The 135,816-nt window shown below is 45.9% G+C and overlaps 3 protein-coding genes across 6 annotated transcripts; 1 reads left to right on the forward strand and 2 right to left on the reverse strand.

Moving 5' to 3' along the window:
- The first annotated feature begins 12,656 nt into the window (after window positions 1–12,656).
- Window positions 12,657–32,354, forward strand: LOC135907949 (shematrin-like protein 1). Its single transcript, XM_065439763.1, has 4 exons — window positions 12,657–12,662; window positions 18,053–18,208; window positions 20,359–20,848; window positions 32,227–32,354. The coding sequence occupies exons 1-4, from the start codon at window positions 12,657–12,659 to the stop codon at window positions 32,352–32,354; spliced, it is 780 nt and encodes a 259-aa protein (XP_065295835.1).
- Window positions 32,355–33,100: 746 nt separating this feature from the next.
- On the reverse strand, window positions 33,101–97,393 carry LOC135907886 (cytochrome P450 3A6-like). Of its 4 annotated transcripts, none has more exons than XM_065439638.1 (5): window positions 96,985–97,393; window positions 61,451–61,651; window positions 45,485–45,674; window positions 40,806–41,014; window positions 33,101–34,181 (listed from the first exon to the last, which is right to left on the reverse strand). In XM_065439638.1, the coding sequence occupies exons 2-5, from the start codon at window positions 61,628–61,630 to the stop codon at window positions 33,240–33,242; spliced, it is 1,521 nt and encodes a 506-aa protein (XP_065295710.1). In that variant the 5' UTR covers window positions 61,631–61,651; window positions 96,985–97,393; the 3' UTR covers window positions 33,101–33,239. The 4 variants fall into 4 exon arrangements, with proteins under 4 accessions (XP_065295710.1, XP_065295711.1, XP_070388640.1 ...); XM_065439639.1 differs by lacking the exon at window positions 96,985–97,393 and adding an exon at window positions 62,096–62,218; XM_070532539.1 differs by lacking the exon at window positions 61,451–61,651.
- Window positions 97,394–120,445: 23,052 nt separating this feature from the next.
- LOC135907958 (female-specific histamine-binding protein 2-like) lies at window positions 120,446–128,249 on the reverse strand. The gene is made up of 6 exons (XM_065439773.1): window positions 128,191–128,249; window positions 127,357–127,495; window positions 126,256–126,422; window positions 121,563–121,645; window positions 120,680–120,763; window positions 120,446–120,588 (listed from the first exon to the last, which is right to left on the reverse strand). The coding sequence occupies exons 2-6, from the start codon at window positions 127,483–127,485 to the stop codon at window positions 120,446–120,448; spliced, it is 606 nt and encodes a 201-aa protein (XP_065295845.1). The 5' UTR covers window positions 127,486–127,495; window positions 128,191–128,249.
- Between the last annotated feature and the right edge of the window lie 7,567 nt (window positions 128,250–135,816).

Raw genomic sequence — 135,816 nt, forward strand, 5'->3', positions numbered from 1 at the left:
TCTCGAGTTTTGCTGTTTTCAATTCGATGAAGAGAAGTTTGGATTTTCAGAATGCAGAAAGGAGGAGTAAATGACGTAATAAGAAAGATGTGGATATGATCACTTATGACATCCGAAAAAAACCCGGTTTTTATATTCTAGGAAATTAAATTTGAAGCAAAAATTTCAAGCAGGGTAGCGCGTATTTGAGTAATCCTAGTAGGTAAGGTTATTAAATTTGTGTTTCCATGTGTAAAAAAAAGCGTTTCGAATTCTTTCGCATAGGGATCATTGGAGCAGAAGTCAATATTTATATCGCCCATAATTATGCAGGGAGTATTCCAGAGAACAGTTGACGACAACACAATATCAAGGAACTGATTTTTTTATGTGGGGGCATGCGGTGTCCTATTTAATCCCATTACTAAAAACGGACCAATGCATATGGTCCGATTCATTATTCATCGGAATCATCATTCATCACAGAATATTTATCAAGTAGTTCACAAGAAAGCGCACCCCTAAAATAAATAGCAAGATCTCCACCTTTTCGCTGTTTGCGTCATAGGATTTCAATACGATAACCTGTAAAAAACGGTGCATCTTCTTTATAAGTAATACATGCCTCTGAGAAAACCAGCACCTTAAACCGAATGGATGGAGACTGTATGAAAGCAGCAATGTCATCGACCTTTCTTTTAATGCTTCTGTAATTTACATGTAATGCAGAAAAGAAGTTTTTACTAGAGCGAAATTCGCTATGAAAGTCTGCAACTGTATAATACTCGTGGTTATTAAGAATATCAGGCATAGTAAGCTGTTTTCAGTTCAGTATTTTACCATTCCGTGTTCAATTCCCCAGTTTTTGTCAGAGCTGCTTCATCCGCAGCGTGTATCGCTTGTCAACCTTCTTTGCGTGCTAGCACTTTGCCTCCAGATGACCAGACAAATTTCCAGCTAGCGTCTTTTTTTTTCTGTATGGCCGCTGCAAGCTGAGCCTTGCCCCTCTGTGTCACATGCTCATTTACGAAAATGGGCACCTTCTTCTTATCCCCAAGCACAGAGCTATTCACCCTTTGCTTTTACACTTCGACAGAATTTCACGTTCTGTTCTTTTGACAAAACATATGAATATTTTCTGCGCACCTCATTTAGGAGTTTGGATCCAGTGGCATGCGTCCATGAGACCCAGATCAATCGTCGTGCCGAAAGTTTCACCTATCTTTGTTACAACATGGACTGGGTCACTTCCCACAGGTGCACCTTTTATCCAAGATTGTTTTTGCGCTAATACTGCTCTAGCTCATCGCATTTTTGTGATACTAGTTTCTTATTTTCCGCTTTTAGTTCCATGTTCTACCTGATAAGCTCTTGCATTTAAACTCTCATATTCTCAATATCAATGCCTGTATCTTTCGCGTCACTGCAATTATCAGAGCGAAAGGTTATGCTGCCCTAATTTCCCTGATCCCGATACTAAAATTGCGCTTGAAGTTTTCAGACGCTTTTGACGGCCTTTTAAGATCGTTTACGTCTGCTGCATCCTTCTCCTGCCTTCTCTCGTGCACCCTTCTCTACCTTTCCGATATTCTTTGCGGATTCTTTTCCCTAATAAGCCAATATAATTCATGGTGTGCGGTAGCTATGCACAAGAACTGGAGCAAATTTTAGAACACACAACACTATTTATCACCTGCAAAAGCAGTAGGTGTGTTACGATCTGCCGCTGAAATAATTAACGTAACGTCATCGAACAGCGGGCATGAGAGACCCATTCTACTACAGGTGTGCCGACACTCACGCGATATTGAGAATCGACCGGTTCTCCCTTAAAAATTTGACAGAAATCTACACCCAGCTGAAGTGGAAACTCCTAGACAACTGCGAGAAAAACAGAATGTCACACTTGTCTCATATTAGCTCACTTATTCTTCTCATGATAGTGACTAAGTATCGGCCAGCTTGGTTACATTTCTATTGTGTTCAGTAGTGCGTTCACATTTCTAGAATTACAATTTTGTGTTTCAGTCAGTAAATATAGCTCACTCCCCTTCCTGTGATTCGCCTCTCTCTCCCCTGATCAAATGCCTTGCGCGGCTTTCTTTCCCAGCCGGGTGAGGAGTGCGTTCTTGCGGTGGCGCTGCCCTTGCGTGGAGTAACCATGTCGCTCAACAACCTTAAGCGGTACAAACACAACGCAAACAATCGCGACATCCCGTTTATGACAGGAATAACATAGAATTAATTTTATTCATAGATGTATTCTTTCAAGGCTTGGGCCATATTATATTAGAAGGGTGATGTTTTGGGCTAGGCAATCATTCAGTTCAAAATAACTGGACCTTCTTCTTAGCAAAGGTAAACGAACTAAGTTATAAAAATATGGCAACTCGCAATAATTTAAACCATCAGGCACCCTGGTAGGGTCCGTAAATGAGGCCCATTGTCCAACGAAAGAAAGCTAATTCGCGCTTTGCTAGAGAATCACCGACTGATCAAAGAAAAGCTACTTACAAAACAGCATTTTGTGTTTACGTAACTGCACCCAAGCTTACTAAAGCATAACTGCGAGTCGGCCTAGTTGGAACACATTCATCTTAAAACGTTTTGTGCGCAAACAAACAGGGACGAAGAATAGGAGCAACACAAGGACGAGCGCTTTCTAACAATTGGTTTTATAATTGAAGAACCACCTGCTTAAATACCCACTGATCGGCGCGATCTAGTCAACAAAGCACGCCTATAGCGCATATGATACCCGCAGATCGGCTCGATCAAGTCAAGAGAGCACGTCTATAGTACATATAACACTTGTTATAAAAAGACGTGGACCAAAGCCACCCAGTCAAAATAAACACAGCAAGGTGCATGAAACAACCAATCACAATAAAATGCGTTAAAGATGTGATGATAGAAGCGAATTTTATTTATTGTTCTTTGCAAAATAATTAACCAAGTCGAAGTTAATGAACTGACACGTGACGTTAACTCTATAGCTAAATGGTGTAAAGAACTAAATATTAACAAGTTAAAGTGCTGCACATATCGCGGGAGGCTAACCACAAAAACGTTCACCTCATAAATAACGTTCGTCTAGAAATAGTTATTTCGTACAAATGTATCCGTGTCCACAAGTGAGTCATGGTTAGTTCACACCGAGTATGCCATTATTAAGTTAAGCGCACCTTAGGTTACCTGCGTCGTAAAGTTTCTGGTGCACCATCTGATATAAAATACAAGTTGCATAAATCTTTAATACTGCCTAAATCAGAATATCTTACACTAGTGTGTGCTACCAGACAAGATAATCTAGTTACCACTTACAACTTGACCAAGTGGTTCTGTTTCATCGTTTATAATTATAGCAGAACTGCGGGCATTACATCCATGAAATCTTGTTTTGGCCTTCCCTTGCTGTCCTATCGCCATAACATTCAATATTTAGCATATTTCTGCTGGTTTTACCATCATCCTACATTGCAAATACGAAGTCTTTACAAGACAGCATTATTTATACCAATTATTATTGATATAGTGACGGAAAGCTTTTTTCGTAAATTTTTTGCCTCGTACGTGTGCAGATTGGAACCCCCTTCTCATCGATATTGTGGCTATAAGTGACGCCGCTCTTCATTGTGAAATTTTAGCTAGCACTGCAAAATCAGGAAGTTCTAAATTTTTTCTCCTTATTTTTTATGACACAGAATACTGACTAGCAAGAAGCGTTTGCATCTGACAATACGTATTTTCTTGTTCTTTATCACTGCATTTTTTACTATGCACCATTTTATATACCGCTCCTTTCCAAAATCCACCGGGACATGACTGCAAGAAAATAAATAAATAAATAAATAAATAAATAAATAAATAAATAAATAAATAAATATTACGTTCGCTCCCCGGTTCAGCCGAGGTCTGCGAAATACCTAAGCAGGCTTGCTCGAGTAATCGTTTAATGCGCACGTCCTTCAGAGTTTTTTAGTTCGTTATTTAATTCACTACACCTGGCCAGCATCAAGTCTATGTAGTGCGCAGCGTCGACCCCGTTGTGGAGTCCATGTGTTACGCTTAGGATGATCTCCGTGGCAGGGGTTACCGCTGTCACATATTTTTTGCCTCTCGACGTAGGAATTTGGCACTTGGTATTTCCAGCAAGCCCACGTACGCCTCGCATTTACTAATGTCGCAGTTTCTGACGCTTTCGTCATAGCTGAGGAGCGTGTAAGTGCAGTTTTTACTGCTGTTCTGCAGCGAGAGCCATTCTACCTGTGAGCGCAGAATAAGAAGTGCTGCCTTTGCGGTGGATGCCACGCCACCGACTAATTCAGTTGCCCTGCTAGTGCATAGAGGTTGAAGCAGAGCACATTATGAATAAAAATAAAAAAGCGTTTAACACGCAGAGAGTCCTTTTGCTGCGGTAACAGGCTTGGTGATATACAGATTACCAGTGCAACATAAGACTGTCACAGCTGCAGTTCTGTTGGACTCACTCCATCCTCAATAGCAAAGACTAATGTTATGCAGCAGAAGGTCTGAAGTGTGAGCCAGGTGCACGTTTTATCGTGCTTTGCTGGACCAAATAAAAGTCTATTCACTCACTCACTCACTCAAGTGTAAGGCTAACAATAATAGTAAAGCGTAAAGTTATGTGGACTGATGTATGAAGTAACAGAGTGCTACAACACGGCCGATAGTGCCGCACACGTAACCTTTCTGAAAGTAAAGCATGGCCTCGGTGTGCCTATATATTTTTTATTGTGCGCAAGTCTATGCTCTCCCAGAACAGCAGCTTTCAGTATGTTGAAAGCGGCGCTTACTCTGGCATGGTCCAACCGGCGTGAAAGATTCCTAAAGGCGCAGTGTTACTTCCAACCTTTGTTTATTAGTTTCATCACTCAGATATAGCTTGCTCAGATAGTGGCCACATACGTTCGTGCTTTTGGTACTGCTTCTGCGTCCGTGAGGAAAATTTAGTCATTATATGAGTACCTGCGGAAATACGTATCTAGTTCACAAGGAAGGGGATACATTATTTGGCCCAATGTAGATAAGAGTGTTGTATTACTTTTTTAATATACAGGTTCTCCCACCTAACTTGTGCCAATGTTTTAAAGCTTAAAGGCACTCCGGACGCGAATCGAACCAAATGCATAATGTTGGCACTGGCCTAGAGTTACTCAGGCTGTTTCTTTTTATTTTCCCCGTAACTACAGGATCAGTTACGTTTAATTTTTCAACTTCTTAAGTATTGGCTGAAGAGCCCAAGTGTAATACACAAATTGTAGATCACCTTGAGAAACCTCTCAATAAATTGTTTTCAACCCGATATATTTCACGTGGTCCTTTTTTCCGCGTTCCAATGAAAGTCCACTAAATATGAAAAAATACCGCGTGACGGGGCACTTGCGTACAGTTATTGTGCTGTTCTCAAGCGTGCGATAGATGAACAAGTTCGGCTGCATCGAGAATGGCCCGTGACAGGGCATTATGCCTGGTGTAGATATCGGGGCATACGGCTCATATTGCATGACGTTGCAAATGCATGCTGCTGGCCGAGCGTTGCCAAAGCGGTAAAGCTTCTAAGGAGACAAAAGCGAACAAGAACATAGCTTTATTTTTTCATGCTTGATAGGGGCAAGAGCTGGCAGTCTGCCAACGGAGTGTAATGGGGTTGGGTGTGGAGGCGGCGTTAGGCGCCAGAATGATTTTCCAGTGATCTTCAATCCAAAAACGCCCTTTGAAGATAATGGTCATTCGGAGAGGTCACCTTCTGATTCACTGCAAATTTGGCATCTCAGAGGCACATTTTCCGAGGCGTTCTTGATCATGGTATCAGGGATGGAGTTTCAGACTTGTCTTATTTTTTCTTTTTGGTTTCTCTAATGTTGTGGCTGATGTCCGGCGTACTTGATCATTAACGTAGCCCCAGAGAAAGAAATTGATGGGAGTTAAATCTGGTGGCCGAACCGGCCGAGCAATGGCCCGATGCCATCCAATCCACTGTTGGACAATGCTTCATGCAGCCATTTGCAAGCGTTGCTACTCCTGTGCATGAGCACCATCACGCTGGTACCAAATATCCTTGATCCTAGCCAATGGAAGTTCGCGAGGAAAATCCTCAAGCGCCCCATCCAAGATGTCGTTGACGCATCTTTCGCCTGTAAGCGTGTTATCAAAAAAAAACACGGGGCCAGTGATAGTGCCACCGTAATCTCCACACCACAATTTAACTGACCACCGATATTGGAGACGTGTCTTCAAAATCCAGTGAGGGTTTTCGCCGCTCTAGTAGTGAGCGTTGTGGATGTTCACATGGGCATTACGTGAGAAGGCAGCTTCATCATTCCACAGTATGTTGTTGACAAAGCCCGGGTCCTCGTCCATGTTGATTATAATCCTGTTTGCAAAACCCTTTCGATATTGGAAATCGCGGGGCTCCAACATCTGGTGCAGCTACACGACGTGCGGATGAACTTGCCTCTTTTTAAGTACCCTCCACACTGAAAGCTTGGACACTTCAACTTCAGCACCCACACTACGAACACTTGCATGTGGGTCTGAATAAAACTTTGAGAGAATATGTGTCTCCACGTTCTCGTCCAGGATTGAATATTTATGTCGTTTCTTCGTAAAAGTCCGAGTCTGTCTCAGCGTTTCTTATGCACTCACAATCGTCATTGAACTCGGACGCTTCCCTGGATGCCAGCGTTGAAATAGCTCAACTGCGCACCTTCTATTTCCGCTTGACGCATCTAGAGCCAAAACTATATCCGCTCTTTCCTCGTTGGAGTAAACCAAATCTCCTGCCCAACGTTGGTCACAGCCAAATAGCGTTGCTGTGGAGAACACGCAGTGATATGGGCGCTTGAGTAGCGCTGCCTATATTGCAGTTCGCTGGGATTGGTTCAGACGACTTACATAAGACATGATCTACATCTGGTAAACTGCAACAGCCTGCGGGTGCACTCTCTCAGAGATTTACGCGCAAGTCACGGTGCACAAGTGTTAAAACAGACGCGGCCACCCAATATTGGGACCACGATGCGATGCGCACGTGTGAGGTGCGAGATCAAAAAAGAACGTCTGGTAGACAGCAAGTGCGAGAAGGAGAGCAGACGGGGCCAGTGCTAAAGGGTCATCGTCTGAAGAAGACGTGCGTAAGCTTCCTTGAATATAGCGTTGTTTTTTTACCATTAGTTAGTTTTGTCCCCGTGTGATTTATTGGCTGTTATTCGAACCCTAAAGTTTAAAGTTGCAGCAGCATCATTCAAATCGAAGACTACAGCAAGGTCATTTGTGTACAAACGCAATATTTTAGAAGCCGTCAACGCCTTCCATCGTTCCCACGTGCTTCGCCCATTCCTTCTTTAAAGCAGAATCAAAATGCTGGTTTCGTTTTTTTTTCGCGGCCTTAGACGCTTTATCGCTTCGGCAATGCTCGGGCAGCAGCACGCATTTCCATCGTCATGCGATAAGAGCCGCATGCCCGCATACCTACACCAGGCATAATGACCTGTCGCGGGCCAGTGTCGCTGCAGCCGACCTTGTTCATCCATCGCACGCTTGAGAACAGCACAACAACAGCGCACAAGTGCCCCGTCACGAGGTGTTTTTTTCATATTTCGCGGGCTCCTATGGAAAGCGGAAAAATAATAATAATATTTGGGGTTTTACGTGCCAAAACCACTTTCTGATTATGAGGCACGCCGTAGTGGAGGACTCCGGAAATTTTGACCACCTGGGGTTATTTAACGTGCACCTAAATCTAAGTACACGGGTGTTTTCGCATTTCGCCCCCATCGAAATGCGGCCGCCGTGGCCGGGATTCGATCCCGCGACCTCGTGCTCAGCAGCCCAACACCATAGCCACTGAGCAACCACGACGGGTTAGCGGAAAAAGGAATCACGTGGTATATATGATGTTGGAAAATATTTACTGAGAGGTTTCTGGAGGTGCTCTAAAACTTTGCGTATCACATTTGCAATCTGCAGCCAAAATTTAAAAAGTTGATTATTAATCATAATTGATCCTTAATTGATCCTTAGCGGAAAACAAAAATAGCATGAGTAACTCTAGGCCAGTGCCAACATTATGCATTCGGTTCAGCTCACGTCCGGAGTGCCTTTCATGTTTAAAAATTTAGCTCAAATTCTGTGGGACACCCTGTGTATCCACTGTATATACCGCTGTCTTTAAATCAAGGTGGTGTCTTGTAAGTAAAAATGGCGTCTTACTGAATTGTTCGGCGTGTTATTAGGGAAATCATATCTGACAGTGGCATCTTGAGCAAATGACTACAGAGGGTCGCCCTGTCATGGGTATATTGAAAGGAGAGAGCAATGGTCAAAGGAACATAAGCGTTACACTCCGTTATTGACTGATATCAGACATGCATCCCAGCCATCATGGAGCTTAGGCGCATTTTATTTTCTTGTTCCGCGGCTTATAAGCTGTGGCATCCGGTTCTGACAATGAGAAGGGCTCCGCTTGTGCCTGGACTTACACACGTTTTTAGCAAATGTTATAATTTACCTGGAAGTACGCTTACCTTTATTCAAGATGACTTTTCAACTTATTGTACCGGCTGCAAAATTTGTTTGTAAGCCGTGTTTATTTTTTGTGTTCAGTTGCCTCGTTTTCTGAAACAACCGATACTTTTTGCGCACTCGATACTTCATCCGTTTGGTCTGTTTACATATGATGATATAGCCGCAACCTTTGTAACATTAATATTGAGAAGGTCATCACACTATATCTTCCACAATTATGAAAACACCTTGCTTGGATCACTTTATGCACCTTCAAAACAACGTTGTAATAATTACCGATGCCCCGAAGTGGGAAGAAATTGCCGAAGTAGGACTTTTCTCGTCGTCCTGGTCTCGGTTCTTCTTTGTTCAGCTGCCCGATTCAGTTCGGTATTTTCAATGTGCATGTGCCATTCGCTTACTGTGTCGCGTAATTGCCACGTTTTCAACACCTATTCTGCTCGTCCCCCTCATGGGAGTCCCCTACGGGTTGTGTGGGTGGTTGATACAAAAGTCTTCTTCTAAAGCAAGTAGCTTCTCTTTTGGCTGAAGCTTCTCTTGCAGGGCCATTCGCGCCATCCACAATTTCAACTACGAGTACGACGATGTAATAGAACCACAGCTGCTATAACTCTATCTAAAAGGTTTATTACTGCAGCGAAGTTACGAATGCGCGTTGTTTAACGATATAATTCGCTCTGACATACTCATCTCAATATAAGCTCCTGCTGTTCGCTTGGGGCAGAGTAATCTGTAAAGTTCTGCTAATGGAGATGATGTTCACGGTACTATGGTGTCGTGTCCTATCACTAGTTTTTCATATTCGCAGATCTGGTTTGGCGTTCACCATACTATGCGTGTTCTTCACCGAATTTCTGACAGTTCATAAATACTAATTGACTCGTTTTACAGCCAAGCTGTTGACACGACTAGAAGCATTTACAAATGTTATATCCCACTGCTGTATGCTGGGCATGTTGGGGCTCTAACTTGGAAAACATTTTCAGTGCCAGCAGACAAGGACGGAAGGAACATGGGGACACCGCAAAGAGCTTCAACAGTTTAGTTCTAGAAAAAAACTTCTTTGTACACCAGGTACGGTAGCGTCACACATGATCAATGCGTAAAGCTGAGCTTTCCAGAAAAGGCCGTTTCCTAATCTAACAGCTCAGTGGACGGGTTCAATTCAATTCAATTCAATTCTTTATTTGCAGACATAGAACACACAGAAATACCAGAACTGGTTGGACCCATAGCCACAGGCTAGTGTCGGGTCCAATAAAAAATGAACAACAATTGCAAGTACAAAGCAATTAAAAAAACATCACGTGCATACACATATTTGTCGCATACCATTTAGTTGCACGGGCGTACACAATGAAATGCGAAGCAGTGAGAAGCATGTTATACTATTAAACATTTCTAAGTATATACAATACACTAGTTAGGAGAATTGCAGGCAAGCTTCTGCATTATTATGAACACACAATATTAATCTAGACAAAATCGAAGCACTGCAGGTGTCAGCCAGTTACTAAAGAAAAGAAAGGACATCATGATTGGTACCACTGAAAAGCATTATTGAGGCTAAGCAAGTATTTCTTAAGTACCGATGAAAAATTATTTGCTTGTTTTATTTCTGCTGGTAGTTTATTCCAAATTTTTGACCCTGAAAACTGTAGCAAACGTTGTCCGTAAATATTTTTAGTTGGAGGAAGATTAAAATTACCGCACGTTTGATTTCTGGTCGCACGATTAGATGAGTAAAATATAGAAACATGAAAAGGGAGGTTGTGTTTAACAATGTTGAAGACACACGTGGCAATTTTTAATTCGTGTATCTTGTCATACGGCAACACATTCATTCTATTAAATAAAGTCAGACTTGGTTTATCGAAACTTGAATGGGTAATTATTCTCAGGGCGCGCTTTTGTAGTTTGCGTACAGGTTCAAGATAAATTTTGTATGTCGTACCCCATGATTCATTACAATATGCGATATGGCTATGGATGAGTGCAAAATACAAAATACGCAGTGTGTTAGTATCGAGACTATGCCGTGCTTGTGAGAGCGCATAGCATCCTGATGCGAGCTTTTTACAAACTGCGCTTATTTGTTCCTGCCAGTGCAGATTGCTGTCGAAAATCACGCCAAGATATTGAAATGAGTTGACTTCGTCTAATGGAAAATCGTTTATTTCTAAATTTATTGATTTAGCAGGAAAGGTGTTGTTACGCGTTCGAAATACCACATACTTGGTTTTACTGACGTTAATCGTAAGTTTGTTCATTGAGAACCATTCACTTGCTTTTTTTCAACTCTTCGTTTGCTTTAGTTTCAAGATCACAAGTGTTATCGGCTGTTACTACAATACAAGTGTCGTCGGCGTACATAAGGGTTTCACTTGTACCAAAAATAAGTGGGAAGTCGTTAATGTATAATGAAAATAAAAGAGGTCCAAGGACGGATCCTTGAGGGACTCCAGTGCGCATATGCTTAGGCGATGATGCAATATTGTTCATTCTTACTACTTGTACTCTTTCACGAAGGTAATCAGTAAGAACATCTAATGAGCGACCGCGGAAGCCATAATGTTGTAGTTTATGTAAGAGTATGTTGTGATCAACTGTATCGAATGCTTTTTTTAGGTCCAGGAATATGACACATACAAGTATATTATTTTGCAAAGCTTCATTAATCATTTGAGTTAGCGTTAACACTGCTGACGAGGTTGAATGATTCGGACGAAAGCCATGTTGCTGTGGGCACATAACCTTGTACTTATCAATAAATTTGTGGAACCGATGCGTTAGGATTTTTTCAAATATAGTATTAATGGTACTGAGCACGGATATCGGCCTGTAATTGCAAAGGTCATTTCGGTCTCCCTCTTTGAAGATAGGGACAACCTTAGCTATCTTCAGCTGAGACGGATATCTAGAACAGTTCACGGAGTGGTTAAACAAGTGGCATAATACTGGCCCTAACATATCTATATTCTCTTTTATCATTCGAATAGAAATACCATCTAGTCCGGAGGCTTTAGAGACTGACATCTTATTGACTGTTGCAATCACGTCTTCAAGTTCAATGGTATACATAACGAAAGTGTTAGGTACGGGACTCTGGAAGATAGATATATTTTCTGATTCACTAAACTTTTCAGCCAGGGATGGACCGATACATGCGAATTATGTGTTAAAATTCTCTACAACGTCATTATCAGTGGTTTCGGGAAGCACAGTTAGCTTGCGTTGTTTTCCTGTGATTTCGTTTATGATTTCCCACAGCTTTTTTGTGTTACCAGCGGTCTGTGTAATTAGGTGAGCATAATAGGCCCTTTTGCGCGATCGAATCATAGCGACAGATTTATTCCGCTGTTCTTTGAATTGCTTTAAGTAGCATATGTTATCTTTATTATGGCGCCATTTGTCATGCCAGTATTCTTTGGCCTTAAGTGTTTCAAGTATGTGCTTTGTCATCCAAGGGCACATGGGCGTATCATGTCGACCCTTCGAGACCTTGCGATTACTCCTATCTACGGTGATATTAAGATATGCAATTAGGTTATTTATTTCAATGTCGATATCCTCGTGCAAGATGTCACTGAAATTAATGCGAAGGATTTCTTCTCGTAATAGCTTGTAATCTATTTTCATTCCAATGCTGTTTCTTATTTCTTTGGTACTAGTTGGATGATCTAAAGCGGCAAAGATAGGTAGATGATCAGAGATTGGCTCTTGGTAAACGCCTCCGGTAACCCCTTTGTCTAGATTTGTTAATGCGTGGTCAATTAAAGACGAAGATGCCTTAGTTATACGCGTCGGCAACGTAATTAAATTACGATAGTTGTAAGATTGCAACAAATAGCTGTAGTCGTGGTTGTGCATGTCATACGTGTTTATGTTCATGTCGCCTACTGTAATCACTGGTTCATTTCGCTGCTTTGACACAGCGCAGAAAATTGTTTCCAGCTTATCGAGGAATCCTGCGAGGTTACCACTCGGTGGCCGATAAACTACACCAATGATGACGTCACACTCTAGCCGAATGAAAAGGGATTCAATGTCATTGCAACTATATGTGGCCGCTGGAACTTTACTATACGATATATTATCTTTTACAAACAATGCAACGCCGCCCCCGCATGAACGTGAGTCGCGCGCGTTTGATTCTGTTCTGTAACCTGGAAGCCTGATTGTTTCACTTTTCCGCAGCCACGTCTCAGTTGTTGCAATTACACTGAACGAATGTTCATGTAGCGACAGGAAAGCAGAAAGCAAGTCTACGTTTTTATTAATACTACGGATATTGCAATGAAAAACTGATGTAGAAAACTGATGCTTACTACATAGCTTTGACCACTCCAATTGATAGCCTGTGCCTAAAAATTTCGCGCGTATTTTGATCTCCTGTGCTTGGCCAGAACCACACAACTTCCAAGCAAAGGTGCACAGCCGCATTCATGACAGTGAACAAGCAAGGGACCGTCACCGTAACTTGTCAGATCTAAACTATGATATCTGAAGCAGTAATTAAGACACCATCGTGTCGGTCCTATGTAGCTCTTACCACAGGAGACCGGTAGCTTGCACACCGCTACCGCAAAAAAATTAGTGTCTCTTGGTAGACCCAACCGCAGATTTTCGACACCGGTCGGTCAACCGATAACCTCTGTAAAGCTTTTCTGGAGACGAAAAGAGAAACCTTTCTGTTAACGCGACTACCAGTTTTTTAAGACAATGTGCCGTCCTGTGTAGGTAGGGCACAACCACTACCTTTCGTTTGTTTTGCGTCTGTTCATTTCCTGTGTCCGATCGATATGTTCTGCACGGCATTGCTTCAGTGAACGCTCATCTACCGAAACCTACAAGGATTTCTGAAACCCTTCTGCAGGCAACCGTTCCGATATGCTCTTACGGACGCAGGTACTCCAAGAAAACCATGGGATTAGACTTCATTCACTGTCGTAGATTTGCCCATTAACTCACTTCATTCGAACTCAAAGATTTATAAGTGATTTGAATTACCAGATCATTAAAACGCTTACTGGATCGAGCGTAAGACTGGAGCTATAGTCAAAGTCACAATCCCGTCTAATGATACGAAGTGCCACGCAGTCAATAGCCCATTTGTCTACTTGCAGTTAAGTGTACTCGTTAGCAATCATAATATCGTGCATGCGCTCAACATCTCTGGCGTACATTGATATTGAAAACGTACGCTCATACTGGACGGCACTAATTTCTGTTCACACTCGTGCACGTGAGTATCAAGTCACGCTCACAGATGCTACAATCACGCTCACCCACAGGTGTGCTTACTTCCTCACACTTACACCTACGTGCTCAGTCTAAATTGGAAAGAGCTTATTATTATTATTATTATTATTATTATTATTATTATTATTATTATTATTATTATTATTATTATTATTATTATTATTATTATTATTATTATTATTATTATTATTATTATTACATCAGGTTGCCGTTTAGGTTGCAGTCTAAATTGGAAAGAGCTCCATCCCTCTAGTGTGTCTAAGTGCGCTTGAGTCTAAATGAGTCTCGGTAATCGTGAACGGGTGTCACCTTAATGAGACCATGTGAATTATGGCTTTTCCACCTCTGGGGCTCTCGGTTGGAGAGTCCGTATCAGATATTTGAATCCTCGTCTTTTGTAGTACGTGAGACTTAATGTGAAGCTAAGTCTACATGTTTCCCTATGAATCGCTGTCTGTGCGTTCATTAGTGGTGTCAGTTGTATCTAATAGTAGTAAGCTTGAGTGAGGACGTCAGGTTCCAGTTTTAGTTCGCAAAACAAGTTCGGCGCAGTGAGCCTTCTCCTCGGTTTGCCACGTTGCTGTCGTAGAGCGGCAAAATGGTCGGACCCACTGAGAGTCGCACGGAAAAATTTATTCATGTTTGCAACTCACTAGGATTTAGACTGATCGAAATGGCACTCAGCTGGATTGACTCCAAGTCAGACTCACTAGCCGCATTGACTGATCCTCACGGGTGAGTCTCAGTATACCTGAGTCGACTCATTAGTGATTTTGCCGAACTATTTCATTTGGCACAACCGCCTTTGCTGCGCAGACACCATCGTCGTCATGCCGACATGATCATAGCTGTTGTTATGTATAGTCCGCCTGACGCCATTGTTGTGTCTGCCATAGGACTCGCGCCATCGTGACACGTTCTTTAACGTTTCGTCGTCATATGCATGCCTCGGTCGATTTTGTCGTCGTTGTCATTGTGTCATGGCTGATAGCACCCTGGATTTCTCTGTCATCAAAGTGTCACGAATATAGAAGCCATTGAACGTGACCGGCCCGTTCACTCTAGTGCAAATGGCTGTCATAGTAAAAAAAAAAAAACATGTACAGTCGCAGACGAAAATTTGCAGACCAGGATCGCTATAACGTAAAACTATTTTAAACTTTTCTATTCCAATTCTGCAATGAGCCCTCCCCGATTGGTCGAAAACTTTTTTGGACAACCCCACCTAACCTGTCTCTCACGCGACGTCACGAAAACCGTGATAGGCCCCCATCTGATACGACGTGTACAGACTGATTATGCATAATTTGATCGAACAAAAGAAAAATAGTTCTTTGTGATTCGACCACTTTTCGCTATTATCATTCGGCTATTGATCAAAAGTTTTAGGGCTGCACCCACTTCTCCTGCCTTTCACGCGACGTCACAAAACCGCAAAAACTCACCGCGTCAAAGTGACGTCTACGCGATCATCATCATCATCATCATCATCATCATCATCATCATCATCATCATCATCATCATCATCAGTCTGGTTACGCGCACTGCAGGGCAAAGGCCTCTCCCATATTTCTCCAACAACCCCGGTCATGTACTAATTGTGGCCATGCCGTCCCTGAAAACTTCTTAATCTCATCCGCCCACCTAACTTTCTGCCGCCCCATGCTACGCTTCCCTTCCCTTGGAATCCAGTCCGCAACCCTTAATGACCATCGGTTATCTTCCGTCCTCATTACATGTCCTGCCCATGCCCATTTCTTTTTCTTGATTTCAACTAAGATGTCATTAACTCGCGTTTGTTCCCTCACCCAATCTGCTCTTTTCTTATCCCTTAACGTTACACCTATCATTCTTCTTTCCATAGCTCGTTGCGTCTTCCTCAATTTGAGTAGGACCCTTTTCGTAAGCCTCCAGGTTTCTGCCCCGTAGGTGAGTACTGGTAAGACACAGCTATTATACACTTTTCTCTTGAGGGATAATGGCAACCTGCTGTTCATGATCTGAGAATGCCGGCCAAACGCACCCCAGCCCATTCTTATTCTTCTGATTATTTCCGTCTCATGATCCGGATCCGCAGTGACTACCTGCCCTAAGTAGATCTATTCCCTTACGACTTCCAGTGCCTCGCTGCCTATTGAAAATTGCTGTTCTCTTCCGAGACTGTTAAACATTACTTTAGTTTTCTGTAGATTAATTTTTAGACCCACTCTTCTGCTTTGCCTCTCCAGGTCAGTGATCATGCATTGCAGTTGATTCCCTGAGTTGCTAAGCAAGGCAATATCATCAGCGAATCGCAAGTTACTAAGGTATTCTCCATTAACTTTTATCCCCATTTCTTCCCAATCCAGGTCTCTGAATACCTCTTGTAAGCACGCTGTGAATAGCATTTCGTGAACGTGTACGCGATAAAGGTGCATTAATATGCCGAACAAAACTGGATTTTCTTCGGAATAACCGCAGGCTGCCCCGTTCCGAAAGGAACAAAAGATGGCTGCCGCTGATAGCTCAGGCACTGCGACTCGCATTTGCCGGAGAGCATGGGTTTAATTGCGTACAACAAAGCTTTTTGCGCGGCCTTGTAACACTTTCGAGCACTTTCGGCACGTTTACGACCTCGTTCTGCAAACTCTTCTTTGCTGAGGATCCGTTTCAGCGTCATTCTTAAGCTTCCGTTGCATGCCGCCGCGATTTTCAACAAGCCACCGCAAGCTAAGTAAGGAACAATGGACCAACCGCAGACACCGGCAACACCCTCTTGATCCGGTTATCGATTTTCAGCGCAGTGGCTCGGCCTCATCGAAACCCTCACCACTTGAGCGTGCGCCTCGCCTCTTCTCAGCCAATTAAATAAGACAAGTCTCTCAGTGTGGGCAATGTTATTCGTTTTTCAAGCAAACAAAAGTGGCCTCCTATGAATGAGGAGAGCGTTTGATTGGTCTGTCTAGACAACCCTTTGGAACACCGCCCGATGCTTGCGTCGGCAGTTAGGTACATTTGACGTCAGGAGATTGGAATAAAAACATATTGTAAGAGATTTATGTTATAGGGCCCCAGGCCCTCACAAGAAGCACTTTATTTTTCTGCGAACGATGCGTGAAACTTCGAAATGAGAAGGGTGAGCAAAATCTCGTCACCTCAGAGTTGTAGTGCATCATTAACTTACTAGTACTGCACGCAAAATTCCACGAAGTTCCTCAGTTTCTATATAAGCTAGGTCCCGAATTTTTTTGCCTTGGCGGTACTTCCAGTGTCTCCTGGAACGAGAGGACATTGTAGCTAATTGAAGAACTGGGCAGTGCATCAGTCAGTGGCTGCTTGGAGAGGTTTGGAATGTAACGCAGCCTGAGCGAGGCACGTCACGACTTCTTACGAGCACTGGCATGGCGGAAAGCACGAAATTTTCACGGTTGTTGACATTGCATGCAGCCAACAAGCATGTCAGAGGTGTTGCGTTTTCACTGAAGAGCTCCTTTCATGCAACCGAATACCTGCACGAAAAACACACATTCAAAAGCAGAAAAGCGTACACCCTTTCCACATATCGTCGCGAGACCTGGTGGAAAGCGTCCACTTGACATGATATAAAAGCTGTCTGCGGTGGACAAGCTCCCAGTGCAAAACACCAACCACGTCTGTATTGTTTTAACTATATCACAGAGAACAAGTGGCAGTTGCATACCATACGTCGTAAAGGCACCGGGCACAATCGAAATGTTCTCGAAGGTGAAATTTCCGCGCGGTGCTTTTCCGTCGGACGTCTTGATGATTCTTTCATACCACGCAAGTCCCATAACTGATCACGTGCACGGCATACATTTTTAGATTCGGGGAGCAGAAATTATTTAATGTAAAATCTGTTGCATATCATTCTACACTGTTTGACACGTTGCCATGCAAACGATACATAGAAGTTTATTGATACGATACTCAACGGTTACCAAAGATGACTTCACGTTCTTTGCTTTTTTAATGAGAAAGGCATTATCTTGCATGGTCTGCATGTTTTCAGAAAGGTTGCGCAGAAACTTATTAAAATATCAAGCTAGATACGGATATTAAGATGGACTTTGTCCAATACTACATGCTAGGGAGTAATTCTGTTGCAGTGGTTTTTACACATTTGTTTTCGTCGCTATCATTACGTGTTTCTGAGGTGATTTTATTCTGTAACACGAAGATGTATGATGGTTTTGCTAGGTTCAGCGTCCGATGCCACTATCGATAAGCGGCCTTACCAGTGCTTCATTTTCTTTCTCTGCAGGTGAAACTGCTCGTGTATTGCTTTGTCGCAAAGACGTGTGCGCTGAATCACCACGACTCCGCAATTGGATACCAGGGTCCCGGCTACAGTGGTTACGGTGGCTATAACGCTCCTGCAGCCGGCACACCGTACAGAGGATACAGTGACTACTCAGCAGTAAGTAATGCTTGTGCTGGGATTATGCCGAATTTCGCTTGCTTTCCCGTTCTAATTACATAAACTTACGCACTAGAGACACTTTTTTTAATAGCGCTGTTTATACTGAAGACGTTTAGGAAGTGGCTGTCGTACACATACGCACTACCTATCGCCCAGTGTGGGCAGGAGAAAAGTGAATTCACTACATCGGTCGTTCTCTGCCAAAATGTGCTGCACGATCATGTAACAGATAATGAGATTAAAATGCGCAATGCGTAGTGCCTACGTCAGTATCATAGTTTGTTCACATATTAAGGCCGCATGTTGACCTGCATTATTCAGCAACTGTTATCCCGCCATCCCTCGCCTTCAGGCAGCCAACATTAGGGTGAAATTGGAGGTTTGCAAGAAAAGAAAAAGAAAATGGATCAGCTCATATTTTTGAACGGATACAGGCGTTATAGACCGGTTGGAGGTTTTTTTTCGAATATGTAGACTCAATTGTATCATGCTCAAAATATTTAGGTAACCCTTCCTGTCAAGGCCTGGAGAACTTTCTTATTACGAAAATGCACGCAGTTCTTTTAAAGCCGAACGCACGCACTAACGCACAGGATTTGACGCGTGAAAATGTTAAAGCCATCGGGTTTCCCCGTACACCATATAACCACTCTTAGAGGGAAGTATTACTGTGCTCTTTGACAACGGTAGATTGACGAAACACGGTCGCATGGCCGCATTGGCGCAATACTCGACTTATAATGTCGCCATTAGCATCAGTTTCATGCCAAATTGCGGCCCTTTGCATGGCGAGTATGCACATCGGCGGCATCCTTCTCCCTGTGCGAATGAGTGGAAACTTTAGGTCGGAAGTGCTGAGCTTCTAACTATATAAATGGGAAACCGCTGCAGTGACTTTGATGGTGTTTGTGGCCCATAAAAGAAAAAGTTAAATCTAGTGATCGTAGGAAGCACATTTCTTTATTTAGGTCGTTAGTTTAAAAATAAGATTCTTAAATCGCTAAACTTCATTCAATAAAGCTAACTTTTTACCTCAACGAGAAATATAACATCACAATTTTGCGAACTTCTCCTACCTACTAATGAGCCTTAAGTGGACCAAATTGATATATTATGCACCGCTCTGAAATGAGAAATAGTGTGTGAGACTTTTCAAAACGCTTGCAAACTTCGGAAGAATTCCGCGTGAGTTGTTAATTCAAATGCCAAACTTGTGCGCTTTAGATGGCTAACGGATTGAGTTTACAAGAACTGCGACATCTATTCTCGTGCAGAACTACTGGTTTGCAAATTTCATATATAAATCTTCCTAACTTTAGGAACTTTGGGGAATCTTTACACAATATGTCAGGCAATACATCAAAGTTCTGATTTAGAGAGTCACTAGAACGCACCTTCCTTAAATGCAACAAACGTTTTTTATATCGGTCTATGGGAGTTGTCTCATAAAAATAGTTTTGCCTTTGACATCTACTTGAATAGGAGGAATTGCAGCAGGCACCAAGCAACAGCCTTCCATAAAATACAGGGGCCCATTAAATATTTACTAAAGCGAAGGGCAGAGGCAAGATATTGCAGGCAGGAATTTGTCACGTCAGCGGCTGTGCTCACCGTTCAGCGAGATAGCATTAAGGGAAAGAACTCATATAAGAAGCTACTGAAATGCTTTAACTGATACGTTGCAAAATTGACATGACACAAAAAAATACCAGTTTTCTATTTAGTTTAAGGTTCTTCGTCTTACCACGCCGAAGGCCGAGGAGCCATGAGGGATTCGATCCGAAGCGGCTCTGCTTTAGTGTCGCTTTGAAGCCGCGAGTACTACATAATACATAAGTGGTGTTCACAGCACGCAGGGCCTCATATCGCGTTCTAGTCGAGCCTAATGTGATACAATAATACTCTAAGCGCATTATCCCGCCAACTAATCCACTACGTCTATGACGCTCGTAAGACTGAAAGTTGTGGCTTCCTTTAACTCGTTAGCGTTCTGTGTTCATATTTATTCCGTAGTATTATATTACCCTGTAGTGAACAGATTTTCCTTTGAGACAGACATCAGACATGCCCGTTAAGTGCCACTTACACTAAGCTGTAACATTTCGGTAGGTGTTGTGAAATTTTCTTTACACTCCTTTTCGATGCAGCCACCACAGCCATACAGCTTTGGCTACGACACGGCTGACGAGTTCGGCAACCGGCAGTTCCGTAGCGAACAAGGTGACTCCAACAACGTAAAGACTGGCTCGTACGGTTACACGGACGTCAACGGCCTCTACCGGCGCGTCAACTACATCGCGGACGCCAACGGCTTCCGCGCCACTGTAGACACCAATGAACCGGGCACCGCACCCGGAGCCAGCGCCGACGTTGTGTTCAATGCGGCGCCCGTGGTCCCGCCCGTTCCTGCTGGGGCGGCAACACCTGCTGCGTACGGCGCCAGGGCATCCGCTGGTTACAGCAACGCGTTTAGTGGATATGGTGAAATCGGATACAATCCTGACGGCCGCCGTGGTGCTGGAGCCGGGTTTGGTGGTTACGGGCGCTTCGGCTACCCCCCTAGTGGAGCGGTATTCGGTGGTTATGCCAGCGGTGGACGCACTCCTTCTGGCTACGTTGCCGCAGGCTATGCGGCAGGTCGATACGGTCCAGATAGCTACGGCAGATTGGCGGCTGGTCACCATGGCTTTGGCCGTCGTAGATAAAAGGCGCATACCATGCCTGTGAAGGCTTCGACAGGTAAAGGGCGCTGCAGACCAATAGGCCATCGTGTGTGTTTTCGGTCTTCAAAGTGAGATGCATGGGTCGCGTTAATAAAATAATCTCGAATTCTTTTGTGCTGTGACATTTTGTGGAATTTCTATGAAGTGTATGACTATTGTTTGATCCGCACCGATGGCACCGGCTGTTAGAACCTCAGCGCTGCCACCAGCTGTTGGAACCTCAGTGCTGACACCCGTTGTTGCAACCGGACCGTTGGCGCCCGTTGTTGCAAATGGGTCGCAAGCCCCAAGGGTAGCGTTGGTATGGCGGCCTGGGGCACACTGGAAGCATCCGAAGGTCCCAGCAAAGCATGAGGCGACTGCTAACAGAACAACTTGTTTATTCTAGCATCGCAAAGAGCGGGCGGTCAGGTCGACCGAAGTAGAGAGACGGGAGAGCACGTTACTCAACAGAAGAAATCGGAGCCTCTCTCCTGGCGTCCGGGGGCAGCTGCTCTTATACTCTTGGCGTCGCGGGCAAGAAGGAAGGTCACGGGACGACACCACGTGACAGCGAGGCACGGACAGACTGAGACATGTAGAGACGAGTGTAGTGACGCATCAGCCGGGCCGGCGCCGGTCAGTCCTCCTCGCTTCACACTTGGGGAGCTCCTCTCCCCGGCTGCCGCGCTTTGACAAGCGTGGGCACACACACACACACGCACACACGAAGACACGTGGCACTGAAACATGCCGGGACGCGCTCGGCGGGGATGCGTCGCGGCCGCTCCGAACGGGCCAAAATGTCCGCCGCTTTGAACGAAGCCCCGGCGTCCGTTGAATCCGCGCCGGCTACACCGCGCGTCATAGGCGAAACGTAACAGACCGCCCCGCCGGGGGAAGGAGATCCCGATGGTCAGGGGACTGCATCCGCTCTCCGGAGGGATGTCGCTCGATGATGCTCATAACCGAAGTCGGTCGTCCCTCGGCGTTTCTTGAGCGCAGCGCACCGAGAAGGCCTCGTTCTCACGTTCAGGTTCACACAAGACACTGCAAAGTGACTTCGGGAGAGTTGCCATTTTTCTCTCGTTCCCAGCAAGCGTTAGAACTACGCCGAAACTCAGCCGCTCAGTCAGCAAGCACGGCACAATCCTCACTAAGCCCTGCCAGGCTCTTTCCCCTTTTATACTACTGCCTAGTTCCTTACAGTAGTCTAGCAGCACTCAGAACGCGTCCACAAATCGGAAAATTGCACTAGAAAGCACATCATCACTTGAGACACTACACAAAAGCAATATGTTAAAAATCCTGCCTCAGGAACAAAAACATAAGTAACAAACAACTTTGAGGCTGATTCCCACGTTAGGGGCTTCGACTTAAGCCATCGGCGTTACCTTTGAGACTCCCCTTTTTGTAACGCACCTCAAAGGAATGTTGTTGCAAAGCGAGGCTCCAGCGCAGGAGGCGGCCATTTGTGAAAGAGATAGTCTGCAGCCATTGGAGAGGGCAGTGATCCGTTTCGAAGCATGCGAAGCGGAGATCGCAGCGAGGGACCGTACACTAGCTCAGCTGGCGAAAACCCCGTAGCCGCATGCGGCGCGCTCCTCAATGCAAACATCACCCCAGGCAGAAACAGCTCCCAGTCGGTTTGTTGTTCAAACCACAATGCTCTCAACACGCGCTTCATGACGGAGTGGAGCTTCTCAACGGGATTCGACTGGGGGTGGTACACTGAGCTGTGTAACAGCTTTACCCCACACCTTTCGAAAAAAGTTGTCGTCAAAGCGCTAGTAAACACTGTGCCCTGATCTGATTGGATTTCCGCAGGAAAACCAACTCGCGCAAATATGGACAGTAGTGCATTGACTATCTCAACTGAGCTGAGTTCTTTAAGCGGCACTCCTTCAGGGAACTTTGTCGCTAGGCACATCACAGTCAAAATGTGTCTGTACTTCGTGGCTGTTACAGGCAGAGGTCCCACTGTATCAATAACGAGCCGTCTAAAAGGCTCCGTAATGATAGGTACCAACTTCAACGGCGCCCTCGATTTGTCCCCTGGTTTGCCCACCCGCTGACAGGTGTCGCATGTCTTCACAAAGTGGTCTGCGTCGCGAAAACACCCTGGCCAATAGTACTCTTGCAAGAGACGGTCCTTAGTTTTCTTAACTCCTAGGTGTCCGGACCACGAACCCCCATGAGACAAGCGCAACAGATCCTGACGGTAGCACTGAGGCACGATCAGCTGATCGAACTCCACTCCCCTGCGGTCTATATACTTCCGGTACAGGGCCCCACCTCTTTCCACAAAGCGAGCATTTTTCTTGGCGATACCTTCCTTGACAATGCAGCGTATGTTTTCTAGGCTGCCATCCTTCTTTTGCTCGGCTATCAAAGCCGACCGGCTGACATTTAGCAACCTATTAAGTCCGTCTGACGTAGGCGCGATGAGCAAATCTTCAGATAGCTCTTCTAACTTTCCCGTGTCGGGCATTTCCTCTCCAGTATCTGGTGCCTTTAACGCTACAGGCTCAATTTTATTCAGTTCGGGCGTGCTCTGAATATCAGCTTGCTGCGCCTCTGACCCTTTCTCATTGTTCGACAACGTCGGCCCCGCAACTACCGCCTTTGCAGCGAGCTCCCGAACCTTCGATCTGGTTAAGGCCTGAACGCTAGCCTCACCAAACAAAAGCCCCTTCTCGCGCAGGAGGTGATCGGACCTGTTCGAAAATAGGTACGGGTACTGGGGGGGCAGCATAGATGACACTGCCGCCTCCGTCTCAAGTGCTCCGAAAGGACCTTCAATAAGCAATTTTGCTACGGGCAGACACACGCTATGAGCTTCCACGGCTTGTTTCATCCATGCGCACTCGCCCGTGAACATATCGGGTTCTACGTAAGAGGGGTGAACTACATCCATCGTAGCTGCGGAATCGCGAAGCACTCGGCACTCTTTCCCGTTTACGAGGAGGTCTCGCATGTAAGGCTCGAGAAGCTTCATGTTCTCGTCAGTGCTGCATAATGACAAAAACACGACTTTTGTTTTTGTTTCCGGACACTGCCCCGAAAAGTGACCCGGCTTCTGGCACGTATAACACACGCGCGCTTGCCTCGCCTCGAACCGCTTTCTGCGTTCGGCTTCGGCTGCCGCCGTCTTCTTACGTTCAGTCGGACTGCTTTCACTCGCGTCCGCAGTACGTGTGTCCCCCTTTGCTCTCATGGGCGTGAACTTCGGCCTCTCAAACTTGGAGCCAAATTCACCCTTTTGACCGTCCTTAGCTCCGCGAGCCCGACGCGTCACAAACTCTTCGGCTAGCTCAGCGGCTCTAGCCACCGTACTAACGTCTGGCCTATCCAAGACCCAGTAGCGCACGTTCTCAGGTAACCGACTATAAAACTGTTCTAGCCCGAAACACTGCAGAACATTCTCGTGGTCACCAAACGCTTTCTCTTCTTTGAGCCACTCCTGCATGTTTGACATTAGCCTGTAGGCAAACTCTGTATATGACTCACTTTTGCCTTTCTCATTTTCTCGAAACTTCCGACGGAACGCCTCCGCGGACAGCCTGTACTTTTTTAGCAGACTCGATTTCACTTTGTCGAAATCCTCTGCCTCCTCTCTATCCAAGCGAGCGACTACGTCGGCCGCCTCGCCGGGTAACAAAGTGAGCAAGCGCTGTGGCCACGTTTCCCGAGAGAACCCCTGCTTCTTGCACGTTCGCTCAAAGTTAACCAGGAACAAACCAATGTCCTCTCCAAGCTTAAACGGCCGCATCAGGTCAGTCATTTTAAACAATACTCGTTCTCCTGCACCGTGTGCCTGATTTCCATTACGAGCGCGTTCCATCTCTACCTCGAGACGCTTCATTTCTAAAGCGTGTTGACGGTCACGCTCTTCTTTTTTTCTCTTGTTGCTCTCGCTCTTTTTCTTTCTCTTGTTGCTCTCGTTCTATCTGTTTCTCTTGTTGCTCTCGTTCTATCTGTTCTTTACGTTCACGCTCATCTTTCTCTTGTTTCTCTCGCTGTTGCTGTTGCTGTTCTTTAAGTTCGCGTTCCTGTCTTTTTGCCGTCTCCCTCTCCTCAATGGTCTCAAGGCATTCCGACAGCTCGTCATCCTCAGCTCCTAACTCAAGAATAGCCCTTAGCAGTTCTGGTTTTCTGAGTTTGTCTGAGACATCCAGACCCAACTCTCTTGCAAGCTCCAACAATTTCGGTTTGCGCAACGACTTCAAATCCATGGCTGCTCTGAATGCTGCTTTCTCTACTGCGTACTATTGTCTTGCCGCAAACTAACCCGGCAGCAACGACAACCACAATTACCAGCTCTGTTTCTGACACTAACAAAAGCCTGGCAAAACTCAGAAGAAGAAAGTCCCGCACTCACCAAACCTCGCAGCCAAGAATTCAGCGCAGTCGTTCCGCTGCAGGCAACCAGTCATCACACAGGGCTCGTTGCACTGCTCCCGGATGGTCGTTGTGCTGCTCAGCATACAGTCAACCACATATCTTCGCTGCTGGCCTCCGTTGTCGTGATCTCACCGCTGGCAACCAGATGTTTGATCCGCACCGATGGCACCGGCTGTTAGAACCTCAGCGCTGCCACCAGCTGTTGGAACCTCAGTGCTGACACCCGTTGTTGCAACCGGACCGTTGGCGCCCGTTGTTGCAAATGGGTCGCAAGCCCCAAGGGTAGCGTTGGCCTGGCGGCCTGGGGCACACTGGAAGCATCCGAAGGTCCCAGCAAAGCATGAGGCGACTGCTAACAGAACAACTTGTTTATTCTAGCATCGCAAAGAGCGGGCGGTCAGGTCGACCGAAGTAGAGAGACGGGAGAGCACGTTACTCAACAGAAGAAATCGGAGCCTCTCTCCTGGCGTCCGGGGGCAGCTGCTCTTATACTCTTGGCGTCGCGGGCAAGAAGGAAGGTCACGGGACGACACCACGTGACAGCGAGGCACGGACGGACTGAGACATGTAGAGACGAGTGTAGTGACGCATCAGCCGGGCCGGCGCCGGTCAGTCCTCCTCGCTTCACACTTGGGGAGCTCCTCTCCCCGGCTGCCGCGCTTTGACAAGCGTGGGCACACACACACACACGCACACACGAAGACACGTGGCACTGAAACATGCCGGGACGCGCTCGGCGGGGATGCGTCGCGGCCGCTCCGAACGGGCCAAAATGTCCGCCGCTTTGAACGAAGCCCCGGCGTCCGTTGAATCCGCGCCGGCTACACCGCGCGTCATAGGCGAAACGTAACACTATGCTGCGGTTACGTCTAGACGTGTAGTTGGGGGGGGGGGGGGGCGGCTGTATGGATGCTCCTGCACAGATCTGCAGTGTCTAATAGAGGCCACAAATGCTTGCGAAAACGCAACAATTTTGCATTTTACTGCAATCACTAGTGTCAGTCTGCTGCCCACCTCAGATATGCGATTTCAATGGTTTTTCCAAAGAAAAAATGGCATGTGTAACGCGTTTGCGTTGATCAACGTTATGCTCGCGCTAGTGTGTTCGATCACTCTTACGCAACATATTCCTCTCCTGTAACGGATTCCGATATATATTCTAGCATGTACCTTTACGGGAATCATTGCTACACCGCTTTCCCCCCCTTGTATTACGGCCCTCATTCAAACCCGCTTTTGTTTCAATCTTCTTTGTAGCGTCTTTTTTTTTTCTTTCGCTGCCTAAGTCGGACATTTCAGGTAGGTGCAAAGCGTCGGGTTTAATGATGTCAGCATTCGAAAATGGTTTGCTCTCGTAAAGGTCTCCGATTAAAGCCAGCTTGCCCAATTGCGAACGATCGTCTTTGTAGATTGTTGCGAGGACAGTCACACAGCCCGTGTTGAAGCGTCTCCGCTGCCACTGTCATCACACGAGGCTTTGTCTTCCACTCCGATGCGAAAAGCAAAGTAGTTCGTACAAGACGCTCCTAGCCATAGCCGATAAAGCCGGGTGACCTCGCGTCGGCAGAGTTCAGCTGGGATCCGAAGGCGGAGCGAAGAGTCCAGGTGGTGCTGCCGGTCGTATTGAAAACTAAATTTAGGCGTGAGCCATGCTTACCAAGACAATGCAGGGCAGACAACAATGAAGGGGATTAGTATTGTGTTCGAAATTTCCATCAATGACTGTGCAGCGGCGTTGAAAGCACTGTGCAGCTAATACCGACACCACCAAGACACCGTACTTCACCTGCGACCTGAGCAAAGAAGTCATGTACTCTTTTTCTCATTGTTTTGCGGACAACCTGCGTACGCGCAAAGTTTTCGAAAGCTGTACAACCGCCATGCTAATTCTCTGACCTCAGCTGGTAATTTGCTAGGCTCTAGAGTTAGTTATCATCTTTATGTATTTTCACCAAGTGCCAGTTCAAGCATACTGCGTGTGGGAAAATGAACATAGGAAATACAACATAACACGACAAAAGGGACACCTGACGGTGAACGATAAGCAGTGAGTTTATTCGAAGACCAAAGATAGGTGATGCATCCTTTTTAGTCAGGCTTGCGTGATCCAATAATGTGTTGTGGTTGGACCGTTGGTTCTTAGGCACGAAGGAACATGGTGTGCGTTGCGTGACTGAGGACAAGACGTTATGAGCTGTGCACCTTAGGTCCGATTTATTACGCTTTTCCGTGCCTTGCATCGCAGCACAGTGCTCTACTTTGTAGTCGTCGTCTGGTCGGCGTCATCTTCACCGCCCACCGGTTAGATGAACGGACTCACGACAAAGACGGACGCGTACATTCACTGATCTTTTTCGTTAAACGATCACGAACCAAAGTATTTGTTCTTAACGTATCTCAGTCATAAAAATAGGTGAATAGTATTTTTTTTTCAATTATTCAAGGCAATTTTCCCAGTATTCGATTACGTTCTTCAGGTAAAATCGGTTGAAACCGTTCCTTGAACTGTTAATTATTTCGTTGTGGGCAAAGGATGAGGAAACTCCGGCAAAATTGAGAAATTGTATCCCGACAAAGACGGACGTGCACATCACCGAGCCTTTTCTTTAACGCAGCACAACCAAAGCATCTGATGTTACCGTATATCAGTCGTAAAAGTACGGGAGGAGTAATTTGGTTTTTCTTCTTTCTTTTTCAATTCCTCAAGAGAATGTTTTTATATTGGATTGATTTTTCAGGTGAGATCGGTTGAAGCCACTCGTTGCACTGTTAATTCATTGTGGGCAAAGAATGATGAAACTGGCACAACGGAATGAAGATACTCCAGAAAAATGAAGATTCTTGCACGAATGATCGACTGCACGAATGTCCACTCGTGGAGGTCTTTCGTCCGGCTTGGAGGCGGTGCGGTGCCGAATCACAATGACATAAGGCGCGCCGAAGACTCTGACCGCGTACAGCTTGTTGTCAGACAAAGTAAAACCTGCCAACACTGATGGGTGGACAAATATATCCGGAGTTAAAAAAGACGTGGTAGGGCGAACATTAAAAGCTGCTGCAGTTGTCTCATTTTACAAAGCCAATGCTTGATTCACGAGCAATGCTCTCTGCGGGAAATGTGTGGGCATGTCTCGTGTTACGAAACCTCAGGTTGGTTAAACTGCTACTATTATGAGGTCACGGGGGCTTGATCACCATCAGTTTCGTGAATTTCCAAAGGCGACAAAATCTGCGCTCGCATACGTGATGTATCGCACGGCAGTTTAATGCCTGACTTGATGTAAAGTTTTATTTGGCTTCTTTAACCTTAGGGAAGAAAAACAAATTCATTCCACAAAAAGATCGCCCTGATACACTACTGTCCACTTACGAGCGGCTCTCGCCATTATCATTATGCGTCGACCTAACAAACCACACGCTTAAAGTCAGTGCGAAGCTTCACGGAGAACCACACCTAATTTCTCACCTGTACATGTATCCACAAAAGGCTTCTGGCGAAACTGCAGCCGTATTTCCTCTTCTGTTCAAGGATTACTGCGCAAAGTAATACAACACATCCCTATTTGGGAGAAGAGTTCTAAGCGATCATAATACAGAACCTTGGGGGCGATTCTCTGACATTTCTGCCTGGAGGAAAAAGCAAGAAATGTCCCAAACTAAACCCATTGAGCTGCTATCTTTATGTACAACTAGGTTCCTTTAAATTTCAAATAATTTATGTGTTGTCAAACGATCTATTGAAGTACTATCACACAGAGAACAGTTTGATCCATTCAATACCTTTATCGGCGCCGAAAAGTTCCCGAAACTAAAGCAATTTTCCGCGGGTACACGTCAAATATTGGGAGTACTCCCCTTTGTGAGCAAACCATCACAAGAGTGAAAAACAGAGGTGACCTTTTTCTGTTGCAGAAAAAGGTCGCGCACTTGGACAATTCATTTGTCTTTGACTAGCGTTTTTCTTCCTACATCCCTAAGAACACGCATCACTCACTGACCTTTTATCCTTCGCGCCGTTAAAGCGCGTTGTATAACGAGGTGAGCGCGCGGTACCTTGATAAAGCACGAGAAAGGTGTGGCAGGGTGGTGGTAAAAGGGGCGGAGGGAGAGAAAGATGGTGCGCGGTCGTTTTCTCCTCTGGTGCAGCCGTGATTGCGCATGGCTCTTCTGCGCATCTGATGCTGAATGGATGCTTGGCACGCTCGCTTTATCTTCCAGTTAATCTCTGCCGGGTTCAAAGATTGGGCGAGCCGAGATAGGTGGCGGCTTCGTATGCGCTGTACTCCCGCGCGCCTTGTACCTGGACGTTGCGTAAGGCCAACTTTTGGAGACGCGCTACACGGCAAGGCAGCTCGAAGCGTCAACTTTTCTTTGAGCTCTTCCTCGCGCCATCATTGGGAGAGCAAGTGTGTGCGGTAATCGAGTGAAATCTGTTGATGTTTGGCTGTGCGTAAGTTCCTGTTTTTCGTATATGACTCTGACTTATTAGTAGTGTTTTGATTAGTAAAGCCTTGATTATAAGATTAAATTTTCTTTTGACCTCATGATATTGTTTTGTGCCATGTGTCAACGCTGTCGCATGGTGTCATTGCCCATGTTTCATTTTGAGTCATCTCCTTTTCTTCTAAATCATGGATGCTATAACGTAAAACTATTCCAAACTTTTTTATTCCAATTCTGCAATAAGCCCTCCACGATTGGTCAAAAGCTTTTTGGACCACCCCTACTTCGTCTGTCTGTCACGCGACGTCACGAAAACCGGGATAACTCCCCATCTGATATGACGTGTACACACTGGTTATGCACAACTAGCCCGAGAAAAAGAAAAAATTGTTATTTCTGATCCGACGCCTTTTTCCATTAGCCCTCAGCTATTGGGCAAAACTTTTCGGGCTGCACCCACCTCACCTGCCTGTCATGCTACGTCACAAAACTGCGAAAGCTCACCCCGTCAAAGTGACGTGTACGCGCTAAAGATGCATTAATATGCCGAGCCAAACTGAACTTTCTTCTCAATAGCCGCAGGCTGCCCCGTTCCGAAAGGAATAAAAGATGACTACCACAGATCGCTCAGCCACTGGCTATTCGCAGCTGCCGGAGAGTTTGGGTTTATTTGCGAACAATAAAACTTTTTGCATGGCAGAGTAATGTTTTCGAGCGCGTTCGGCACGTTTACGACCTTGCTCTGCCAACTTTTCTTTGCTAAGGGTCCGTTTTATCGTCATTCTTAAGCTTCCGTTGCATACCGCTGCGATTTTCGACCAGCCAGCGCAAGCTAAGTAATATAAAGCGGACCCATTGCAGACGCCGGCACCATCCTCTTCATCCGCTTATCAATTTTCAGAGCACTGGCTCGGCCCCATCTAATCCCTCTCCCCTAGAGCGTGCTCTTCACCTCTTGTCAGTCAATTAGATAGCCGCTCGGTGTATGCAATGTTATTCGTTTTTAAAGCAAACAAAAGAGACCTCCTATGAACGAGGAGAGCGTTTGATTGGTCTGTTCAGACAACCCTGCAGGTCACCGCCCAATGCTTGCGTCGACGGTTACGCAAATATGACGTCAGGAGATTCGAATAAGAATATATTGGAATAGTTTTACGGTATAGGGCCCCATTTTTAGTTTGCAACGCATTCTAGAAGGTCTTTTATTATGCTCGATGTATTCTGTGTCGCATGTGGACAATGTGGTTACTATTTAACACCAAGTTTTCACCTAAATTATACTCCTAAAAACCTGCACGGGTTGTACTTTTTAACCCTACTTAAAAACCAGCAATGAAAAGCTTACTTTTTAAGGCTTGGCTATTTCAAACTAAGTTATTACGTTCCACCACGCACGAAAATCAGTTGAGCATGCCATTCGAAAATGATTGTGTGTACCTGAAGGCATATGATGATGTAGCTCGTCTTCTTAAGAAGTAAGGTATCCAATCTACTAATGATTACTGATCCGAAATAGAATACTGCAAAACACAGCAATTATTTGCGTATGACTGGAATCACAGAGAACTGAAAGGAAATAGGGCGGCTTTTAAATTAAGGGCGGCATTTAAGTACCAAAATACGCTTACGCTCCAGCATAAACGAGTTGCCTTTTCTGGCCGCTATTAAAATGTCAACGTCGGCAAGTATAATATAACGTACTACGTAGGATCGAGAGCGACGCGAAACTACACGAACAATGTCCTTTGCATAACGCTTACTTATTCATGACAATACCACATGAACTGGCCTACGATGTTGCACAACAGAAATGTGAACACTCCGTACTAAAGTAAACACAGAGTCACAGAGATGCTGGAGTTGCAGTAAAGACAGACTAGCCAAACAAAGACCCCTTTGTAGGGAATGGTGACGTTTTCCAGACCACCTCAAAGTTTTGCCAATATCTGTTTGGTGTAGACAGAACGCTTGCCAACAAGCAAAGCATCTTGTGCTACCTAGAAATGTGAACAAGCTTGTTTGCAACGATGAATGTTTAATAATTTGAACCGATGCACCCACAGAGACTTGGCGGCAACAGTGGAATTCTAATCCTTAAATAATCACTTCGCTCCTTTTTTAGGCAGTAAACGCAAGAAATTAAAATAAGAAATTATTGAAGACACACGCTGAATAATTGATATAAAGATTTAGTGAACGCTCAGCACCGTTATAATTGTTACCTTTACCTTTTCGTTTCTTCTCACTTATCAATGTTAATACAAGGCTCACTACCAGAATACGCATTGTTTGATATGATTTGTGATTAGTTTCTATTGAATTCTCATTAATTTTTTTCTACAATACGACACGGTAGTTTGAATATCCTCCACAGTGGTTTTGGGCCATTGTTGTGCCCTCATACGTCTAATAAATATTTGTTTTACTCTTGGACTGTAACAAAAAACCCGCACGGTGCTAACTCAGGAACCCTTCCGCCGCGGTGGGCCGCTGCCTTGCGCAGGCCCAGCCTCGGCGACCAACTTTGGGTCATCCAGCTGGCCCGCAAGGCGGCGGCGAGGCTACACCTCGACGTCCCCACGTGGGAGACCTAAGGCCCCGTCGGCGAAAGCTCTGCAGGACTATAAATAAAGTTGTTACCAACCAACCCAGTCTGTTCAGCTTTCATTAGGTGTTTTCATTAGATGTTTTATAAATTTCAAGAGACTAATAGCAGTATAGAAATATTTGAAAAAATTACAAAGCGTAGTAGAGACTCTTATATAGAAAGAATATTGAAATATTTACCAAATGAACAGCACAAGAATCACACTTCATAAGCTACCTTGCAGATTAAAAAAATTGCGGGCAGAAGCCAAAGATGCAAGACAATTTTCCACTTCCTTAAAAAAAAAGAAAACGTTATTGCATCCTACAAACGGGCCAATAACACACATAAAGCAGAGACATTAAACGATGTCCTATAGATACTTAGCATACCATTGTTTAGTGGTTGCAGCCGTAAATATTTCTCTTAATTAAGGGCAACACTGCGGGCAAAGAGGATTTTCAAATGACTTTGACAGGTCAACAAACGTGAAAAGTAATATGAGTAAAACTAAGGATGCTAACACTAGATCCAGGCTAAATATTTGAACGTAAATTCCCATATTGCACGTGTAATTTACCTTTCTCGCTGTTCTGCGCATTCGCACTGCTACGTTCCCACTGGCTCGTATTGGTTAGCTGTGCAAAGTATACGAGCAGAGAAACGATTCGAAACCATGGCGAAACACGATTGGTGAGTACGCGCTCGCTCCCAATAAAGGCGAATCAGCAAGCTTATCGCCCTGAATCCGGCTTTAATGTGTCCACATTTTAATGGATATCATAGAGAGTCAGAACTGAGAACAACGCATACAACATATGTCTTACAATGCATTTTTTGTCTTTTTTCATTCTTACCACAGGCATTGCATGTTACAGATTTTTGACCACGCTTAAGCATGCCGTGCAGTAAGCTTCAGATGCACACCGCCCATCGGATTACCCACCAGGCTCGGAACAGTCATGAGCAAGGGATCTTGCGACTTTTCGCAGACTTCCAGCTTGTAGTCTCGGAGGGTTTTTATCAAGGCAGTTTTCATCGTCATCAGTCCCACTCGCTTGCCGAGACAGGTCCTCTGACCTAAGCCGAAAGGAAAGTAGGCGGCGCTGTGGCGCTTCTTGGACTCTTCCTCCGAGAATCGGTCGGGCATAAACTTCTCCGGCTCCCTCCACAGCTCCGGGTCGCGATGAACGTACCAGGCAGGCGCGATGATGTTCACGCCTGCAGGAATGAAGTGCCCGAGAACCGTCGTGTTTTGTATGCAACGTCGTGCCACCATGAGCGGCACAGGCGGGTAGAGGCGTAGGGCTTCCTTGACCACCATGTCGAGTCTCTCCAGCTCGTGTAGCTGCTCGAACGATAGTTCTTGTACGCCCGGGAAGCGTTCCCCGAGTTCGTCCAAAATCTTCGTCTGTTCTTCGGGGTGCTTGGCTACCAGGTGCATTAGGAAGGAAAGCGCCGACGCGGTTGTGTCGAAGCCCGCTATGAGAAGTACCACGGCGTTGGAACTGACCTGGCGGTCTTCCAGAGTTTTAACCTTCTGACCGGCGGCATTATTGAAGTTCTTTGCGTTCTCCTGGGCGTCCAGCATCATTTGTATCATGTCCTCACTGCGGGGCCTCTTCCCCATCCGACGCTCCTCGGTGATTTTGTCCACGTCGTCCATCATTTTCTTCATGCACCGAGCAAAGGACGACAGTGGGTAGAACAGGAGAAAAAGCGGGCGCAGAGCGGGAAATGCGAATGAGCTCTCGAGAGCCGTTTTGTCCGCTTGTTCGAAGACCTTGCGCATCCACGTGAGGAAAGGGTCCTTGCTTTCTCGCTGGCAGTCAATCTGAAAGATTCATCGGTTACCCGTCATCTTTCACACGCCAAATATTGTAGAATAATGGTAACTTTGGGAGAGTGCTGTTGGTTGAGTTTGCTACTGGCACACAAAAAATGCAGGGTGTTCTTTAGCTACACCAATTTTTTTTAAAATATTGCCAGTGGCAGATAGCACATTTCTAATCCTTGATCTAATCTGCTCGAGCAGGCGGCCATTGCTTCTACAAGAAATCAGTATGGCTTATCAAATAATTAGCATAGTTACGTTAATTAACTTTGGACTCATTACCACAACGGCCACTATTTCAATCTACGAATTATAGCCGGCGAGTTCCCAAGGCATATTCACTTGGAACGAATTCTCAGGACTGCACGAGTTCCGAGATATTAATTTTCAATGCGTCCGCCGGAATGCATTGGTGTTCCACTTACTTTTCTGCTTCAATTATTAAAACCATGTTTTCGTAAAAAAAACTGGAACGCCAATGCATTTCGGCGGGCACTCTGAAAATTAATATATTGAAACTCGTGCAGTCCTGACAATTCGTTTCGAGTGAATACGCCTTTGGAACTCACGGACTATATATCGTAGACTGAAATAGTGGCCTTAATGTAAATAATGAAAAAAATAATGAACATATGCTAATTCTTTAGTTAAGTATTTTCATTTCATGCAGCAATAATGGCCGCCTGATCAAATATTTCAAATCAAGAATTTGAATTGTGCTATCTGCCGCAGGCAATTTTTCAAGATTTTGGGAGCTAAATAAAAACACCCTGTATGTTGCAGCTCGTGTTTTGAGCTGCGATATTTTGATCACCAAAGTGGAGAACTGGACAGGTGGTTCTTTTTTTGTTTGTGTTTTAGCAACTACGTATTATACACTGCCATGCTTTCCGTATACTTCCCTCAAAAATGAGCACAATAAGGTAGGAACGGAAAACGTGTTACAAATAAAAATGGTTTTATGCGTTATCGCGATTGCTCAGCGTCCGTGATAACACAAATCTAGCTACGAAGAGCAATACTAACATGAGCATTTGTCGTAAACGATGGTGCCTCCGCAGCGTTGAAAAATTTCTAGCATGTACGTCAAATCGCAACTCTTATGGTGGGGTGAGCCTCTCTTAAAGGCTGACTGGGACGATATTTCACTTTTGCGGAATTGTTTGTAAATGAGTAGTGCATACTGTTTAAGTGATATTGGCAAAGCTACGGAATTTGTAATTGTCTAATTTCTTTATTAAAATGATTTAGATAGCACGTACGCACGTGTGTACCAACTGGTTAACGGATATGGCGCAAATCCCAGCACGTCAACTGCAGGGTAGCCATATGGTCCCAACAACAAACAGCCAAATGATCTCAATATGTAGTGCAAAAATAGCCAGACTCAGATATTTTGGGAGCAAAAAGTAGCCATAGACATAGCCATAACAATTGATGTTCTGCAGCTCTCCTATAGATGGTGCCCAAATCTCACCATGCGTTTCCAGCACCAAAATTACTTACGGCGCATGCAGCCAGCGCAACACTGGCCTCAAGTTCTGCGTTAGGAATTCCAGTGAAAGCTGCCACTGAGACGTTTTGGACACTACTTATTGCTACAATGAGCCAAACGATTCCTTTTCCGATTCCAATGACGTTTTGGCATTTACTGAGCCACGTTGTGAGCTAACTTTGGTTCATGCCTCGCTTGACCCACGGTATTTTTCTATAAAAGTAGGGGAAACTATTGTCAGCTCTAACCTCAAGGATCAGCTTGGGCTGGTCACGATGTAGTGCCCAATAGGCGGCCCAAGCTCAAGTCATTTTGGAATAGGGATGCCTTTCGTAAGCTTGATTCATAAAATGAACATGTCATTTCTCTACCGCTCTCTCTCTCTCTCTTGCTATCTGTCTCATTTTAGTATTTTTCCCTTTTAAGCAGCAAATGTTGCCGCTTGGAGGCACACGGGACTCCGGAGAAAATTTGAAACCTTCTGGCATTTTCCTAGTGCGAGGAAGCGGCAGTTCCGACCACAATTCACCTTTGAGTGGGAACACAAACAGCACTTCCTGCTGACCCTTAACAGAAGAGGTGAATCAAACTTTATAGTTTTGATTGCCACTTGAATTACGACACCGGCAATATTCCAAGTGGTTTTAGTATCGAAATGAGTTGAACTGTGCAATATTTAAACATGGATTCGCTGGCAAGATTCACACATTATGAAAACGTGGACGTAAGTTTCTGTGAATGCAGGCACAAATGCTTGTGTTGCCAAATTTCTGAGGGGGACTGTTTACGTTACTTTCAATGCAGCTTGAAAAAGAATGAAGTATAATTCTCCTAGGGAACACACAAAATTGATTTTATGGGCTGCGTATTGCTGTGATGAAGTACAACGTAAAGCCCTTTCTCTAAGAAATTCAAGCACTATGCACCACAATATGAAGTCAGTAGAACAGTATATATGCCTTTACAAATTGGCAAGAACTCTTTACCTAACCATCACTGCAATATGTGCAAAAATAATAAAATATGGACGTAATAACAGTACCGCAAACACCTATTATGTACATCAAACCGAGTTTCTTTTTCTCAGCACAGCTGGAAAATACGCGTGAGGAAATGCAATGCAATGACTAGTAAGATGATCAAAGAGGAATTACAATGATCATAAACTGCGTACATATGAAAAGTATGCCATAATTGCAATTACTCGTATGCACATTGTTCAAAGCGAAAAAATTGTCAAAAAAAATCAAAACCGCCGAGCTATCATCCTGACGTTGGCAAGGGACCCACTCATCGACCTTTGGTGAACCACTGCCTTGCCATTGCTACTGCGGACGAACATAATTTTACATAGATTTGCAGAACTCATCATTGTAACAATATGCAACGCTCAAGAAGTACTGTGAAACAATCGAAGCTTTCCCATAATACGAGGCTGCTTGACTAAAACAAAGAATGAAAAAAAGACATTGCGTAGAGTTCCAGTTCATAGTTCTCGCACGGGGAGTTTACGCAAATGGATAAAATGTATAATGTAGCCCCACTTGAATTAACTTCCGCTGCCCCTTGTAACATATAGAACTGCAGAGTTGAAACGCAACAGAAACTGTTCATCTGGCTCAAAATCTTTGCAGCAGTTCCCACTCTCTGCCAGATCAAACTTAACGTGAAAGAGATCTTGCAGTGTCTCATTAGACATGCGGTTTCTCAAATCATTCTTTGTCCACGAAACCTGGCTGGACACGCGTTCGACAGCTGCGTTCGACAACTGCGTTCGAAGGAGATAGCACAAGTAGGGACAAAGCAAGCTCAGACAGTAGGGGGGACATTTCTCATTTAAGGTCCCTTGCGAATGTTTTTTCGTGAAGTTAATGGGTAAATAAGTGATGCAGTGATTTGCAGGGAAACTAGGCAGTAGGCTTTGAGAAACCCTTGATAAACATTGAACAGACCATGGGCGAGAATGACGCGCCGCTGCATGTGTGCGCATACTTCAGCTATTCCGCAAGTCCACAATAGTTTGCTATATGACAGCTGGCACGGAACACGTAATCAACAGCTGTCAGCCCCAAGGTTTTCTTGCTGAACCACGCGTGAACCGGCAGCAGATGCACCGAAACCAAAACAAATAAGAAGAGAGCTTAATGCTTGAATAACCTATGAACGTAGCAGCCATGACTTGAGAGGAAGCTTTAGCTCGGGCCCAACTCCGACGCGGCCTATTCAAATACACGTAAAACGCAAAAACCTTTTTTCTGAGTTAACCCCTGGACCGATTTTAATGAAATTTGTTGAATTTAAGAGAGAAAGTTAAGTTCTAATGACCGTTGGAAGCGGAATTTTGATTTAGGGCCTGAATTTTGTTTAAAAGATTTGCAAATATTCGACCGCTTGAAATAAATAGAAGCACGAAGTTTACAAATTCATAGCTCTGCATCAAGAACAGACGTCGTGGTTCAGTAAACGGCATCCATTAGATCATTCAAAGCGCACAAATTCGATATGTCATTTTACATCTTACGTGAATTTGTTACGTTGGTTACAAGGGTTCTGCAAACGCTGTATTTCCATATTACTAAATTTTTATATTCATGTGTAACATATCAAATTTCTCCGCTTTAGATGTACTATTACATGTAATTTACAGAATTGTATTGTCCTTTTTTGTTGTTGAGTTACAGAGTTGTAGAGTTGATTGTCCCGTTTTTTGAAAATTTTCGATTTTTGCCAATTTTTAATAAAAATTCACGACCTAGCTGAACAATTCCAAACAAACTGTCACTAAATTTTAAGTTTTCCTTTTAAATGCAATAAACCTCGTCATATTGGGTGCAGTGGTTGCCGAGAAAACGAATTCTCCTTTTACATGTATTTATATAGGAGCACTCGAGATAAAGCTTCCTCTTAACGTCATCCTCTAAGCACCAGCATTGCCTAAAAGCTCAACCTTCGAGACTGTCTCCATATCTTTCAAGCAGCAATGTGCTTTCGGTGTTCATGAACCAGCGTTCTCGAATTTCGTCATTGCTGACGTGGTCCTCGGGACTCGGAAATCCTCAAGACAAAAATAGCCCAAATATAGCCATGTAGCCAACTCGGAATTTTCAACGCCGACCAGGATAAAACGTAGCGCAATTTGGCTATTATAGCCCAATCTGGCAACCCTGGTCACCTGGAATATTTTCAGCACACCGCAACGCCGCCTAATCTTGGAGGTCATGCCGAGGATCCGTGCTGGTAGTCAATGGTCTGGATTCTGCGTCACTTTCGGAAGCGGTAATGGCTCACCAGCCTCTGTTTTTTTTTTTGAGGTTTGCTATTCAAAGCGTCTTATTTTGCTCGTTTTCCTTGACTCATGCACTGGTATTTCAAACGGAAAGTTTAGCGCGGAGGGTGCTGTATTTCTTCGCTACTTGAAAATGGGTATTGACGTTGTCCAAAATTTTGTTGCAGTACCAATGGTAGGTTACGCATGCGTGATACTAGACATGTCTGGCATGCCTGGTATTTGTGTGAAAAGAGGTTCGGTAAGCAAGAACTGAAGCGAGAACGAAGCATGGGTGTCGACAACACCTCGGATTTACCGCATCGAACAGCCATGACGTCACCAGGTTTGACGGTTTCTGCTGTTGCATAGTTAACTTTTCATGGCCAAAGATGATTTAACTCGCATTCTACAAGATGCAAGGGCTACACTTCGCAAGTTTCAAGCACTTTTACTGTAGCAAACGCATAAAATCTGAGAAAAATATTTGATATTCGTGACATCGCTGTGACGTGTTGGCACTGATGTTTAGGCGCGAAATTCAAACAATTTAACTGACATTGTCTCCTGCCAGAACCAGCCTATTACTAAGTAATTAACATATATAGAATATTGAGAAATACATTAGCAGCCTGAATTCATTAAGTGCTTGTCTTCAGTGTACCTTTAAGGAGTACCGACATGATATCTTCGACTCCTTATTTTTTTATAGTTTCATGAAGGCCGTAGACTTCTAAGCACACACGAAAAGAAATACGACATTCTCTTATTGCGCCCTAAATAGTTTAAGGCAAAGGCTTTTCTACAGCCAGTTTCGCTTTCTTCTGCGAAGATGGTATAGTGCCCTGACGTCATGATACACAAGGTTTTTACGTGAAAGAGGACAACACAACATTGCGGCAGTCACTCACTGCTGTATCATGGCAGCGTAGCAGCGACCTAAAGAGCGGAAGCGAGAGTCAAATCGTCGTGATGGCCTGCTCCCACGTGATCGCCTTCTGCAACACGACATCAAGACAGTTTCCTCATGGGATGTAAAACTGAAACTGGCCGTAGAAAAGCTATTGTGTTAAGCTATTTAAAGCGCACTGTGGGTTGCTCTAGTATACTTAGTAAAGTTTAAGGTGTAGGAATATTATTCAACACACACAGTGAAGGGTCGAAAATATCATGTGTCCTTTAAAGCTCGCTTTCGCAAGAAAAAGGACGACGCATTTTTCTTTAATGCTATAGCTGTTCATTATGGTGGGCGTCCGCAGGTGCCGGTGGCTGAAATGCAATTTCGGGTGCGGACATTTATTTCTTTTTATCACTGTCACGTGCCACGCGAGCATATATAGAGGGAAAGGTGGGGAAAAAATAATAAAACTCAAAGGCGTAAAGGCTACAGCGGAAACACAGTAAAAAGATAAATGCAAAATTGTAATAAAAGACACTAAATACCAGACGAAAACGAAAAAATAATCTGAAACAAAAACCGGAAGCCCGGACTTCAACGCTACGTTACATTATTCAGTGCATTTTCAGATAAGGGGCCAAGAATGCTAATTAAATCTGAGACATATTTGTTTTCTTCATGACAGTAAACCGCGCTCCAAAGAACAAGATTCTCGAAAACTTTCCTTGCATTTCGAAAACGACTCACTCCTCTACGTGTCTTAAGCTCCACCACTAAAGTACAAATAGAAACCACGTTCAATAATGTCTGTGCTTTCATTCATTTCATTATTTTCTGCCTTCATGTGTTTGTGGCCAACGATATTCGAGCCACTCGGTTCCCCTTCTTTTCGTTCATCAGAAGGCTATAAGTAGCTTGAGACAGCCTCCTTGAGAATCGGTATGTAAATGCGTCATCCGTTCTTACCTCCCACGCTAACGCTGCCTTCGTGATGATGTCAAGTGCCAAACTCTGAGCGAGCCCGTACATCTCAGCGACTTTTGATTTGGAACAGAGTTCTCCGAGCAGGTCGACGAACACGTCTGCGCACTTGTTCACGATGCCGGAGTAGAGTTTCACTTTTGTGGCTGTGAAACCCTGGTTCATGATAAAGCGCACCTTCCTCCACTCGGAACCTGTAGAAGAATGGATGCCAAAAGACTAGTTTCAATACTGCGCAATAGCTTATTGCCACTTTTATTAGGGTGTCTGGGCGCGAACTTGTAGTCGAGCACGATTGTGCACGACCATCTCTAATGAGCGGGAAGCAGTTGCGTACTTCAGAGATAGAAGGGCTGCCTCACTGTATGCAAGCCATCTATTCGTGATCCTTCTAATGGACTAATTCCTTGAATGAGAATGTTGGCGACTGGCACACGATGCGCCTTTCTGATCCTACCTGGCGATTACCTTAGGTGACCCGTGGTCTTTGCTGCATTATACGCATTCGATAATGTTGAGCATATTAACGAAATGAGGTGCTTTGATGTTGTACCAGAATTTCTTAAGGATTTGCAGATCGAAAAGGTGCAATTCGTTTTGAAAGAATATTCTGGTAGCTGTCGTCAGTGGCGCATCGGTACGTAAAATTGATGCGTCATTTCCAAGAACTGTGAACTATGAGCCCCGATGCCATGTCGGCCATGTTAGCGGTGTATATCCTCTATTTTGTGCATTTTAAAATTTTTGACAAAGGACGAGCACGTTACAATGCGACTTGTACGCAACAAATTACGTCTAATTAATTACTTGAAATCAGTTATGCTTTTCCGTAATTTGGTAATTTAACGGTTACTTTGTTTGTTTTAACGGTTTAACTTTGTTAATATTTAACTACTTTTTTCAGTAGCCAGTTGCATGCAACCAGTCACATTTTTTTCAGAAAGTAAGCTATAAACAGCACCACAGGTTTGACTCCATAGATTTGGCTAAAGCTACAGTGTCCATAGAAATAAGAACATGTGCCTAGGTTACCGTCTTCACACAATCAGCGTCCTGCAGGTACGCTTCGATCACCTAAACTTGGCAGACTTGCACATTTGCGCACCTTCCTTCGAAGTCCTATTTTTCAGGCTTCCCTTATGATGAATTCATGTCGGCTTCAATCGCTTTTAAGCGGTCTCCACAAGCGGTAAAAGCTGCTTCTCAATTCTTCTTCTTCGCGCATTGCATTCTTTGCGTTCTCTGATATAGACAGAAGTTCTTGACAGAAACTCACATGTTTCTATCTGTGTGATATATACGCGTCTTATATGCACCTATTTTGGAGCTATTGTAACGCATGAGCAGTAGTTTTAGGGCTGAGTAATATGCGGCTTCATATTACATTGCCTTAAACTTTCGGCTACATGTGCAAGGAACGTGAACGTTTTCTGGTGTTCCTTACATTTAGTCGTACAAGTTTAACAGGACAACGAGCCATACTCGCCAGAGGTAGGTCCGCCAGATGTGCCGACTGCAATGAGCACTTCCGGCGTTGATATAGGGAGATCACTTCTAGACCATTAATAAAGATATAATGAGACATCCACCCAATCGTAGCAATTGCTACAGGGAAACATATACAGGTTCCTCGAAAGAAAAGCCTCGGAGATGAAGAAAAATTTGTCCTAGTCCGGGACTCGAGCCGGGACCAGAGGATGTATTGAAAAACGATAGGCCAGCTCGTTCTATTTATTGTAATTGTGCAATGTTAATAAAAATAAGGAGGAAAGTAAGGTTAATGTAATCGATTACATTTTAATATTTGTTCGATTACTTTCTCGGGACAGTAACTTATTACTTCAAGCAATTATATTTTTGAAAGAAGTAGTTGTAATCGCAATCGGTTACCTTTTCTCAGTAACGTGAACAAGCCTGGGTATAATTACTGTTCAGTGTGCTGTCATGGACTGTTACTATAAGAGCCATTCCAAAAGCGAGACAATATCTTACAAGTGGCACAACACAGAGCCAAAACTTCTTCTTTAGTTACGGACATGGCATCTAGAACACATCGCACGACAAAGATGCTGCATTTTCTAAAGCAAAGCGTGCCTCACGAATGTTAAATTGCATCTTCAGATTCGATCGAATTCTCGTTATGTAAGGGTGACGTTTGGTCACCGAGACCACCCTGTATTCAGCGGGACACAGCAACCGTGTGACAAAACACGCTAAACGGAATATTGAAATGATAGGCGCACACAGGCGAGCTGAATTTATTGGGCCATACCACGGAGTAAGACATATAGGAGGTGAAACTACCGTCAGCGCGAGCGAGCGCGGGCGACCAGATAAAGTCACAATTGTTGCATGCGCCGACGCTACCCTATGCAGTGGCGGCACCATGCGGCGCATCGTAGAAGCAGCAGCGGGGAAAAAAAAAAAGCAGCGCCCGGTGCTCACTCCGGCGGCACCCGCTCAAAGCAGGCGACAAGCAGACGACACGGGTGTTAGCTTCAGCGGGCACGCCGTAACCGAACTGCGTAGGTGCGCGCACTCAAGAAAACTGTTTTGTTTTGTGCCCATCAAAAAAAGCAACACGTGTGGCAAACCTCCGCTAATCTTCCTCTTATCGCCAAGCAGCTAGGGCAACTAGTTTTCGCGAGTCTTATAAAAAAGAAAAGGAACGGAAACACATGCACGGCGGCATCCTTCCTAAGCGCACCCCTGTGAGCACTAGAGCGAGAAAGAAGCGGTCGCCCTTTGAGCGATTAGGAAGGAGATAGCCATCAGTTACGCAAGCGCAAAAAGCCGAAAACCGCCCGCCACGGAGCAAGTTAGCCCTGGCTACAACCAGAAGCTACGTATCATCTTATAGCTGTCATGGAAAACGCGTTTTATTTTTTACTGTGCTCAAATGGCTGAAGCGTAGCAGCAGTTGCTCTTCGGGCTACAAGCGGCAAAGAAGCGCGCGAGAGTGCCCTCAGTAGAAGTCAGGCGCGCGCGGCCGAACGGGAGCAACACTCGACCGGTTGCCCTGGCAACCGAAACAGCGGTAATTTCTTCCCATGCCGCCAGGTGCCGCCAGCATGAAAATATATCCGCGGGCTTGTGACCTTTTCTGGTCGCCGCAAACAGCGGAGTTTCCACTCCTATATTTCTTGCTCCGTGGGCCATACTAAGTGGTTCTGCCTTTACAGTAAGTTCTTGAATTTTGTCACTTTTACTAACCATAATCTGATGTGTCGTCTCAGAAGACGCCAACGATGAAGTGCACGGGCTCAGTGCACTGGCGCTCGGTTACGAGGGCTCCTCACACGGGCAACGCTAGCTTCTGCTTGTTCCAACACCTGAGTTACTCTCCTCTGATAATTTCCGTATTGCTTCCATTATATAACTCGTTGGGAGCCAACAGTGGCTGTGCACACGCAACATTATATTTGCCTGGCCATCTATATATGTCAGCAAAATACTAAGGTATGGGTCATGAGAGCGTACCTGGGCAGCCCCTCAATAATAAATTCGAGACGATGTGGCTGAAGGGCTCGGCCTGACGAGATGTCAACGAGATGTCCTGAAGGTCAACCTATGGTTGACCTTCAGGACCAAATAAAGTTCTTCATACCATACCAAAGAAAGACACCAACATAAATTGTTTGTTCTTTTTATGAGAACGAAAGGGTTATTTTATATTACCTTGGAATCGACTCCTTCCATGTTACTCCTTTTTGTGCACTTTGCTGTTTGTTTCAGCAGAAATACCGCATTCAGGACATACCAAATACAGCGCAGAAAAGCCCTTTTTGTTGCAGACTACAGGCGGAACGCCGCAAGCTTTTGGTTCATGAGATGTGTATGGCATTGGTCAAAGTAATTTTTATCATGGGTCAGGGCCCACATCTAAAGGCCATTTTCTACGCTAGACTTTTTCGTAAAAGCACGCCGGTGAATAATAAACATTTCCTACGAACGAAAACATTTGTGGCTTCTGCCTGTTTCCCTTCACGCGTTCCTTATTGCGTTTCGCAATACGGATATGCTTAATGATTATCATCACGTAAATCCACAAGCTTTATCACGAGAGTCTAAACATAACTTCGACGTTTAGTAGTCCTTTTTCCATTTATCCTGTAGTTTTTGCTCTGACCAAGAGGATTCGCTTTTGTATGGACGAGCATGGACGACAACACAAAGAAACTCTACCACAAGAACCCAATTTTCAAGGGTTTTCCCCCTATAATCCACTGAAATGAGGCACACTGTATTGAGATACAATGCTCCTTGGTATTGTGCTCGAGCGCAATACCAAGCAGAAATACAACAAAGGAAACGCGCCGAGAAATACCAGCATCATTACGCCCTTGGAAAACTGTGGTCACACTTTGCACGTGCTAAAATAGCTAACTACGGCAACCATGCCTATCAGTTTATGTACGGTGCTTACTTTTACATTATACACTATAAGGCAGCCTACATGACTGTGCAATCAAATTAACTGCTGGCGTAATTTGGTTCATTGCTTTAAAGACAGTGCGTGATGGCGCGGCAGCATGAATGAACTGCAAACGCACGGTGATCGGGTTCCTGACAGAACACATAAAAAACTTTTTAGCTTTCGTCATGTCTGCGCCATAGTGCTACGCAAAGGTTGTTAATCGCACAGGGATTGACCGTGGACCTACCTGTTACAAAAAAGACGGAGCTTGTCATGGGTTCCACGTCAAGGGCATACAATGGTCTATCTTGGAATATGCGGCTGTCCTTGATGAATATTTCTTTGATCACGTCGACGTCCGTGATAACCATGTAGGGCTTTTCAGCCAGGTAGAAACCAAAGATCTTGCCATATTTGCGTATCCATTCTCCCATCACCTGCAGAGGTGGCAATGAACCCGACAGATGAACTTAAATGACAAAAAGTGGCAGCGTGGCTTACAAGAAAATAACCAGAAGATTGCATAATTTTACTGCTAAGATATCATGACGAGGAAATCATAACAGTGACATCATAGCAGTGATGTCAATGCCGACGAATAACGTGCAAGTGTGTCACCAAGATCTTAAGTTCTCGACACATCATCTGGACGGGCTGAAGCTTATACAGTGCATGCTGAAGAGGTTATGCACGCATCGTATAAACGGGCCACTAGTAGACGCACAATGAATTAAATGTGTATAACAAACAAAGAGGTTTAAAAGTTTAAACTCGTTCACCCTAATTAACGGCACTATTTGGGAAAAATTCTCGCAGATAAGCGTAGCTTTCTACAGGAATACGTTTTAAAAGCCTGGTGATTTGTCTCAGAAATATTACGTGAACTAACGAATGAAGTATGCAAAAAACGATTCATACAGCTCTGGATTTGTAATCAACGTTGCAGGAAAACTTCCAAAAAGCATGTGATGGATCGTGCTGAGAGCTTCTAGCTTTCTTGTTTCGAGAATTTACGCAGCTAATTAGCCTTTACCTGGAAACTTCCCCGAACGAAAATCACTCGACAAGGTACAGGTGCTTGGTAGGTTGCCTTGCCTTTGAATTGTGATGCATCGCGCTGAGAGCTTCTAGCGTTCTTCTCTCGAGAATTTACGCACCTAATTTGCCTATACCTGGAAACTTCACCGAACGGAAATCACTCAAGAAGGTCAAAATGCACGGCAGGTTGTCATGCCTTTGAACTAAAGCATAATTTTGTAAGTAAAGGTGTGAAGTACAAGTGTCCAGTACTAAGTTGCTTCAGTTTTTATTGTAATACTTGTGAAATATTTAAAGAAGGGAATTGCGCTAAAAAAGACACGGACGAGTAAGGAACATGGACGGGCGCAAACTCGCGACTGATTTTATTCAGAAGGAACACAAATATATATACCTAGATTCTTATTGCCTAATCATTGCCTAAGCGCACATGCCAAGAACGTTTTTTCTTTCTTATACAAATTTATACTGGAATCGCTTACACAATCATCACCTGACTTATCAATGTAAAAAGCTTCTGCGAGTTCACGTGCTACCTGGTTACGACTGCGCCTTAAGATTTTGGTTCTAGCCAGCAAAGGCTGGCATGCTTTATCAGGCGTAGCCAAAGGGCATGCGCCGCAATGTAAGGGCAAATTTGACCCTTTTTCGTTAACCATAGAGAGCTTGTGTTCCCTTAGTCGTTCATTTATACAACGGCCCGTCTGGCCAATGTAAACTTTTCCACATGTCAGGGGAATTTCATACACAACCCCGACCGAACACCTGACAAACTGGGTGGCGTGACGTTTGGTGCAGTCTCGCACGCATTCCTCGCCGGAGACAATCCGGGGGCACAAAGAGGCCAACTTGCGCGGGGCAGAAAATACCACCGGCACACCGTAGCGATTGGCTACATTCTTCAGGTTGTGGGAGACCCTATGAATATAGGGGAGAATGGGCTAACATTTTCCTGGCCAGCATTGATCGTGATCTGGTGTGTTATTTGGACGACAAGATGGTTCTTAATGTTTTTAGATACGTGGACGATTATTTGGTGATGTTTAAGAAGCAACCCGGTTTGACACACACGGTTACCGTGCAAGAGACCTTATCTGTCTTTAAACGACACGGGAGGGGTCTAACCTTCACCCACGAATTACCTGAACAAGATAGATTGCAGTTTTTAGATATTAACATCACTTTAACACCAGATCACACGTGTTGGATGTACTCACCACGAGCCCGGAAAGACCTGTTGCCTTTTGAGTCCGCTCATTCTAAGACGGTAAAACGCGCCATTGTTATGCTGTGTCTGAAGGAAGCCCTGCAGAAATCATGTGTTCACCTGGTAAATGACAGCCTCAACAATCAGATTGGCAGGTTGCAGAAGGCTGGTTTTCCCGTTTCCGTCGTGGCTGCTGTGGCAGAGAAGCTTCTGCAAAGCTTGAAACCTAGAACACCGCAAGATGGTGGCGGTCAACCGAAGACCAGACCGGCGGTTCTCCCCTATATTCATAGGGTCTCCCACAACCTGAAGAATGTAGCCAATCGCTACGGTGTGCCGGTGGTATTTTCTGCCCCGCGCAAGTTGGCCTCTTTGTGCCCCCGGATTGTCTCCGGCGAGGAATGCGTGCGAGACTGCACCAAACGTCACGCCACCCAGTTTGTCAGGTGTTCGGTCGGGGTTGTGTATGAAATTCCCCTGACATGTGGAAAAGTTTACATTGGCCAGACGGGCCGTTGTATAAATGAACGACTAAGGGAACACAAGCTCTCTATGGTTAACGAAAAAGGGTCAAATTTGCCCTTACATTGCGGCGCATGCCCTTTGGCTACGCCTGATAAAGCATGCCAGCCTTTGCTGGCTAGAACCAAAATCTTAAGGCGCAGTCGTAACCAGGTAGCACGTGAACTCGCAGAAGCTTTTTACATTGATAAGTCAGGTGATGATTGTGTAAGCGATTCCAGTATAAATTTGTATAAGAAAGAAAAAACGTTCTTGGCATGTGCGCTTAGGCAATGATTAGGCAATAAGAATCTAGGTATATATATTTGTGTTCCTTCTGAATAAAATCAGTCGCGAGTTTGCGCCCGTCCATGTTCCTTACTCGTCCGTGTCTTTTTTAGCGCAATTCCCTTCTTTAAGTATGTACGACCGACTCGCCCAACAACGTGCTCTCTTGTGAAATATTCATAGTTTCAATTTCTCAAAGATAGTCAACAGCTGAAGATACACCGTACATTGGAACTACTTCTACACATAGGTTTACATGCAGTGATCGTAAATACTGTCGGAGTGAGTAGCCCGTTATTACCTTCCCTTTATCTGATTGCTCTTCTCTGGTATGGCAGTGCGAACACAATAACGAAGCAAGCCAACAAACATATCCAGAGAGAACCATTCAAAATGGTGCATGTGGTCATTTTGGGAACACTATATATATATATATATATATATATATATATATATATATATATATATATATATATATATATATTGCTACGGAACAGTATTTGGAATGACAAAGAGGCGAGCAGGGTGAAGACGATGACCACGATTAGTGGCTAGCGCGGGCTGTTGCCGCTTGGCCAAGTGCGGCGTATTGCCTTGTAAATATACTTCTATATAGCTTTTCGTTGGCGTCTTCCTACGTAACATATCTGGTGGAGGTGGACGTTCCCTGTACCTCGTCACGGAGCTTCGCAGTGGACGGTACGTCCAGCCTTCCATCACGGCTCCCGGCGAAGGCAACTCGACACCACCGGCTCCGACACCTGCTGCCACTTCGACGACCTAAATCCCTCTCCCCGCTCCCCGTGATCCTGGCGTATTCTCGGGCAAAGATGGGGAAGACGTCGATGACTAGATGAGCCTGTACGAACACGTCAGCCGCAATAACCGGTGGGACCCTACTATCATGCTAGCCAACGCAGTCTTTTACCTCGGCGGCACACCTCGAGTTTGATTTCGGACGCATGAAGATGAGCTCACCAGTTGGGATTCACTTAAGCAAAAGCTTCGAGACTTGTTCGGCAACCCCTACGGTCGCCAACATGCCGCGCAGAAGGCGCTTTCCGGCCATGTGCAGACGTCAACAGAGCCCTATTTCACGTACATTCAGCACGTCTTGGCTCTGTGCCGCAAAGTTGACGCATACATGACTAGTCAGACAAGGTTTTCCACATCCTCAAAGGCATTGCCGATGACGCCTTCAACTTGCTCGTTTGCAACAGCGTGGCGACGGTGGATGCAGTTATAAAAGAGTGCCGCCGCCTGGAACTCGCTAAAATCCGACGTATTGACCAGCCGCTTGCCCGTCTGCCCAACACCCCAGCGAGATCTTCCTGTGCCGACGCTCCTCGTCCCAGCAACACTGCCAATGTTACCAGGATCATGCGGCATGAGATCGGGGCCGCCTATCCGGCTGCCTTCAACTCCAGTCCCACCAACGCATCTGCAGTCACGGTTTCCCTGATCCAGGCAGTTGTCCGCCAGGGGATCGAAAACATGGGTCTTCACACCATGTGCTCGGCCCATCGCCCTGATATCCGCCCGGCTTCTTCGAATCCGTCCCGTCCCGCATCTTCTTACCCACCACGTTTCGGCAACCCATCTGAATGGCGCACTGCTGACGACAAGCCCATTTGTTTTCACTGCCATCGAATCGGGCACACTTCTCAGCACTGTCGCAGTGACCTGAGTTCCCAGAACCGGTGTACTTATACTGCCTACTCTCGCCCCGCAGGTGGCCCTTATCGCCCCTATGCCACAAGCTCCAATAATGTCGCCACTGATTCTCCTGCACCGAACCGCCCCTATTCTCGTTCGCCTTCGCTCCAACGACGACAATCTCGCTCTTCCCAGCCCCGTCGCTCCTATTCGCCGACTCCCTTCGGACGCCGCTCTCAGCCGGAAAACTAGACTATGCAGCGCCTCGAGGTGACGCTGCATTGCTCCCTACGCCGCCAAATCCTCTACTGATGTTGCCCACTCATTTGAGCCTTCATGAAGTGCAAGTCGACAGTGTTTCTGTGTCTGCGCTTATAGACACTGGGGTACATTTGTCAGTAATGAGCGCTGATCTTCGTAACCGGCTCAAGAAAATTATCACGCCCGCCACGACGCCTGTTGTCCGTCTCGCCGATGGCGGAACAGCCCCCGTAATTGGTATGTGTACCACCCGCGTCTCCTTCGCCGATCGTTCCACTAAAGTGCTATTCACAGCCATCGGCCACTGTCCCCACGAAATTATCCTCGGCTTAGACTTCCTCTCCGCACATTCTGCTCTCATCGATTGTTCCGCCAGTACTCTCCGCCTTGACTTGCCTGTTCTGGGTCCCGTTGAACCACATCCCAATCGCCTCAGTTCCGTCGACTTCGTTCGCTTGCCACCTTCGGCACTGACTTACGTTGACTTAGTGTCAACCCCACCAGTCCCCAACGGTCACTATATCGCGGCTCCTATGCAAGACGTCCTCCTTACACACGGGATCACGGTACCTCATACCATTTTATCTATTACGGCGAATTGCGTCTGTCCACCAGTGGTCAATTTTGGCTTGACGACGCAAGTGCTGCCACGCGGGATGCCTCTGGCCCAGCTTTGCTCATTCGAGGATCACTCAGTAGCATCTATTGCAGTAGGCGCCAATTCATCCGATCCCGCTCTACCGTCGCAGTCCGCAAGTTGTACCATCGCCGACTTACAGAAAATGATTGCGCCCGATTTGCCGTCCAAGCACGCTCGTGAGCTATACTGCGTTCTGGTTTCCTGCCATGATAATATTTACTTTAACGATCGTGCTTTGGCCCGAACTACAGCTGTTAAACATCGCATTATTAGCGGCGATGCCCCTCCTATTCATCGCCGCACGTATCGAGTGCAGAAGTTCGCCTGCGTTGGCCAAGAACATTGTAGAACTGTCATACAGACCATGGGCGTCACTTGTTGTACTGGTCAAAAAGAAGGATGAATCTTCGCGCTTTTGCGTGGATTATCGGCACCTTAACAAAGTTGCCAAAAAGGACGTGCATCCCCTACCTCGGATTGATGACGCCCTTGAGTGCCTCCGCGGTGCTCGCTATTTCTCCTCTATTGACCTTCGCTCCGGCTACTGGCTGATTGCCGTGGATGGTCTCGACCGTGAGAAGGCTGCTTTTGTAACACCCGACGGTTTTTATCAATTCAAAGTTATGCCATTTGGTCTATGTAACGCCCCTGCCACTTTTGAACGCATGATGGACTCCCTTCTTCAGGGTTTCAAATGGTCCACGTGCCTGTGCTACTTGGACGACATTATAGTATTCTCCCCAACGTTCGCTACGCGCCTCGAGGGCCTCTCAGCAGTCCTGAACGTTTTTCGTCGAGCCGGTCTGTAACTCAACGCATCGAAGTGCCAATTCGGCCCTCGCCAGATTACCGTCCTTGGACATCTCGTTGACGCGAACGGAGTGCAAACGGACCCAGGCAACATCCATGCTGTTACGCATTTCCCTGTTCCAAAGTGTTTCAAGGATGTGCGCAGCTTCATCGGCCTTTGCTCGTAGTTCCGCCGTTTCGTCAAAATTTTCGCCGCCATAGCACGACCACTAACCGAGCTTTTGAAAAAAGACGCCCCTTTCCATTGGGGCGATAACGAGGCTTCTGCATTCTTGCTTCTAATCGACCTTCTCACAACGCCTCGCGTTCTGGCTCATTTCGATCCTTCTGCGCATACCGAAGTCCGTACTGATGCCAGCGGTCACGGAATCGGCGCAGTACTGGCACAACACCAGCGCGGCCACGACCGTGCTGTCGCTTACGCCAGCAGGATCCTCTGGCCCGCGGAGCGCAACTATTCCGTCACTGAGCGTGATTATCTAGCCCTAGTTTGGGCAGTTGCGAAGTTCAGTTCAGTTCAGTTCAGTTTATTTTCCTTAAAGACCCCCGATTTCAGGGGTATTACATAAGGGGTGGGTACAAGATTCGAAATAAGACTAGTTCAAGTAACGTTCAAGTTCAAGCACGCATATATATACACATACATAGTATACATATTCAAGTATATTCACACATGTATTTACATATATCAAAGCCTATATATGTAGACCAACATACACGTATGTAAATACAAACAACACATATCAGAAAAAAATCATGTACAATGTGGTTGGAGATGGTCAGTAACATGTTGTAAAAATATGGATGGGCAGATTATGTCGCCCATACTTGTCTGGGCGACCCTTTTCCGTTGTCACAGACCATCACGCGCTTTGCTGGTTGTGCTCACTGAAAGGTCCTACAGGAAGACTTGATCGCTGGGCCTTACACCTCCAAGAATATTCGTATACTGTCACCTATAAATCTGGCCGACTACACAAGGACGCTGACTGCTTGTCTCGCTACCTGTAGACGAGCCTGACGACGCCGACAGTAGTAGCGCCAACGGCATTTTCTCTGTGTCTGCCTTCGCTAACATCGCCGATGAGCAGTACCGAGACCTATCGCTGCTCGCACTCATCGAGCGTCTGCGCTCTACACCTACCGACGCATCCGTTTGCCGATATGTCCTCCATGGCGGCATTCTGTATCGAAGGAACTTTCTCCCTGACGGCCCTAATCTTCTTCTTGTCGTGCCAAAACATCTACGACAGACTGCTTTTTGAGATGCATGACGCACCCACTGCAGGACATCTTGGGGTAACCCGCACATACGACCGCGTCCGGCGCCGCTTCTATTGGCTGGTCTCGCTCACTCCGTCCGACGGTATGTTGCTGCCTGTGATCCCTGCCAGCGTCGGAAAACACCTCAAGTGCTACTTGTCGGTCACCTCCTGCTGATTACAGTCCCTGTGGAACCGTTCTTTCGTGTTGGCTTTTCTTCCTGGGTCCGTTTCCCACGTCATCCTCTGGGAACAAATGAGTAGCCGTCGCAATTGATTGCACCATCCGATACGCTATCACGCGTGCTCTCCCTACCAGTTACGCCACTGACGTCGAGGACTTTCTCTTGCGTGACATTACCTTGCTTCATGGCGCCCTGCGACAGAAGCTTACTGACCGTGGTCGTAACTTCCTCTCGAAAGTTATCGCTGACATTGTGCATTCCTGCTCCATTCAACACAAGCTGACTACCTAATACCATCCTGAAATCAAGGGCCTGACAGAGCGGTTAAACCGTACTCTTACCGATATGCTCTCCAAGTACGTTTCCAAGGACCACCACAACTGGGACATTGCCCTTCCTTTCGTCACATTTGCGTACAATTCTTCCCGACACGACACCGCCGGATTTTCTCCCTTTTTCCTACTGTGCCATCGCGAACCGACCTTGCCCCTTGACACAGCACTTCCTCCTGCCGCGATCTCAACAAGCGATTATGCGCGCGACGCCATCGCCCTCGCCGACCATGCACGCCAGCTTGCCCGTGCTCGACTAACGGCCTCACAAACCACTCAGAAACACCATACAGTAGAGGACTAAAGGTGCTCATGACACCTTAAGACAAGAGTCCTGACCCCTATACAAGATGTTATGTTTTCCGCAGCAGCGTCAAAATGCAGACAGAGCGGATAAATCGAATAGTTACAATGTCAAAGCCAACGTTACTAGACTAGCTTCAGTTTTAAAACTCGGCGCCGTTGCGCGGAACCGCCACCCGCCCGCGCCTTCGTGGCGCTGCAGTCGTGCCCGGCTTCACTTCCTCACTAGCCGGCTACGCGGGCGGGCCGGACTAAGCGCGCGGTGCAGCGTATTGTGTGGTTCGTTGTTGAAGGCGAATTTCAGCAAGCATGTAATCCGCGAAACTGTAGCTTTCGCCGAGTTTGTTGAGAATATAAGCAGACGATGCCGACGTGCTGCGCACCTGGCTGCATAGGCGGCTATCGGAACGATGTCGACAGTTCGGCGCGCTGCTTTTTCTGTGCCGCCAGCAATGCGACGCTTCGCTCGGCGTGGAACAGAGCGATTCTGTTGTTGTTGTTGTTGTCCTGAGTGGCCGTGGCACATACCCACAGTGGGGGATTGGCCAAGAATCGGACGGTTTAATTAGGTGCCTAAAATAATAATGATAACAAGGGAGTTAACAATTTGGGCGTGTGAGTTTAAAAGTAAACGTTTTGTGTTTGGAGAAAAAACGAAATAATCAGATGAAAACCGGGTATAAGATAACAATAATAATAATAATAATAATAATAATAATAATAATTAATAAAAGATAAGAAATAAAAGAAAGCTATGGTTGGGAGGGAGAACGATCAATCTAACATGGAAATCGATTAGTTTCAATGAGGTAATTTTGGATCGCCAAGCAAACATTTCTGTTGCTGAACCCAACAATGGAGGCTCCAAAAGATAGGATCACAGGCACTGATAAAGTCAGACCAATAGAGCGAAGCGGGATTTCGAGTAGTCGTTTTCTTATAATAGAAAAACGTCTGCAAGACAACAAGAAATGGTCGATTGTCTCCACTTCGCCACAGAATGAGCATAGCGGTGAGGGGACCAGACCAGACCTGTGGAGGCAGAAGTTCAATGCAGGTATACGGCAGCGCAGCTTCTTGATGGACACTTCAATTTTCCGTGTTCGGCAAAAATCTCTGTTCCAAGGGTGCAGGAGATGTCCGTACTCCACAGAGTTAGTAATTTCGGATCCTGATACTGACTGTATAATGATACTCCTGCGAAATCTAGCTGCAGTTACATAAGCAGTCAAAGGGCAGCAAGGAAGAATCGGGCCACTTATCGATGCCTTGGGTAGAGAGTCTACAATTTCATTAATGATTAGTCCTTTATGGCCGGGCACCCAAATCAAACGCACGCTTCTCAAGTAACCAGGTACAAATGATTGAAATGTCCTCATCACGCGAGAATCACTAGAAGCAGTAAGGGATGAGCACAATGATAAAGAATCAGTAACTATCACGGCTGACGTAATTGATGGTCCTAATTTGCGTAATGCTAGCACCACGGCCATGAATTCGGCTATTCCCTGTGCCGACCGGCACACGCGCTCGTGCCACTGCTCCTACGCTCATCGTCGTCTTCCACAGCTGGCTGCGTTGCCGTTCATCATTCCAGCGTAGAATTTCACTTCTGTCATCGTAATGGGGAGGCCGCGTTTACGGTGGGAGGGGCCATTGCTTAAGGCAGTATGAGCCCCTCATTGTCTTACGTAACGGATAGATTTAATTTCTGAAGAAACCTAATTTTGAATAATCGCAAATCGGGCGAAAGCAGCTAATCACGCCTCCGAGCAAACTCGAGACATCGAACGCAAGCGACAACGGCGGACTACGGGCATATCGTCAGTGACGTCGTTCTCTCTGTCGCAGCCGATTGTGTGTGTTACCGCATAATTCAGAAATACTTTAATGAATCCTCTAGATTAACCCAGTGATAAACACGGGCCGCACGTTTCAGCTTCGCTGGTTAACCATCTTCACGGAGTGGAAGAGCAGATGATATTTTTGCGTGTGTGTGTGTGGCTTGTGTGTTCAAAGACTGACCTCATCTTTCTTTTTGTTGCGCTTCTTTGGCGTGGCGAGAAGCCTCGGTGGGGATGAAGATCATCCTAATCACACACTTTGGCCAAATGTTCAGGCTTCTGAGCCTAAACTGCGCGAAACGTTAAGACGGCAGGAAAAAACACAGCTTCCGCGCTTCGCTCTATGCGTTTCTTTCGTGCAGTTTACCCTTATTGCAGTATGAACAAACTGGCCCGATAAATATTATTGCTGTAGGTGGATACCGCTTTCTCATGGTATCACTAATTCGGACAAGGGAGAACGCCAGCGAGCGCGAAACACGCGCAAACTGCCCGTCCGCATGGGCTGAAGGCTGCGGCGAGGCGTCTGCAGTGGAGCCCGATGAAACGGCGCTGCCATCTGGCGGCTGTCACAGAAGTGGCGACACCGGCTGTAAGCGCGCGGGCGGAGAGTTTTACAACTGAAGCTAGTCTAGTAACGTTGGTCAAAGCTGTGTAACGCGGAAACCAACAAAAAGAACCGACACAAATACTACACAATAAGCGAATACATCATTTTATACATAAATACAGATTCATAAACAAATAACTAACATCTCATAAAAACAGAGAATCAGCAATTAGACCGAGAAAATGTGTTCACATTAAGCCAAATAGATAAGCCAGAGCTCGTGTGCTCTAGCGCCCCCTAAAGCCCCTTAATCTCACAAAGTAGCGCCATTCACTTCCCTCCTCCTCCGCTCTGCGCGGCCTCGATGGTGGCGCCGCTGGTGGTGGGCCTGCCGTAGCAGACGACGGCTAACACGCTACAGGAAGAAATCCGGGTAAAAGCTTGTTTGACCCCTGCGGAGCAGTTTTTTCAATACAGACGTTGATTCGTCAGTCGGTAACTGGCCTTAAACATGTCGTGTTGGAATTGTGGAAGAAATCGAGAAAAGGACTATTATTCAAGGCGTATTTAAGGCGTAAAGTGCCCGCACGTTGAGAGTTCGTGTTACTGAAACACGGCGCAAGCACGCGGTGTGCTCAAACACGCGCGTAATTACCAAAGTTTCAGGTTTTGACAGCGTGAAAGTATGTGTACGTGGTTTCGTAGGTTCATTTACGTACCTGCAGGATACTTTTGTTCGGCCGGCGCGTGAGAGATTCCTACTGTCCGCGGTCAGTTATGCCTGGCAAGAAGGCTGCTTTTTTCATTGCGGGGTGTGTGCTTTGGCAATCGTGACGATAGATTGTTTTGTTTTTACAAGTACTGCTCCAGGAGGGCACATGTAACGACTAACGGAGGCCTATGAAGAGCTCGTGACATTGCAGCAAAGCAGGCGGCGCAGGGAGTGTTGGCATACAAAACTCTACTGTCCGCATAGCCTATCTTATACTTCCTTGGCATGCACAGGCTTCGGCGAGCCCCATCCAGCCATGGTTCTAGCTTTGGTGCCCATTTGCAGCTTTGGTGCGCTGGAGGTGCCGTCAATAGTACGAAATAATGACATGTTGTAACAACTAGTAAATAAAATATATTGAAGAAATACAATCGCGCTGAGGTGCCAACTTCTAAAGCAGCACTGGCGCGCCCGCGCGAGAATTATGAAACGCCAACGAGGAATTTACCGGCCCACGTACGACTCCACGATCAAAGTGCACGTTAAACATCCCCTGGGGACCTAGATAAAGTTATCCGGAGCCATGCACTACGACCTCCATCAGAGCTTTAGTCGCTTCGGGACGTTAAAAACGTTAATCGCCACAAACCCAATCAGTACATGCGGGCGTACATTCGAAGCTAAAAGACTGCATCCATAAGTCATAGTGAGCCTTGAAAAAGCATCCAGAATGTGCTAACTTCTGGTGGAGCTCAAAACACACCAAGTATAAAGTCGGTTCTATGTCACAGGCCAGCTGCAGATGTGTGCACTTTCACCGCAAGACGAAACTACATGAAACAAAGAGCACATTCGAAAAAAAAAGTCAACTTCAACGCACTAAAACCACGCAGAGCATGAACACATACACTTTTTCGAAGCGGAAGGTGTCAACTAGGCTCAAAAGAAGAGGTTGTGAGGAGCCGTGGCACTTCACGAAGCCGCGCGTTCTTTGCCACTTCCTTGAAGTCAACCCACCCGATCCTGTGAATCCACACTTTTTGCGTTGCGCCCGCGGGATGGCAAAGCAAAAAGCTTTTCGCCCTTGCTGTGTCTGTTGCGGCAACCGAAGGCGCAGCAGCACGGCATCGCAATTAAGTTCTCGGCCCTAACACATTCTATTACGTTAACGCACTCCGTCAGTCTGCCTGCCGTACTTTCATCGCGCAGGCCCAACAATGGAAGTCGGAGCACGCTGGAAAGAAAAAATATACAAAAGCGCGGCGCCTGCTCCGCTCTGGAAAGAAAAAAATGTACAAAAGCGCGGCGCCCGCTTCCACGTGACACAGATTGGCCAATGGGGGAGGGGAAGAGGCTGGGGAGACAGGAGGCGTGGAGGAGGAAGCGTCAGGGCGAGCGGGGTGGTGGAAAGATCTAAGAATGGCGCTACTTTTGAAAAATTGAGGGGCTTTAGCGCCCCCGGCTCTGTATTGGTGAAGAGCAACAGAGACTATAGAGGGATGTATACATTCGGTCGTCTGAGGCACCAAAAACCACATCCTAAGAAGATGACGGATACGAAATTGTCTGCCCTCTTATTGCGTTCTGCTTACAGCTAAGACACCATGATGAATCTAAAAAAACTAGCGCATTTTCCGTCCTTCTTGACTGATGTACGATGGTGGCAGACAACAGTGAGGGTATTGCAGCTAATGGCACCTTGATTTTGAATAATCCACCTGAGAGTTGTCAGTATCTTAAAATAAAGGACATTATAAAGTTCTACGATAATCATCTAGCGCTAATGCTTGCCAGAGAAGAGGTCGGTGTGCATGCCTTCTATCCACTGGGCCGACGGTAAATATGTTGCGCCAGTACCTGTGGGATGTAACAGCGGTTACATTGCATGCTCACCTGTGGGTTCACATAGCGCTCGGCGAATGCCCCGTCAACGCATATTTTGTGCATTAAATTTGTGTCTCACTTTTTTCATTTCTTTTTTTTGGGCAAACAAGGATATTTCTTGTAGGAGTGAAGTCATCCCGTGACTATGCGAAGGGCACCTACACCATTTTCCTCCCCCACGTTCCGTCGTCGCGTCATTGCGCAGCCATTTTGCCTAATATATTGCTCCGGACATGGGTATGTGCAGTTGCTCGTATAAACATGCAAAACAATCCGACAAATAAAAGTTCGCAGTTCCGCTCGAAAGGCGAAGCACCGATTGCAATAGGGAATTAGTAGATAGCTGTACGAAGTAAGGGTGGTAGGTTTCTTTATGGTGTAAACTTGTAAACATTCGCTTACTAGCTAAATTAATAATGATAAAATATGTAAGCGTGACTCAACGAGGACGTACGAAGAAATAGACACACAGACAGTGCTGTATTTGTGTGTCTGCTTCTTTCTACGCCCTGGTTCAGTGACGCTTAAACATTCTGTCATGGATTCAAACTAGCCGTCAACGCGTTTGAACTAAACTAACCAGCATGGTGTCAACCGCGCGCAGGTGATCATGAACATATCTCGCGCGATGGCAGCGAAAACTGTCTGGGAAAACGATGGAGTTCGGAATTGCGAAAGCAGCCGCGAGCCAATTGAACTCCGTGCATCTGTCGCTTCAACACGTATGAAACGTCGAAAGCACAGCGCATACGAAGCAATGGGCACTACGCGCACCCTAAAAATATCGCAGATGAGGCCACGCGGGCGCCTACTTTAGCCACGTCGCAGACCACTTTCAAGACACACAAGCGCGCCGCGGGCAACGCGTCCCAACAGCGTCCGCCACAGGCGTCAACTACGGCGTCCACGATTGTCGCGAGCAACGCCGTAGTAGACGCCGCGGTTGTCTCCACTCTCTACGGAGCGGCAGGCGAGGAGGACATCGAGGCACCGTAGCATCCGCCGGAGAAGAGTGCCCCTCCTCCCTTGCCTCACCTCCCTGTCTCGCGCGGCACAGGAGAGGGCACGCATCCGGGCCGCGTCCTTCGCTCGCGAACGCGAGATTGAACCGCGTTCGCCAGCTCATCTACACGCTTTCGCTCATACGGAACCTCATGGCGACGGCGACAACAACGGTTGAAATGCGCCTGGAGTGTCCATATAATTGCTATCGCAATAAAACCAAATGTTCTAGGGACCGCCAAATGGCCAGAATGTGTTGTGAGACGTTGATGGAAAATCCAGCCCGCTGTTCAAGATTTAATTGGGAATTATAATTTTAAATTGGCAAATAATGTATCGGGAACCACTAATTGGCGAGACCTGGCGGTGAAGTCTTGGTACTTCGCATGCATTCTATGAGATTACTATACGTAAGTCGATTGTTATTAAGTACAGCGAAAATATAGCTTAAAGTTAAAGTTGGCATATTATTAGACACTCACGCATTATTCTCATGATCATTAGACGAGACTTAAAGCTTTAGAAAATAGAAGCCCGAGGTCCAATTTAATTGTTTTTGGCATACAAGAAGATCCAACGAACGGGAGTCGGACTTGCCATAATCCTAAATCTTACTTGCTTAAATCCTCAATAACGCTCTTTGTCTGTGCATTCCCAGAGTTCGGCCACCATTGCCAGTCATGATAAAAAAAGGGTAAGGATGTCTGCACGTAAAAGGATTGAGCAATGTGAGAAGCAACTCTGAATTTGTTTTAAGGCACTGGTTGACCGTGATGCGCGAACCGGAGTCTGACAACTTACTGTGTAGCAAGTGGCCCTTCGATTCAACATTTAATGCCGTTTAGCACTTTTATGTGAAGCGTGAATGTTTAGCCATTATATAGGGCCTCATAAAATAAATTTGTCCTTAACATTTCATACTGTGCAGAGGTGTACTAGCTGATATGGGAGCCGGAAAAAAATGATGACGGATATGTTTGGAGCAACATTCTCGCGGATGGTATGTAACTTCCGTTAAACTAAAATCTGTTAAACGACTTGTATAACTGAGAAAAAAACAATAAAGAATCCCTTCGGAATCATTATTTCACTACGAAGAAGTTTACTTCCTCGCACAAAATACAACATAGCCGCTAATTGCAAATCGAGTTAGATCATTCTGCTGAGGACTCTCAAGATGTTACGTACGCTATTCCAGCCTTCATTTATACTGATAATTTCACAAAGTGGGCTCAAACTTTGTTGGATATCCGGAAGTAAGATAAATAAACAATCTCATCTGAATTTCATTTCGGACAGCGGCATACAATTACCAATAGGCTCTGGGTATTAATTGTATAGTTATATAACTCAGATGAACGAGGTTTTTATACGCAGACTCGACTGGTCCTGATACGAATGTTTAAGCCCGCAGGCGGAAGAGGTTACAAACCCTTCAACATAGCCAAGAAAACTCACGTTTTTTAATTTCCCAGAATTTTAGGGTATGATTGCGGTCAATTCTACGCTCAGAGACTGAAATGCCAAACAGCACAGCTTCTATGCCGCTATAGCGGCCGTCCACGTGTTATGTGGATGTTTTTGCTCGAACAATGTCGCGAGTCAAGCATAAGCCGCTGTATTCATTGCATTATGCTAGGGCTAACGTGAGGAAGGGACAGTGTGGTCAGGTACTCTGTAATAAAGAACTGCATATCCCCCGAGGTGACGGCAATAATGTTTAAGCGAGTGTACGCACCGGAATCCTGTCCTTCTTCAGTTGTTTCCAGCTGCCCCACACGAGATCCGGCGGAGGCCCCGGGTATCCCAGTCCTGAGAAGAGGCTGTGCTGCCGGCGGCGGGATACGACCCACGACGTGGCGACCATCACCACCATCGCGACCAAGGCGGTGCTTACCAGCTCCCATGTGGCCATCATTGTAGATACTTAGACTTTGCTCTGTGCAGTAGGACAATGGGCGGGGTTGTTGCATTTACAAAATAACAAAAAGGCAAAAGAAAGGACACTTCGGCGTTGCCACTGGGTGAGTCCCCTCGTTTTTAACTTTTACACCTTTTTACTTTCTGACGATTGGCGTTTGTCACCTGAAATTTTCTGCTTCACAAGATTGGGTGCCGAACTTAGCCAGACATTTAGTGAAACACTTACCGCACCATTTAAATAACAATGAATTCGTTTCCATCTGAATTAAATTGTCAAGTAAAATTTCCTGGCCAGCCGTGACCGAATGACACACTGGCAAAATGCTAAATCAATGAAATAGTAAATCCATTACTTTGTTTATTCTACTGATTCTACGGCATCATTTTAGGTTGTGCTATTGTAAGCAGCGCAGGAAAAGCCTAACGTCGGTGTCTTAGCTATCAGCGCATGCAAACTCACTCTGGACGTCCCGATGTTACCGTGCTTGAGGCTGTCTGCTCACTGGCTTGTCTTCGTTTCACGCCGAGGCACCGATACCTTCTCGGATTGTCGCAGCACGGTGTCGGCTCGCGACCCGCCTCGGTCGACTAGATGGAAACAGCACGCAGACGCACGTGAGGCGGAGGGAGAAATTGAAAGCGCCCACTGATTTCAAAGGAGATCGTCTGAGACCAGGGAATAAATTGGGGCTCGCGGTCGGTTCGGTACTATCTGGCTGGGGCGTGGAGCCGGAACGAAACTTCGCAAGGAGGCTGTCTTACATTCTGCGTGCGCGTACGGAGAGCACCGAGCAACTGCTTCCAAAGCCATAAAACCGTGCCACTTAAACTTTGAAATAAGGAGCGCAGTCAGTCGCGTGTTAGGTATTAGGCACGATTGCGTTGCGATTGACGGAACGTCCTATAAAAGGGAAATGTATCTTTTTTTAATTCAGATGTCTGCCCAGTGGCATAAGAATAGTAAACACAGTCATATGTGCAAGAATATTTTGTCCTGTTCAATGAAACATAGCGGAAGTCCCAGGACAGGACCACAGATCCACATAGGGCGGTGATGTGGACCGCTTGAGTGTAGCCTTACTTTGGACAGATGCACACGATGTAAATACTGCTTTTCGGCGCGATTGCGATATAGTTTTGCCGCAGGCATTAGTTGACTGCGTTGTGAGAACACAAAATACCTTAAATAGCTGACATTGATATTAAGGAATGTAGCCTGACATGCGCTTTCTTAGCAAGCCCCTGTCATTTGCATTGAATTCGCCTACTTATATTTCTTTTGTTCGTTGTGTATTACATTCTGCGTGATGTCGCACGAAAAAATATTTGAATACGAAATCTTACAGCTTGCGCGTATATACGCAGCATATACTGTGAATGGGTGAGGAATGTTACACAGAATGTGTAATTTACTTCACTTGCTACCTCCGAAGCATTGCAGCGCGCATGTGATTCTGACAGCGCAGACAGCGAATGCAAAGAAAAAACTTTGAAAGTAGGTCACGCATCGCTTTGATGCATTAAGAAAAACAAACTTTATTTCACGTCTCAACCACCGCATTACTTGTTCACAGCATACCATTTCTGAGCGCGCCCAAAAGGTCTGGGCGAAATATGAAGTACGTTAAGGATGACGAACAAAACTGACGCTGAGACAAGTGAGCAAACAGGATGATTATTTGTTCAGTCGTCTGTGCTATTAGTAATGTACGCAAACCAACTAGTCCCACATAGAACCTTTGATATGCGCGGAAGCATCGCAATAAATGACAACCTGAGAGAGACACTATAACAGCTTTCTCAGTTCTCGTTATTTGCGACGTTCGGCACTAAGATGAACTAATTATGCCAATGCCGCACCGTTTTGCACTTTATTGAAGTGCAAGCTCATCGTGAGAATTGTGCACCGCGGTAACATAGTACACATTACAAGCATTTAATTTATGATGATGTGGCATTTTTTAAATTTTCCTACATAAAAATTTCTTACCAAGCGCCTGCTTGGCGCATCGAGACAGAAGGCCAGTGCATGAAAAACAATTAGAGAGTTCCACTATCAACTAGTTCTATAAATTTGTCAATTACGGCAGTATTGTGAGTCAATCATATACCTAAATAAGATTCAAAAATTGTAATCATTAAAACGTAGCAACGCTACCAGAACGGAGTGCAACATATTAATGCACAAACTTTCTTGAAAAAGGGACATCCCCGGCATTGCCGGCAAACCAAAGTACATTGCATATCAGAGCAAGGAAGAAATATTATCTTAAATATTTAGAATGGAAAAACATCAAATAAACAGACAGCAAGTACACAAATAATTAAACAATGATGCAATGAATAATGAACCAGGAAAGTGTAAAATAAAGCATCACGAATACCAGCTTAAATGTTTGCTAAAATATTGACAACAACATTTTGAGAAATACGTTGACTCCCTGAAACGCAAAGCTTCTTTCATTTGGTACCCTTCGACATGCACCCCTTTACATCCGTTTCATCAAACTGGATCCCGTATTCCGGACAAGCTGTGTCGAACGTGCGTCTTATGGTCAATCGGGTTTCTACTATAGCCCTCGCTCGGTTTAAACCCCTTGCAGCAATTTTTTAACCGCGGACGCCTGTGTTAGGGTGCTCGCCATTACTCGTGAAAGAGAGTTATACTTAGTGCTTCCGCTGATGCGCGAAGCATCCTGTGTGCAGCGCCTTGTGTGTCATTTCTTCCTCCGTGATGCCTTTTCACTCGTAGTTTTTTCGAAGCGGCAGCTAATAAATTTAGCATTGTGGGCTGCATGTCTTCTTCAGCCTTAAAAAAAAACTTTCACCTTCATTTTTTAATATTCCCAGTCGATCGATGCTCAAAAATATTGTATTGTGTATAGCATTGTTCTGCGCTATATAATTTGTTCTTTCGCGGGAAAAGTGCTCGATGTCCTACCCCGAGGAACTGGCAATAATTGTATGATGTTTGATGTGTGAAGTGGGGTAAACTAAAAGCACACAAATCTTTACATCGACAGCCGAAAGCTTGTCAACTTGAAAACATCACAACAGATTGAGAAAAAGCTAAATCGCGAATTGTTAATTTTCGGAAATTCTTTCGGATGTAAAAATAATAAACAGCCGTTCTCTACTTAAACAGATGCTGAGCTCAGCGCATGTTGCTGTAACCGAAGGTATCTCAAGGAAAACATAACAAAAGGCACTAATTGAATGTTTCTTCACAGATAGAGTCCCAATTAATTTTCTTCATTGATATGCCAAACATTTCGGCTAAATCGCTCAACATTTTTTCGATAATCAAAATAATCAAACAAAATCGATAACATTTGTTATCACGTTAGGAGACATTTCACAGGGACTAGATAATGAGAAATAATTTTGTAAGCATTTATAAACTACTCATTACTCACCTAATGTCTTCGCCTATGACCCGTTTGGCTTCACAAATGCGATTTCATGTACTCCATTAGTTTCATTCTTTGTGTTGCTTTTTTTTCAGTCAGGATTGTTTTTTTTTTTCGGTGCGTTGTACTTCCAAGCGTGACAGTTGCTTTTCTTAAAGTCTTTGGATCCCATATTTGGCGTTCGCAACACTTTTCTCTACTTACAGCATACAAACTTTTGTTCTTGTTCATGTAGCAACTGCATAAGCACATTTAAATGTCAGTGTTGTCATTGTGATATTCTGTTATTTACCTTCCTGAATATATATATATATATATATATATATATATATATATATATATATATATATATATATATATATATATATATATATATATAAGGAGATTTATTGGGGTTCGTAGCGACCACCGGTTCTAGGATGCACCGAGCAGTTCGTGAGCTCGAGCCTCTGCTGCGGGCTTGATGCTGCCGATACTGCTGCCCGTGTACGCATGTTCGTTATCTTCCTTACAATGGCCCTGCGAAAATAAAGGATCCATCCTGGTGACTTAGTTTTCTGGTAGGACGGTAGAATGATGATACGGCTTGATACGTTGAACGTGAACAACTTCGCGGTTACGACGTCGCATGTCGGACGGCGGCGTGAGCGGCTGAGCGAGGTAATTAACGGGTGATGTTATCTCGAGAACGCGGTATGGCCCGTCGTACTTCGGAAGGAGTTTGGAAACGAGCCCAGGCGTGCGGTGCGGCACTAACAACCAGACGAGAGCGCCCGGGAGAAAAGAGGGAGTCGAGTTGTGGGCATCGTGAACGGCTTTTTGACGGTTCTGGTCATCCGAGGTGAATTGGCGGGCCAGCTGGCGACATTCCTCGGCGTGTCTGGCGGCTTCCGAGATCGCCAGGCATTCGGATGGGCCCGGCCGGTAGGGCAGAATGGTGTCGATTGTGTGCGAAAGATGACGGCCGTAAAGGAGGTAAACGGGTGAGAATCCGGTAGTGGCCTGAGTCGCGGTGTTGTAGGCGTAGGTGACAAACGGAAGAACTAGGTCCCAGTTAGAGTGATCAGGTGAGATATACATGGCGAGCATGTCACCAAGAGTTCGATTAAAGCGTTCCGTGGTAAGGTTAGTCTGTGGGTGATAAGCAGTGCATCTACGATGAACAATAGCGCATTCAGCTAGCAGTTGTTCGATGACTTCAGATAAGGCGTGGCCTCTGTCGCTTAAAAGTTCGCGTGGACCTCTATGACGACGAAGAAAACGGCGAAGTATGAAATTAGCGACCTCCTGCGCTGTAGCATTTGGCAGAGCAGCAGCCTCCGCATAACGGGTTAAGTGGTCTACCGCAACGATTATCCACCTGTTGCCGGTAGGAGTCAACAGATGTGGCCCATAGAGATCTATGCCCACGCGATCAAAGGGTCGGGATGAGCATTGTAAAGGCTGGAGTTGACCCGCGGAGTTGTGAGGTGGCGCTTTGCGGCATTGGCACTCATGACAAGAGCGGACGAGCTTTCGAACAAAATTGTACATTCCCCGCCAGTAATAGCGGTGTCGAAGTCTTTTGTAGGTCTTGAAGACTCCCGCGTGGCCACACTGAGGGTCGACGTGGAATGAGGAGCAGAGCTCTGATAGCAAGATTCTCGGAATGACGAGTAACCAGGTGCGTCCCTCTGGGGCATAGTTGCGTCGATATAGTAGTTAATCTAGAATCGCAAAATGAGGAACTTGGCGCCGAAGCGTACGTGATGCCGGAACTTTCGACGTATCCGAGAGAAGGTCGGGCAGAGATGCAGTCCAGGGATCATTACGCTGTGCAGCAGCGATAGTGTCAACGTCCAGAGAGGATAATGTGCACTCGCAGGAGGAGTCGTCACTGGCATTCGGGGGAAGCGGCGATCGGGATAGCGCGTCAGTGTCTGAGTGCTTTCGCCCGGAACGGTAAACCACGCGGATGTCATATTCTTGGATTCGCAATTCCCAGTGGGCAAGGCGGCCCGATGGATTTTTGAGCGTCGACAGCCAACATAGTGCGTGGTGGTCGGTCACTACGTCAAACGATCGGCCGTATAAATATGGGCGAAACTTGCCAAGCGCCCACAGAATGGCCAAACACTCCTTTTCTGTAACGCTGTAATTGGTCTCCGCCTTGGTTAACGTGCGGCTCGCGTATGCGACGACGTATTCTGTATGGCGAGGTTGACGCTCTGCCAACACAGCGCCAAGGCCTACACCGCTTGCATCGGTATGCATTTCGGTTGGCGCTTGAGGGTGAAAATGGCGATGAATGGGTGGCGTCGTGAGAAGACGGCGTAAGGTTGTAAAGGCGTCGTCACACACTGGAGACCATGATGAGAGATCTCTAGTGCCACCAAGGAGCTGCGTGAGAGGCGATATAATTGACGCAAAGTTTCGAACGAATCGCCGAAAGTAAGAGCAGACGCCGATAAAACTGCGTAGCTATTTCATAGTGGTAGGTTTTGGGAACGCAGTAACCGCACGTAGCTTCTAGGGATCCGGGCGAATGCCCTCCTTTGACATGACATGGCCTAATATTGTGAGCTGACGAACAGCACGTCGACACTTCTTCAAGTTAAGTTGCAACCCGGCGTGGGTCAAGCAAGTGGGTACGTGCTGGAGGCGGAGCAGGTGCGTTGCGAAATCAGGGACGAACACCACAATGTCGTCAAGATAGCAAAGACACATTTCCCATTTGAGGCCACGCAGAACATTATTCATCATTCTCTCGAACGTAGCAGGTGCGTTGCAAAGTCCGAAAGGCATGATGGTGAATTCATACAAGCCTTCTGGTGTAACAAAGGCAGTTTTCGGGCGATCGGCCTCTGCCATCGGAACCTGCCAGTAGCCTGACCGCAAATCTAGCGTAGAAAAGAACTCGGCTCCCTGCAAACAGTCCAGAGCATCATCGATTCGTGGTAATGGCTAGACGTCTTTCAGCGTGATCTTGTTAAAAAACGTCGAAAATCAACACAGAAGCGGATGGAGCCATCTTTTTTTTGTGACCAGGACTACGGGAGAGGCCCATGGGCTTTGAGAAGGTTGAATGACGCCTCGATGGAGCATGTCATCGACCTGGTCTCTAATGACGCGACGTTCCGTAGCGGACACGCGATATGGTTTTTGTCGCAGCGGTGAGTGAGAGCCAGTGTCGATGTAATGCTCAACCATCGATGCACGGCCAAGAGATGTTTGCGCAACGTCGAAAGAACGGCGGAAATGCTGAAGGATTGCGAGAAGTTGAGATCGCTGCGAATGCGTCAGATCTTCGGCGATGAATGGGCTGAACACACCAGTCCATGTTGAGTCGGGTACGGAGAGGGCATTCAGTTCATGGAATGCAGTAGAAAGCACTTCGTCGAGGACGGAGACAATTCGTGTTGAATCGACCGACTCGACGTAACCAAGGCATTCGCGGCGGAGCAGTGATAGCGGCGATGAAAGATGATTGTAAATGGGCATCGTGCTGACACCGGCGGCAAGGTCCAGAGCTGCAAAGGGCATAGGAAGCGCTTTTCGGGTAACAAAGTGATGAGAGGGCATGAAGAAGACCGCCCCGTCGGCTATGGTACTACAGAAGACTGGTACGGATGCTGAAGAGCACGGGCGAATACAGGTGTCGTCTTTCACGACAATTTTAGCGGCAGGATGAGCGTCGACGGAGGCCAGGTCACCAAGGTGGAAAAGTTCAATCTCAGCCCCAGTGCAATTGATGATGGCATCATGGCGTGAGAGAAAATCCCATGCTAGAATAACGGCGTGGGAGCACGATGAAAGAACTATGAATTCAATCGTGTATAAAACGTCCTGCATGGTCACGCGGGCAGTACAAGCAGTGGTAGTGCGAACAGGTTGAGCACTCGCCCTTCGAAGCGACAATCCAGACAGAGACGTCGTCACTTTACGAAGCGAACGGCAAAACCTGGCATACGTAACTGAAATAGCGGCACCGGTATGGACGAGGGCAACTGTAGCGACATCTTTGATAAACACATCAATGACATTGGCAGGTAAAGGAGGAGAACTTCGGCACGTCGACACTTGCGCACTTCATGCCTAATTGCGTCGTCTAGTTTCCCTCTTCGTTAGAGACGGGTCGTCGAGGCATAGGCGGTCGTCGCGGCAAGTTGTTTTTTCATCCAGTTTAATTTCATTAAATTTATCGTTTCATTATTCCATTTATTAAGCACAAGTAATTTCCCCTATGTTGTCCTTGGTGTCAGTGTTTGTTGGCTTCTTATGATATGAATAATATATATATATATATATATATATATATATATATATATATATATATATATATATATATATATATATATATATATATATATATATATATTAGGGTGACTCTCGGGCGTGTCAAACGTGGTACGGTAGGTCACGCGAGATACAGACCCTGTCAAGTCCATGAAATATCGGGTTTGGCATTACGTCTTAGACCTTGAGTAAACATTGATATGACTTGGACAAACAGCACCATTTCCAAAGAATTGCTCTATAGTGTAAGACTTGCTTTGCGAATGCGAGCCCAGGGGCCGAACCTTATAACGGTTCGGTTGGGGAACCGTTCTTTTGGCCTCACCTGATTGGCCAAAATTTTGATTACGTCACAGGTCGTCAGAGGCAGCGGGGCGGTATCGCAATTTTCGAATACGTCACGCATCTGTCAATCATCTTCAAAGCGAAGAGGTCGTAGGAACCGGCGAAGGGGTAGTCCGCTTTGGGTTCCGTTGCTGTGGCTTGTCTGTTGGCTTGTGACCCTGGCCGCGCGCGCCGGTCGCGCGTCCTCGGAGACACGCGGGCGTGGCGTGCGCGTGCGTTAGTTGCTTTGGAGGCTATTACTTGCCTTCGTCGTCTGCTTGGCGTTGCTCTTTCGGTGTCGACCATGGCTTGAAATGTGATACGCTTACGAAGAAGTGACGGATAATGAGTTGCACCACCTTTGCTGGCTTTCTAAGTAGACCTTTTGCAGGCTACGCTATCAAATGGAGGAGACTCGGGTGCAAGTGTACGAGTGCCCATTCCATGCAGAGGAAGGAACATTGCGCGCTGCGGTTCATCGCCACCGCCCTGCAGCTCCCAGCGCTCAGTCGGACGCGAAGCATTCATCGGAATTGCCTAGATCTCTGCTGCCGGCATTGTCCACAAAGTTGCTCTCGCAATTACTGTGTTGGCCGGTTGAAGGGCTGGGTCAGCTTTGCCATGACCTCAGCTTCAACGCCAATGCCAAGGAGATATTTGCATGGTGAGATCGAATTCCCAGTGCTATCGCCAGTGTGAATAGTGAGCAGATCGCCGTTCAGCAGTCAGAAGCGTTCAACCTAGGCTGGTTCAGCGCTTCCTTCGTTCGGCTGATAAAACTATACAGTCAGGACGGGAAGGTATTGTAGAGCTCTCTTATTTGGCTGCCATTTTTCTCTATTTCGGGAGTGCCATACTTTGTTTCTCAATTTCACGGCACAGCGCGCACCGTCAGCACCACACTCTTCGATTTGACTTCGCGCAGGAAACGCAGGGCCCGTATACCGTAATGTTCGATTTAAGTTCCATTGCTTCTATCACGCGACGCGCCGTGGGGCAGATCGCAGGGATAGCGGCAGCGCGGCGACGAGCGAGGCATGTCCGAGCCGATGACGAAGGGCAAAAAAAAAGAAGGAAAATTGATATAGTCGGCTAGTAAAGGTGTCCCTAAGAACCAGTTCACGGTTTTGTCGTGCTAGCTACTTGAGAAGTGCTGGCAATGCACTCGTGTTGCATGCATCGTGCGAGCTCCTGGTAGCAGACGGCATAGCGCTGCGCTCTGCCAACTCCGTCGCCAACTCATTTACGATTACGATACCGCCTGTGGGCTGAGAATGAAAAAGAATGACATTAATAAATTACTTCTGCATTGCGTAAACGCCCGGCACCACAAGTTTATACTTCAAAACTTGGCGTACAATATTTAATTTATATTTTACATTTATTTAGCAAGCAGACACATTCTGCAATTCCTCGATTAGGTCGTCATATAATGACGTACACTTCAGAGGTGGCACCCTTTCATCTGTTGGTCGCGTACTCCCCTGCTTCCACCGCCGGCTTGGGAGTGGCACATCTAATGACGTAAGCGGCGAAGCGAACGGTTCGTATTCCGAACCATTATAAGATTCGGCCCCAGATTTTCCTTCTAACCTACGTGCCAGCAAAGTAGTCAGTCGCACCTGTCGGGCGACGCGGGTGGCGCGTAGAAAACAAAGACCTACGAATGACGCAACTTATCTCCGTACTGGCTGACTGGGCGGCGCAGTGTCACTTCGGAGCGGCGTCTTTCTTACGAACCGGCTTGTGGGTCGACGACACGGTTACGTGTTGGCACGCTTTGTGGCGGCTCCGCCGGTCGTAGTGCGCCGGCATTTTACGACCCGTGCAGAGCGTAATCGGTTGGCTGGGTTGCTGCTACATCCGCACGTTCAGGGCCGCGCATCGGGTTGATGGAAAAGACAGGCGAGGGAGGAAGTTAACTGCGCTAAAGACCCAACCACTGGCATCCGTCGGCACGCGACGCGTCGCATCGGTTGGAGGAAAGGGACACGCAGCCACAGGACACATGCTCAGACGTGCGCCGACGTTCGCTGCTCGGCTGCGATGCACTGTTGCTTGCCCATTTTTTCTTAAACTATCCAAGTAGGGCCTAAAGCAGCCTGCTGTAAACTGCGCTTGAAACAATAAGTTAGTGATCTGTTTCATTTGTTCTAGGTATGAAAGCCACCTTTGAATAATGAATGTAGGCATTTATTTATTTGTTTACATATACTGACATCTTGTCTAGCAAGATATTGCAGGAGTAATTTCCCACACGTTTTCAAACAATTGAAAAATGCTTCTTCGATGCAAACAAAAAGAAAACGAACAACATGGAAAAATCAATATCAGGAAGAAATAGTTGATTAATAAGCATAATTAGGCAATTGGTCGGCGCATTCATCATTTTACAACTCGCGTAAGGACTCCTCAAGGTCAATACAAATCGCACTTGTATGTGGAAGAAAGGAATGACTGAAACAATCAATCGATTAATTCAACAAAGCAATGTTAGGAAGATTACTTCTTCTGGTGTGCCGAGAAGAAGGGTTAGTGAAAACAATAGGCGCATAGATATATGTTTTCACATGGTCAATTTTATGTAGCTCAACAACACGGCCCCAGTACGTCTACGCGCCAGAGGTTTTAGTAGCAGCTTAGTAGCATCTATTGTTGGCGAGAAATTGTGGTCTTAGCGAATATTTATGAATGTAATGGCTTTTTATGAATAAACTCAAACATGTGTATATCTTTGCAATGATGTAGTGACCACACAAGCGACGCCTACTCAAGTAGAGGCCTTCATTAGTGATCTGTATGCCGTTAATTTACATTATTTTGTTCCATTTCGTAAGTAAGTTCCTTTTAAGACAACCCAATATTCGGGACGCCTTATTGGTTATGCATTTAATGTGAGCATGCCATTTTAGATCAGGGCAGGAAGTGACACCAAGGTATTTGTACGTATGGACGCATTCAAACTTGCGCGCTTCATTGAAATATGTAAATTAAATTTTTTATTTGAAAAAGTCATTGGAACTGTTCTCTTACAATTAAGTGACGTTTGTCACGTTCTTCTCTATTCGCAAGAACGGGCGAAGAGTTCATTCCACTTTAACTGATGATGAATACTAGTTATAGTAGAATAATGTATGCTGTCATGGGCATATCATGTTATTTTACCAGAAGGGCTCGCAATTACTTCAACGACATCATTTATATACGCAACAAACAGCAATGAACCCAAAACATACCACTGTAGTACACAAGATGTAACATGAACACAAGACGAGTGGACATGATTGACTGCAACAAACTGGGTTCTCGTACTTAGGTAATCCTGTATACAATCCAGTAGTTTGAAATCATGAATTATTACTTTGAGTTTACTGAGAAGTTTCTTATGACACACTGTATTTAAAGCTTTCCTGTAATCAATGAAACTGACATCAAGCTGTCCTGTAAGGTTAAACGTGAATGCAGTATCATGGGAGAATTCAAGTTGTGTCACCGTGGGGAATCCAGGACGGAAATATTAAAATTAATAATAATAATAATAATAATAATAATAATAATAATAATAATAATAATAATCATAATAATAATAATAATAACCTTTATTACATCCAGTCGTGTCACGGTTACAAATCCAGCCCGGATAAGCAACATTGCTTGTGTGCAAGGCTGGGCAGTCACAGCTGGTAGTACTGATAAGTGTACAAATAAATAAATAAATAAATAAATAAATAAATATAGGAAGAAAATTATATTTAAAAAATAAAACTACCGAAAAGACGGGAGCAGAGGGTGCGTGTTACCCGGCGCTGAACACCCTCGAGTCTGTCAGCGAGGTAAGTTTGGTACGGGTACTATACTGACGAGCCGTACTCGAGATGTGGCACAACGAGAGAAATGTATAATGCTCCGAAAACCTGAGCGCAACAAGGAAGAAAGACACGGGACAGAAACCGCAGAGTGTCACGAGCCTTAGATACAGTGCTGGTGACATGTGCGGAAGAGTCGACAGAAGGAGTGAATGTTACACCCAGAATGGGGTCTGAACGATCTTCATAGAGTTGTCTCCAATGATGTAGAAGTTGGGAACGCAGCAGTGTTGTGGCTGATATGCATGGCAGAACTTTTTTCTGTACTAATACGAAGTTTTTTATTGCGGGCCCAGTCATTCGCCGTAAGAAGGTGTTCTTGAAGTTGAGCAGAGGAGGTTGCGGATCGAATTGCAGTTACAGCCATGGTGTCATCGGCGTGCTGTATAAACAGGCTGTCAGCGTGGAACAGCATATCATTTACATTAAGAAAAGTGTGGGTCTGGAAACAGAGCCTTGTGACAACCCCGAGAGCACAGGAAAGTCTCCACATGCACTTCCATGGAAGATGGCTCGGCATAAACGACCTGTGAGCAAACGATGCAGCCGCAAGAGAAGCGAACGTTGAATGCGTGAGTGGGAGACCTCTTGGAGGAGGATCGTGCGATCCAGGGAATCGAAAGAGTTCAAACTGAATCGAAAACTGAGAAATAAAACAGAATAATTTTGGTAGGAGTTCGGTTGTGGATGTAGGAGCCCGCATATTCAGCGACAGCGGCCAAAGCAGTGTTATAAGGAGAACCTCCTGGCAAGCTTTAAAGAGCAGTGATTTTTCATTTTTATGAACCTCCCTCCAAGTTGTGGGCTTCAGCAGAAATGATTCGCAATAAATATACTGTTGATGTGACTGATTACCAAGGGATGGTATTCTCACACGATCACTTTCAGAAATATCACTTTCAGTCCGCGCTGATTGGCTGGTTGCGCAAAAACCCAAATAATCGCTCAGCACGCCTTTTACTCGTCATGCGAAACTGAAAGTATTCCTGAAAGTGACCATTTGGGACAACAATCGCATAACTTAAGTTCAAGTATGCATTATCGAGACTTCGTCTACAGGGCCCAAACTTTGAGGCTGAACAAGGTAAGTTAATGGAAGGGCATGGAAGAATTGAAAATGAACTGGGAAGGACATGCACCTGAGCCAAACGTACCAAATTCAACAAGAAGCATAAAGTATGGCAGACAGAGAGTGCTGTCATTTTGTGTAGCCTTTTGCGTAGCCGAGCATAGACTCTGCCATAAACATTTCTATGAACACCTCCCCTGCGGTTGCTTAGTATTATAGAACACACGTGGACTAGTGGAAAGGTACGTTCTGTTTAGCTTAAGAGAAGAAAAATTGTTATTTCTGTATCACCACTTATATTTCAACCATAACACAGAGCAGACAAGAGGCAGTTCTGCCGAATGCCTATTATGACGATGATGATGACGGTCCTTTGTAGAAATGGCACATACCCACCATGGGGTATCGGCTGAGAATTGGACGGTTTGGAGAAAATTAATAAAAAGAAGTTTAAGAGAAAAAAATAAAATAGGGGAATATCTATTCAGCTCGGTGTATGTATATGTATCCGCATTTCAATAAACAAAAAAAGATGATGTGTCAGTTAGTTTCATTGGCTTACTAATTGCTGCTCTTCACGCAGGCATCAAACAATTCTAGTATAGGTGACTGTATGCAGAGGTATTGTGTGATGCAGATCATCTTATGCATTCCACACAGCGCGCAAATTGTAAACAAATCATTTTTTTTTGCAGTGCTCAAGTACGAGGACACACACTCTCAAATATGGCAGTGCTGTGTCATGATTCCTTCAGTGCGTCAGTGTTCGTAAGTGCTGCACGAGCGATGTATCACCAACTAGCCCATAAGATGCCTGCACTTGAAAGAAGTTAGTGAGGGAGTACTGTGAACTTGTACCGAACTGGATTTTACACGTCGAATCGAAGAACGTACTGTCAGCTGAAGCGGACGGCATGACTGGAAACGTACTTCCCATTCTGCAGCTACTAGTGTCTTCCGCTTTCGAAAGCTATTTTTGCAGCTGAAGACAGCGCAGAGCTGGCCCGTTAAACTTGAGTCACTTGAGACCACACCAATCACACACGAAACACGCCCGGCTTCACCACATGAAGTTCCACAAAGTCCACCAGAACACACATCGCACGAAGGGAGGAGTGCTACATGTTTTCATTCATTTTCTTCAATGTTCCTCAGCTGGGCTCTTTCGCTCGCCGGGTACGAGCTCGGCGAATGCGCTAGGCTTACGCTGAATGGGAAGAACGTCCGCGGTAGGCGAGCTCTTATTATCCAGACTTCGGACTTCAAATGCATGTTTTCATTCGTTTCGAGCACAAAAATATGTACATGCGTCATGGTTCAGTGCGATTTTTAGCAGATCACATTGAGATCGGCGTATGGCAGTGCGCTGGTTGAATATGTTGGCACCGTTGGAACTCAGCACGAATTCTCGTCACTCTGCCACCACCCGCGGTCGTCGGTCGTGTCCTTGCGGGCCAATTATCACTACACTGTCTTTCAGAAACACTGTCGCACGGGTTGTGCGTCCTAGCAACTCGGATGATCATCAGTGTCAGCGTATTCGCACCATCGACCATCAGGCATAGGGGCCGAGGCACCGCAGCCTCTGATGGGTGGATGCCGGTGACACGCTGCACGATATTCTAGAATAGGTAGTAGGCAAAATCTCTGCGCGTCGCGAGGCACCAGCGTATTCGCGACCGACGTTTTTGGCGCATTTGACGCGTAGGCGCATGAACGCGCTTGCCGACGCGGGCCAGTGGTTGCGTCTTGAGAGGGAGCTTTAGCTCTGGTGCTCCTAAAAGGAGAATTCGTTTTTTTTTTTCTCGGAAACCACTCCGCCAAACTTCGCGAAGTTTGTCGCATTTAAAATAAAAACGATATATAGTGACTGTTTGTTTCAGATTTTCGATTTAGGTCAACAATCTTTAGCTAGTGAGTGAGTAAGTAAAAACTTTATATGAAAACAAGGTATTCCCGGATGACCTTGTTGTTAGGCAGCCACGAGCCCCTGGGCCTGGGCGGCTTCTTCAGCTCTCTTGATGACCTTGACGTGCAGGTCAGGGTCGGAGCTGAGCAACACGGCCTCCCAATGCTCAGTATTATTTATTTCGTGATTTGTGTGATTTTCGGCTGGGCACGACCACATAAAATAGATCCGCTTTTTTCTTACAATGCTTACATGTTTAGGGTATTGGTCCGGGTAGTAGTAGTGATAGGTTACGGGGTTGGGGTAGGTGTTTGTCTGAAGTCGTCTCCAAGCTACTTCTTGTCGCTTGTTAAGCGATTTGTGTGCTGGCGGGTACACTGCCCTGGCTAACCTGTAGTGCTGAGTTTTTTCCTGGTAACGGACCATGTGATCCCTCTCTGATCCTAGCGTGAGCCGTCCGGGTGCTCGGTTGGCGAGTCCCCGAGCGGCGGTGTGGGCGGCATCGTTGCCGGGTAGGGAGGAGTGTGCTGGTACCCAAATGATCTGCGTTGGTCGTGGGTGTTGGTTGGTGTCTACTACGTGTTTTACGGGAGGCGAGACCTGACCTTTCGCAAAATTGCGTGCTGCTGCTTTGGAATCGCTAGTAATGCAATGACAATGTGTGGAGGCTATTGCCAGAGCAATAGCCGCCTCTTCCGCTGTTTCAGAGCTTCTGGTACGGATTGAACCACCAGCTGAAAAATGCTATCACAGTTCTATGAATTACATATAATAGTGCATATAAAGCGGAGAAAATTGGCACGTTACACACGAATCTCAAGAAATTAGTAGTACGGAAATAAAGCTTTTGCAGAACCCCTGTACGCAACGTGAAAAATTCACGTAATATATAAATTGACATAGTGAATTTGCCCAGCTTTGAATGATCTAAAGGACAGCGTTTAGAGAATCGCGATATCTGTACTTTATGGAGGGCTATTAAGTTGTAAACTTCAGGCTTCTATTTCCAAACTTTTCAATCTTTGTAACCTGTGTCAGCAGAATTTTGGCCCTAAATCGAGAATCCGCTTCCACCTTCCAGCAATTTAACTTTCTCTCTCAAATGCAACAAATTTCATGAAACTCTGTCCAGGGGTTATGTCATAAAAGCGTTTTTTTTTACATATATTTGAATATGCCGCGTCGGATTTGGGGCTGAGCTAAATGTTCCTGATCGACGGAAAATAAGCGCAGTGGAAGAGACACACAACAGCCGATGTGCGTTCCAGTGCCCTTATTTACCATCCATCTGCAATGCACCATCTAGCCCGTATACAATTGTTGTTAAAGCTTCCTCTTACTTTCTTTCGTCGTTGCTCAAATTGCAGTTGCGTTAACCTAGGCCGCAGTGGGTTAACGCCTGGCAGGAACTGCACTAGGGTGGAAGGCAGCAAACCCTCTAGGGGAAATAAATAAATCCACAATTTTAAAATACATTGTTCAATTTGTTATGAAGTTATTCAAAACAGCGTCGAACTCAAATGTTAGTCGGACGGCCGACGACTAGACCCGCTTTTGAGTCGAGCACGTTAAAAATGCCGGAAAAGTGTTCATGCATTTTAGGCACATACTTTATCTAGAATTCCCCGATGTCACAAGCAGATTTTATCATCTTGCTCAACCTGAATAAGTGGATACCGACTGCTCCTGAAATCCTTTAAAACGTCTACCGTACTGAAATGGGTAGTATTGTAGACACAGAAATCGCAGTTTCTAATAGAATAGAACACAATAGAGGACAGCTTTTAGAGCAAAAGTTCTACTACGCCATGTCTCCAAAGTTCATTCGTCGCTTCGCAATGACCTTGAGCGGCCGGAGCGCCAGTGCGGCAGTTATGACGTCACGCCAGGTGATCCGCTGCGGAGAGGCGCCGCAGCTGCGCTCACTCGGAGCCTCACCGCTGCGCCACCACGTGACTAGGCGAGAGTTACATGGCTAAAGATAGTACGACGTAGTGTGAGTGCGCGAATAACGTCAAAGTATGGGGAACCAGCGCTGGAGTTTTCACGGCGCCTGCAGCACCGCCCTGGCGGTCAGAACATGCACAATGCAGCCTCCCCCGCGGACGAAAATTGCGTTGCGTGCCCTTAAAGTCGAAGGAAAACAAAACGGCGCCTACGATACTGTTGCGCATACAAGTGCCACAACTAGGTCGGGATGAAGGAGGATGTATCCTTCTGCATCTTTCCATCTAAACCCTACGAACAAGAACGGAGGCCGCGTTGGATCCAAGCAGTCAGGCAAGCGGAGTAAGCTCCCGTCTTGTCGCCTTGTCAAGCGGTGTCGGGCTGGCTTCTCAATCAAATTTCGCGTGTATCCTTGGTTTATTCGATAGTGAAAACAGTCATCCATGGCAGACAGTACCAAACAGCAGAATCTGCAGTCGGTATTTCGTCGGAATATCATTGGAATATCAACCTGGCAACGTTTAATGCTAGAACGTTATCTAGTGAGGCGAGTCTAGCAGTGCTATTGGAGGAATTAGAGGGCAGTAAGTGGGATATAATAGGGCTCAGTGTAGTTAGGAGGCCAAAAGAAGCATATACAGTGCTAAAAAGCGGGCACGTTCTGTGCTACCGGGGCTTAGCGGAGAGAAGAGAACAAGGCGTCGGATTCCTGATTAATAAGGATATAGCTGGTAACATACAGGAATTCTATAGCATTAACGAGAGGGTGGCAGGTCTTGTTGTGAAACTTAATAAGAGGTACAGAATGAAGATTGTACAGGTCTACGCCCCTACATCCAGTCATGATGACCAGGAAGTCGAAAGCTTCTATGAAGACGTGGGATCGGCGATGGGTAGAGTGAAAACTAAATACACTATACTAATGGGCGACTTTAATGCCAAAGTAGGCAAGAAGCAGGCTGGAGACAAGGCAGTAGGGGAATATGGCATAGGCACTAGGAATATCAGGGGAGAGTTATTAGTAGAGTTTGCGGAACAGAATAATATGAGGATAATGAATACCTTCTTCCGCAAGCGGGATAGCCGAAAGTGGACGTGGAGGAGCCCGAAAGGCGAGACTACAAATGAAATAGACTTCATACTTTGCGCTAACCCTGGCATCATACAAGATGTGGACGTGCTCGGCAAGGTGCGCTGCAGTGACCACAGGATGGTCAGAACTCGAATTAGCTTAGACCTGAGAGGGGAACGGTAGAAACTGGTACATAAGAAGCCGATCAATGAGTTAGCGGTAAGAGGGAAAATAGAGGAATTCCAGATCAAGCTACAGAACAGGTATTCCGCTTTAATTCAGGAAGAGGACCTTAGTGTTGAAGCAATGAACGACAATCTTGTGGGCATCATTAAGGAGTGTGCAAAGGAAGTCGGTGGTAATTCCGTTAGGCAGGATACCAGTAAACTATGGCAGGAGACGAAAGATCTGGTCAAGAAACGCCAATGTATGAAAGCCTCTAACCCTACAGCTAGAATAGAACTGGCAGAACTTTCGAAGTTAATCAACAAGCGTAAGACAGCTGACATAAGGAAGTATAATATGGATAGAATTGAACATGCTCTCAGGAACGGAGGAAGCCTAAAAACAGTGAAGAAGAAACTAGGAATTGGCAAGAATCAGATGTATGCGTTGAGAGACAAAGCCGGCAATATCATTACTAACATGGATGAGATAGTTCAAGTGGCTGAGGAGTTCTATAGAGATTTATACAGTACCAGTGGCACCCACAGCGATAATGGGAGAGAAAATAGTCTAGGGGAATTCGAAATCCCACAGGTAACGCCGGAAGAAGTAAAGAAAGCCTTGGGAGATATGCAAAGGGGGAAGGCAGCTGGGAAGGATCAGGTAACAGCAGATTTGTTGAAGGATGGCGGCCAGATTCTTCTAGAGAAACTGGCCACCCTGTATACGCAATGCCTCATGACGTCGAGCGTACCGGAATCTTGGAAAAATGCTTACATAATCCTAATCCATAAGAAAGGGGACGCCAAAGACTTGAAAAATTATAGACCGATCAGCTTACTGTCCGTTGCCTACAAAGTATTTACTAAGGTAATTGCAAATAGAATCAGGAACACCTTAGACTTCTGTCAAGCAAAGGACCAGGCAGGATTCCGTAAAGGCTACTCAACAATAGATCATATTCACACTATCAATCAGGTGATAGAGAAATGTGCGGAATATAACCAACCCTTATATATAGCTTTCATTGATTATGAGAAAGCGTTTGATTCTGTCGAAACCTCAGCAGTCATGGAGGCATTACGGAACCAGGGTGTAGATGAGCCGTATGTAAAAATACTGGAAGATATCTATAGCGGCTCCACAGCCACCGTAGTCCTCCACAAAGAAAGCAACAAAATCCCAATAAAGAAAGGCGTCAGACAGCGAGATACGATCTCTCCAATGCTATTCACAGCATGTTTACAGGAGGTATTCAGAGACCTGGGTTGGGAAGAATTGGGGATAAAAGTTAATGGAGAATACCTTAGTAACTTGCGATTCGCTGATGATATTGCCTTGCTTAGTAACTCAGGGGACCAATTGCAATGCATGCTCACTGACCTGGAGAGGCAAAGCAGAAGAGTGGGTCTAAAAATTAATCTGCAGAAAACTAAAGTAATGTTTAACAGTCTCGGAAGAGAACAGCAATTTACAATAGGTAGCGAGGCACTGGAAGTGGTAAGGGAATACATCTACTTAGGGCAAGTAGTGACGGCGGATCCGGATCATGAGACGGAAATAATCAGAAGAATAAGAATGGGCTGGGGTGCGTTTGGCAGGCATTCTCAGATCATGAACAGCAGGTTGCCATTATCCCTCAAGAGAAAAGTCTATAATAGCTGTCTCTTACCAGTACTCACCTACGGGGCAGAAACCTGGAGGCTTACGAAAAGGGTTCTACTCAAATTGAGGACGACGCAACGAGCTATGGAAAGAAGAATGATAGGTGTAACGTTAAGGGATAAGGAAAGAGCAGATTGGGTGAGGCAACAAACGCGAGTTAATGACATCTTAGTTGAAATCAAGAAAAAGAAATGGGCATGGGCAGGACATGTAATGAGGAGGGAAGATAACCGATGGTCATTAAGGGTTACGGACTGGATTCCAAGGGAAGGGTAGAGTAGCAGGGGGCGGCAGAAAGTTAGGTGGGCGGATGAGATTAAGAAGTTTGCAGGGACGGCATGGCCACAATTAGTACATGACCGGGGTTGTTGGAGAAATATGGGAGAGGCCTTTGCCCTGCAGTGGGCGTAACCAGGCTGATGATGATGATGATGATTTCGTCGGAAACAAAATGAGCAATAGCATGCACCATCCGGCATATGTACCATTTTTCCTTCGCAATGCCACCGCCAAGCCCCTTTCAACGCCACCGCACCAAGTGAACGATACGAAAGGTAAAAATTATCCATTCATTGCCAAGAATTATGTGGGAGGGAAGCTACCTTGTAATACGAGTTGTATGCGCATAGTGCCGGCGCACGCGCGACTAAGCCACCTATGTCTTTATAAAAATGCGCATGCGGATGAGGACTCGGCGCTGAAATGCATCCGGCAACTTTATGTATTTAGTGCTAAATGTAGCCAGAATTGTTACGGATCAAGCAGCGGAGCACTCAAACCTTTGCTTGCGCGAGCCAGCTGATGCGATAAAGCTTTCTTCTCCATTGACTGCTGTGGCGAAGTAACATCAGAATTTTTTATGTCTAGCCAGAAAAATATGGAATGTCTTCAGGCCAACTAATACTTACGAAACCACAGCACAGAACGACCGGAGCCATAATTGCTAGATTTGCGAGGCAGGCAGCCACGCAAGCATGGCATCGATACACGACGCAACCGTTAAAGAAACACGCGTGCTCGCCGCGACGCACTGTGAAAAATATATAAAGCTTAAAAAGCTTCTTTCGTCATTTCTTCACTTGATGGCGCTAGCTTCCTTACAAAAACTCCACTTGAAGCGGCGGGAAAACGGAACATGCGAACAATAATACGGCTGCGTATGTGTGTGTGTGTGTCGTCTGTGTGGCTGGAATATGCCGCGTTTCGTCGCCAGGGCGGCGTGCAACGCACTCTTTTCGACGCGCCGCCTATCCAGCGCTGGTTCCCCATAAGCACGTTTTTAACGTCTGCTTCGCCGGCGCTTGGTGGCTCAATCTCGCTATGGATGGCGCACCGGCCGGCTGTCTTTGCGTGCGCTTCAGCACAAGAGACAGGCTGAATCCAGTCATCCAGTAGATATAGCTAGACAGCAGGCTTCGAAATCTCAAGCAAACGCTAAGTTGCCTGCTGAAAGACCGGAGCAAAGGGAGGGCAGCTTAGCATGTTATATGGAGAAGTTTATCATGCGCGGAAGCGTGCCGAGATCGAAGCTATACTGCAACCACCGCCATCTTTGAGCAAAACGAACAACAAGGAGTCGGAGATGCGAGTACAAGCAACGACACCCACGACAAACATTTGACGAACGACACCCTTCGGCTGGCGGCAAGCTCGACTACGACGCTAGGATTCACCGCGACTTCCAGGACAAACCGTTCGACAGCCTGTGTAACCTGTTTGAAAGACTGTGGCCTAACTTTTATGAAACAATATATACATAGCCTTTGCAAAACAAAGTCAAACAGGCTTTTCGCTAGTGATATGTAGGTTTAAAAGAGGTAAACTTGAGACAATGTTTGTCCTTGTCTTGTTTACAGCCGCGCTTAACCTTCGCGCTCTGCACTCGCGATAATAGAATACAGCCACGTAGAGGTGACACAAGGAAAGCAATAAATTGAATGGAGCCGACGAGGACATAGTCTTTCCTTCCAACTGATTTTTTTTTTAGAAATTTAGACGTATAGACGCAAATAAGAACAGAAAACAAATAACAACCTACGAAGCTTTTACCATGGCCCATCCGCCATGGTCCATCCATTCGGAAAGTGAACTCAGCAGACCCAAAGTAAAGATGCCGAAAGGTCTTAAATGACACTGTTCTGCTGTTATTGCAGGCTCGCAGAGCGGGAAGGCAAGACGCGGACTATCGCGTTGTTCACGACAACAAAACGAATACCCACACTAGCAAGTTTGCGTGCTCGGCATGAAGTATTTTCTACTTAAAGCCACTATTATAATTGTAGTTTCTTGAACGCCGCAGGAATCTTGCGCACACAACGAATGTACTCCGCACAAACAAACTACGTCTGCCTCCACGAACGTCGATCAAAGCGCTCTTGCATGAGCAGCTAGCCCGTTCGCTGGTTGTTGGCGCCACCGAAGACAGCACAGTGCCGCTAGGAAGAATACCCTTTGCACATGTCACTCAGAAGCTGCGGTAAGAACATGTCTAAACCAAACAGCTAACAGCAGATGCGGCAGAAGCACATCTAAAAACAAAGTAACGCGCGGACACGCAGCGCAAGTGCAGTCATTTTCTGCCGTCTCCCGCAGGCCCCACAGCTCTCACCAGAAGACAGCAGCCCGTGTGGAGGGTAGCAGCGCGGCTGTCACTCACAATACGACGATATAAATAATCCCGTCTGTGCAAGATAAAATAAAACCAGACAGAAGTCTTGGCTGATGGCTTGGGATAGTTAGTTAGGTTGAATAACTGAAATGCGCGAATAAAAGAAGACAAAAGCGCTTGACTGATTCGTAGCCCTGTGTAGGACGCCTGGCTAGGCGCCGGGATGTGCGTGGTTCGATTCCGACCACCGGACACCCACCGTTTCATGAGACGTGTACAAGCAGTCCCCGGCCAGGCGTCCGGCCTTCCAGGGGTGTTTGGCTTGCATGGGGGATGCTTCTTTACGATCGCTATGGTTGCTGTGCAAGAACAAAAGACGAAAAAAAAATCCAAAAGAAGGTTTAGGCTGCTCTCGTGGCAGTCATATCTCGTGTGGCGTCCCAATGCACTGATTACGTGGGGACAACCTCGTGTTGCGGAAAAGCAACCCTTTCTTAGCGCTGGCGTCCCATATAGGCCCAGCACCTGGCCCGGAACGTGCTTGTACCTATTTTACCGGTCGGTACTCAGTTATAGCTCTAGTCTGCCTCCCACAGCCGCAGCGGATGCTCTACAACAAGGCCGCCTGTGGTTAAACAAAAGGCACCCAGAGATAACGCACGTGATCTTTATAACGCCCACTTTGGAGATGCGGACCCCCACAAGTAGCCAAACAGGATACCGGGGAACAACTCTATCCACTATAAAAACTGATAGGTTTCCAGAAGGCTCTGGGATTTGAACCCAGTACTTATCTCATGCGAGGCGGATGCTCTACTACTAGGACATCGCTGCAATGCGTATAGGTACTACATGAACGTATACTGCAATATGCTGGCACAGTGCACACCGCACTCAATCGGTGCGCAAGGCGGGAAATTTACTTCATGTACGGACAGCGCCGTCCTTGTTCATTGCAGTATTGTCCGTTGTGTCCGACTAAGTACACGGATACAGTAGGCCAGGCTTAAAGTATGTGAGGAATGAAACCATAAGTTACCAAGCACAAGAGCTGGCGTGCTATGCAGGATGCGCCGAGTTCGGCGGAACTTGGTATCTTCACGAGCTCTGGGGACGCCCCAACATGAAAGAACAAATGATACCGAGACAAAGTTTTTCATTCGTCACGCCTCCTGTTCTTTTGGATTATTTAGATTCCCTCTGGGTGGATATCGTTCCTTGGGCGCAGCCTTATGGGCGGTCGACAAACTGGAGCTCACGTGATCATGCCGTCGGTGCATGGTCGGTGCCTTCTTTCACTTATTTGTTGTTCCATTGAGTGCATAACATACACAAGCAAGTTATAAAATATATGCATTTAGTATAATATTGTTAGTCACTTTGATTTGCTTTACAAGTATTTTAGAGTTTACAAGAAAAAATATTATGGGGTTTTACGTGCCAAAACCATTTTCTGATTATGAGGCACGCCATAGTGGAGGGCTCCGGAAACTTCGACCACCTGGGGTTCTTTAACCCGCACCTAAATCTAAGTACACGGGTGTTTTCGCATTTCGCCCCCATCCAAATGCGGCCGCCGTGGCCGGAATTCAATCCCGCGACCTCGTGCTCAGCAGCCCAACACCATAGCCACTGAGCAATCACGGCGGGTTAGTGTTTACAAGATGTACACTGAATGTGTATTAGACTGATTTGTAATTTATTACGTTTCAAGCTATACCCCGAGAAAACGCCCTTCCCCTCCCTACAACATTCCTCTGGATTGGTTTGGCGCGGCTGGCTACGTGCTTGCGCGTGCATTTCCAGCACTGATTTGTGTGCCTGGTTTTCGCTCTGGGCTTTCAACAGATCACTCGTTGCTTGCGCTAAAGTAAGGCTGCGAGATGACGTGAGCGTCAGCTAGCGCAGAAGTGGTTTGCCGCGTGCTTACCGTGTAAGCACGCAGGAATGCCGAATAGCACTCGTACAAGCAAATGTTCAGAAAACTATGCGTTATTTTCTTATACTTTGTGATGCACCTTCATAACGGGTAGTGCCTACCCGCAGTGGTTGCTCAGTGGCTATGGTTTTGGGCTGCTGAGCACGAAGTCGCGGGATCGATTCCCGGCCATGGGGGCCGCATTTCGATGGGGGCGAAATGCGAAAACACCCGTGTACTTAGATTTAGGTCACGTTAAAGATCCCCAGGTGGTCGAAATTTCCGGAGTCCTCCACTACGGCGTGCCTCATAATCAGAAAGTGGTTTTGGCACGTAAAACCCCATAATTATTATACCGGGTGGTGCCGAGCAATGGCTTCTAACAACTGTAAGAAAGAGATTTTATACTGGGTAACGCCGAGCGATCCATGGCTTTTAACAGACGCAAGGAAGAGTCCTTGCAGTGCACGGGGCCGTTAACTGACTGCCACCACATCCATGTCAGGTGGGACTCCAGTATCGGCGCAGTTACTCTGTACCTGCCGCTTGACCAGGTGGCGCTTCCCTTTTTGACAATAACATATTTTTGCGTGTGAGCACCCGTGATGGGGTCCACAAAGTTCACGCTGTGGTTAACTTTCTCCCAATGGCTCACCCCAATAGCATCTCGTAAACCTGGGATACAGTTGTATGCGGCACATTCGTCACTCTGAGTAATTATCCCTGGTTAAACATCGGCTACAGTAATGGGGCCTAGCGTCACCCCATCTCGCCGGCCGACCTTTAAAAGTCTCAGCTCCCCTGTGATCGTGCTAACCATGCCGAATACCCATGGTCCACGATCTGCAGTACCGCTGTGATTTTCGTGGCTCGGCGGAACTTTGTCCCCCATCATCAGGCGGCCTTGATTGTACTTTTGCTAGCCGCAAGGTAGGCACTTGTCACTTTTCACTATCTTCCTAGGGCCATCTAATGGAGGTCACGCCAGCAGCTCGTTCCTCACGATCACACGGGCGTAGTTCCTCCGTTCAGCGACAGCGCGCGCTCCGACAGAGGAAACATGTCGTTGGTCATGTCCTTCAACAGCCACCCGTCTACACTTTCGCTCACGCAGTACGTAGTTCAAGTGACTTGCCGCCTGGAGAGTTGGACGTTCGGACAGCCGAGGTGGTCCGTGTTGGCAAAGTAACCTCCTTCGCCTCTCTGCCCATGCATTGCAGCGGTACCATACATGTAACTGCGACAACTGCTTTCGACAGCTGTTGCACCAGAAGGCAGCCCGGCGTTCATTCCGAGTCTTCTTATATGATGTGACCACTTCGCCTTCGCAGGTTCATTGGTCCAGGCTGAACTCCGAGCCCTTGCAGGCAGTACTCCGATGACCCTGCTGTACCTGGCCCGGCGCTCGGACGCGGTGGACGCACAGCGCTTGAAGCCGGAGTGAGACGAAGCAATCGTACGGACCCTTCCTTCGCAGCCCAGTCACGCGAATTTGAGCTCGGAAAGCTTAATTTGCCCCTGACGCTATCTTCACGGACGAAGCTCTTCGCATGACTTGTCACACAGCCAGCGCACTGACGTTTTGGAAAAGCGAAAATGACGCTGAAACTCTACGTCGGTCATGTAGGCCAACGGTTCCAGACAGTCATATTGACGCTTGCTGCCGCTGGATGCGATGACACAGTCTGTTGCTGCCGTCGCCATGTTGCTGAGTTCAACTAGACGGGGTTTTGTGATTGCACGAGTTTCGTACGAGTTGGCCTGTCAATCAAAAGGACAGGTTACGCCCCACGCGAGGCATGTAACTTGTGTGCGCCCCCACCACTGTTGGGCCAAGGCCAACTTATTTTTGAACAGCGACGCGGTGCTGAGCTGAGGGGCGTATGTTGACCAACGAAATAAAACACGAACAACGCATTGGCATCGGTGATCTACTGAACACCACTATCAAAAACAAAGTGTCAACAGTCGCTGGTTCATGCATATACCTTCTGGCGTTGTAATGAGCCCACAACACGGTTTCATTGTCTGCATTGTGGCGAAGCAGTGCGCAGCAAATGATTATCGCCACGTCACTGCTTGCAAGGTGTCGATGCACCGTGGTGGACGACGATGCTGAGGATTGCGTAGTGTTCTCCAGCGACAACGTATCGCTGTTGCGGCTCCAGATGGCTGCTCTTTCATCGGTGATGTATCGAAGCCGCAGCGTTGCAAACACTGTCAGCGTCGAGAATCACACTTTTCTGAAGCCAGTGCGACGGCATTTCCACAAAACAAGCACTGCATGCGAACAAAACAGCTGCAACACCTTGCTTCACACAAAGTCTCATTTCAAAGAGGAGGCAGGCTCTTGACGCGCCCGAGAAAGGCGTGGCAAGCGGCTCACGGGAAGGGAGCAGACAGACAGCCGGGCAGTCACGGAACTTCTAGGTTGCGATACTACGTTGATAACGTAATATTCTGGTGCGTAACTGTCCTAACGTAACTGTCCTGAAGCGTTTTGTTGCGCAGCCTTCTGTGCTTGATACGCAGAAGCAGTGTGCCGCGCAAGGTGCTGTCGTGGTGTCACACGCGGCTTTTTCTCGGCATTTTTTTCTCCTGCTGTTTTTTCTCTGACTGCTGTCGAGCAAACTCGCTTAAAACTTGTGTGAACGAGAAACTCGGCGCATCCTGCATAGCACCCACTGCTGTCCTTAGCGCACTGTTAGCGCGTCAGCCCTAACAGCCTACTGTGCATGCTGCAGGTTTTGATTTAGAAAGTTAGTAGCAACGGCACCCGACCGTGGCGCTCACATTTTTACTCTTCTGCCTTTAACGAAAGTGAAGCCAAAAATGAGTGGTGGTCTGAGCAGAACTACGATGGCTGCCAATGACGCTGTCGTGGTGGGCGCCATACATGCATGATGTCCAAGCTAAAACGAAGAAAGCCGACCAAGCGACTTGCTCAAGTGAAACTCGTGAAGCAGTTCATTTGCTGCCGGAACTCCATTCTTTCTGACATTGATAAAAGATTGGAAGTAGGATTCATGTTCACCTTGCTCTTAAGGGCTTTCAGTGCTGCGGCCTGAGCACTCTTGAGTTGCTCTAAGTGGTACTGAAACTGCAACCTTCTAAGCTAAATCTGTTCCAGCAATTCCGGTTCTCGTCCAGGAATGCCACAAGAGCTCAGCGAACTTGCACGCTAAGTACTTTTGCTTTGTTAATTTTATGAAACTGTAACTAAACTACTAGTAAATTTTATTGTAACCATGAGCTCGAATTTCTACTCAGCATCTAGTCCCAAACTATGCTCTAAACAGTTCGATCTTCGTTGTTCCTTTATTACACGTCCACGTGTGACACACCGCGTTGGCCCTCAACATCGGCTGAGCAGTAGAGCGGGAGCTATTTTTCGAAAACATTTGAAAATTTTCTAACACGAATCCGTACCGAAGCTTTAGCTACGTAAGTGTTTAATACAAACAGTATTGGTAACAATTAAAAGCGCTTAAATATGTTGGCACGTTACTAATCTCAATTTGATCATTTCCCTCTGTAACGCCGTGTAATCGAAAGAGTAATACATAAAGGAATAAATGAATTATTCAACCTAAAATAGCGAGAATAAACTTTTAAATATATGGTGTACCAATTTCCAGCGATGCCAGTAATGATTTCTACTGCCAGCTGCGGCGTAAGAGAGGTATCCTGCACACACGGCTAAACTGGAACTCTAGTCAAGGTGGCGTTCACACCTAGCGAGCCATTGCCACCCCCGTCTCGCTCAGGCTCTATGTGGGCAGCAGCTTCAGTCACATTATCGGAATCGAACACTACAGTTGAAAAGCTGGCATGAGGAACAGCGTCATCGAGTAACATCTGCGTTGAAGTGGGCGCTGTTTGAGAAGTCACGGACAAGGAGCGTGCCCGCACTCGGCGGACGTACCTGCAGGTCCCGCTGGACACTCGCTTCAGCCCTCGCGAACTTTTTTTGCACATCCGGCGTCCGCACTTATCACGTTTCCACCTTTTACGGTGACTGAAGGGCTGCGCTGACTGGGTGGAAGTTTTGTCCGAAGAAGGCCGCGTTTTCTCACTTCCAGAGGCTCGGATAAACGATGTCCTGTTGAGTGTTCCATCCTCGTTTGTTAGTTGCCTTCTGCCTGCGGGTAGCGCATGGCTACCGAGAATACGCAAACGGTCGCTGAATGCGCCAGCACTGGCACCGCGAACCCCTGACGGTATCCCAGTGAAGGTTAAGCCTACAGTAACTAACAGGAGGGCCAAGACTACAAAGCAGCAGAGGTTGCGGTTGACCCGAATTTCTTCAGCACTCAGAGGGACGTTTTCGGATTCTGGGTACTTCCGGTGGAGTAAGACGGCACCTCCAGCTCGACTCGGAGACATCACCAAAAGCGGCGATGCGCATTGCACACCATCACCGGAGGGTCGAAGAGCTGGCGTTACCTGCATATCGGAGCCGGTGTGAGGGTGGCAATCAAATATTCGTGACTTTAACTTCGGAAAATACGAGCACGTAAGGCCATAAGAATGCTATAGTTTGTCGTTGTGTGGGCACGAGTTTGTTCAAATTTATGTCGAAAATAATTTTAACGTACCATGCTCGCTTGAAGCGAGCAAGCGCTTGATATGAACAAGACATTTCGAGGTACATGTGAGTACATGACACCGAGTTAGTCTCTAAGCACAGGCACACCAGCTATCCCTACTAGAAAATCCTATTTGTTTTCAAACGTGTCTCATCAAATAGGATTTTGGAACGAGATCCCGCTTGCACCCGTTTAGTACGGTCCCACTTGATCCTGTTTAGTCATTTCCTATTTAGCGCTGTTTATTCCTGTTCAGTCTCGTCCCGTTTAACCCAGACCTGTTTGAATCCGTTGAGTACCGTCCTGTTTACCCCCTTGGGACCTATTTATTCTGGCAATCGAGGTAGGCTCGTTTACTATGGTTTAATGTTGCTCACTCTTAAAACCTATTTGGGGCACTTATAGATTTGCGATCAGCCTTGAAGACAAGCAGATCTGCATTTTTTTTTTTTGCTCCAAAATTGTCACACTCACATTTAGGTTTGCCTGGTACGCTGCTTGATAGAATGATAAACGCAATTTTCTGCATAAATTGATTAGCACAACTAACGCTGATGTCATACATCGTGAATCAGATTTGTATGACCTATGAGAGTATGCACCCTGAAAACATTGGTACCGCATTTTCATACTTGCTACAACTATGCAAATGTAATTCTTGTAAGTGGACAGCAGGCTCGATCACTTGTACTCATCTTACTGCAGTGCTGCATTGCTGCAATGGTTTGTTCACAAAAGATCTCAGGTGAAGCAGTGGCTCGTATTTATAAATGAAAAAGGTGTTTATTTGACGCAGGTTTTTCTGTACACCCATCCAGCTTTCATTAATCCCGAAGTACTGCGGTTTAAGCAAGACAATGTCATATATCTCACAAGCATCGTTTATTTGACCTTAAAATGGTATTTCGATGTACCCAATCTGCTGACAGAAGACCACTGGAATGCGTTGCTTGGATGGGAGCTTGCAGGGCATCTGAAGAGTAAAGCCGACAATTTCGTTTCACTCATGCAATAGGTTAACGCACAGGCAATAGCAGTTTTGCCCGTGTTAACACAGATAAGAATGGTTCAGCATTCAGAACGTAAGAGATACTGAACAAGTCTTATGAAAAGTAAGTTGGTTCCTGCAATGCCTATGATTCTAAAGCAACATGCTTATTGTTGTAGAATAAGCTCTCACAATTAACAGGCAAGTGAAACGAGTGTTATAAAAAAGATGCACATAAAATTTGATTAACAATAATTCCTAGTATTAAAGCAACAGCAGTAATAAAAGGATAAAGTTTACATTTAAAAAGCAGCACGGACAGGTCGCGCTAACAGACTACTCAGAAGCTGTCCTTCTGCCAGCAAAGCAAATACCATGGTGAAGAAGTGGCTTTGGCATTGCGCAGCTCAACGAAAGGCCGCGGGATCAAGTCCCGGCCACAATGAGTGCAGTTCGATGGGCGCGAAATGAAAAAAAAACAAAAAAACACCGAAGTCAGGTGCGTTGGGTGCAGCTTGAATAGTATTAGGTGGTAAATATAAAGTAAAATTCCGTTAAGTCGAAGTTGTGAAAACTGGGCAAATTTCGAGATAAGGGGAGTTTTTAGACAGGTAAATTCACAAAAATATAAGACCGACGCTGCCGAAAACGACATAGAACTTTTCAATGTAGGCACCAGCAGACGCTAACTTTCTCGCAAGCGCTATGTATACTGGGAGCAGTATTTTCGGTACATCACTTCGGCGGGATATTGTACAAATTGGCAGCCGACACGTTGGCCATCTACGAGCAACAGCGATCCTCCTCGGACAGAGCCAAGTCAACCATGCTTTACGCAGTAACCTATCCAAAGCCTAGTCACGCAAAATATTGCGAAACTACTCGTATCTCAAAAATGTAATTGACTGGCAATACTGCCTCAAAACTGAGATTTTGTAGCTATGCATTCCGCTCGATTATGTGCTACTCTTTCATCAACCGTTCTTGGCTGGCTGGCGGAGCGTCATTATGACCACTGATGAAGCGTGACTAGAAACGACATCAGAAAAATCGTTGCTACAATATCCCGGCCTTGCACTTGTTAATCAAAAGAATGCCAATAACATAACTAACATTCGGTACAGCGCGCGGCATGGCCTTGCACGCAGATCCACACAGACATCCGGCACGGCGAATGACCAAGCTGACAATTCTCCGCGCACACGTCAGCATGCACGTTGTGGAGGTCACGTGCACCTTCCTGTGCTTATCGCGCTTTCTCAGGGATCAGAGAAACACACTGCCCGGATTAGCAATTATATCGCAGCCGGCTGTGAGCAGCGCATGATAAGAGTGGCGCAGAATGAAGCATAATTAGCTACGAATTCGCGATTTTGTCATTTTTGAGCGATATTTCAGCTGCGCAGAAAGTATGGAAACACTTGGCTGATGATGTTTTCACGACATTTTCGCAGTCAATATTTGCAGATATCCGGCGCACAGTGCCAGAGCATTTTGGCATAAGAGGTGAAATATAAATACAGTTGACACCGGGGCAGGAAAAAATTTCAACTTGACTGATATTTCGGCATATCATAGCTTGAGTTAACAAGGTTCATTGTATAACCCGGAATCCCCCACAACGAGCTGCCTCATAATGATATCGTGGTTCTGGCATGTAAAACTCAAGAATTCATTTTTTGTTCAAAGCAAGCAGTATATGCGTAAAGCCGAATACTAATATAGAATAAAGTGACAGCAGCTACATTTACGAAAATCTTAAACTTTCCAAGATGAATTGTCAGATGGTTTCAGCAAAGATCTACTAATGCCAACATTATTGACATTACTTTTCAATGGCTTAGTCTTCCTCACCTTTACTTATACGGAAAATTATGGGTGCAGTGCAGATCTGCGGTGCTTACTACAGCTAGAAAATTGGCACCATTCCTTGAATAAGTGCATGGTATTGTTCCAAGCAATCGCTAAGTTCGCCTTGTAATTTTAGCCTATGCAAATGAGTTTCAAGCTTCTTGACGTCACAGACCCCTGGACTGGTTCACTGGTCACATTTGTATCCCTTGCGTCAGTTCTTGTCCACAAAACACTGCAGATAAGGACTTTAATCTGAGTTTGCCACTGTTAATGCATTCTATTTCCTAATGGCGAAATTTTCATTCACCAAGCCAAGCAAAAAAGACTCAAGTTCCTGAGAAGTAATGGATTCATGGGTTACACCATGTCAGATAAGCTCGTGGACCTTTTCTTTTACTTCATAAGGAGCGAACTGAAGGTGAGTTCCACGGTGCAGGTCACTCTGGCCAGGATTGTATGAAGCACCCTAAAATGTTCAAGTTGAGATCCTTGAACAAAATGGCAGTTCCATGTCTGTGGGCTTGTGGGAAGAAGAGCTGAAGATAGCTTCTTGGTCTGAACGGGCTTTTTTGGTTTTGATGCGTCAAGCTTTCTCAAGACTGTCTGCACAAGTGGTCACTTAGCGTCGCTGTGAAGTTGGTATGAAGCTGCACGATCCGGAAGACATGAACAACGGCCTGCTCCAGTTAGCACCTCGCGGAGGATGCGTCAGTTTCTAAGTCCTTGATTTTCTGTCAGCATTCTTCTACTCGTCCTTCGACTAATTTCTTTCTGGCTGGCCGAATTATACTGAGGCCTCAAACTGGCGCTACCAAAACCTTCAAGCGCAGAATTTTCTGGATAAGGTTCTTTGCTCTTCAGATCTGGTTCAATGAAAAGTGACATTTAGAGGTGGCTGTTCTGGACGCGAGTAAGACAAACCAGTCAGCCTTGGTTAGAATATCTTATCCATAAGTTCTGCAGGACATTTCCTCAAAGGTTCCACAAGGATGCATCTAGTCAGGTAGCATGATGATGAAGTTGTGGTCCCTGACCAAGAGACTATCATTACGAGTGAGATGGATTCTTTCAATCCTTCACTAACACATGCTGAACTGCGGACAAGACCTAAACAAGATTCACCTGTTCATTTCACTAATGCCTACCCGTAAGTGCCACCTTTTCTTCAACTACAGTTGCAAAGCAAAGGACTTTATCCCGAAAATTCGTAATTGAAGACATTGGCAGCGTCAGCGTGGGGCCTCCAGATAATTCGACAAGCCGACAAATTACTGACAGCATGAGTACAAGTATGTAATAGGAGATAAATGGTTTGGCAGCCGATGCATTTTTCGCAAAGCGCCAACAAAGCATGTTATTTTCAGGAGTTCGCGGATTCATAACTCGATGCCAACTTCACACCAACGCTAGGGAAGCACCCATGCAAGCAGTTGCAAGATGCCTCAAGACAAATGCGCCTACTGAAACCATGGAAGTTATGCTTAACTTGTCTTGCTACAGCTACACTGACTCCTGTTGCGCACAAGTGAACAAACATCATCACTGGTATTTCATCCAAGTGAAGTCATCCGCGCCGTGGAAGGTACCATCAGTCAGCTTCCTTCCGAAGATGAGACCCACACCAGTGTTGTCAGTGTTCTGTACAAATTGCAGAAGCACAGCCCACAAGCTTGTCTGCCTGAGCAAGGAATTTGTATGGGCTCCAAGACCCAATGAACCAAGCTTGTTCCGTGCCGAGAAAATTCGCCTCACCTTGGCTTTTTCTACAAACCTTTCTCGGCACGCAACAAGCTTTGCTTGTTGTGTAAGCACGTAAATAATGAAAAGGCTTGTAAAATACCTGTGAAATAAGTCATTTTAAAAAGCACGTACAGTACACAGGTGCAGTATCTACTTTCTATCAGACACCACTATCGTGAACGTAAACTGTACATCGGCAATCAGGCCAATGTATAACTGACTCGCGGCGCGACCACGCAAACTTAATGCGCGGATCAGCTTGCAGTGGTAGTGGACTGCCGTTGGTAAATGTGCACTTTGTTTGAAAACTCCTTGATTGTGGCAGAATATGAGAACCGGAGTGCTGGAGATATACATGAAGCATTCCTTGTAGGTGGGAAGGGTACCAACGTGCTCGAGAGCAGCTCGGGAGCAGCTCGAAACCAACGTATTCTAACTTGGCCGTTGATGTTAAATATATGCACTGGATGAGTAATGACGATGCGCACACTCGCTTATATCTCTCATGATCGTCATCAAGGTTGTTTTTCGTGTGAAACTTTTCGCTGGTCACACGCGGCATGCATTTTCATGTGCCAGCCGCATCCCCAGCTCCATCAGGACAGGAGCTGATGGAGCGGCTGATGGAAAGCACCATCAGCCGAAACAAACTCTCTGAAATCGAAGCCAAGCAGGCTGGCATTAAATTTTATGCGCATAAGACGTACCCCGTATTCTGCTTTTTCATGTCTTGTGAAATGATGACCAATCGCCAACTAATCAATGTCGCCCGTTGGTGACGTGATCGCTGCGAGCAGGCCTCCTCCAGCGATCGCTTCGGGGATGCGTCACTTACGCGTGATTTCGCGTTTTGGCATCGGGCGCGTCGGAAGCCGTTCGCTACGTTGTGCAATGTGAGGTGCCCAGTGTGCCTCCTGTGCCAAGTCACGCGCAATCTAGCGAAAGTGATCGTTTCTCCATTTTAAACTATATATTTTCAAGCTGGCAACGCCCAAATGGGCCGATGACACCGACCGTGCTGCGGCCTCGCTGGCCGCTGCCATGATGGTAGCTTGTTTAAGTTCATCCCATGGCCAGCTGTCCCAGTGTTCGATTTTGCGCACTTCAGGTACATTCGGGTTGTCATTGGATACCAGCCGACGTGACTTTTTATCAGGACCGGAACTTGCGGGCTGCAAGGACTCCGAAAATCGAAGATGCCCACTATGTTACCTTGTAGGACCCTCGGCACTCTTTAACGTGCACCTAAATCTAAGCGCACAGGTCTTTTCGCAGTTCACCCTCGTATAAACGCGGCTACCGCGGCCGGTATTCGATACCGCGATCTCGTGCTTAGCAGCGAAGCACCATAGCCACTAAACAACCACGGCGGATAGACGACACATCGACGTACTTCTAAAAACGCCTTCACGATTTTTCGCTGAGAAATTCCATGCACAAACCGTAACATTCCCTGCTTGAATATTTGTGTCCATTCTGATCAAACAATCCCCGACGCTAGGATATTTCATAGCGGAAAGCAAATATTAGGTAGATAAAGCTCTTGGCAACATCAATACACTCGAGGGCAATTTTCATGAAACTGCTCGCTAAATGATCACTGCGACGTGAACAACGAACCTTCGAAAAGCATATTTATCATTTTCATCGCTTTACTAATTGGGAGCCGTATAACAATGCACACTTCACGAACGATGGACTACAAGATTCGAAGTAGTAACCTAGCGCGAATAAAACCACGGAAACAAGAAAGACGGACAAGGACAAGCGCTTTGAAGTAGTAACTTAGCGCGAATAAAACCACGGAAACAGGAAAGCGCGTCTCCTTGTCCGTCTTTCTTGTTTCCGTGGTTTTATTCGCGCTAAGTTACTACTTCAAATATGGACGACCAACTAGCCCAACAGTCAGCTCTTCTAGACTACAAGATCGCGCGCAAGCGCCAGACTTACCTTTCCAGAAGTACTCGGCAAATGGTACTTCATGTCACAGGTGCCGCGGCAAGGACTGTGCTTCCGGCGTAAAAACTGTTGGAATTGCGGATGAATGGCAACCCGTGATAGTACAACTTTCAACAAATTGTTCCGTGCCCTGTGATGATCCGATGCGAGCGCAGCGAGAGCCACGGGCTTTTCACAAGCCGGGAACAAAGCAAGCATGCACGGGCCATAACTACGATAATCGACACCGGCACACCACCCGAAGGATACTGCGAGCTACACTGCATGGTCCCATGGACTTTGTGATCAATTATAGCAGACAAAAAGCACCACATGTTCTCTCTACACAGCGTACACACGATTAAACTATTAATCTGCGACATCACTCGGACACAATATGGCGCGCGTGCACAGTGATAGCTGAAGAGGGGAAAATAATATCATCTGTAATTTTACGGATGCCCCTAGTGCCTCCTGGCGGTAACAAAAGCGACCATTACGGTGATCGCATGGATGGTGACGGCGTAGTATTTCGATGTTATGCGAGTTATACGGCGTGTTGCAGCAACGGTGGTTACAGCGGCGAGAACAGCAATATGCGCAGTGGCCGTATCGACTTGTCAGGACCTGGAAATCGTTTTGAAATTCACAGCATATCGTCATTCGGTTTGGAAATGTTCCAAGATGTTCCTGTTTTTCTGCGGCGTAATCAACGGCACATGTGGAGTAGAGCGGTGTCATCGGCACAGTTTGTTTCGGCTTGTTCTTCGATGTCATCCTGTGGGTGTGTACTGTCCAGAGTTGTGCCCTCCATGCATCGGACGCTGCTGCCACGACGGCTAGATTTCTTGCTTTCTTGTTAACCTGTTGGTAATTAATGTTAGAACGTTCATACTGTCTGTCGCCAGTGTTTGTGTGCGTGCGTGAGCACGTGGGATATGCGTTGTTAGTGTGTCCGCGCTTTGCAAAAAAATTACATGTTAATAAAGGGGACCGCTTGCGAAAACGTTTGTGTGCGTGTTTATCTGTGGGTGCGCGCATGCTATCATGTAGCTATATTAAAATCCACAATGCCAGATGTTGGTTACGCAATTTCTGTACAGTTTGAAAATAACCGCGTGCATACTTTACTAGGTATTAAAAGTGTCTGAATAGTCAAAGCAATGTTCCTCCCAAAGCATGTTCAAGCATTAAACTGGTAGGCATGATTTCAGCCAGTATGGCTGCCACAAATGCAAAGATTGAACCAGTTTTTGTGCTGAACAGGCGCCCCTGTTTGGTGCCAGTGTATTCAGTACGAGCCAGTTTAGTTGCTAAACAGGGCCCCTGTTAAGACCTTTTTGTGTCAGAGGGCCCTGTTTCAACCTGTTTGCGTACCAGACAAGCCTCTCCTGAGACCTGTTGGGTGCAGTGTATTCTGTATGAGCGAGGTTATTTGCGCACTCGCAGGCAATGAAGAATGATGCACAACATATCAAACAAACACCTCTCGTTGTGTGTTATGTATACTAAGCGAATAAACACAAGTGTTGCACGCAAGATAACTTTTAGCGCCTACTCAGCAGTGTCGTATCGCACTAAACGCTCTAGAAGCTAAACATGAATCGAAGACATCACCGCATTGATGGCCAATCAACGCAAACAGCACAGCGAGCTTCGCTTACATCGATTCCGACAGTGGGTGGGATCTGCATGATTACCTTTACTCTATTTTGTTTTATTAAAGGTTAATGCTGTTTTGCCCGCACATGTGCCATTTCATAAACGTTGAGCGAGCATGCTTCAACTCAAGCGCGGCTTGTTGAAGGCAACTCTGTGGTATTGACAACGCACCACCACAGCTTCCGCAGCTGCCTTAGAAACACGTATTTCTGCGGTCGGAAAAGTAGGAATTTAGTCAGGGAGTCTAGCATCGTTGAAGCTACATACAGCCCCATGAACTCATTCTTATGTTTTGCATAAATGACACGATATATTTCTCATAAAATCTGCCATTCACACTGAAATGATCTGTCGTAGTACGAGTACTCTTCTGAACTTCGTGCTCTCGTTAAGTAAACAGTATAGTTGTATTGTTTAGGCAATACTATTTAAATACACACTACCTGCGTGTATTGAACAGCACCTTTCCTCTCAACGGAGTGCGTCCCAATGTCGACGTCTATGCAGCTCCTGGAAGGCTCCTTCGGAGAGATGCTGCACATTTTTGAAGCTGATACACATAACAGGTTGGTTGAGGGGTTTTGCTTTCTCAATGGCTAATACCCACTATAGGGGAGTGGCTAAGAATGGGATGAGCTAGCAAACTAATAAGTCAAATCTAAAAAGTAACACCAATAAAAAATTATGAATATTTCAAAAGAAAAACAAATCATGACAACTGTTTAAATATTCATCAAGTAACTCGTCCTGATTCAGTTTTAAATTTGGAGCAGCTGCACTGACATCCCTGTGTATATAAGCAGCCTACCTTGTTATTTGTCTTCTCGTGTTTCTACGTACCACATCACTTTTGCTGGCTGTGGAGAATGGAAATACGTAATAAACAACGCATTCGCTGCATTCTTAGTGTGCTCATGAGGATAAGCAGGTGAGTCCGTGCTCTCCGTGCATTCTTTCCCATTACTGCCTCGCTGGGAAGGCTGAAATGTTGTCACGTTCAACATATGACACGCAACCACGAGAGGGGATTGGTCATGGTTCGCAATGGGAACGTAATATGAAACCCTTGCTTCCCTTTTAACTTAGCGGTTGGAATTACCTATATTTGTATAATAATGAGCATATACTCATTATTATACGTTTATTATACACTTTTTTTAAATGGGATCATGCGAGTGCTTCGCGAAGCTGCTATATCATGAAAAAAGAGCGATTTAGTATTAGTAATGCGCGAAAGGTGGTTAATATGAAAGTCTCCCTGTAGCAATGACGTACTCATGCACAATCTGACACACTTCCTTTCGGGCTCCGACAAAGGTACTTGCACGAAAACATTAAATATTAATCACTGACAGGGGCAGGCCCATACGGAACAGGGGTTTTTTGAAACAGGTCTTTCTTTCGAAATTACATTTTCGGCAACAGAGGAGGAAAGAAGGCGCGCTTTATCATTTTCCAAAACAATTATCGTTTGCTAATTTAAATATTCCTCTCGCCAATCATCTCCATGGTGAACGTCTGCTATAATTCTATGATACTAAAATCTAGAACGCTATTCATTTATTAATAAAAATGTGACCTCGCTTCGCTAACGCACTACAACGACACTTCATCGAACAGTTAAGAAATTTCTGACATAACAAAATATTTTTCTATGCATATTATTTTTCTTTTTTATTCTCTTCTGAAACATACTTTTGCATATTTTAGATTAGATTTCATATTAAGCTTGATTAAAATTCATTGATATTACGTTCGATTTGATGTGCGATTAAAATTATACGTTTTGTCGTTGGTGAACTCTTTGAATTGGTATTTGTATTATGTTCGATTTGATGTGCGATTAAAATTATACGTTTTGTCATTGGTGAACTCTTTGAATTGGTACGCTCAGTGTATGCAATTGTTACGCTGCGAAACAAGTAATAAAAATTAAGGAATAAAATTCTCCAGTGATTCCATATCCCCACACGAGCAAAACGAGACAAACGTTTGGACAAGCTTTTCCTTTTCAAGACAACATATGATATCTTCGGCACGGTTTATATATGTGCGGTTCTTTTAAAAGGGAGAGGGGGATAAGGCGGGTGGAAGAGGCAACGACCAAGGGTGTGTTGGCGCCTGGGGTGTAGAATAGAAAAGAAAGGTGTGCTGTTAAACATCGCTAGAGGAATGCGAGGTAGCGTTGTGCGTCCGCCGGTTGACGTGTCAATGTAGATTCCTTTCTTTCGTAGAAAGGAACTGGATGACGAAAGCGGGGGGGGGGGGAGGGAATTTTCTCCTCTGTTGGAATTCAGTGAACTACCATGTGTCTGAAAGAGAGAATAAAAGTAGCGGCAGAAAATGGTGCTCGTGGAAAAAAAGAATAAATATATAAATAAAAAACGACAGAAAGGAAGAAAGAACATACAAACAGCTAAGCAACTTGATTATAAATAAAAATAACTACGTGCTGTTGTTTATAGTTTTAAATTCAGCATAGTCAAGAGATTCTAAATCTCCCTTTGAAACGTTTACGCTTATTGGATGCCTTTCCCCACATGACGCACAATGGTTCCATGGTGCGAACCCCCGATTACTAACGTACAGACAGCCAGGCCTACATATAGTGTAAATGCTACCATATGACGAAAGACAATGAGTGCTGACGTTTCTGAAAAGCACGCAATTCATTTGACCGCCAGGCATTAAGCAAGTTTCTTATAAAGACAATAGAAGGTTCGCGCTCTTCGTGACACCGTAAGTATGCCTACTAAGAGCTTAAACTTTTGCCCCACGAACAACACAATAAATGAATTCGAGCTTCACAAGGACCTCTCAGAATTCTCCCGACGAATGCGTATCCGACACTTTTTTGCAGACACACCAGACACCGGGACGACACCACTTAGAGCCCAATCCACTTGGACTCCCGAACCAGAACAAGCCATAGAACTTGACATATACCTTAAAACTATCACTAAAGAAATTATAAGCCAATCCAAGACATCTAAGCGACCTAAAAACATAACTGCGTCGGAGAGTCATATCATTTCAAATCTGAGCTGCCGGAATGACATTGTTATTAAGGAAGCAGATAAGGGTGGAAGTATAGTTATTTGGCCAATAAAAAAATACAAGCACGAGGCTTACAGACAACTAAACAACCCAGAACATTACCGCAAACTAGATAACGATCCGACATTGTCCTATACAGTGACAATTACCAACAGGCTGAAATCACTTTTGGCTGATGAATTGATAACACCATCAGAATACAAATTTCTTAAACCAAGCAACAAAACTGCCGGACGTTTTTACCTCCTTCCGAAAATTCATAAAATTCCATCCGCTGAACTATACACTGCTATTATCCCAGGCCGTCCGATAGTATCAAACAACAACACCCCGACAGAGAACATCTCCACATTCCTTAACCACTACCTTGGTAACTTGCCGAAAACACTTCCGTCATTTGTACAAGATACGCCCCACCTGCTGAGAATTATAGAAGACATTAATACTAAAGGCACACTACCCCACAACACAATTCTCGCAACACTAGACGTCACGGCGCTGTACACCAACATTCCAATCCCTGATGGTTTATCTTCGATAAAACAAACGCTGTCTAAACACAGTGCACAACACTCTACTGAAGTTTACCTGTCTCTCCTTGAATTAGTTCTCACACATAACTACTTCGAATTTGAAGAGAGTTACTACCTACAGATACATGGTACAAGCATGGGTACGCCTTTTGCACCAACCTACGCGAACATATTTATGGGGATTCTAGAAACAGATTTCCTATCGCGCTGCACTACCAAGCCCCACACATACCTACGATACATAGACGACATACTCATAATCTGGGGACAGGGCCAAGACAGTCTAGATAAATATGTATCCTTTCTAAATTCTGTTCACCCAACAATAAAATTCACATCAGAATCCTCAACTGAGCGCATAAACTTTCTGGACACAACAATATACATTGACAATGGTGAACTAAAGACAACGCTGTATAGGAAACCTTTCGACAAACAACAGTACCTAGAATATACCAGCCACCATCCCAGACATTGCAAACAAGGCATCTTTAAAGGCCAAGCCACACGACTACGTCGCATTTGCGTTGAAAACCAAGACTACATAGATAGACTCGATCACCTTAAAGAAACGCTATCAAACAGGAACCACCCAAACAGTGACCTTCAAACAGCTTACATCGCTGCAACCAAACTTGATCGAGCCGAGGTCCTCAAGCCCCGCCCGAAGATCACAAGAACAACAACGCCTCTTCTTACTACTAAATTCTCAAACGCACTCCCAAACGTGAATAACATCCTAAGTAAATACTACCCGATTCTCACCAGCAACCAGAAACTTAAGAAGATTTTTCCCGACCCTCCCAGAGTAGCCTACAGACGCAACACTAATTTTAAAGATGTTCTTGTGCACGCCAAACTACAGACAAAGAAGAAGTTGGGAACCAATCCCTGTGGTCGCCCCAGGTGCTCTACATGCAAACACATTCAATCCACTACTACAGTAAAAAGTACAGCGTCGAATTACACACACAAAGTAACTTCGGCTTTCACCTGCACATCAAGCAATGTAGTCTACTGTCTAGAATGCGCCGCTTGTAGCAAACAATACATAGGTGAGACCGGACAACAAATCAATACAAGACTCAATGGTCACCGCGCGGACACAAAACACAATTTACCCAAAGCAGTAGCCAGCCACTTTAATGAACATGGACATATGTTTGACAAAGCAAGGCTCTATATACTACAAACAAATTTCCGTTCCCCTCGCGAAAGGAAGTACACGGAATCATACCTCATACACAAGTTTAATTGCCTACACCCGACAGGAATTAATTTGGCACGCGGCAACTTAGAATCTTTAAAAGCTGTAACTTAAATCTGAAACTCTCATATCATCAACCAATACACAAAACACATTAGGCCACCAGCCAACTTTAATTCTTAACCTCACCTACTCTTTCATTTCGGAGGAAAAAAAGGGGGAGAGGGGGAGAGAGGAAGAAGAGAAAAAGAAAAAAAAATTTCCTGCCTACTACTCAATTTAATGTACTCTTTCAGGATTTTACGTCTATACCAAGTGTACGATCCCCTTCTTCCATGTACACTTGCCCGCGCCCGCTTCTGCACGCGTCGCCCTCCTGTTTGCTATACCGATTTCGCCCCCCCCCTTCCCCCTTACCCCTTTTTTAGTCTTTTTTTTTTTGAAACCCCCTCGACAACACATTCCGAAGTCAATATGCCTTTTTCGGCGCCTCAACCATCGCCTTCTGGATGCCGCCGTAACGACACCTACGTTAAGCGCGTGGGGCAGTGCCCCTTGAAAGACCATGCCGCTGCCTTTCAGTCACCCCACACATTGCACCGCAGACTCCCCGTCGCCACCTTAACTATTTCAAAATTACTCGACCTATTGCTTGACCGGCCGTTCTAATGCCTCAAAAACATGCCGCCAACGACTCCCCCGGATTACCTCCTAACCTTTCGCATCCCCAACACGCTCCCAAGCCCCCTTATTTCTTAAAGATTTCATTTTTCTCTTTCTTTTTCTTTCACCCCCCCCCCTTTGTTGTGTCTTGGTACGGCCCTGGCACCCCCCTGCTTTTTTTCCCCCTTTTTTCTGCTTCTATTTCTTTTCTTTCCTCCCCGCGTGCCCACTCTCACGCTCTTGTCCCTTCGTCTTGAGAATGAGGCTCACAGACGTCGGACGACAGCGCCTGTTCCCTCTTGTAATCTCTCTCTTTAAAACCAGCCGCCAGCGACAACACCCGCACGTGACGTCACTGCACTAACCCTTTAAAACTAACACGCCGAGGATGACGAGGCCGCCTTTGACGAAGATAGGTCCACCTATCGAAACGTTGGCCAGCCTGTCTGAGGTACTTCAACCCTGTTTTAAAAAAGTTTATACCACAGTGTGCCATTCCATCTGCCAGCCCCTTTCTTGTTTTTGGACTAAGAGGCAAGCACGAATTTGAGATTGGGGAAACCTTGAATTGATATTGTGGACATAACGTAGTATAGTAAAAGGGGACATTTTGATTCACCTGAGCAAAAGCTTCGCTCCACAGAAAAGTAATAAATGTTGCTTAATTAGAATATTATCAATAAATGTACTTCTTCCAGGCATTCGTGATGTCTGTGCAATGTATCGCCAATACGGTGCTTAAATAAAGTCGCCACAACACGAAAATATATGCACTCTGAATTAGACTATGGGTCGGCATCGTCTGTGTGACCACTGCGTTGTCTTTGTCAACGTTTTCGTACGCCCAATTAGCCATCTTCCGGTACTTGCTAATTATTTGTATTTTCTTGAGGGTTTAGGGGCTTTGAGCGTTTTGCCGTGATGCTGTCAAGGCGAGTTCCACAACGATTTTAGCGCGGTGACAATGAAGACTGCTGGCAGTGAGAGCCGATAGCGGTGTCCGGCGGTGTAGTAGGTATCAAATATTGATTAAACAGCCAGCAACACGGCCTGCGTCAAAGCTCCGAAGAGCTTCGGCGAGAATGCGTACGCGGCTTGGGTGGAGCCGGCACAGCGTTGCGGAACATGCGTAGAGAATACCACGGGGATCACTTCAACCGCTTGAAAAGGTTCGGTTATGGTGAAGGAATTGCACCAGATATAGTGCACAGGATATGCCAAGCGTTCGCGTGACCTTCGGTATGTTTCGGGCAGTGGTAAAATAGTTTTCAAGGGCTTCCGAAGAATGCGAGAACTCTCTTATACAGCTTCGCTCCCTTTTATGTGTGAGTTGTTTGGATTGGCGCACTTATGTGGTGGTTCCTGTCCGTTGATTAGCCCCTTTACTTATGAAGAGGAGACAGTCGCGCGCTAGTGAAAGCCATCTAGCAGCCGATATATCGACCCGCTGCTCAGTGATGATTTTCCGTGCATGTATGGGAGTTTAGGAAAAGTGAAAAGGTGCATAAAGATAAGTATAAAGAACAAGTGTAGGATTTTTATTTCGAGACGTCTCCTAGCGTATTGCCGCTCTAAATCTGTAACGCTGCAAACACATCAACACGATGACGCAGCAAAATTATCACGATGTTGCACGAGATTGCACATCACAGCATTGATTCTGGAACCAACACGTTTATTGAGACAGCCATTACACGGGAACTCTAGGGATACCACAGTGTGCCATTCCATCTGCCAGCCCCTTTCTTGTTACGGGAACTCTAGGGGAATTTTCGGCCGTCGGGCAGGCTTGTGAAATCGGACAGTTTGGGCCAAGGGTGAAGTGCTGAAAGAAGAGCAATTTTGTTCTTGCGCTGACGCTCCTCAGACGGTATTGTAAGAACACGGATAGGGGGGGGGGGGGGTGCGGCGCATGTGGCGTGACACAGCACAGTAGACAACTTCTACCGCACAGCAGAACCAGTACCCTGACAGCTGTTAGGTGTCTTACAATGGTAGCGTGACGGGGAATGCCGCAATTACAAGGGTCGCACCTCAGTGCTGGAGGAGTTTAATGAGAAGAAAAACCCTCAGTGTTTGTCGCTTGAAGTGCCCTGTTCCACTCAGACCATCATGTACCACGGTGTGGTGTGCACACATCTGCGAAGAAGGAACGCTAGCTTGGGCCCCTGGGTAGCTTGGTAGCTTGGGCTCGTGGTCGTGATGCTGTCATGCTCGTTCCATCGTCGTCCTCTCACCTTCGTGATCTGACACCTCGTGCCATCGTCGTCACGCTTTTTACACCGACCCAGTTGTCCAAGATGTATAATAGGTTGGGCCGTTATGTTCTCGTGATCCTAATGCCGCCATTGACGTTGCCTCGTCGTTATTGCAGCTTTATTGTCGTCTGGATTTCGTCATGCCGTCGTCGTCACGCCATTGACGTCATACAGACGTCATGCATTCGTGGCCACACTACCGGGGTGATGCTTTCGTGGTCGTTCCATCATGGGCATTCTGACTCCGTCCCCTCCGACTCCCGTCACGCTATTATCATCACATAGTCGCCGTCATACCATTGTCCTCAAGCTGTCATCGTCACACTGTCGTTTTGCTATCGTCACCTCTTCAATCACGTAATACTATTTTTGTCCTGTCATTGTCGTCACACAGCATTCCTCACTCTATGAACGCCAACACTTCGTCGTTCATCTGTGATCATGCCGCCGTTATCATGCCATCGCCACCTTTGCATTGTCGTCAGACATCTGTTATTATGGATTCGTTGTCATAACGTTGACGTGATTCCGTTGTGGTCGTGCTACAGTCGTCAGGTCAGCTTCGTAATACGACTATCACCATGTCGTCGTCGTCACACGATGGTCGTCATACAGGCTTCGTGATGCACTCGTCATCACGCTGTTGTAGTCATATCATTGTCCAATTGCTGCTGTCATTCCATCGTCGTCACTGCTGAAAATTTAGCGATAGAAAATACGAAGACAAAGGAAAAGCACACCACGACTGCTTACTGACAACTGAAGGTTTATTTCAGAAGAAAAGCAAATACGTGGTAAAAATTGCTCATGCGTGCGGAGAAAAATTATTAGGACGACAACACCAGAGGAAGCATGAACGTAAAAACAGGACTCTATCACACATTGAACCAAGCTACAAAAATGAGATAGTCGCCTGGCTCCAAAATCTGAGAACGACAGCTCCGTCTCTTGTAGCGCTGTGCAAGTTGGGCTGGGACATCAATTTTCATTCTTAATAATGCAAGCCTCACTGGTGGTGCATTCCTCCTTTGTCTTCGTATTTTTTAGCGCTAAGGTTTCAACATGAATCAATACTGACTTGCTTAGTTCACTGTCGTTATTAGACATAATGGCGTTGGCATCGTACAGTCATCGTTATGCATTCGTTCTCACACCATCGTGCGAAGCCGTCGTGATCGTTCCATCATCATTCAAACTTCGTCATCCGACTCGCATGATGCCGTCGTCGGGATGTCATTGTCATCACACGGTCGTCTTCATACTATTGTCGCCATGTCGTCACGTTCTCGGTTTACCATTGCCGTCACTCCAGTAACGTAATCTTCTTGTCGTCATGCCGTCGTTCTCATACCGCCTTCGTCAATGTATCGACGGTATTTCTTCTTAATCCTTCTATCTTAATCACGATGCCAATAAATCGTGAATATGCTGTCTTATCATGCGATCGTCGTCATTACGTCGTCGTCAGACTGTCGCTATCAAGTATCCGTTGTCGTACTGTCATCACTGCTCCTTCGTGGTCGTACCAGCGTTGTTATTCCAGCTTCGCCATCCGGTTGTTGCCATACCATCATTATACACTCGTCTTCATCCCGGTACCATCATGTCGTCGTCACCACGGTGACATCGTTACGCCACTGCATCGTTAAAGAATCATCATCTCATTGACGTCATACGGTCGTCGTCATACCGCCTTTGCCATTCTATCATTCCATCAACATCACTACGGTGGCGTCAAACTGTCATGGTCCGGTAGCCATGCTCATGGGCGACCTTGGCAAGCGAGTGCCGCAGCAAAGTGGAACGACACCGGAGTATGCCACATATAGCCGATGTAAAGAAATTATCAGGATTACCACTGCAAATGTGTTCAAAGCTTCGCTTTGAAAAGTGTATGTCTTGTTGCGGCAGAGCGCTTGTGCCATAGAGAAAGAGAGAGAATAAAAATTATGCAGAACAGCATGTGAATAGCTCCTCCGCTCTACAGGGGGTGGTCCCCTCAATGGAGCAGACGAGCGGCCATAGCTGCGCTTCTCGCTCAGGCGACCAATTCGAGTTGGTCCACCGAGTGGGAGCTTGAAAGCTCTGCCTCCCATTGCCGTTTGGTGGGATGTCTTTTGGGTGGGAGCTTTAGTGTGCTTCCGCATCCCTTTACGATGTGGTACCGATATGCATTCATCGCAGTGTGGACATTTATAATAATAGAGCGCAGTGTTTTGTGCCATAGGGAAGGACTTCCTGGTTCCGATCCAATGACAGAGAAACATATTTCTTATTTTATTCATGTTGCAGTGAATCCGAGCGTCAAGTCACTGTTATAGCGCGCTCTCCAGCTCATGACTGCTTAGTTCAGTGAACAAATGCAAATTGAACTGCAATTTTCAGGGATCTTTACTGCCTTTTCAGAATCATTAATCATTTCCTTTCGCTTGGCTCAATGGAGCTGCTCGCTTGTCTTCCTGGTCATTCGCATTGCAGGGTGGAAAGTAGATCCCGCTCAGAAGGCATGCCTTCCTACAACAGTAAGTTATATTAATTATTTAGATAATTTCTATTCACTTAAGCAAGATGACTGTCGCACTTGAACACCGAGCAAAATACGTCTTCCCCTAGTATTTCTTTTTCAAACTACTTTTCATCCAATTCCTCCAAACCGCACAATTCTTGGCTGATGCCACACGGTGGGTACGTGCCATTTGTACAGCGGAACAACAGCAATGCTCACCGCCGTTCTGCACCATGCACGAATTTCAGTGAGCTGTTCCGTTATTAGGACATTGTATATTTATCTTTGCTTTTCACAGAAGTCAGATTCGTTCGCTCTTTACTACGGGGAGCTGCTATGAAATAGGCATATCCCTCACCTAAGAACAACATCGAAGAGTACACTCAAATTTTCTGCAGCCCTTACTGCAACGCTATAATAAATTTGCGAAAGAAACTCTGCTATGACGTTCTTGAGCTTCAGGAAACGGCGACAGTGTATCTTGCATTAATGACAGTGGACATGAGAACGATAGTTGGAGAACCTTAGTAGATGTTTGTCCGTGTAAGTAGAATCTTCGTCCTTTGGCGCATATCGATCACTGCCAATCAAATCCGCACCCCGTACTTATAAATCCCTTTACTCTGCATACTCGCGAGCCTACGTGAACGGCTTCGGGAAAGACATGAAGATCATTTCCACTGAATGGCTCAGGAAAGTACTGACATAGGGAAGTACATCCGATACTACGCCGATGTGGTAGATGCATAAGTTACAGCGGAGAAAGGGTGACAGTCCTCAAAGAAAGTCGACCATCAGTGGCAGCCATAGGTATTCACAGCAGGTCCCTTTGCAGAAGACTCCATGCCAGCCAAAAATAAGAATTCTAGATTGACGTATACGAAGGCAAATTTGTTGTCCGATCTTCGGGAGGAAAATCCTCCATACAGCAGGGAGGTCAAGACCGATGTAGATCAGGATGAATCAGCTAAAATGGATGTGTGGACATCCACTGGAATTATAGCATATCACTTGGAAGACAGCCAATTTATTATTCAACTACGGCCAGCTGATCGCACCCAGCCTTATAAGCACCCACCAGTACCCGCTACCACAAATGGACGATTTAGTGATGCCGCTGCGAATCTCATTATTATCCCATATTATTCGCTTGGATTACGTAGGGCTCACAGTTATACTTACCACCACATAGAGCTTAACGTGTGACTGAATATAAATAAAATGCTGGTAGTTTCTTTTAATTTTTTCTTAATTTTTTTAATAAGGTCTTTCTTACACATGTATCACTGTAGCAAGGCGTCAGAACCACAACTTCCCCATAAGAAGTAAAACGATGTAAATGGTAATCCGGTTACATGGATAAGAAATTATTAATGTTCGAAAGTGTATGATAGGACGAAAAAAAAGGATATTCCAGTGTAGGCAGCTTCAATTTCTCGAGCCGCAGACACAAACAGCGGCTTCCAATAACAGCAGAGGTTGACGCCATATATTGTTACAATGACATAGGAAAATTGTTTTCTCTATACAGCGTAAACATATTACACAATGTCATATGTATAATCTGCGCAAATACGAAAGGCGATGCTTCATATCTGCTTAAATATTGATGCTTCATGTAAGCGTGACTGTAACTTTCCTGTAACTCCATCTTAGTATTGTACTAAAGAATCGACTAGACATCTTACTTCTGAGCTAGGGGTGTGCGAATAGCGACGTTTGAGACTGAATCCAATACTAATTGAATAGTCCGACAGGAGCGAAACGAATACGCATCTAATAGTGCCTGTAGCGAATTCAATCTAATTTAATAACGAATATTTTCGAATAGTTTGCGAACAATTTACAGTCTTATTACCTGCTTTGTCAGACAATTTTCACATTCTCGACTCACCACATTCGTAAGTTTCTGTAATTACACTACACATGGTCATGCTCTTTCATATGAAGTTTAGACAGGCACTTTTAGAGGCCATTTATTATGCCTTCGCGACCAAATTTGAAATGCGTTCTGCCTAAGCCGACGGCGGAGCGGCGAAAAAAAGCATTTTCTTTCATTCGAGTGATTTCGGCAGAAGCTGTCACTATTGTATAGCTACCAGGACAGGACCAGGATAGACAGACAGACTCTCAAGTAAAGCTGATGTTTATCGAAAAGTTTAGGAAAGCAGTGATTCGCGCATGTGCAGTCGAACACATCACAATGTGTACTCATACGGAGCCATCAAATAAATAAAAACGTTTGATATCAGATGCGCCAAATGGCCGCTCGTTTCGGTAAATGTTCAGCATTATTTTCCTGCATACAAGCTCAGTGAAAAGAAAAGTGCGACATGAAACCCGAAAACCTTGAGATGGTGCTTGTTTGTGATTGCTTTCGCAAAATTTTTCCCTGGCGTCTACTTAAATTAAATTTCAGATATATCTTCTAACCTACGCAAAGTGTATCGTGCCATATTATCGTGAAGATAAACCTAATTTCACAAGACAGGCTTAGAGGGCTGAGCTCCTTTGAATATAATGATTAATTATCAACTGCACAGCCTACATTCCTATAACTGCAGCCTAGACATTACTAAGCAATAGTACTTGGTGCCTGTATATATGCTTTAATCGATAGATTTAGTGCCTGCTGTGGCACCTCAAAACAAAAACTGTTTGTGCCTAAACAGGCTATATCTACTTCTCATGCTCGTTTCTCCAAGCATAATTTGCAAGCTTTGTAGCCTACATTTTTTCCCTCCAATAATACTTATAATTTATCACCCATGACATCCAGGTCGCAGATCATGAGCGCGTGTCAACGTTACGTAAAGTTCCAGAACGGAAACTTTTAAACGCACAGCGTCAAATAAAATGTGGTTTGCACGCTGCCCACCAGCACACGCACGTAAGCATTCACAAGCGATTTGGTAAATGTGCACCAGTGACTGAGCATTCATGCGGAGACCACATGCGCCCACAGTTCCGGAAAGCCAATGGTTTAGACCTTCGCTTAGTGAAGAATGCTACATAAATCAACAAAGCTTTAAAAATATTTCCCGCTCAAAAGTTTCTTCATGCCATTCCGGCGAAAGCGCATATCGGCTCCAGATGTTGCCAATCGTACTCCTATTGTCGGCCACGCTAGATGTGAACACAAACGGTCACGAATGGCACGATCATCACTTAGTCATGAGTAGCCGGCACCCGCGAGGAATATGTAAGTGAACCTTTACCCTATAAAGACTGTCTTGATACCGTGCGACCAGGTAAAGCTCTGGACGAGCGCGGCCAAGCAACTAATGCTAAGCGTCGTCTCGGCGCATCGATGACGTCGTTAGGTAAGCGCGCGGGGCACGGACTTTGATCACTATGTGAAAATAGGGAAGATGGTTAGGCTTGAGTGAGCAGAGCGGGAGACGTCGGTAGGACGTCAACGGCTGACATATTTTCCAATGTGCTGTTTCACACGCTGCGCGTGCGCTCAGTTGCACTGTTCCAGCGAGGAAGTGAGAAACTGGCTCGGGCTGCTGGGTGAACTTTTCGAACAGTTATATGCAGATATCAGTTCAACTCGTCAATAGCTACTGCATTTTTTTTTTTACGCGCCAGAACCACGGTACGCGGGCGTTTTTGCATTTCGCCTCAATCGAAATGCGGCCGCTCGGGCCGGGACTTGATTTCGCGTCCTCAGGCTTATTAGCACGACTCCAAAGCCACTTCGCCACCACAACAGGTTCGTCAGTAGCTACAAACTTTCGATTTGCAATAGCCGTGTAAGCCTACTTATGAAATAAATTCATGTATTTATCACATTAGCGTGAACATGAGAAGCCAAGTACCTGTTTGCTGATGTCCGTCATTGCGAGTAATCCATTTTCGACAAAAATAGATGCATTTGATGCAAAGTGCTCTATATTTAGCAATCTGCGGCAGTCTTCTGAAAAACACTCCGGTATATTTGTGGCCAATGAAAATTGCCCTTAATTATTGCGAACGAACGCACACATGCGGCTCATTTCCTGGTCCATGACTCCTGTTCGCGATAAGATATCATAGTCGAGGGCTTAAGAAATTACGATCACTGTGCTTGCAACTTCAGAGTGTGCCCCATAGTGTGTATACTACGTGTGTGCCTGCGAGCCTGTGTGGTTGCGTGCCTCTCCTCCTTTTCTTAATTAGTTTGATTTTTTTTAATATTGCTTGCAACACACAGGGCAATAGGAGTAGACGTTACTTAGGTCGCAAATTTCAATCTCCAGTAGGTAGCTAGAAGTTTCACCCATTAACTTTGTGATTATTTACTGTAGTACACCTCCTAAGTGCGAAATTGAAGCCCAGTAGTATTGATACCATGTCTGTTCAGCACCAATTCTAAGACAAGCGGCACTTTTCATTTGTGCGCTCCCCAAAATCTCCGCCCCACAAATTGGTGTTGCAATTAAGATCGTCAAGATCTGCTTGACGCACGTTTTTTTTTTTTTTTTTCGGAATGCCAATGTCATTTTCCGTACACCTGAAAGTCCGCTATATCGAAGGTGGTGCTACAGTTCAATAAAGCACGCTTGACGGAATTGAAATGTTCGCCGAAAAGCGAGAAGATAAAAAGAACAATTGCTGAATTATTCGAATCAACTACTAATGATCAATTACTCCTAACCGAACACTCGTGTTTATCATGCAGGTAGGTTCTGCCTCTTCCATAAAATCAGCCAAAAAGGCAGAAGAGCTTTATCTTTGGTCTCATGCAAATGTTAAAAATTTTGAAACGAAGAAACAAACAGAAAGAAAAAAGCAACACGTCGTATACTGAAACACGCCGTAATTCCCTACCAGGCGTACCTCACTGATTTTTGGGCCCTCGCTTCTCATTAGGATGTTGAGACAGTGTTCCGGCTCCTGAGCGGCTGCACTAGCCGCAGCGTTTGGCTTGTGATTCTGAACTGTTCCATATCCTTGTGTACTTTGTACGAACAGGTCTCTCTGGACGGATACTCGGCAGCGCCCGAGACCGAGAATCACCTCGTCAACCTCGAGATCTACTCGGATGCCAAGTTATTGTTCATCGCCCACTGCTACTTCCAGCGCCCATGGTTCAAACGATAGCTGACCGGTGCCGATTGCGACTCTCCTATAAAACATGTCGAGCAGTCCGCAGCAGCTTTTGCATGCCAGCTGGAAAGTCCGATGAACCTCGAGCAATACTGCGCGCTCACGTAACAAAACTTCTCAGTTTTCTGCACAGCTGCTCGTGAATAGCCGAATAACTTTGTAATGCCTTTATGTTACCCTCATAGCGCCCATCGTACCAGACGTTAATGCCTGCTCAAAAGTGTGTCCGCGAATCTGCTGCTACGAGATTCGTAATTGCTGAAATATTGAGGCAGCGTTCGATTGCTCCCAGTTTCTGTTTATTTTTCGTTTTATTGCAATCCAACTTCTCGCGGTTCTGTGCACATTTTTGTGGTCGCGATGTTCATTGAAGTTGTAGCACTTTATTTATTTATTTCAACTCGGAAAACGGATGGTCACCTTGTATATCATTGGAGGTCCCGCCTACATAGGAATGACATGGCGTCTATCTACAAGAAACAATTGGTAGAAATTGAGTGCGAAATATTAAAATAAAAGTTCCGCCTCATGTTAGTAAGTGTATTTAACTCAGCGTGGGAGCATAAAAAAGGACAAACTAATGAGCAGTTAATAGGCCGCCGCTAGACACTGTGTATCCCAACTATCATGCACCAAGTTATAAAAACATTCCAATGCCACGTAACTGGACAGAACCAAAGTAATGTTGTTCGCCGTCGCTTGAAGATGCTGAGATTATTTTTGCACTGTGACCATCTACATAATTAGTCTGAATTAATTAACTTCTCAGATATTAAAATTCGATCGAAAGTGTCGACGAGAAAATCGTACAGAAACATGACAAACTCCCGATAAAGCTTTCTGTTGCTCAATACGTGCTACATAAAAGTGCTTTTCCGAACGTGAAAGAAGCACGTGAATACACGCAAGATTGCTCTGCGACTTGCCGCTCGAGGCACTTTGCATATATTCGCTGTCTTCTTTCACACCTGCCTGTCACGCGACGTCACAAAACCGCTAAAAGTCACCGTGTCAAAGTGACGTATACGGGTTAACAATGCATTAATATGCCCCAGAAAACCGAATTTTTTTCTGAATCGCCGCAGGCTGCTCCGTTCCGAAAGGAATAAAACGTGGCTGCAGCCTATCGCTCAGGCACTGGCTACTTGCATCTGCCCGAGAGCTTGGGTCTATTTGCTTGCAATAAGACTTTCTGCGTGGCAGTGTAACGTTTTCAAGCAATTTCGGCACCTTCACGACCTCGCTATGCCAACTGATCTTTGCAGAGGATCCATTTTAACTGCATTCTTAACCTTCCGTTGCATGCCGCTGCGATTTTCGACCAGCCACCGCAAGCTAAGTAATAATGGGAAGCGGACCAATCGCAGACGCCGGAACCACTCTCTTCATCCAGTTGTTGATTTTCAGTGCACTGGCTCGGCCCCATCGAATCCCTCTCCACTTGAACGTGTGCTCCTCGCCTCTTATCAGCCAATTAGATAAGACAAGCCGCTCAGTGTAGGCAATGTCATTCGTTTTTAAAGCAAGCAGAGGTGACCTCCTATAATAAAGGAGAGCGTTTGATTGGTCTGTTAGACAACCCTGCAGGTCACCGCTCGATCCTTGCGCCGGTGGTAAAGAAAATTTGACGTCAGGAGATCGGAATAAAAACTTATTGGCGCTTCGCTTACAGGATAACGATATCCGCGTACTGTACCGCAACGGACGCGAGCATGCTGATGCTGACGCCCTCTCACGTTCTCCCTTGCCAGACGACAATGCCTGCTGCGCAATATCCCAGCTTGACGTTTCTTCCGTCGACGTTGGGACCATGCTTCTCAGCAGCGCAAGGACCCCGGGATTGCCTCTATCATAGACTGCCTTGCTGATCCGTCATCGCAGCCACCCACTCGTGCTTTGCGCCGTCAAGCTCGCAATTTCGCCATTCGCGACGACCTGTGTCAATGACGCAATTGCACCTCTGACGGCCGCCAGTGGTTTTTAGTTGTACCTTGAAGCCTGCGTTCTGAAATCTGCGCATCGTTCCACTCTGATCCACAGTGTGCGCGCTCGGGACTTTCCAAAACCTACCAGCGCCTCCGACGACGCTACTACTGGCGAGGAATGTACAACTACATTCAAGAGTTCGTTCACTCATGCCCAGACTGCCAGCGGCGAAAATCTTCACCCCACCTCTCGCCAGCTGGTCTGCAGCCTCTACCCTGCCCTACGCGGTCGTTCGGGCGCGTTGGCATCGATTTTTATGGGCCACTTCCCCTGACGTCGGCTGGTAACCGCTGGGCCATAGTGGCAGTAGATTACCTTACACGATACGCGGAAACCGCCGCTCTCCCAGCAGCTACAGCGCGCGACGTTGCATCATTCCTGCTTCTCCGATTCATCCTGTGGCATGGTCCACCTCAAGAACTGCTCAGCGATCGCGGACGCGTCTTCCTGACGGAAGTAGTTGAAGCGATTCTCAAAGAGTGCCACGTTGTTCATCGTATGACTACGGCGTACCACCCTCAAACGAATGGCCTCACAGAACACTTCAACCGTACGCTCGGCGACATGGTTTCAATGTACGTTGCCTCCAAGCACACGAACTGGGACGCCATTCTGCCAGTCGTCACCTACGCGTATAATATCGCTACGCAGAGCACCACTGGATTTTCACCCTATTTCTTGCTGTATGGTCGACACCCTTCGCACACAATCGACACCATTTTTCTGTACCGGCCGGATGCATCCGACTGCATGCCTATTTCTGCCGTGGTCAGACATGCAGAAGAGGGCCGCGACCTCACACGGGCCTTTATTTCCCATGATCAAGAGCGCCAGAGGAGCACTCGCGGTGACGCCACTGCCACGGTCATCTTCGATCCGGGAGCGCTCGTGTGGCTCTCAGTCCCTTTAACTGCCCCTGGCCTCTCATCAAAACTTCTCCCTAAGTATGAAGGCCCTTATCGTGTTCTCGAACGCGCATCTCCTGTGAACTAGGTCATAGAACCAGTTGAGCCAACTTCAGACATGCGCCGCCGTGGACGAGTCATTGTCCATGTCGACCGTTTAAAGCGTTACTACGACCCGCTCATCGTGACGAGCTGTTAGGTCGCCGGGTGGCTCCCTTCTCGCTCCCGGGGGGTGATTGTAGCGAAGAGAGACGCTAGTGGGTTCAGCGCTACTGGCTCAAAACGCTAGTGGGTCGAGCGCTCCTGCTCAGCAACGGCTCTCGTGCTTGGAAGCTGTGACTGCCCTGCCCGTCGACGTTGCGCTGCTCCGAGCTCTGCCAAATAAACACCTTTAAAATTGGAATAGTTTTACGTTATAGGGCCGATAATCTGAGTATCTGTAAGTGACGGCAAACAACATTACCTTGGTTGTGTCCAGGTACGTGACATTTGCATATCTTTAAACCTTGGTGCATAATAGTTGGGACCCACTATATATCCGTCTTTTTACTAATATACTGGTGCATCCGTAAATTGGCCGCCCTCACTACAAAGCGTTTTAGGACAGGGACAGAAATGCTTCGAAGCACCATCTACTTGAACGCATGGGAAATCTAACAGATAGCTCATTAGGTATTTTAATGAAGTGTTCCCCAGTTGCTCAGCCATAGTTGTTACATTCACCAACGTAGACATCTTAACCTCCTTTGCTAAAGTGCCAAAGCCGCTATCTTACACGCGTTCGAAAAGCGACGTTCCATTTCGCCTCACGCGATTGGCCTAAGTCGTCGGCATTTCGACCGCGTACAACATAGCGGCCCAGGTGACAAGATTTGTAAATGTTATTGAAGGTAAGTTTGTCAAATATTGCGTTTAAACGTCCTAAAGTAACGCACGGTTTGCTTTGGGATGTTTTAGTGAAGAATTCCGGCTAAATTTCCAGGAATACTTGAAGTGGGTGCAACCAAAGCCGGGTACACGAGATCTCTTGCATTCCATCCCCGTCTGAATGTGGTTACGGCGGCCATGCGTCGAACCCGTGACCTTGTGTTCAGTGGTGGAACGCCATACGTAATGAGCCGCCATAGTGTGGGAAATGTTTGTACGGTTTAAGAGTGGTACAGTTAAATTTTGTAGTTCTATTTCAATTCACCTTTCTAATTTCCACTGGACTTAGGTGGCAAAATTGTTACGCCCGGTGAGAAGAACGCCCCAACGAGGATACCGTTGCCGAAGCTGCTTCGCATTTATAACAGGACCATTTGTTCACAAGTGCTTCAACATACTACGCCAGCAAAAATCGAAACAGCTTTGGTGCGCGTAATTTTCCCTGTTGTAAGACACATATACCATATTCCCCGCAACATAATGCTAAATCATTATATTTGTTTATACGGGAACATGCACACTTTCCTAAAGGATCTTATATAATCATGTAGGATTGAAGACACAGGCCATATTTAAGCACATTTTTAAGCCCTTCTTTATAAACCATTTGAGAAGTCCCAATAAATGCGTTATCATTCTTCTTCAATACTGCTCTTCTGGCAAATACTTTCCGTATGATCAGCTCATGTTTCTTTGAAGGATGTCCTATTTAACGGCCATAAGTCAATGGTGGCTACTAAAACCTGACGATGTAAGTAGCCCTTCACTTAAATAGAGCTTGTATTTATTCGAATACGACACCAAATATTCCTTCGAATTTAGAGTATCCTAGGCCAGTAAAATCGCTGCCAGCACATACGCTACTTCAGAGCTCACTTGTACTGTTGCATAGTGCATTCTGATGTTTTCCTTGTAGCTTGCCGTCAGTTATCAGTTGCCTTGAAGAACCACTTCTACATTCAGTGAATTAAGTTCGGTAACACTTGATCAGGGTGTTGGTCAACGCCTGCTACGACGAAATGACTGACTATCAGCTCATTATCAGCTCCACCTTATCAGCTCAACCTTAGCTTAGGTTTTGTCACGTAAGCACAATTTCCTTCATACGGATCAACGCCTGTCTTGTCGGTGTGAGGTGACGTTGAGAACTTTCAGTTGTACAAATCCCGTCCCTGAATATTTATTGCTATCAATTTGGCCCCTTGGCTTTTCGTTCCTTTGTAATTAGAAATTTCAAATGAATTTTTTTTTTTGTTGGCGCCATTTGACCTCCTTTGTTAACATTTTCTTTCAACTCTTTCATCGTCAGCTTGTGTGTTCAGTGACTGTTCTGAATCAGTTTCTTTTCTTTTCAAGCTATGCTGTAGGATGCGTTGCTGGGATAGTTGCTGAGAAGCCGGGATGGAATGCAGTGCCAAATAGTAGAACGAATACAGGCGACGGGACTGTCATCTACAGCAGGGCTCAGTTCAGTCGTCTGCACTTCTTACGTTATTTTACGCTACTTTTCTTATTACTTCGTTTCCTACATCTTTCTTTCTTTCCTCTACTCTTTTGTCGCAGTTGCCGCGTAAGTTACATTGAATTTAAGAAGTTCAATTAGGCATCCACCAGATTATGTCAATACGGATGCCGTTTCTACTGTAATTTTCTTTTTAGTGATACTTGTAGAATAGTTAGGAGCTATAAACTGTGTTCGCTGAGTTCGCTGTGAATGATCATCCATCATTACTCTACGTTACGTCGAACAATGGCTGTCGCCACTTTGTCGTCGTCATCGTGTCATTGTCGTCGCATCACATCTTCGTCCTTAGCTTCTCTTTCTGAGGTTGGCGTAAAAAACAATAGAATTTAAAGGGACACTAAAGCGAAACAATAAATCACTTTAGACTAACAAAGCATTGTTTGAGAACTCTGCAAGTAGTAATTTCAAAATGATAGTTTGATTATTACATGAGAAAATGAAGGTCGAAGTATCAGTATTTGAATTTAGTGCCGGAAACCTGACGCCGGTGCGTCACGGTGACATCAGGGATCCCAAAGTATGTTTTCGCATTTGGGCCGCGTTGGCTGAGTAAAGGTTCCTGAAACTTGCAATGTTTGATATTTGCTTCCTTTAGGACACAATGTAGTCAATCTGTACCGCTATGTACTTAAGTAGGCCTTAGAAGATGCCGTCAAAATCCATGACGTCACAGTGACCAGGTGCGGGAACTTCAATGAGGTATCGCGACCCGTCTTTCGTTCTTGCGCTTTTTCTGGCTTGCCAAGCGTGTCATCGCGGTGAGAGTGGTGTTTTTGGCCTCGTAGAAAGGTCATTTACTGATCCAGAACAAATAATTGTTCTCTTTAGTGTCCCTTTAAGCCCCTGATGCAATCAATGCGCGTTTTGGAGCCGGACGGGCCAAGCACCACTCAATAATCGAGTAGCTATGGCGGTTGGTTGTTTCTGCGTGTTTTGAAACCTAGACACACTGTGAGTGCGGTGGCCCCAGTGAACGGATTTCGGAGGCCACAATGAAAAATACAGCAGCAGGTGAGGACTGCGGCGCTGCAGGCAGAAAACACGGCCCAGTTGTCTTACTCCCAATCGGCCAGCGCCCGGCAAGGTGGCTGACCGGAACCAATTGCTCTGTTTAAGCTCACGGTTTTATATTTAATTCCTCATGCGCTTCTTATTCGCAAGGAAGCACTTCTCGACTGCAAAGGTCTCTGTCATAGACGAAGTACTTTTCCGGTCCGCAGAGGAGGTGGAAAACGTAGAAACAGAGCGATTTGATCTCGTGTATCTTGCCTTCTTTTGCCCAAAGCTCGCAGGCTAAAAGAAAGAAACACCAATAAAACGTTTTAGCTGCGGTTAGCGAAAGTGATACGTATGTGTTCTCAGTAAGCAAGAATTCAGTACATACCATTATCACGGTGAGGAACTCTCAGTATGTCGCAGTTATCGTACTCCGAGAAAGCTACTGGATACTCCAGGGTGAAGAGCTTTTCTGGATAGGAAGACGGAAACATGCAATACAATTTCCATGAGGGCACCTAGACTCCAGTGCCCGTTCGTCCTTCCGTACAGCGTTTACATTTGCATGTACACATTGCAGCATAATTAAAAGACATTCACAAGCGCACCAGGTACGATATGTCGACGGTATTTCAAATAGGTTGTGGTCGTATTCGTTGAAGGGACCATATGCTGCCTGGGTGAATTCTGTATTTTGCTCCCTGATAACCTTTCTAATTCGCCAGTGACTCACTTCGAAGGAACACTTTCGCGTCTCTGTAACTAAGAGAGAGCAGAGCGTTGGGTCACTCTTAATTATTAAAAACTACAAACACTTTAAAGCGCGCGCTCAAGACTAAGAAAAACAATAAACCGGTCACTTTAGAGTATGCCTGAATGAAATAAAATGTTTCCCCGAGATATCTGTGATGCGACGGGTGCTTCGATTTCGCTAGAGAGAACGGACCTACACGGACAGAAATTATTGCGATGTACATAAGTTCGGCCAGGTTAGGATGCACGTGAGCTAAGTTAAAGGAGGTACCGCGGTGCAGAATGTTTTGCGTGTTACTTTTAGACTGAATATAATGGGTGTCCTGCCTGCTGCAAGATATTAATCTTGAATATGTCAAAGCGCGTGCCTCCCCATGCGAAGATAAAGTTAGCCACAGCTGGACACGCACAAACGCACACATGCACACACGCACATGCACGCATGCGCGCAACCCACACTTACTCCCAATATGCTCTAATGAGAGGTCTTACAGTAGTTCTCCGTCCACTTTCCTTACCTTTTGAGTTTGACGCTACGATCACATTCGGCACTGTGTAGCCCTCAGATGCATACGCCCATGCGTAGGCCGTTTGGGTGCTCCTGTAAACGAGATCAAGAAACAATGCAACGTACTCTCCTAAAAACTCCCAAATACGTCACCGCTTGCATCCTCACGAGGATGGGAGCAGAAACGTATTGGATTCTTTCATTCCGGCACTTGACGTGGAAGATGTTTGAAAGCAATAGCTTTCGCGTTACTTTTAGGGCGCAGCTCTGTCCGTTCCTGGGTTGAGCGTCGGTAGCCGCCGGCGCAACCGGGCGAGCGCGCTCTTGGCACTGCTCGCGCGTTCGTCGTCGTCTTCTTCCACAGCTGCCTTCGATGCCCCTCATCATGCCAGCGTTCCCACACTGCTCCTCCCACTGCGAAGGCGCTGAACGCACGGGCCCACTACAGTGGCTCTGGCGAATTCGGTCTCAAATTCTTTGCCTTAAACTATCGCGAAACGAGAACATGTGTAGAGCTGCGCTCAAATTTCGCATTAGGGAGTATCGTAATCGTTGGACCCATTTTTTGTGTAATAACTATAACTCGCATTCCTTCCGTACGTGCACAACCAGAGCATGCATTTTTATTGCGAAGCAATAATACTTTAGGTCGCACTTCAGCCCGTTCCGTGGCGAGGCGGTGGTAGGCACCATTGACCTTTAGCGTGACCTTGCTGCGTGACGTAACACCACGTGACCTAGAGTGACGTCACACCAGCTGTGTAAAAAGGGGCCCCACCTCACGCCTTCGCGAGGCGAGGCGGTAGCCACCAACGGCGGCCTAACTCCCGCTCCTCTCACCAGGGGCGCTACGGTCGGTGTGACGTCATACCAACTGTGTAAAAACGGGGCCTCATCTCACGCCGTCGCGAGGCGAGGCGGTAGCCACCAACGGCGGCCTAACTCCCGCTCCTCTCACTAGGGGGGCTACGGTAGCGTTCCAGCGCTACGGGCGCTGGAACGCGACTAAACGGCAGAGGCGTGTCCAAGAAACCCCGGAACAGCGGCAGCAGCGGCTCGAGAAGGAACATGCGTTTCGAGAGAAGGAAAACGAAAAGCGAAGAAAACAGCGTGCAGAAGAAACACCCGAGCAGAGACAAGAGCGTTCGAGGAAAAGATGCTTCGCAATCACCAGGCTTAACCAAGTTAAGCCACGGCCGTTTTTTTAAAGTGGGGCAAATTCACGATCCAAATCCACGAAATAATAATGAGGCACGTTGTATTAGGGAACTCCGGATTAATTTTGACCACCTGCGGTCTTTTAAAGGGAAGCCCTAGTGGTTTTGAAACTGGAAGAATTGTGTTGTTTTGGGAACCTGTCACAATAAAACTCATCTCCTGAAATGATTTTCTTCATAGTGCGCGACGCTGCGCGGCAATGGCCGATTAAATTTCCGTATAAGCTCTGCTCCCTTCGCGCGGCCAGCGCAACGGAGAAGCACAGGAGGAAAGGAGAATCACCGGAAGTGGCGTCAAGATGGGGGTGACGTGAGCGTTCTGCCAAGCTCGCCGAGTTGGCGCCAACTGGTTGGGGATATTTTTCAGGATTTTCCACTGATTTTGGGGGGGCCGGGGGGGGGGGGGGGAGTGCTCAATAAGTGCGCGTATTCGTCAGTAATCTGACAACGCACCTAGCATAGCAATGTTGCGATTATGTTGTTCTAATCATTGCGCTGTGCAATTTTCGGTGGTCGTGGCAGTATGCTTGTTTATTTAATAACACTATTCATATTCTTTCACCGCTGTAGTAAAATAGAGACATATTCAAAACTATGAAAACAGCGGTTTGTTCAAACTACTTCAATGGCAGCTATTTCCAAAAAAGTTTATTCGCGTGAGTCCTATGAGTGAAATGAGCACGACCACAGTTTAGCTTGGTCAGAAATTCAGCCCGTGGAAGCGGTCATGAGGCTTTCACGTTGCACTTTTAATTGACAGTTGATCAAACTAGCAATACACTAGCGCAAACTTGTCGTTTAGTATTACCACAGCAGCCACAGTATCAATGCTTGCGTGCGTCCGCTGTTCCTTTTATTGGAATACGCAACATCAAGTTGACATGGTGCCGTATCAACATTGCAGGAGCCTCGTGGGGCTGCAGGGAGCCCTAAAGCATAACGTATTTGCTACTGGTACCAGTAAGCCTTGCCGGCTTTGAGTATTCTAGGTTGTGTTAAATATACACTAGCAGACAACTTCCTGCAACTGCATGCCGTGCTCTGGTGTGAGAACTTACGGCGATTTTAGAAGAGAACACAATATACAACCCATCCCACCATGCAGCTCGTGGCTCAGAGCCTCCGGAACTGCTATTTATTGTCCGTTTCGATTCAGCAGCGTGGCGGACGCTGCTCTCAAAACTAGCGTCAATGGTCTCAAAATGCACAGTTTTGTTAGAAATCAACGTCTACTGCTTACTAAAATAACATGTAGAAAATTAGCTAGGATGACACTTGTAGCGCTTATTTATATACGATCCATTTGGCAGTGCACCAGTGGGTACAGCTCTCATTGCGCTCGTTCTTCTTATGGAGGATTGACAGCCGTTTCTATATAATTACAACATGCCTAGCTCCGGCACCGCTTTATTCCAGCACGCATTATTAATCGTGAAAGCACGTATCGGGTTCTCGCGGTAACAGCGCTCGGGGCAGATGGACCCGTCGAGCAAGCTGGTCGCAGTCGCCCGCGCGGGTCAATTGGTAATGTGGCGGGTGCTTCACCTGCAGATACATAGCGCTCACATCCGTTTGCTTCCTTGCGTGCAAATATAACAGCTTTCCCAGAAAACAGCCATTCTTCGATGTTAATGACGACATGCGTCGCATTTTTGATCGCGCAGGGCACACATAAGTGAGTTGAGTGCCATATCCGAGTGAGACGCCTCGGCGATACCCACAATTACGTCACGAACGTCTTCTCCAATCACAGCCAGCCACCCACTCCGCGGCGGCCCTCACGACCGCTGTTGTTCGTTCTTGCTTAGTTAAGGCTACTTGCGGTGTTTCATGACTTGCGAAACCGCGATTTTCGTATTCATAATAATAACTCGCGGCTAACTTCAGCTTCCATTTAACGTACACCCAATGCACGGTACACAGGCGTTCTTGCATTTTGCCACCATCGAAGCGCGGCCACCGCGGCCAGGATTTGATCCCGCGAACTCGCGCATCACCGCACCACACCAGAGCCCAGTGCACCGCGACGGCGGGTAGCATGAATGCGGTTCCCAAGTATATGAACAAAACTGCAGGCTACCTAGCGACTACTTTGCTAATTGCTGACGCTGACAGTGAAAAAAGCATCGCCTCAGACAATTGCAAGAAGACGAGCCACGGAGGTACCACATTATTGAGGTGACGGCAATGCGACACCGAAGCAGCGGTGGAATTCTTACGAGATTCCAGGCCACTGCGGCCTTAGAGTACCATGGCGAAGAAGGCGAAAATGTTTGGGACTTGGTGCCCTTTCGATAAACCCAAGTGGACAAAGTTCACACGGAGCTCTGCACAACGGCGTATCTCACAAATCGTACGTTTCTCTGGGATAAAAAGATCAATCAACAAGTCAATCAATCAACCAATCAATCAATAACACCTGGAACACTGCAGCATGAACGATTGTCTTGAGCACCTTTCATTACCAGCAAGGATTTCAAGCTGCAAAATCTTAGTGCACTAATTGTATCTTTGGCCTGGTACGTTTAATGTAAGTACGTTCCCGAGCACGAGGTCGGACTCGTCCCTATGACCATAATGAGTGTGAGTGCGCCCATGAGTAAGTGTACGTGAGCGAGCGGCTACTGCTCTAACACACACACTGTGGCAAACACACCGATGTTCACCCCATTCTGATAGCCTCGGCGCCATTGACTTCGTTCACACTTCCGTCGTAAGGTCACCGAGCTCACACCCATGACTGTGCAATGAGTGAAAGCGCACTGATGTTCGGATGTGTTTGATTTCAATTACTACTTTATTGTAATTTAGTTAAAATGTCAGTAAACCATGTCTACACTTGTATTAGTTAGCTCACTGTGACGGGCTTTTTGTTTTTGCGCTCTTTTGCAGTGATTTTTGTCAGAAATTATGGAATCGCTCTCATTTCAGTTGCGTCATTGCATCATTACAACGTGGATATCACCCTGTACTTTCTGTAAACTGATTTTGCCCTTCTGGTAGCAGGCAATGAGTCTGCCTACTTTTGTTCGTGTCCATGGTAGTTTATTTCCGTAATTTTTTTCCCTGTAAATTCTTCGTGCAATGTCATTGCTGTTTATGGATGTAAATAAGAGTTCACTATTACGCCTGTGACAGGGGCCCCTGTGCTACAACCATGACGGGGGCGTATACAGGCATAAATTGAGTTCCACACTTTGGCAAGTAAGTATTTCACCCTTTAAGTAATTAATCGTAACTTTTTTCTTCAAGTATCCCAGGAGGTCAAGTATTCCTTTTACGGTAAAATTTGCGGCAAACAAAACCCTGCCTCCTTGATGACGAACTAGCCCTCTGATCAAGTCTGACCATCTCCCTAACAGAGGGCGCGGGAGAGGGTAAGTTTTTTTACTGGCGAAATACGTTATGAATGATTCTTATTCCTGCCTTCCATTTTTCTTCAAAATACAGCACCACTACCAACCCTGAAGGGAATAAATATCTTACGTTGTGCCGTCCTTCGTACTTATAGATCCGAACGTGCTGACGGTGTATTTTTCTTCCTCGTTGATGGAGATCAGTTCGTTAAAGACGCATTTTCGGTCTTTCCCGTAGAACGGCTCGTCTTCGTATGACCTCATATACAAGTAGTAACGTCCTGGCACCGTCAATGACTAGAAGAGAACACAATCGAACGATTGCTAAAAATGCACACCGCTGCTACAAATCGAATCAAAAGGTCCTGAACAAAACTCGGTTTACATAAGCATTTCCTAATCTGTTCCGAAACCTTTTGCATTCAGAATTACGCATTACCATAGGCGTTATGAATACGTTTACCATCTATTAAAAACAGCATTTATGCACATTATAGCCGAGAGCATTGCTGCTATGTCCCAAGTATGCAAATAGCCGAAACGCTCATGTATGAGGCGTGTACGCGCCCCTCTCGCGCTGAATTCCCCTATGGGTGCACTTCGCTTTCAGGCGGCGCCGCCAAGATGTCCTCGCGTACCCAGCAGCACATCCAGGGTGGCCCAAGTTGGCGTCAAAGTGGTTCATTGAAGAGCGATACATACCCATTGGCACATGCCATACCTACGCGAACGACTCACATTTTCAAACGTTCGGGATCGGCCCATATATTTTGCTACACAGTCGGAAAGAAGACTGGTCAGCATGCCAAGAGTGCTATTCGCATTATTAAGCTTGACAATCAGAAGTATTATGCTGTTTGATCAAGAGGGTTTTCACGAAAGCGCAAAAATCCGGGCTTTATTAAAGCTGATCGTGGAACCAACTTCTTTAGAAACCGCTTTGTCGCTGGTTCACAATAACAAAATTCTCAGTGAAAGCATGGTCGACCAGGTGTAGTCAAGCACGATCGTCGCTGTGAAATTCTGCTATTAGAGTGCGTGAAAAGTGGTCTGCTCCTGACTATAGGTCTGTATGTACACGTATATATCGCGTCGAAATAGAACACTACTGTACTTGACATGAGTGTCTAGCACGAGGACATGAAACGAAGAATCACATTTGTGTGCAACATGATGCATGAGCGAATATAGCTCATTGAAAGTTGAATACTCCAATTCGTAATTGCCTTACCTTCCATGCATCTTGGTATTTTGATAACCTCGGTTGTCGCTCGAGCAGCTCACTTTCGGCTAGAGCGAGAGTCATGGCGGCAAGGAGGATTCCCAAGGAACCGAGATTCATTGCAGCTACGGACTTCATCTTGACCAAGCTGATGAAAAATTGCGTCCATGAATGAGCACAGTGAGTGAAAGTTTATGAAAACTAAGCTTGCTAATTCTAAGCTAATCTATTCTGATTCAGTAGAATTCAACCATAAGCCTATTCATTTTATATTTATAGTCATTCAAAGCCAAGTCAAGTTTTCTTCAAGAGTACAGAGGGGGAAGAAATCCAAGCAACTCAAGCGCATTTTCTAGCAGTTTGCGCGTTCTCTTACAAAGCACCGAAGAGCTAGGCTGCGACGAGCACTGATGTCTAGTGAAAGCAAGTTGAACATATAGTAAGAGTCGCAATGCTGGGAAGGGGGCACTGACAAATCCTCTCGCTGATAATCGTAATGAGAAATAGCTCACACTTGTCTTTTCGTTTGCAGTAGGCAAACAATTGTTTGCGCTAGCTGATCCATATCGCAGGCAAACACTTGACGAAAAACATTGTTAGTAAGTCATGAAAATAATTACACTCACGAAATTTTTCTAGAGTGGTATCACTTGTACGAAAAGAACCAATTTCGGGAGACTTAGCTAAGTTTAAAGCTAAGAAATTGTGACACAATACTGAAGACCAATGTTTAATAACTGCATCACGCATAAGCTAGCTGCAATGTGCTGCACACCCAAAGGATAAAGAATTTGATGCTGTGTATCGCTCAATTCGCACTTCTCCACAAGAACAATAACTCACCGACGAACAAGAAAGCTCCCTACGACGTGCTGTCTGCGCAAGGTTCACTAGAACTGAAGACCTGTGCAGCGTATGAGACATCTGAAGGAAGTATTAGGTGCAGACGAAAATACCCCGAAACCAAGACGGCTCTGGAAGAAGCGTGACACTGAAGGATTGCCCCACGTCTCCTATCAAGGAAAATTTTCGATCACCGATGTCACGCCACAGTGAGTAGAAACTGCGAACATTGCTATATACTAACGATGTTTGTCGATACGCGTTGTTCGACAGTGCAGCAGAGAGTATATATGTCTGATGAGCACTTTGCGAGTCGAATGCCGTGTTTTCTTGAGCAACCACCCTAGCATCTTCATTTTAATAAAGGATCCGCATGTGGCGATTGCTAATGGGAGCGCTGTGCTTGCATTGCGCCGTTAAGCATTACCGTCTGTGATTTTTGCCATAGTTGGATATGGGTAACATGGTCTTCGTTTTGCGCCATATTTATTATGGCCCAAAAATGCGTTGACGACATTGAGTTTGAAGAGTACAAGTGCATAATGGAACAGTACAAATGGACGACACGCAAATGCTCAGAAGGAAAGCGGACAAGCTTTAACTCGCAGCGAAATTTTAATCGCAGAAAACAAGGTAATATACATATATATATGCACAACATACACACCGATTAAGCAGTTTCACCAACTTGCCCAACTTTCCATCCTATTGCAGTACAGGTGCCCTGGCAATGGAAAGCAATGGTTCTGACCTTCCTCCAGTGTGCGTGCATTTTGAGTTTCCAAGCCATTGCTTGCATTACCGAACATGTCATCATGCTACTTACTGGGATCTTGTAAATACCTCAGTGTTGCTAAAGTGCATAATTTGAAACGGTTAGTTTTTCTGACTCTCCGGACGTTCTTTATCCTTTTTTTTTACTTCCGGCATGCTGGAAAGAACCTGCCGGAAGATGCCCGTCTCGTTATGACGTCAATCGCGGAATGCCTTCGGACCAATTACACTATGCAATTTATTTACCTTCTGGTGGAATTGAACTTTTCACATTTTTTTTTTTATTGAAGAGAATGTTAGGAGAGGTTGGCGCCTTTATGGTGGCACCGGCTACTCCTTGTCACTTGGCAAACGAAACAAATTTGCGTAAAAAGTGGAGAATAGCGACACAAAATATAACTTTCCACATACTGAGGGCAACAACCTCGCTACGAAAATTTCTGTACTTTTAGCAAGAAGTGGCGTTCCGCAGGGCATTTTCACGTAACATTTGAGAAAACAAGACATGCGCCTGCAGGGACGCGCACTTCCATATGTTTATTTCGGAACCATCTTTAGAAATGTTTTGTATAGAGCCTGCACATCACCGGCTGAAAAGAAAGTAAGCGCATCCCGAAGGCTTTTTCTGGAATCTATGGAAAGCGAAACTTTCATGAAACGGTTAATGAAACGCTATTAATTTTCCCAATTTCGTTTCTGCGTCTTTGACGTAAAGAAAACTCGCGTGGGCGCCTCCCTTCTCGCGGACCCGTGCTACGCAATTAGACGGACGCTGCGACTATGTAAAAAGCTCGCTGAGGTTGGCATTGTTGAGGAATGCGTGGGATTGAGACCTAATGGTTAGAGCGTCAGGCTGCTGTGCCGGCGGACCGAGGTTCGAAGCTACCATCGGGGGCGAAATTTGATATCACTAAAGAATGAGCTACTCGGCAGCACAGTCACTGTCAGGAAAGTCTAGAAGGGTTGACAACGAGCTTTCATTTTAAGAGACCTGTTCGGACTACAGCTTGAAACACTCATGCCTAGTACTTGGAAGAGGCGTCACTCGTTACTTTTCATCTAATGTTTATCTACCTCGCTCATGCCTGGGATACTGAAACAATTAAATGTTGTTGTTTTCTTGTTGACATTCATGATAGCGTTTAGTCCTTCCTTTCAGTTTCTTTCACCGACGCGCTCTTCTCCGTTGTTTTTTTGCGGAAACAATTATTTGACTTTGCCTAATTTAAATACGATACCTCATTTTTTTTCTAAAGGGATGCTTGCTTGTGAGAATTGTTAAACTTGCCGAGACACCACTGTCAATTTCCCTGTGTTCTCATACCGTCTCTAGAGAGGAAGACAAAGAGTGGGGAAAGGCAGATAAGTTAACCAGAGGAAAGTCTTCGGTCTGGTACCCTGCATGTGGCTTGGGAAAAGAGTATAAGGAGTAAGCGAGAAAGATATGGAAAAGAAGAAAAATGTAGCTGCTACAGGCGTTCACTGAGACACATGGAATAGTTTCTATTCCCCATCACGCCATTGTGGTCTAGTGCGTGCGTAAACTTTCAGATCGCTTATTCACATCCGCATATTTAGTTTTGCAAGTATGATGAGTCCATCCGTCATGTAGAACTTATATGGTTGTGGTGATCGAAGAGTTCCTTTAAACGAAAGCTCAACTGTAGGTGAACTGCAAGCAGTTGAAAGAGGGCTTTCATCTTTATCTATCTTCTCGCTCTTCAAACGTGTATTTGGGCATGGCGATAGCATACACGAGTTTGGTGAGTTCGTGGGTAACATATATTGCTCCGCAAGAACTGAAGTGTCAGACCTTGATATAATGAAATCTTTGAATATAATGCGGTCGTCTACTAACAAGTACGCGTGACTTAAACCTACCTCGCATTGGTATTGACATAGATAATGTGTTGGGATTAACTTTTTGGGTATGAAGAACAGACGTGCGACGACTGCAGACTCAAAGTGTCTGTCCAGTCAAGGAGGCTTTCTTTCCTTCTTTCTTTCTTTCTACTTTCTTTCTATTTCATAGCCGCGATCAATCTGTTTTATTTTAAGATGCAAGTCCTCTGCTCTCTGATATAAACTCACAATCATAATCATCACCATCATCATCATCATCAGCCTGGTTACGCCCACTTCAGCGCAAAGGCCTCTCCCATACTTCTCCAACAACCCCGGTCATGTACTAAATGTGGCCATGCCGTCCCTGCAAACTTCTTAATCTCATCCGCCCACCTAACTTTCTCTCGTCCCCTGCTACGCTTCCCTTCCCTTGGAATCCAGTCCGTAACCCTTAATGAACATCGGTTATCTTCCCTCCTCATTATATGTCCTGGCAATGCCCATTTCTTTTTCTTGGTTTCAACTAAGATGTCATAAACCCGCGTTTGTTCCCTCACCCAATCTGCTCTTTTCTTATCCCTTAACGTTATACCCATCATTCTTCTTTCCATAGCTCGTTGCGTCGTCCTCAATTTAAGTAGAACCCTTTTTGTAAGCCTCCAGGTTTCTGCCCCGTAGGTGAGTACTGGTAAGACACAGCTATTATACACTTTTCTTTTGAGGGATAATAGCAACCTGCTGTTCATGATCTGAGAATGCCTGCCAAACGCACCATAGCCCATTCTTATTCTTCTGATTATTTCCGTCTCATCATCCGGATCCGCCGTCACTTGCTGCCCTAAGTAGATGTATTTTCTTACCACTTCCGGTACCTCGCTACCTATTGTAAATTGCTGTTCTCTTCCGAGGCTGTAAAACATTACTTTAGTTTTCTGCAGATTCATTTTTAGACCGATTCTTCTGCTTTGCCTCTCCAGGTCAGTGAACATGCATCGCAATTGGTCCCCTGAGTTACTATGCAAGGCAATATCATAAGCGAATCGCAAGTTACTAAGGTATTCTCCATTAACTTTTGTCCCCAATTCTTCCCAATCCAGGTCTCTGAATACCTCCTGTAAACAGGCTGTGAATAGCATTGGAGAGATCGTATCTCCCTGCCTGACGCCTTTCCTTATTGGGATTTTGTTGCTTTCTTTATTTAGGACTACGGTGGCTGTGGAGCTGCTACAGATGTCTTTCAGTATTTTTACATAGGGCTCGTCTACACCCTGATTCCGTAATGCCTCCATGACTGCTGAGGTTTCGACAGAATCATGCGCTTTATCGTAATCAATGAAAGCTATATATGAGGGTTGGTTATATTCCCCACATTTCTCTATCACCTGATTGATAGTGTGAATATGGTCTGTTGTTGAGTAGCATTTACAGAATCCTGCCTGGTCCTTTACTTGACAGAAGTCTAAGGTGCTCCTGATTCTATTTGCGATTACCTTACTAAATAGTTTGTAGGCAACCGACAGTAAGCTGATCGGTCTATAATTTTTCAAGTCTTTGGCGTCCCCTTTTTTATGGATTAGGATTAGGTTAGCATTCTTCCAAAATTCCGCTACGCTCGAGGTCATGAGGCATTGCGTATGCAGGGTGGCCAGTTTCTCTAGAACAATCTGCCCACCATCGTTCAACAAATCTGCTGTTACCTGATCCTCCCCAGCTGCCTTCCCCCTTTGCATAGCTCCCAAGGCTTTCTTTACTTCTTCCGGCGTTACCTGTGGGATTTCGAATTCCTCTAGACTATTCTCTCTACCATTATCGTCGTGGGTGCCACTGGTACCGTATAAATCTCTATGTAACTCCTCAGCCACTTGAACTACCTCATCACTATAAGTAATGATATTGCCGGCTTTGTCTCTTAACGCATACATCTGATTCTTGCCAATTCCTAGTTTCTTCATCTTCACTGCTTTTAGGCTGCCTCCTTCCTGAGAACGTGGTCAATTCTAGCCATATTATACTTCCTTATGTCAGCTGTCTTACGCTTGTTGATTAACTTCGAAAGTTCTGCCAGTTCTATTCCAGCTGTAGGGTTAAAGGCTTTCATACATTGGCGATTCTTGATCAGATCTTTCGTCTCCTGCGATAGCTTACTAGTATCCTGTCTAACGGAGTTACCACCGATTTCTATTGCACACTCCTTAATGATGCCCACAAGATTGTCGTTCACTGCTTCAACACTAAGGTCCTCTTCCTGAGTTAAAGCCGAATACCTGTTCTGTAGCTTGATCTCGAATTCTTATATTTTCCCTCTTACCGCCAACTCATTGATTGGCTTCTAATGTACCAGTATCTTCCGTTCCCTCCTCAGGTCTAGGCTAATTCGAGTTCTTACCACCCTATGGTCACTGCAGCACACCTTGCTGAGCCCGTCCACATCTTGTATGATGCCAGGGTTAGCACAGAGTATGAGGTCTATTTCATTTCTAGTTTCGCCGTTCGGGGTCCTCCACGTCCACTTTCGGCTATCCCGCTTGCGGAAGAAGGTATTCATTATCCGCATATTATTCTGTTCCGCAAACTCTACTAATAGCTCTACCCTGCTATTCCTAGAGCCTATGCCATATCCCGCACTGCCTTGTCTACAGCCTGCTTCTTGCCAAGCTTGGCATTGAAGTCGCCCATTAGTGCAGTGTATTTTGTTTTCACTCTACTCATCACCGATTCCACGTCTTCATAGAAGCTTTCTACTTCCTGGTCATCATGACTGGATGTAGGGGCGTAGACCTGTACAACCTTAATTTTGTACCTCTTATTAAGTTTCACAACAAGAGCTGCCACCCTCTCGTTAATGCTATAGAATTCCGGTACCTTACCAGCTATATTCTTATTAATCAGGAATCCGACTCCTAGTTCTCGTCTCTCCGCTAAGCCCCGGTAGCACGAGACGTGCCCGCTTTTTAGCACTGTATATGCTTCTTTTGGCCTCCTAACTTCACTGAGTCCTATTATGTCCCATTTAGTGCCCTCTAATTCCTTCAATAGCACTGCTAGACTAGCCTCACTAGATAAAGTTCTAGCGTTAAACGTTGCGAGGTTCATATTCCAATGGCGGCCTGTACGGAGCCAGGGATTCTTAGCACCCTCTGCTGCGTGGCAGGTTTGACCGCCGCCGTGTTCAGCTGCTTCGCAGCTGCTGGGGACTGAGGGCCGGGGTTTGGTTGTTGTGTTCATATAGGAGGTTGTGGCCAAGTATGCACCAGGGTGGACAATCCTGCTTTGGTGAGGGAGTGCGTTACCGGTTCTGGTCACCGGGATCAGGCCACACTGCAGGCCTGTTTATGCAATTTTATCAACACGCGGATTTTTTTTTTAATTGGGTGGAAAATTGCACCGCATCGGGATTCGAACCACGAAGCACGGACCTCTTGCACGCGAGGCGGGTGTTCTACCTCTACGCCACCACTGGACCATTAAACTCTGAACTCGCCACGTGATGCTGCAAATGTGGCCTGCTACAGCACATCAGCAAAACTAAGTTATTATTGGTAATTGCTATGAGGTCGCAATGATGTCTGTGCTGTACACTTGCTTAACCCACCCGCGACTAGACGCTTAATTTACAGTGACGCATGCAAAGACGTGCCCAATTTTTTTAAGCCGTTACTGCCCTTGTGTTTAACCCCTCTCTCGCTTTGCGTTGCTGAGCAGCAGATCAAGAGCACGTTAGCTCACGCAGACGTCCTCAACATTGCTTGCAAGTTCTCAGCAGTGCGATTGCCATTCGTTGATGCACTACGGAATCTCAATCATGCTATCCCAAATTTCCAGCCACAATACCCGTGCTTGCTCGTTCCGTAGGGCTAATTCGGTTCTACAAAGACTGTCCCACTATTCGATTTAGACTGCCAACCACACCAGCAGCAGCGGCCCCAATAGACCCATAGCGTGACACAGGACTCAGCCAATTCTCTGGTCGCAAGTCAATCTCATTGAGCGGCCTTAAGTGCCTCTCAACGCCAGAAATCTTGTTTAAAAACTAAGATTTTAGGCCGATTATAGGAGACACGCAAAAATAGAAAAACCACTGCAGTGTAGTTTCTAATGCGTTACTATTACTACCTTTAAAACTCGGGCTCCAATACCGTGGGACCATGACATTATTTTCTGTTGTGTAGTTTTACAATGTGTGTCGCGATCTGCGTTCCACACGGCCATTGTCCCATGGCTGGAAATCCTGCAAAGTTTCGCTCATCCACAATGAGCCAGTGCATGTAATAATGTTCATCTCTCCCTCTCTCTTCGATCGAGGTATTGTGGTGGCATATGCACAATTAGTCTTGTCACCATCTTGATAACGACCTCCGAAAAGTGTCCTTGCACAGACTCAGTATTGGAACGCGTACTTCCTTACAACTAAGATTGTACGTGCGAATCACGTGGCCACGATGTAAACGACTGAAGAAAAATATTTATCCAAAGGGTTCGAGCACGTGCTGCTTCTGAAGTAGCCGCTATGAATACCAAAGCTTTGCCACAAGTTGTCTGTTACGTGGTAAACAGCAAGGCACACATCAGGCAACATTTCTCAAGGGCATGGTGCCTACGTCCTCTGCTCGTTTTCTACTGGGGCTATATTAGCGCTGTCGATGTCGTATGCATGACGCTCAGTTATGGGCGAAAGTGCGCGATCGCCTAAGTTCAAAGAAGGCGTAAATGAGCGAAAGAAGGAAAGCATACATAGAAAGGCCGTGAGGCTTAGCACAGGTAGTTATTGCTTGCTACCCTGCATGGGGAACGGTAAAGGGATAGAAAGAAGAGAAAGGAGCAATATAGCAACTGTAGCAGGCAGCCTTCTCAATCTATTGTGTAGGCCGGTGGACTTTAGGAATTTAAGCAACGTACATAACACCTTTCTAAGCGGACTTCCTCTGGGAGAGCGACCTAGGGCTTTCTGTTATGATAGTGGACTACTTATATATATATATATATATATATATATATATATATATATAT

The sequence above is a fragment of the Dermacentor albipictus genome, chromosome 1 (genome assembly GCF_038994185.2).
Source record: "Dermacentor albipictus isolate Rhodes 1998 colony chromosome 1, USDA_Dalb.pri_finalv2, whole genome shotgun sequence".
NCBI lineage: Eukaryota > Metazoa > Arthropoda > Arachnida > Ixodida > Ixodidae > Dermacentor > Dermacentor albipictus.

What these genes read in the sequence shown, in the direction of transcription:
- LOC135907886 (XM_070532539.1), bottom strand. Translation starts at nt 97,191, where the DNA reads ATGCTTGCTTTGTTCCCGGCTTGTGAAAAGCCCGTGGCTCTCGCTGCG. An exon ending in CTCCGTCTTTTTTGTAACAG is followed by an intron (nt 41,015 to 45,484) that starts GTAGGTCCACGG and finishes ATTCTTCTACAG; the next exon opens with GTTCCGAGTGGAGGAAGGTG. An exon ending in AGGCAGCGTTAGCGTGGGAG is followed by an intron (nt 34,182 to 40,805) that starts GTAAGAACGGAT and finishes TGAATCTTTCAG; the next exon opens with ATTGACTGCCAGCGAGAAAG.
- LOC135907949 (XM_065439763.1), top strand. An exon ending in GATACAGTGACTACTCAGCA is followed by an intron (nt 18,209 to 20,358) that starts GTAAGTAATGCT and finishes TTTTCGATGCAG; the next exon opens with CCACCACAGCCATACAGCTT. An exon ending in TGCCGCAGGCTATGCGGCAG is followed by an intron (nt 20,849 to 32,226) that starts GTCGATACGGTC and finishes GTGCTAACTCAG; the next exon opens with GAACCCTTCCGCCGCGGTGG.
- LOC135907958 (XM_065439773.1), bottom strand. Translation starts at nt 127,485, where the DNA reads ATGAAGTCCGTAGCTGCAATGAATCTCGGTTCCTTGGGAATCCTCCTT. An exon ending in AATACCAAGATGCATGGAAG is followed by an intron (nt 126,423 to 127,356) that starts GTAAGGCAATTA and finishes GTTCTCTTCTAG; the next exon opens with TCATTGACGGTGCCAGGACG. An exon ending in AGTTCCTCACCGTGATAATG is followed by an intron (nt 120,589 to 120,679) that starts GTATGTACTGAA and finishes TCTTTCTTTTAG; the next exon opens with CCTGCGAGCTTTGGGCAAAA.